The sequence below is a fragment of the Hyperoodon ampullatus genome (genome assembly GCF_949752795.1).
Source record: "Hyperoodon ampullatus genome assembly, chromosome: 11".
Classification (NCBI taxonomy): domain Eukaryota; kingdom Metazoa; phylum Chordata; class Mammalia; order Artiodactyla; family Ziphiidae; genus Hyperoodon; species Hyperoodon ampullatus.
This window is the reverse complement of record NC_136924.1, coordinates 25267855-25401518: the sequence shown is the minus strand read 5'-3', so window position 1 is coordinate 25401518 and position 133664 is coordinate 25267855. Positions and strand designations below refer to the sequence as shown.

Below are 133664 nucleotides of genomic sequence, written 5' to 3'. Positions count from 1 at the left end.
AAGACCCGATTCTTCTCCGGGGACGGTTGGTGACGCGACGCTCCCCAGAGGGAAGTCTCGACGGCTGGACAGTTAGAAGCGGGTTGCTCTAACTCATGCGGTGTGCACAGCTCAGATCTCCTAGTGTGCGAACGCCCTGGCCTTTAGCCACACTGCAGGACGCCGCAGCCTGCAGAGCCGGGGGGTGGGGAGCAGGGTATTGTGTGAGAACATGATTTTTGCACGTCTTGGGTCACCGGCATGAGGTCTCCATCCGTCGGCCCGAAGAGAGGTCCTGCCTGATAAACACACGGACACAGTTCTTTCTTCCAACCCCGAGGACTGGGGCCCTGGCTGTGTATTAGCTCTAGAGAACCCTCACTTGCAGGTTCAGGGATCAAGGTTCAGGGCTCAGATTCCAAGGTATTGGACCCACCACTCAGGACTTAGAAACACCATCTAACAAGGGGACTGAATGGTTGAAAGCCAAATAAATGCCTATTTCTCAGAGCATCTGATACCAATAACAATGGATATTTTTACACACACCCTTCCTCCCAAAGACAGGGATCCAGGTGGTATCTTTCACTGGCCTGCGGAGCAAGCATGCTTGCCACACAATGGCAGTTCACCAGCTCCTTACCTCACAATGCACCCATATAGACAGGGGATAGCCTGTCATAAACATGTCATTTTGCACAACCTTTGCCACTTGCCTTTTTCTTCACCTCCTGGTTCTTATCATTATGCACTACTCTAAGGCATAGAACAAGCTCAGAAACTGCTTTCGTGATAGTTCGGTAGGGCAGCGGCTATCGGCAGGTGCAGTTTGTCCCACAGATTCCACCACAACACCTCGGAGACGGGCCAACAAACTACTACCCAGCCCACCACCTGCTTCCATACAGCCCATAAGCTAAGTACAGCTTTTTAGACATTTTTTTTTTTTGGTTGCCATTGGGTCTTCTTGCTGTGCGTGGGCTTTCCTCTAGTTGCAGCGAGCGGGGGCTACTCTTCGTTGCAGTGCACGGGCTTCTCACTTCTGTGGCTTCTCTTGCTGCAGAGCACGGGCTCTAGGTGCATGGGCTTCGGTAGTTGTGGCACGTGGGCTCAGGAGTTGTGACGCGTGCGCTGTAGAGTGCAGGCTCGGTAGTTTTGGAGCTCAGGCTTAATTGCTACCCGGCATGTAGGATCTTCCCTGGCCAGGGATCAAACCTGTGTCCCCTGCATTGGCAGGCGGATTTTTAACCACTGTGCCACCAGGGAAGTCCCTATACTTTTAAATGACTGAAAAAAAGAATTTTTTCTGTGATGCAAAATTACATGAAATTCATATTTCTGTGCCAAGAATAAAGCCATATCTATGCCTTACATATTGTTTATGACTGCTTTCATGCTCCAAGGGCAAAGTTCAGTGGTGTGACAGAGAGCATATGGCTCGCAAGCCCTACAATATTGACTGTCTGGCGTTTTACTGTAAGAAAGATTAGCAATCCCTTCCTTAGAGCAATATAAGGGTGTCTGCAGACCAAACCATGCATTGTATATACATCTCCTAATCTTTAATGTGAAAAATGATGCTGACAAATGCAGGAAAGCAATCAGAACGACAGAGATCCACTTTTAACTATGTTGGTTTTTTGTACAGTAAACTTGGAAATACCTATCTTTTAACTTAGTGCCATGAGTAAGCCAAGGAAAAGTCCTTTTCCAGGTAAATACATTTAACTATAGTACAGATAATTTCTAATATACATGAAAAAAAATCAGAAAGAATGAAAGGGCAAAATACCTTTTTCCCATAAATGGGAAAAAGGTATTTCCCTCAAATAAAATCCATATTGAATAGTACCCAGATCATATAAAGAATTCCTAAAAATCCACAAGAAATAGAAAAACAATAAACTAGATTTATGTTCAGATATCTATAACAAAACCCCCAAAACGTGGTGACATAAGCAAAACAGAAGTTTATTTCTCTCTCACATAAGTTTAGAATTGACAGCCCAGGACTGGGATGGTGAGTCCACGGTCATCAGGAACCCAAGCTCTTCTGTCTTTCTGCTCCAACATCCTCACTCTGACTTCTACCTACAAGGTCATCTCTTGGTTCTGAACAGGCTGCTGTAGTGCCAGCCATCCTATTTGTATTTCAAGCAGCAGCAAAGTGAAAGAGGGTAGGAAAAAAGCTGGATGCCACTCAACTCAGCCAGCAAAGTAGAATGCTTTTTCAGAAGTCCCAACAACAGCTGTACATACCTCCCACTGGCCAGAATCACCAGCCTACCTAAGTTCAAGTGTTATCAAGGGAAAATAGATGGGTACAATCATTTGGTAAAACAGTCTGGCATTATCTGGTAAAGTTGACGTGCACATACTCTGTAACATCACAATTCTGACCCAGGAGTGTATCCCAGAGAAATTCTTGCATGTGTCCTAGGAAACATATATAAGACCATTCATAGCATCTTTGTACAGTAACCAAAAGCTGTAAATAACCTAAATGTCTACCAATTCTGAATGGATAAGTAAACTGTGGTATTTTCACATAATTTAATATTATTTAGCAAGTTTAATAAGCTATGCTTATTAACATAGATAAATTGCACAAGCATAATATTGAATGGCAAAAAAGCTTACAGAAAAAATGCACACAGTATGATTTCATTCATATACAGTTCGAAGACAGGCAAGATTTTGTGTTTAGGAATACGTACATATGTGGCAAAGCTATGAAGAAAAGGAAAAAATGATGAATACAATTCCAGAGAGTCATTACTCCTGGTAGAGAGGAAGGAAGATGGGATTGTGGAAGGGCACACAGATGGCTTCAAAAGTATTGGTAATTGTATGAGTTAGGATACAAAACTACAGAGGCTGAAACAGGATAGATGTTAATTTTTTTTCTCACCTAATTGGGTAGACAATCCAGGGCTGGTATGGCAGCTCCAAGGTGTCAGGGACACAGATTTCTTCCATTTTATTAGTCTGACAACTTAGTGTGTTGCCCTTGTCCTTGTGGTCAGAAATGGCTGGCCACAACTTCCAATCAATTGGAAGAGGGGGAAAAGAGGGGAGACCCTGTGTTCCTTTCCTTTTAAGGGCATGGCCTAAAGATGCACACATCACCCTGCTCTCATCCCATTGGCCAGAACTTGGTCACATGGTTACAGTTAGCTGCAAAAGAGGCTGGAAATGAAGTCTTTAGCGGGCCAACCATTATTCCAGCTAAGAAATTTCTATTGAAAAGTGGGGGAATGAATACTGGAGTGTCATCTAGCTGTCTCAACCATAGTTTTTAAACAAGGTAGTAGGAACATGGTATTCATTTTATTATTATTTATGCTGTATGTATGTGTAATCCTTTTCTTTTGCAAATATGGGATAAAAAGTAGTAAAAGTAATAAAAATTTAAAAAGCATATCTTCTTTAACACTCATGCTCCTAAGCTGCTTTTCACCTTTCCCATGGTTTTTATTTTTGGGGGGGTAGGGGGGAGCAGTTGGTGAATTTTTAGAAATTTCAAATTAATTCAAGGTGTATCTGTCTAATGTCAAAGAAAAGTAGATTAGAGATTTCCTATTATTTTACCTCTTGCATCATGGCTTCCTTTGATTATCATGGTTTATTACATAGTGATTGATATATATATAAAATTTTTCCTTTTCCTGAACAAACATGACAGCTTACATTTAGGCATTACTGTCCTATACCAGGAACTGTTCTGAGCATCAGGAGTTATTTCATTTACTCCTCACAAAAATCATAGGAAGTGGGTAGCATTATTAGTCCCCATTTTGCAGATGAGGAAATTGGAACACAGTGAGGTTCAATAACTTTCCCATGATTGCTAGAATAGAGATACAGCCAAGATTCCAGCCAATGTAGTCAGAGTCCAGAGCCTGCACTCCTGCCTATGGCTGAATGTCACCTAATAAGTTACATATATTAAATATCAGACTTAGATGAGTATTTTTGTCAATATTAAGCAGTCCTTTTTCTATATATCATCTTACTAAATTTACTAAAATTAATGATACATTCCCTTGCTCAGAGGACTTTGGTAAAGTCCAACCTCCCTAGCTTGGCATTCTAAGGTCCACTCTTCTTTTCCAGTCTTATCTCCCAAGTGTCTCTTCCCTCACTCCCCTCCCTAACTCCAATGCTCCAGCTTCATGGGTCCATTAGCTGTTCCTAAACATACCAAGCACTTCCTCATGCCCCCCCCCCACTTTGCTCCCTGGGTTTGGGGAGTACCTTCCATCCCTCATCACCCCTAAAACATTGCTTATCAGTCAAGGCTCAGCTTAAATTCCTCCTTCTCTGAGATGGCCTCTCATATTCTTCCAGTTGACCTCTCCTGCTTCCACACAGAGTACTTTGTACCTTGTGATCCAGTCTGTCTTGGGGCACTTATTTATGTACTGATCTGCTTCTTGTCCAGCATCAGAGTATCAGGACCACATCCCTGCACTGAGTGTGTTCTTCAGTTTTGGCACCCAGCAGACATCCGTACTTTTAAAAACTCTGTTTTGAAATAGTAGATTCACAGAAAGTTGCAAAAATTGTACAGAGAGATCCCGTGTACTCATCCCCCAGCCTTTCACAATGTCTTATGTATCCACAACAAGAGGCATCCACAAGTTTTTAGTTGGTTGCTTATCTTGGTTTTACTACTGGTTCTTTTTGTGTAACTTGCACTCACATTTCAAATCTTCTTCCTCAGCATCTTCAACATCTAGACCAACTTCCCACAAAATGTTATAGTCTCATATAGCCACATTAGGCGTAGAATAACTGCTTCAAAAAGCCCCTCACTTTCATTGGTCTGGAAAAAGGCATGGATTGCAATCAAGAAATCACCTGGCTAGATTTGCAGTGTAGCAGAATTTTATCATTCAGGGAGTCAAGCTATCTGTGTAAGGGTTTAGAGCTTTGGACCCACAGGCTGGAGTATTTAGGAAGATTAGTATAGTTCTGTGGTATATACTTGCCTTTTCTCATTTACTTGCTTTGGTTTATTTTGTTTTTATAGTTTTGTGACTCTAAAGTCTAAATTTTATAGAACCATGGAACCTTACAAAATACATGAGCAGAATACAGTTTTCATTTTCAATAACAGATTGACAGAAACCTTTGCTGTCTTCTCTAGAAATGCTTAATTTCTGGAACAAGGTCAGAAAAGCAAATTTCACAACAGAATCCCTCAGATGTTGTAATTGTGCTTTTTATCTGAAATTGCAAAAGTGATTTAGGGTTGGAAATTGATTTCCCATAGAGACACAGTTCTTAGCATTCTGCCCTATTTATATCCTTTAACTTTTATTTATTATCCTTTTCTGAGTTCACATCCTACTGCTTTAAAATGTTTTCCATGGTACGATTTGAGGAGCACTAGAGGGAATCTCCTTCCTCAAAAATTCCTTCTTCAGCAATCTGAGGTGCGTAAAGCCCTAAAATGAGTTATTCCTATTTTGGGGTTGGGGCTTTTAGGATAAGCAGAGTAGGTCAGACTTCCATGTTAGGTTAGGTCATTATCAAAAACACCTTAGGGGCTTCCCTGGTGGCGCAGTGGTTGAGAATCCGCCTGCCGATGCAGGGGACATGGGTTCGTGCCCCGGTCTGGGAAGATCCCACATGCCGCGGAGCGGCTAGGCCTGTGAGCCATGGCCACTGAGCCTGCGCGTCCGGAGCCTGTGCTCCGCAACGGGAGAGGCCACAACAGTGAGAGGCCCGCGTACCGCAAAAAAAAAAAAAAAAAAAAAAAAAAAAAAAAAAAAAAACACCTTAGGAGGGCTTCCCTGGTGGCGCAGTGGTTAAGAATCCGCCGGCCAATGCAGGGGACACGGGTTCAAGCCTTGGTCCAGGAAGATCCCACATGCCGTGGAGCAACTAAGCCCGTGTGCCACAACTACTGAGCCTGCGCTCTAGAGCCCACGAGCCACAACTACTGAAGCCCGTGCGCCTAGAGCCCGTGCTCCGCAACAAGAGAAGCCACCACAACGAGAAGCCTGCACAGAGCAACAAAGACCCAATGGAGCCAAAAATAAATACATTTATATTAAAAAAAATAACACCACCTTAGGAGTGATGCTTTTATCAGAATGTCTTTCCTCTAAGACACCTGAGAGAGAATGGCTCCAAATAAATAGCCATGCAAAGAACTTGCGAGAAAGAGGGCTGAAGCTGCACTCCCAACATGGTCGAGCACAGGAAGCACCTGGAGATTCTGTGATAATTCAGGTTCTGAGTTGGCGGATCTGGAGAGAGAGCGGAGGGAAGCGTTTTCATTCCTAACAAGCTCCCAGGTGATGCTGATGCCGCTGGGAAGCGACCACATTTTGACTGATGAGGGACTGAAGCGTATTCAGTCTTAGGAGGCTTGGGTGGAGGCACAGCTGTGAGCAGGCCCCAGGTGGAAGGGGGGTGGAGCAGAACGAGGAGACACAGGGCTGAGGACAATTAAAGGATAAGAAAGGCCAGGCTGGCTCGCTTAAGTTTGGTTCAACCTGTTCTTTCCAGGGCAAAGAAGGGATATATAGATAGATATTAAATTTTTCTATTTTATTTTTCTGTTTTATATTATATATATATATATATATATATAACTGATTATATAATACCATCTACAGTGGAATTGAGATCTACTTGTTGGTCCTCAGTGAGGGCGTTTGCTGTTCATTGTTGATGAGTCTTTTCTAACCTTCTGCTGTGCTTCCCAGACTGGGATACCTTTAGCTCCCTGACAATATGCTTGGAACAACATCCATTTGAAGATCTGGGAAGGAAAAAAATTACTTTTCTATTAAATAAACTCATATATCATGTAGAAGAAGGTAGCATGTGGATAAACGTTCATGAGTAGCATGTGAGGGGTGGTGGCAGTGACTTCACGCTGGGCTCTCACATCCTGTCCAAAGTTCTCCTTTCTTCTGCAGAGAGGAGGGCTGTCGAGGTAGACAGAACCTGTGACGGAGATAATGCCCGCGAAGCACCGAAGCAGGAGCTCTTCTCTTTCTAGTGTTGATCTTCTCGTTGCCGTCTCCTCTTGCTTTAGTTCCTTGTCTGGGGAGGTTGTTTCTGGCTTCGTTTCTGTCTCGCGGCTCCTGACTGCCCCTCCCGCTGTACAAATAAGAATGTGTGGGTCTGTCCTCCTTCCCTTCCTCCTACTTGACGTTGATCTTGGCCTTGGCCTTCACTGAGCCCTTTCTTGCCACGCCCTCCCTGTCTGTCCATCACCGTTGCTTAACTTCTTCAGGGAGTTGAGTTACTAAAGGCAGACTCTGGGTCAAAGTCCATGCTGGCCACTATGAAGACTTGACAGTCATGGAAAGACCCAGGAAACAACTTGTCTCACCGATGAACTCCCGCTTCTACTGCTAGGTAATGTTTCTTGAGCCTTAGCTAGGAGCTATTAAGAAGCACATAAGGGCTTCCCTGGTGGCGCAGTGGTGGAGAGTCCGCCTGCCAATGCAGGGGACACGGGTTCGTGCCCCAGTCCGGGAAGATCCCACATGGCGCGGAGCGGCTGGGCCCGTGAGCCATGGCCACTGAGCCTGCGCGTCCGGAGCCTGTGCTCCACAACGGGAGAGGCCACAACAGTGAGAGGCCCTGCGTACGGGGGAAAAAAAAAAAAAAAAAAAAAAAGCAGCACATAAAAATAACCCCACATATAGAGGTTCTGTCCTTTCTTGGCAACCTCCACTATTACCCTACCTGCCTCTAGCTCAGTGGTACTGCCCAGGGCAGGAATGAGAACTGAGTTTACAGTGAGCCCCCTTGGACACTCAGGAATGAGGCTGGGATGACCAGCCCAATGGCACTTTATCCCATAGCTTGCAGGGGATACATCATTTGGCTCTCTGGTGCCTGGAATCTTCCAAATGACCACATGACTTCAAATCAGCTTTGGTTTATTTTGAAACGTGGCTCCCTTCCAATTACTCCTCATCCCAATTGTCCAACAGGGATGCATTAGAAAGTCTGAATAGCGGCTCCTTTCTTTGCCACAGTGTTGCTGGTAACGCCTAGTTATTTTTTCTTTCTTTCTTCTTTTTTTCATTAACTTAAAAAACTTTTAAGCCAAGGTTTTTAAATTAGTGTATAATATCTTTAATGTATTTTCTTGGTCTCCAAGACTAGGATGAAGGTGAGAGGAGAAGGCTGGAAGGATGAAATCTCTTGCCTGTGGATAGCTGTGTAAGTGCTTATCTATGAAAAACAGAGACATTCTCTCTAAAGCTATTGTTGGGAGAAGAAGTTATGGTCAATTAGGCACTTGAGTGCAAGGTTTTTGCCTTTAAAGACGCGAGACTGCCAGTGCCCCAAGCCACACTGAGTGACCCCCCTGGGAGTGTTTAACTGCCCTGTCACCTCCCTGGTGTTTTGTCCTTAGTAATCAACTCCAGATAGAAGAAAAATATTTATCTAGGCCAGAGGCTACTCCAGCCAGTGCATCTGGGGACAGAGAGAGAGATCATCAGGTGAGTTTAAGAGGGTGATGACAGCCCTTAGAATTAGGAGAACTGGTCATTCCATTAGTGCGTGTTTCTCTTGTCCGTTCTAAGTTATCAAAATTTAATTACAAAGGATTATATAAATACCTACACATAGCAATCAGCTAAATCTTTGGTGCAAGGATGGTAATTAGTGACCCAGCTAAAATAAGGAAATAAAGATAGAATTCAATTTAGAATCAAGTAATGTTACAGGGAGAGTTGGTGAGAAGACTGTCTGGTTTTCTTATTCCTTATTCTACTCCTACTCCTAGGAAAAGAAGGCCAAATTTGTATTTCTAGAATTCCATTGAAAGGAACTGAAGAGAGGAAGGAGATGGAGGGTCAGGCCTGGAGTCAGGAGAGAAGAAGTGGTGACAGTGGAGAGGTGAGAGAGATCTTGGTAAAGGGGAGTGAGGAGGGGACCAGGAAAGGGAACAGAGGTAGTTGGGGGCTGGTTGACCCCCTCGTTTTTATAGCTCACGTACATAAATGTTTAGAAGTTATAAACCAAGCTAACCAATAGTTAATAAAATAGTTGTATCCTCCAGTTTTTTGGGGGGATACCCTCATAATGACCTGGAAGGCTAGATTTGAATGTAGAATTATCCAAGTCTTCAGAGATACTTGCCAAAGTATTGTGGCCCACCGAGGCTCAGGTCTCCCTGTGCTTTCCACCCTGCTCCCTTCTGCACCATGAGGGGTCGCAGGTGCACACAGGCAGATGCCCTGCCTCATGCACAAGCTCAGTCACATCCTCCACACCCCAACTCCCTGACAAACAGCTGCCTCTAGGCCACCCATTGGGCCTCGGGGTATATATTCTGGCCACTTGGTTCTTCCTTGGGGGTTTGAACTCAAGGAAAAGGCCCACAAAGTCTTTAAAAGTGGACTTGGGTGCAGTCTGCAAGAAGGGGGGGGGGGGTGGTTCATAAGAGTTCTAAGTATGCACATCCTCTTGGCTCCATGGCCTCCCTACTTTGTGGAGGGAGATATGGCTAGAGGAGGGCCAGAGTGAGGCTCTTGAAAATATAGAGGTCCCTCTTGCCCAGGTCCAAGGCTAATACTAAGTGGTAGAACTGTCCAGTCTCCCCACAAAGAACATGTTTAAATGTAGCAGATAAAGGGAATTCTCTGGTGGTCTAGTGGTTAGGACTTGGCGCTTTCACTGCCATGGGGCCCAGGTTCTATCCCTGGTTGGGGAACTGAGGTCCCACAAACTGTGCGGCATGGCCAAAAAAAAAAAAAAAAGTAGTAGGTAAATAGCCAAGCTGTGGCCTTGGAGGTTGAAAAACCACAGGTCCACACTTGTCAAGGAAGTTTCAGAGTCACTTGTCTTTGGCTGGACTCTACTGGGTTGGACCATAGGCCTCCTGCAGTCACCAGTATAGCCTGAAGACCAGAGGCCTTTCCTTCTCTCCATTTTCTAGGCACCAAGAAAGATTCCAGTTGACCCAGGGCCTGAGATAGGAGGACCCAGAAGGAGGACAGAGAGAAGTTCTCAATCTCTCTGGCTAGTGGGGAGCTCAGAGTCATAGTTAATTTGATTTAGAAAAATAAAATCATGTGGTATATCCTGTGCTCCAACCTAGTGTGATACATGCATTGATAATAACAAATACATAAACCACATTATCCGATTTCTGAATCCTTATGGTGTTCTCCTATGCCTGCAGCCTGCTCTGTACATGTGCTTCCCTTTGGGTAGTAGTCTTGTATATTATCAATTTCTTGAAGGCAGGAAGTGGCTTATTTCTCACTGAGTTCCTAGCTGAATCCATCACAGTGCCATGCACACATCAGACATTCAAGAACTCATTTGTTGAGTTGAATAGAATGTTTCAGAAATCAATTTAAAAATGAGTGGTTAAGCAGTATGGTATTGGCACAAAAACGGAAATATAGATCAATGGAACAGGATAGAAAGCCCAGAAATAAACCCATGCACCTGTGGTCAATTTATCTATGACAAAGGAGGCAAGAATATACAATGGAGAAAAGACAGTCTCTTCAATAAGTGGTGCTGGGAAAACCGGACAGCTTCATGTACAAGAATGAAATTAGAACATTCTCTAAAACCATACATAAAAATAAAACTCAAAATGGATCAAAGACCTAAATGTAAGGGCAGACACCATAAAATTCTTAGAGGAAAACACAGGCAGAACACTCTTTGACATAAATGGCAGTAATATCATCTTTGACCCACTTCCTGGAGTAATAAAATTAAAAACAAAAATAAACAAATGGGACCTAATTAAACTTAAAAGCTTCTGCACAGTAAAGGAAACCATAAACAAAATGAAAGACAACACACAGAATGGGAGAAAATATTTGCAAATGAAGTGATAAACAAGGGATTAATCTCCAAAATATACAAACAGCTTATGCATCTAAATATCAACAAACAACCCAATCAAAAAATGGGCAGAAGATCTAAATAGACATTTCTCCAAGGAAGACAGATGTCCAAAAAGCACATGAAATGATGCTCAACGTCACTAATTATCAGAGAAATGCAAATCCAAACTAAAAGGAGGTATCATCCTACACCAGTCAGAATGGCCATCATCAAAAAGTCTATAAACAATACATGCTGGAGAAGGTGTGGAGAACAGGGAACCCTGGGAACCCCCCTACACTGTTGTTAGGAATGTAAATTGGTCCAACCACTATGGAGAACAGTATCGAGGTTCCTTTAAAAACTAAAAATAGAACTACCATATGATCCAGCAATCCCACTCCTGAGCACATATCTGGAGAAAACCGTGGTTTGAAAGGATACATGCACCCCAATGGTCACTGCAGCACTATCTGCAATAGCCAAGACATGGAAGTAACCTAAATGTCCATTGACAAATGAATGGATACAAAAGATGTGGTACATATATACAATGGAATATTACTCAGTCATAAAAAAGAATGAAATAATGCCATTTGCAGCAACACAGATGGACCTAGAGATGATCATACTAGGTGAAGTAAGTCAGACAGAGAAAGACAAGTAACATATGGTATCACTCATATGTGGAATCTAATTTTAAAAAAATGATACAAATGAACTTATTTACAAAACAGAAACAGACTTAACAGATATCAAAACCAAACCTATGCTTACCAAAGGGGAAACATCAGGAGCTCAGGATTAACATACACACACTACTATATATAAGATAGATAACCAGCAAGGACCTACTGTATAGCACAGGGAATTCTACTCAATATTCTGTGATAACCTATTGAGAAAAGAATCTGAAAAAGAATGAATATATGTATATGTATAACTGAATCACTTTGCTGTACACCTGAAACTAACACAACATTGTAAATCAACTATACTCCAACAAAATTTTTAAAAAATAAAAATAAAAGTGAGTGGTTAAGGATGTATTGCCTTATTCCAATGTTTCTTGGAACTAGTAGGGTTTTTTTCTACTTCTATATTAATCTAGATGAAAGCATTCATTAAGCTTTCTTTTAAAGTGAGTAAATAGTGTAATGCTTTGAAATTTTTTAATGTTGTATGTTTAGTTCCCCAAAAGAATTTTTGGTAAATCCTGTGATGTAATGTTTTTCTTTAATAGAATGAAATTTAAACAAAATTAGAACAAAATTATAGGAAAGCTAATAGCAATGACAGCTTCTGATATTTTTTGTTCTTTGCAGTTTCAAAATAGACTTTTTCTTCCTCATGGGAACTTTACAGTAAGTACCCTTAAGATGAGGAGACATCATATATAGAAAAATAACATTACCTAGCATACAATACAGTTAGAGAGGATAAGCCATGACTGGGGAAACAATATTTTGTAAAAATGCTCTATAGTTGCATTTAGGCAATGTTTATAAAAGGCATAACAAATTGACCATGACTTGGCAAAACTGGTCAATGAGTATTTGAGTTAAGCAACCAGCCCAGCAGCTGCAATGAGGCCCTGACCCAGCAGCGAGCTGCAGGGACCACGACGACAAGTTTGGCCACACTTTTGTTTGTTTGGTTTGCACATAGAGATATGGTCTTCACGTCTTTATAGATTAGCCAGATTTCTCTAATGTAAAATATCTTAGCCAATAATGTGTAAATAGGTTTCCTGATTAACATGGGTATTTACATAGGAATTGCACACATTATTATTTTGAAGGTAATTGAGAACATGGGGTGATAGCCAATATTCTTAACAGCCATAAGGCAAGATCACCAACCAAACAAAACAGAAAAGAGTTTGGACAAGAACTCAAGTTTTCCCTTGCTTTTCCCAAAAGTACTGCAACTACTAGAGTTTGGACAAGAACTCAAGTTTTCCCTTGCTTTTCCCAAAAGTACCGCAACTACCTGGCTCATCCACTTCTTCCCTTTATGAGCCCCACAACTACTACCCAGGTTCCTGACTATCATCACATCTTCCCAGCTCTGATCTGGAAAGAAAGCAGAGCAGAAACTTTAAGATGCTGTCCCAGGACGCTGTGGGTCTCCCTGTAGGTCAGGATGTATTTAGCTCCTAGAACAAAAGGCCAAAAGAACAAAAGGGAGGGAGGGAGGGAGAAAACAATAATGGTATGGTACTGGACTCCCCCTTCTCCTCCACTCCCCTAACGGAAACTTTCTCTGTAACGTCAGGAAGAGTGAAGGATGTTGCTGAAAAGATGACAGGCTTGCACGAACGTTTCTCAGTTTCTAGATTTTGGGAAAGGTTTTCATCAGTTTGAATGGAGGCCATCAGCAAACTCTAAATCTGTAACTGCTCTGTAGTCTGCAACAGCTCTCCATCACTGTGACTAGCTGTTTTGTCAGGAACTCTGGTGGATTTGGCCACGATGCTATGCCAGAGACATGATTTGGGTCAGGCCTGAGTTTGGTAGCATCTTGGCTCCCAGCCTTTGTCCTCCGTTCTGTCTGATCATGCAACCCGAAACACATAAACGAATACTGTGTCATTTCATCAGAAACACTTCAGATTTATTGTACCATTCATTGAATACATTTTCCCTACTGTTAAGAAAACTTGTCTGAAAGACTTTAAAAAGTCTTGTAATGACTTTAAGTGGGAAAAAGGGCACAGATCCACTGGTGTTAAGTAGGGTTGTATGAAATAAACAACTCTTCTTTGCTTAGAAAAATCTCTTAGATCAAAAGAAAGATGGGTTTTTAAGATTCTATTATGGTGTATTGTACTGTTTTTTTACTCTAGGGGAAAACAAAGCATTTAGAGCCTACTATTTTAAATTAAAATAAATGCTTTTGCTTATTCTATAGCTTGCTTTTTTTGGAAAGTACAGTGACCAAGCACAGACAACAATGACCAAAATGCTAACTTCAAATGAGATTTTGTTTGCAATTTTTAATTAAGCAATCTGTGCGAACATCTTTTTTTTTTTTTCTTCAACATCAGGAGGAAAGAAAACAACCACACTTGGGAGCCTGGGAGCAAAACAGAAAATGCTTTCTCATTGCAACCCGATTTCAAAGCAGTGGTGAGCAGAGCGGCAGTGCCCAGGCCCTTAGTGTTCCTCAGGATTGCTTGACTGCAAGTTTCGCAAATATGAATCAATTACGCTAGGAGGCACACCTTGCAAGAGGAGCCTGCAGAAGGAAAGACCACCTAGAAAGGACGAGAAGGAAAAGGCAAAGTCAAAACCGTCTACACGTGAGAAATCCCTGAAACAAGACTTCTTGACTAGCTGCCTGGAAATGTGACTAATTATGTTCCAGTTAGTTACAAAGATTCATTCAGTCCCTACTTGGAAAGCTTCTCCTGGGTTTAGCACCTTTAGAGTCTAAAACATTTGGCATCTAGAAGGAAAAGCAAGTTCCCTGCAGACCCAGAGCAGTTTTTTATTCCCTATTATTATTCGTTCTTAAATTCCTCACTAGTTGGAGAGTGTTTATTGCTCTTTTCGAGGTTTTGAGGTTCCTCTATAGATGATTTAAGTGTTCTGACTGAATGGCAGAATAAATGCAAATCATGTTACAAATCAGTGGGAAGAACTGTTTCCAGTTTGTTAATGTTCCTTTCGATTAAGCACAAAGAGTTCCCATTCAAGCACATGGGAGAAGAAAAAAGGAGCTACTCCTTTAACTTTGGCTATTCATACACTGTCAAAAGTGCAAAAATTGGAAATATTTTGTTAAAAATAGTAAAACCTGTCCAATACCTTCTGAAGGTGAGAGAAACACCTACTAATATTTCATATTTACCCTCCATGGTTCTGAATTATATTTAAAAAATAAAAGTACCCTTCACAAGAGAACCCATGAAACCATAAAAATGGTCCTTTAGAGAAGTGTTTTACTACTTGCTAATAAATTCACGTCCAGACAAAAACAGCATGCCATTTGAACATTCTTAAAACTTCTTGAATGCAATTTGGGAAAGTCATTCTCCTTTTTTTTTTTAAAAAAAGTCACATATTGGTAGAAATGATGCCACTTATGTAACATGTCCATTCCTTGATGCAAAGAGTTTAGAATGCTTGGGTATCACACATTTTCATCTACATTAAATGCTTTAATTCATGCTCTACTGCATTCAACAACTTGCTTCATGTCAACAGAAGACTGTTGTGATGAATAAGTACTAGCTGTTAATGTCAAGATACTGAAATACACATTAAAACTACAATGTTAGGGGGTTTAAATAGTCTATTTTCATTGGGTTACATAATGAAAATCATGCCATACTCCACAGGCTTTGTATGGCTTATGACAGTCATAAGCTTCATATGCCAAAACCATATGAAAGCTTACCTTAGATGATAATATACATTCAAAAATCCTTACTGTGCTACAACTAAGGAAAAGAGAGAGAGAGAAAGAGAGAGAGAGAGAGAGAGAGAGAGAGAGAGAGACATGTTGTAAGCATTAATAAAGTGCTAAAACCAAAGTTGAGTACTTGTTGGATGAAATTATGGTCACGATTATGATGAGGTGATTTCATTAATCCTTAGTCAGGTGAAAAGTACAGGAAAATAGAAGCGCACGGAATGAAGGGCTGGGATCCAGTCACTTCAGAAGGGTCATTAATAGGTAAAACATTTATTAATATGCACAACCACTTTGCCTGAATAGGTGGCAAAGCCAATTCGACTGTAAAGGGAATAATTATGGTAACAGTTTCCAAACCATTAGCTAAAGAAACCCCCCTACAACATATATATATTGTGTTTTTCAACAACAGAAAAACATGGACAATCAACAAAGCATTAGTATACATATATATATGTTGAAATTCTAAAAGGCAAAATTATCAAGTGGATATAGAAATTAGACTATTCCAGAATATTGTATTCTGAACTGACTATATATATGACTGATCTAAATAAATGCAAGCCTTAAAAAAACAGGCTAGAAAGTGACCATACGTGCAATCTACAAAACTTTTAAAGAAAGAGTCCTAATTCTTTCCTCTTTCCAAAGCTGATGTTATCTCTAGGAATTCAGAGAGCAAACATTGTAAACTCAGGCATGAGTCTATGTCATTAGAGTTTACATCAGGTTGTCCACCCAGCCCTAAAGAACTTCTTAATTTGCTCTTCCAAATAGGGGATCAATCATGTATATACATATACTGTAGGACTCATTTATCGCTTAATACATTTTAGTAATGGGGCCTAGAATTTTCTTTCCTTTTAAGTTCATGAATATATGAGATAATCTTGGTCCCATGAAATTATCCAAAATGTTCAACAGATAGATGGGTTACAGACATTCTACTAGAGAATTTTTCATTGGAAAATCTTAAATATGAAAGTTTCCAAATATTGGATCCAAACAGTCCAAGTAGTTTTTATCTGTGTCCTCTCCCCATCAAAAATGCCCAGAACAGCTTCCCTGGTGGCGCAGTGGTTGAGAGTCCGCCTGCCGATGCAGGGGACGCCGGTTCGTGCCCCAGTCTGGGAGGATCCCACATGCTGCGGAGCGGCTGGGCCCGTGGGCCATGGCCGCTGAGCCTGCGCGTCCGGAGCCTGTGCTCCACAGCGGGAGGGACCACAACAGTGAGAGGCCCACGTACCGCAAAAAAAAAAAAAAAAAAAAAAAAAAAAAAAAGCCCAGAACAATTTTTCTACAACTTAGCAATGGAAAAATGTTCAACTTTCTGAACTTCAACATGAACCTAACGAACCCACACTGGAAGCTCTCTTAAAGGAAGAACATCTCTCTCTACACTTGAAAATATTAAAGAAATGCCAAAGGATTCCCAAATTTTGGTAATCTTATATCTAAAATGAGGTCATCTTCAAATGTGGCTTTCTGGCTTTATTTATGGGAACCTGTGGTACGGTCCTTAGTTTTCTGACAACACTTATTCCTATATTACCTAATATCCTTGAATAATTTTGCCTTCCTTGTTCATGGCATAACCACTGTATGCCATGAGCTGCTAAGAAATACAATTAAAAGCAAATGAGAAAGACAAGCTTTACATGCAAAGTGCGATTTCATGTAAGAGGAATGGAATGGAAAGAAGAAATATCCAGTGGGATATGAACTTATAAAACCTGTTGCTGCCCCGCCAGGAAGACTGGTTGTCCAGGGGAACTTACTCCTTGATATATCACTGCAGAATTAGAATATTTGCACCAGTATTTATTTATTCTCGGTTTACAGTCTCACCTTTTTTTTTTTTTCACAGTTTAACTTGATTCAAGTCACCTATTATCAGATAACAATCTGATGATACATAATCTTGGCTTTACTTTTAGGACCAAAAGCTTTTACTAATATATCACAGTTGACACCTTATTATGAATTTATATACTAGAATACATTATTTATGTTATTAAATTCAATTACTATACAATTACTATAAAGAATATAGCATTTATATGCATAACATTATTCACTTATGGAGGACCCCAAATGTTGAACCATTTTGAAACCACCATTTTATATCATTAGCAACATTCAGGTATTTTCAAAGCATGCAGAAGTGGTATTGGGTTTTTGATTTTTGCGTTCTTGTTTTTTGGGTGTTGGAACATAAGTACCAACAATACCTTGGAACTAGTAAGGAGTTTAGAAACCAGATGTGTTTGCAACTATGGCCTTAATCTGCATTTAAAGCTAATAAATAGGACTTCCCTGGCAGTGCAATGGTTAAGACTCGATGCTTCCAATGCAGGGGGCCCGGGTCGGGTTCGCTTCCAATGCAGGGGGCCTGGGTCGGGGAACTAGGATCCCACGTGCCACGTGGCACAGTCGAAAAAAAAAAAGCTAATAAATAGCTAAAAGAACAACATTTAAATTTGTATCCACTATCTCAATAGTAAAGTTTGAAATTTTCTAAGAATATTATATGCTTTACATTTAAGAGGAAAAAAACTTAAAAATTTTCTTTCTTTCAATTGTGAATCTACTATCCTGTATTATCTGAGGATGGGCAAAAATCATAACAGAGAGAATACTGGTTTTTTAAAGTTACAGAAGGAAAAAATTTTTTCGAGAAGTTTCTCTACTATATTTACACTCGATTTAGGACTAAAAAACTCTTTTGTTGTTGTTGTTATTGTTTACATAAATACCCTAAGCATTTACTACGTTTTTTCTAAAATAGATATTTATAAAGTTATATCTGACTTTTAGATTATAATTTCTTCATTATAGAGAGGTAGGAAAAGTAAAGACTTTGGTTATCACAAAATGGCAAAATAATGCAATAAAAATGAGAGAAAAGACATTAGGATCATGTCACTCCTTATCTCCTAATGGTGACTTTGATAGCTGTAAGAGTTTTCATCATATCCCAAAGTAGGCATTGATTGTCAAGAAAAAAACTTCAGGATAAAAATTATACTCAATTAATATGAAAATTGATTAAGAGGACAATTACACTGAGACTTCCCTACCACATAAATCTTTATGTGTTTTCTTTGTTTACATTAGTTGCAACACTTCTGAAAACTAGTATAAATGAAATGCATACCTACAAATGGAGATTCTCTAGTGAGATTTTAAAAGAAACGGGTTATAATATGTGTATGCTGAATTCTACATGTGTAATATTAAATACTAAATTAGCAAATTTACATATACATAGAAAGTTTCACAAAAATAGTAAACTCATTAAAAATAGTTAAATTCCTCAACTGCGGTTTCATTAGGTGAGTTTTTACATGAGGCTTCTATTTATCTAAGATGGACTACATCACCAAAGTAATACCCCTTTGACTTGATTCATTGTTACCATGCTGTGCATATACCACAATTCATTGAAATTAATAGCGCTTTAGTTAACAAGAATTGCAAGAGATGAAAGTAAGCCAACTTAAAAAACCAAGTAGCCATCACAAAAAAGAGTGAGTTCAAAAATGGAAAAATGTCTTCTCTCCCCAAATCTTCTCCCCCCTTCCTCCCCTCCCCCAGAAAATGTTGGCAAGTAATATGGATTTGGCAGTAAGCACAATAATTAAATGATTTTCTTTCATTTCAGTCTACACAAGATCTGGGATGTCATACCTTTCACCTCCAGTTTGCATTCAATCTCCACTGTCCCAAGGTCATTGACTGCTTTGCAGCTGTACGTGCCTCCATCATAGGGGCTGGGCTTTCGAATCTCCAGAGTACAGACCCCCTGGTTGCTAAACATCCTGTATCTTGGGTCATCCACAATAGCAACTTTGTTTTTCATCCAGGTAATTTTGGGCTGAAGATGGAAGCAAATTAGGTCAAAACATATCTGTACTTGGCCTAATAATAGACCATCAAAGCCAGTGACAGAATTTTAAAGCATGGCTTAGAAAGAAAATACTACATCTAAGAAGAATCCACGTCACCTTGAGAACCGTTTCTCTCAAATTAAATTCTACTTAATGCTTGGCAAGAAAGCGAATGAGCAGTTCTGAAGAAGCCAGTCAGATCTGTTCAGAGGACAGCCCTGGGGCAATCTTCCCCAAGATTCAGTTCCATTTAACTTTGATCTACAGGTCCATGAGGTTAACTCATCCTGGAGAGTGTATATTGCTCAGTGTTTTTCAAAGAATCCCTGTAAGGTGTCATCACCAGCCAGTTTTCTCTACTTCCTTTCCCTGATACGCTTTTCTAATTCTTTATGGGCTGCTTATGCCTCCTCACCATTTAATCTCTCTTCTGACATCTGTTTTCATCACCTAGTGGCAATGGATGGATCTACTCCAAACAGATGATCCCAGATCAATCGCCCAGGAAGGCTACTCCATTCTGCTTGACTTCTGAACTACAGTCGGTACCACTGACTTGCCATTTCTTTTTCATATTGTCTTCTTCTCCCTTCTGTAAATGCACACCTTCCACACTCTCTCCTCTACCTCTTACTGATTTTGTCTTGCTCAGACTCAAGAGACAGCACTTCTCAGTGTCCTTCACACCGTCCTCTTCCTCCTTCCGCCTTTCAAATGGGAGTATTTCCTGAGGCTCACACCTTGCTCCTTGACCTTTTGCTTCACTACTCTCTTTTGTTTGATATTCCTCTCTAGAGCCTTGGCTCCAAGGGGTGGGATGTAGTGTCCCCATGCTTGGGTCACCCAAACCAAGAGTCACAGCCCTCGCCTTTCTCCCAAGCTCTGGCAATGCTTTCCTCGCCTCCTGGTCATTCCTGCTTGAATGTACCAACATCACCTCCAATTAAACATGAATTCAGCATCTTCCTCCCACCCTCAGGCTGCCTTCTCCCTTTGACGTCTCTATTTCTGCTCATGGTATATGCAGGAAAAATATCACTGTTTGCAATTTTTCCAAATTCTAGGGCACTTTCTCTCAGTGCCACCCAGGGATAGACAGCTCTATGGGCAACATTCATTAATTTGCTGTTCTTTTCAAATGCCAGCAATATGAAACCTGAAATCCTTTCTAAATCTCTTCAGTCAGATGCAATCTCTCCCTTCCTGGTACTCTGTACCCGTATCACTGTACATTCGTATTCTGCCTTGCACTACAGTACAATTATTTGCTTTACACTCTTACAGAAAGCTTGATAAATCAATATCACCATCTAATTTTTCAGGTGACACAATATTACTTCCATCTCTTTATCTCTCAGTTCTTTTAAAAATAAGTGGTTTGGTTTTTCCTTTGAAAGTATCCCTTAGTTAGTAAAGAAATATAAATATTTTTTCTACATTTAAACAGTGTCCTTAATTCTCCACCAATACCACCACCCTGTACCCCCCTCCCTATCCCAGAATAAGACACAAATAGCAGTTGGAAGGTCAGTTTATATTACTACTTATAATTATGACATAGTGAATATAAAAGAGGGAGTTTGGGATTAATTTTTAAATTTAATTAATGTGATTAAAAAAACCCAAAAACATGGTACCTTAGGATTTCCTCTCACACTGCAGTTCAGGGTGGCATTGTAACCAGCTATGGCGTAGGTGTTGACCAATGGCTGAGTAAACATGGGTGCCTCTGTGAAATTGAACTCTTCATACACTGGATTTTTGTAGATTTTACCTTAAAAACAAGCATTAGAGATATACAAATTGGCCTGAGAATATATTATTCTTAGCATACTTGACTCACGTTGAAAACTTCCCTGAGCTTAGAAAAACATGTGTGAAGGCCACAGGGCATTCATTCAGAAGGATACCAATGTACAGCCCATCACACACAGGAAAGAAAGCCAGAGGGGACATCTGGAACTGAAACAGGTATTGGGAAGAATTCAGTGTCTGGGTGTTTTGCTCAACAATGTGCTTTAACGTGAAAGTAACGAGGAAGGCCCGGAAGGACACGGTTTATGAGGAGATGAAATGACAGGGGTGGAATCCAACTTCTCCTTTCGTTGAAAAGTGGCTCTCATGTATAGCGTCCTTGAAGGTGTCCAAGAATAAAAGTAACCCAAGCCCTAAAAGTAAATGGTGACTTTTTCCTACCCCTGTGATTTTAGCCATTGAGAGACCCACTACCCAGATGCTGCTGTGAATGAAAGCTTGTACCTTAAAAAATGCAATCATAATATAATTTTCCTTAAAATATTTTACTTGTAAGATTAACATTTTGGTTGGACATTCTTACCATAATTTTATTTATTTATTTATTATTTTTAATTTCTTACAACAACAGAAATTTATTCTTTCACAGTTCTTGAGGCCAGAAATACAAAATCAAGGTGTTGGCAGGGCCACGCTGACCCTGGAGATTGTAGCAAGGAATCTGTTCCTTGCCTCTTCCAGCTTCTGGCGGCTGCCAGCATTCCCTGGCCTGTGGCTACATCTCCTTACCATAACTGTAAATGTGTGTTTATGATATTCTTATTCCCTTTCACCACATCTCTTTTTCTTTCTGTCTTCTCTGTCTCATCACTGAAAATCAAGGTTCCCAGATGTCCAGCCCGCTTCCAACTCACCATCCTTGGCAATCACGGCACTCTCTTTTGTCATTGTTGCATCCTCACTGAGGCCACACATGTTTTCAGCAAAGATCCGGAAGTAATACTCATTTCCGATAACCAGTTCAGTAATGGTGGCACTGGTTCGGTGATAATGCTCAATGACAGTGAACCACTCCTGAAAAAAAAAATTTTTTTTGAGGAAAATCACTTAAAAATACACAGCTATTTCACCTGTTGATTAGAATAAATAACATGGATGCTGCATTAACTAAGAGGAAAAAAGAGCACTAATGTTTATACTGAGGGTAACAGAAATGTATATTTAATTTGTTTAACGCTTTACAATTGATTTACACTTGACTACGTAATTTAATCTTCATTTACACATTAGATTCATTTACCCTAGATGTGGATGGAAGAAATTTTCATATATTGAGGTATGAAGAAGTCATTCTGGCTTACATGTGGTTTAACTTAAACCTTATGCTAACTAGAACAGCCCGTTTTGGGGCCTAATAAACATACATTGTACATCTGCTTTAACCATTTAAAGAAAAGCATGCACTATCCAGAAGTGAAGAAGGTCTCTTGAAGATCCAGAGAAATGCCTCCTCTTTCCTGGGACATCAATGCTAGTACTCCTTCCGTGATAAAGCTCCCTTCCTCAGGCACCAAGGTCGTAATGACTTGCTGTGTATGTGCTGAACTGTCTCTTTTGGAAACCTTGAAGGAATGTATCCCTGTCATATCTGAGGTTCTTTGTTCAAACAAGGTTAAAGACTGTGCTGAAAACTATGCTTCTGTAGAGCAGTTCCTCAGAGCTGTCTGAGAGGCTGTCTGCCGGGCTATAGTCCTCTCCTCTATTCTTTTTTTTTTTTTTTTTTTTTGGTACCCGGGCCTCTCACTGTTGTGGCCTCTCCCGTTGAGGAGCACAGGCTCTGGACGCACAGGCTCAGCGGCCATGGCTCACGGGCTTAGCCGCTCCGCGGCATGTGGGATCCTCCCGGACAGGGGCACGAACCCGCGTCCCCTGCATCGGCAGGCAGACTCTCAACCACTGCGCCACCAGGGAAGCCCCTCTCCTCTATTCTTATAGTAAATTGGTTATTGATTATTTCCATGGACAATGTCAACTACTATCTTTATATTTTCTACATTACTGCGCGGTGTCTGTCATCTATCTATCTACCTACCTACCTGCCTATTTATCTTTTGTATAACAAAGTATAATTATAGAATTTTCATGCCAACTTATCTATTCTGAGGGAGAGATGATGCTAAATCACAAAAATTAATATCACCCAATCAATTTGCCTAACATTATTACCATAGGTTCTTTCAATTCTTTGCTCAGATATTACTTCCTCTACTGTTTACCCTCTCACCACTCTACTTTGGTCATACTTTTTCACCTTAACCTGGCTACGTTTTCTTCACAGTACTTGTTACTTTAAATATATGAAATACTTACTATTTTACTTGCTTATCTGCTACCTCCCCCACTGGAATGGATACACAGTGATGGTAAAAATGGACTTTTCTTCTCACCCCTGTATTTCCAGTGCCTTCTCACAGCACCTGGTATACAGTAGGTAGCATGCACAAAATAAATGTTCATTGAATACAGGAATGAATGGATGAGCTAAAGCTATATTATTCTCTTTTTTTTGACTTTTTCCTCACCATGTCAAGAAATATAGTGGTTTCAAAGTTTATCTTGCCACCAGTAGAAAACCACATTGTACTACATATGTTTAGTACCACTAATTGAGAAAATACATTTGCTGACAAAAAATTTCAGAAAGGAAAATGATTTTCCTTGCAACTTTTAGGGGCCGTGATCATCTCTATATCTGGGATATTTTAAAGACACCAGACAATTGTAGTTATGCCCTCCTTTATTTCCAAAGCACTTTATGCAAACCTTTATTCCAACATTTATTATACTGTTTTATCATTTGGTTTTATGTCTTTCTGCTTGCTTAAACTATGAGTGGTCCAAGAGCAGGAGCTGTCTTTTTTTGTGTGTGTGTGTGGTATGTGGGCCTCTCACTGTTGTGGCCTCTCCCGTTGTGGAGCACAGGCTCTGGACGCGCAGGCTCAGCGGCCGTGGTTCACAGGCCCAGCCGCTCCGCGGCATGTGGGATCTTCCCGGACCGGGGCACGAACCCGTGTCCCCTGCATCGGCAGGGGACTGCCGATGCAGGGGACTCAACCACTGCACCACCAGGGAAGCCCGAGGAGCTGTCTTTTTGTTTTTGATCCACCAGCTAGAACAGTGCTCAACAAACAGTAAATGAATGAATAAATGAATGTGTTGGCATACATCATGAAAACAATGTTTATGGAAGGTATAAAGGACTATAGGAATTTAAGTGAAAAACAGCATCTGTAGCCACAGTGAGATAGTGGTGTGGTGACCTCCAGGGAAGTGCACTGCGCAGAGTGAGCATCTTCTGGTCTGTAGGTCTGCCCTTGCTGAAATGCACCAGAAACACAAGGGAATGGGATTGGGGTTCCTCTCCTGTCAGCAGGCAGACCTCAGACACACGAAGCAGCAGGAAAGTCCTGGCTCAGCTGGACTTGACTAGATATCTGAGAAGACAACTGTTGGCAATGTGGTGGGGGTGGAAGAATGGGGGGCACCTGGAGGCAGTGTGGTACCCCTGGATTCACTGCCAGTATCTGGACCAAGGTCCAAAGAAGAGCCCTCATTGCTAAGGAAATCCAAGGTGGTCAATACTTCCCCTGCAAAGTCATCCATTGATCTAGCTCTCAAGCTGTCCAGGTTTGGCTGAAACATGTTTCTTTAAATGCCAAGTCTTATTTTGTCATGTAACACCCACCCAGGGGTGGGGTAAAGACATGCTAGAAATAGTTTATGGAAAGGCAAGGCTTGAAATCCATTCCGGTTACTTAGACTGCTCTTTCCAACCCTCTCCCCTTCTATTAATCCAATGTAGCCTTATACCCTAAGTTCTTACTGAGATCTAGTAGTGTAAATGCCTGCAGACTTCCTATCAATATCAATTGGTATGATGTTTTACTCCTCCTCTGAGAATGAACAGTGGCTCCAAGCCATTCTGTGTCCAAACATTTATTTATTCATTCATTGACTTACAGGTTGAGCAATGGTAGTTGTAGTGGACGGATTCTGATTCAGAAAGACCTAAACTTTAACATTTAAAATCTGGTGATCTCCAGCAAGTTATTTAGCCTTTTGAGCCTCAGTTTCCTCATCTATAAAACATACATTAACAATAATTCGTACTCCAACTGAGTTGCTTCTTGACTACTCTAAATGCTTTTCCTCCTCAGGACCTTTGCATATGCTGTTACCTTTAGAATCTTTCTTTTCTAACTGAATTTTTTTTTTTAAAGACATCAGTCCACGCTACCAACATTCATTTTACAAGGAGAAAGAAGTTGCATGGGTGCAGATCTGAGTCAGAATCCAGAGTGAGTAAATATTTGTTGAATGAATAACTTTATTGAATTCTACTGAGCATTCTGCCAGTTGCTTTATATTGTTTTGGCCTCACTGCGCGACATGCAGGATCTTAGTTGCCTGACCAGGGATCGAACCCACACCCCCTGCAGTGGAAGCATGGAGTCTCAGCCAGTGGACCTCCAGGGGAGTCCCTGTTTTAGCTTCCTGATAAACAAGCGAGGTAAACATCAGTGCCCTTATTTTACAGATGAGGGAAAAGGAGATCAAAGAGGTTAAGTGACTGTCCATGTGTATGTGGTTTTAAGTGGAAATGCAAGTCCAACTCTTCGTGGCTCCCAAGGCTTTACCCCTTCCACTGTGCCACATCACTTCTCCATGACCCTCATGAGCTCCTCACCAGAGAGGACCTCATGCTTCCCCACTTTTTTTTTTTTTTTTTTTTTGCGGTACGCGGGCCTCTCACTGTTGTGGCCTCTCCCGCTGCGGACCACAGGCTCCGGACGCGCAGGCTCAGCGGCCATGGCTCATGGGCCTAGCCGCTCCGCGGCATGTGGGATCTTCCCGGACCGGGGCACGAACCCGTGTCCCCTGCATCGGCAGGCGGACTCTCAACCACTGCGCCACCAGGGAAGCCCCCCCCCTTTACTTCTGATGAAATGTTATTTTGCTGCTGCTGAACCAGAGAAAGCCAGACCTTACCATGCTCTTCTTGTCGGCCTTCTGGATCGTGTACCCTGTGATGGCAGTATTCCCATCATCCTTTGGTGGGGTCCATGATAGAGCAACATTCTCTCCCCAGACATCGTTGATCTTCACAACTTGGGGTGGACCCGGACGGTCTGTAGGATGAATTCATGGCATCACTGTGAGGTCAATTTCCCCCCAACCAAGACCTTGTTATAGGAGGATATTTAAAAATGTACTTTTCTTCCTGTATTTCTACCCACGTTTCTTTTGCATTCTTCTTCTTCGGAGAAGTACAATGCACTCCTACGAATCTTATCTGGAAACCCTTGACTTTCATCTTCATGGAAAGAAAAGGATTTTGAAAAGAAAATGTAAATGAAACTTCAAACATCATTAACCATCCCTCCAGGGTCCGACTACTGGCAGTGAGTCACAGGCTACCCTGCCTAATGGGAAAGGTAAGCTGATGCTAGACTTGAAATCATAGAGCCTACCTGGGCTGTGTAGCTCCAGCTTTCGGTGAGAGGCCCGAAGCCCACAGTCTGTGAGAGAGGTCCTCTGCTGCACTCAAAAGGCACCTTTAATGGGAGTGAGGAAAACTTATTTCCTCTGCCATCTCTCCCTCCAAGATTCCTTTGTATTTATCAGTGTTTCCATTTTATGGAAGTAGAATGCATTAATGAAGAAATAAAGTCTTTCTTCACTTTATTTTCTGTACCATGAATTTCTGTGACCTCTGACCTTCCAGTAAATTGCAGTCACATTCAGTAAGGCCAAAAGTCAAGTAAACGAAAACTTGGGGGGAGGGATAAACTGGAAGCTTGGGACTGACATATAACACTAGTATATATAAAATAGATAACTAATAAGAACCTACTGTGTAGCACAGGGAACTCTACCCAATACTCTGTAATGACCTATATGGGAATAGAATCTAAAAAGGAGTGGATATATGTATATGTATTCACTTTGCTGTACAGCAGAAACTAACACAACATTGTAAATCAACTATACTTCAAGAAAAATTAATTAATAAAAAAGAAAACTAACTCTTCATTGGGAGGCCCCCTCAAAAAAAAATCACGCTTAGAGGTTCAAGGAAGGACAATAATCATATTATGTATCTGCATAGTACTTGTTAATTTTTTCAGAGAAATTTCACATCTGTTATCCTTTGCAGTGCAAGCGGTACCCTTTCTGTCCTGAAATGTTTTTCAGGTATTAAAATGCAACTATAATTATTTCTATTTGAAATGTCAGATTGAAAAGAATAAATATCAGAGTGCTTTCTGGTCATGTTTTTCTCTCTTTTAAGCAACATTTAACATGCAGTCTTCATGGGCTCCGGGGGTAGAGGGAAACCACAGTGATAATCCTCATTTCCTTTCTACAATTACCAACAATGAGTCTCTACAAGCACAGTTTTCTATCTCCTGTTTTCACCAACTTGTCCTACAGACAGATGTCTTCTCCCAGTTCAACTTCCCACCTGCACCCCAGGTCTGCTTTGTCTTCAAAGTTCACATTGGCTTTTCAAACACTTGCTCCCCAACAGTAAATGGCTAGATTTTTACAGTCATGGCAGAAACATAAATTTGGGACTAATAAAATAAGTAGGATACTAATTGTTACTATTTATTGAACACTGAGCGTGTGAGTGACGTGCCAGGCACTCGTAACTACCTGGTAAAGTAACTACATGGCAAAGTAGGAAAAATAAAAAAGTTCTTCCTCGTGTTTCAGAGGGCAAGGCTCTTCCAGACCCAACCACAAGGGCTTCCATTAAAATAGAGCCAGCGCATAGCACAGGAAGATCAGCTCTGTGCTTTGTGTCCACCTAGAGCGGTGGGATAGGGAGGTGGGAGGGAGACACAAGAGGGAGGGGATATGGGGATATAAGTATACATACAGCTCATTCACTTTGTTATACAGCAGAAACTAACACACCATTGTAAAGCAATTATACTCCAATAAAGATGTTTAAAATAAATAAATTAAATTAAATTAAATGGAGCCAGGCCAGACCCAAGGGCACATAGAACATCCTCAACACTCCTTTCAACTTAACAAAAATCAAGACCGTTTAGTCAGCACGAAAAGACTGCTTCGTTTAAAAGACATGAACTTTCACCTAAGGGAAGGCTTGCCACAGGAAGCTGCCCCTTTGGTTAGAGAGCCTCTAGTTCTAGCGCATATGATAAACTGTAATCATAAAATTGATTGGAGACAAGGCTTCTCCTAACTCTGCTCTTAAGTTTATTTCTTGACATTGCAAAAATTATAGAACAGTTCAAGCGAGAATGGTCTACTTGTAAGAGATCCTCCCTCCATTGCCCTAACTGTGGAAACAAGTAAGAACTAACCTTGTTTGAACAGGTAAGTATCTAAGCCCTGCACAACCAACCACAATTCAGTCTTTAACTGTTTAACTCTGTTTAGGTTACCTTTCTTACATTTAATAAAAATTCTTCATTCTCCACTAACATTACTATCAGCAAATTTTAAATGTAGTAAGAAACATGTTAAACTATATCTAGAACCTATAATGTTTACTTAATGCATGATTCAACATGGGAAATAGTTTTATCATTGAAGAGTTGAGAAACAGAGTAAGAGAGAACTGGATTGTAAAACAGTACTGATAGTTTTCACTAGAAAGTACATACATTAATTTTCTTTACTATGTATGCCCTAAGTCTCCCATGATTAGTCCTTTTAGTCAGTGAAAAATTATTCTAAAATGCTAACCAATCTTCCTAATTTATCTATTTTTTTTAATTCTAAAAAGAGGAATTTTCTGTAGAGCCAGCCTAACAGAAGAAATTCTGACTCTTGCCTTATTGACAAGGACAATTTGTCTCCGTAGAGAATGTTCTAGTACCATCCTCCAAACCTACCAACAACCTGGATATCGATGGATGCAGTTTCCACGTATTTTTCCACTTTGACCTGCAGATCATATTTCCCAGAATGGCTCCTCTCTGCTTTTCTGATAAATATGATTGTATCGGTCTCAGAGTTGCGAATGTTGATCTGATTCTTGTCAATAGGTGCACCATCTTTCTTCCAAGTTAATTCTGGTCTTGGTTTTCCCTTAAAAGAAAAAAAGACAGAAAAAGTAGAGGCAGGAGGGGATCAGATTGTCTCCAGATATTTTTTCAGCATTAAAAAAATGGGCAGTGGCTTAACCCATCCTAGGCAAGGTTGGAAAATGGTCTGGTGGTGGACAGTTATAGCAGTAACGTAATATTGACTATTGCCCATCGATTGCATTCTGCATGCAAGGTACTATGTTAGGTACACGATATTTATAACTTCCCTTACTCTTCACATCAGGATAAGTATCATTATCCTCATTTTTTTTTTTTTTTTTTTGCGGTACGCAGGCCCCTCACTGCTGTGGCCTCTCCCGCCGCGGAGCACAGGCTCTGGACGCACAGGCCCAGTGGCCACGGCTCACGGGCCCAGCCGCTCCGTGGCATGTGGGATCCTCCCAGACCGGGGCACGAACCCATGTCCCCTGCATCGGCAGGCGGACTCTCAACCACTGTGCCACCAGGGAAGCGCCCCCCTCCTTTTTTTTTTTTTTTTTTTTGATAAAGGTATTAAATGACTTGCACAAGGCCTTGCAGCTAAGTGCTGGAACCTGGTCTTCTAGCCAGGTCTCTTCAGCTCCAAAGCCTGCACATCACAGCCTAGTGGTTCAGAACATGGGCCCTGGGACCCTAGAATCTGTATTTGGATCCTGACTCCACTACTTAATAGCTGTGTGACTTCGGGCAAGTTACTTAAACTCTCTGTCTCAGTTTCCCAATCTGTAAAATGGAATGAGAGTACCTTTCTTCAGGGTGGTTATCACAACTGAAGTTCTTAGAAAGCTTCTGCGCACTGCAGAGGTGTTTCATTAATATCATCTACGTGCTAATGATTATTATTGTTCCACTGTACTGTGTTGCTCATTTCAGACTTGTCTATAATTCTCTCTCTGCTCTCTCTAGCAGCTGAAACCATTCCTTAAGAGCAGACTTTGAGTAATTATAATCTCATTCAAGGACATGAGTTTTAGTTTACATTACAAAGAAACTTCCTAGGATTCCTGAGCACCCAGGCTCACCCCACAGACAGGAACCAAGCATTAATTCCATTGGGTAACGCACAGCCTTCCCATGGGCTCCCAATGTGGCTTGTTGATAGGTTCTGCTAAGGAATGTGAGAGACACACATCAAACTCCTCCCCACAGGGCTTGAGGAAGGGTTGCAGGTGCTCAGATGTGCATATGGGAAGTAGAGAACAATATTGTTAAAGATGGGAAAAATAGTTCCAGGTCTCATTTCCCTAAGTGTACAATTTACTATTAACTACTGGGGAAAAAAAATTGACTTCTCTGATAACTTATGGAGTGAAAAAAGCACTGGATTCAGTGTCTGGAGATATAGACTCTGTTCATGGCACTACCATTTATTTGCTGTGTGACTTTGGGCAAGTCACTTAACTTCTCTGAATGTCAGTTTCTTCCCTTCTCAAGGGGGGTAAGGAAATCTGCCATTCCTGCCTCACAAGGTGTATCTGGGGCTCAAATGAGAAAAGGTTCGAGAACTATAGCGGTTACATAAATATACAAACATGACATACTAGTCTCATCACCCCCTTCCTGGTAGCTGACCAGCCCCTGGGATGCCATACCTATGAGGTCCCTGTTCTTATGCTCTCTCCTCTCCCAGACCCAGGAACAGAGCTGAATACACTCTTCCACTCCCAAAAAGATCTGGGAACTGGGATTAGCCCTAGCTGTTGATGTGATGTGGAAACTAGAGGGCTGATTCAGCCCCGGTCCAGGACTGGGGCTGGGTCCTGGGTGCCCGCCTTGTGCCAACTCCTGGGTTTTTTTTTAGGCTGTGGGAGGACAGAAGTTGGAGAAACCTTGACAAGCCATCGCCTTCCTCCTCTGCTGTGTTCACACTCACGTCCTCCTTGACTTCCGTTCTGATTTCAGGTGCTGTGTATGTAGAAGCTAACTGCCTCTTCTAAGGCTGGGCCCCAGGTGCATTGAGAATGGCCTGAACTGGCTGTCCCTTTAGGTTAGTTTTCATGGGAGCCTGTGTTTGAACCAGCTCTGTGTGTGTGCGTGTGTGTGTGTGTGTGTGTGTGTGTATCCAAATGTTTGCAGAGACCTAAATTCTAGTTCTAAGGCCATGCTGTCTGACGTAACAGCCGCAAGCTCAATGTGGCCATTTAAACTAAAAGTAATTAAAATTAAGGAAAATTAAAAATTCATTTCCCCAGTTGCCCTAGTTCCTAGCTGCACCTTTCAAGTCCTCAATAGCCACATTTGGCTGCTGGCTACCATACTGGACATTGCATACACAGAACATTCCTATCATCACAGAAAGTTCTATGGAACAGCACTGTTTAGAGGCATAAAAGGAATCAAATGAGTAAGGAGGTAATGGTGCAGTGGGTGGTGTGTGTGTGTGTGTGTGTGTGTGTGTGTGTGTGTGTGTGTGTGTGTGAGAGAGAGAGAGAGAGAGAGAGAGACCAAAAGTGATTATCACATGCAAAGCCTGCCTAATCTTATAAACAACAGATTCTTTTGAGGGAGTGATGATTTAACAATGTTCATTTATTTCAGTTAGGGGCATCAAAATTTCAAATTTCAGTTATCCCTCATTGGAATTTGGGTGATTTGAGTGTGGTTTGGGGTAATCATGGGAAGTAAGGACATGTTGTTTTCCTGAATGTTACACCAAGAACTTCACTTAAAAGCAAGATCAGTTTTACAGATGGATAGAACCAGAAAGATCTTTAAGCATTTCTTGTTTCGGTGTCTCCTTGGTGTTTCCTCTCTGGCCCCCTGTGGTCCCTGAGCTTCAGACAAGACTAGGTCTCATTTATCTCATGCAGAAGGAAAACCTATGACAGTTGTATAGATTTCTGTACTTGTAAAGCAGGAGGTTGTTTCATCACTCTCCAAATCTCCTCCATCCTTTCCTGCTCTTCCTCTGAGGAAATTCTGAATCACGAATAACTTAAATGCTGAAGTCCTTCCCACTACTCCTTAAACACCCCAGCATGGGAAAGAGAAAATGACCAACCCTGAATTATTACCTGGAAAGGTATAACCAGATTGATGGCTTCTCCAACTCTGCGGATATAGGTTTGCTTTAGGTGCCTTGGGATGCGAATCTTTGGAGCCTCTGAACGAGAGGAGAAGAACGGAATTTTGCAGTCAGTATCATACACTGGAAGCAGCATTTCATAAGCATACTTGTCATGATACTCACCAGGACTTCCCTACACTCATGTCTCTGAAGTAAAATCTTAGTTGGGCTACTAACAGATTATATGTGGTAACTTTGGTTCCAAATGTTTCCTTCAGGGAGAGATGTTTTAACAGTTTGACTCAACAAGATTATTCCCTGACCTCCTTAATTTTACTACAACTTCCTATTTTTATTATAAGCCTAAAGCAACTTTATAGAAAAACACTAAATTTTCTCTTAGGACCTTATATATTGTTTTCTTAGTTTCTAACGGTGAGTATATTCTCCAACGAACATTCCATAAAAGATCTATAGTCACCACATTAGCTGGTAAGACTGCCCATTTTTTCTCACCAGAAAATAATAATAAAAAATGCTTTAGCACCTAGCACTTTTTATTTATGTAATTATGTTAGAATTTGATGGTAATTTTCTCCCTTTATGACTAAGGTGAAGTATATGATAGGCAGCCCTAGCCCACTGTATATTAATGTTCATTAATTAAACACCATGAAGATAATAGAACATGTGGATGTAAACCCATCAGAAGCAGAGAATCAAGGCTCATGGCTCACAGGGATGAGGTGGGTCATATCACTTGAGGGCTCTGTATGGAACAGATACTGGGATAAATGCTTTTCACGAAGCGACCAATTTAAACCTCCCAGCCACCTTATGACACAGGTACTGTTTTTACTTTATGATAAAGAAGCTAAAGCAACAGGGGTTTAAGGCACTTGCCCCAAGGTGCCATAGCCAGGATTAGACCTGGAATCAGCTTCCAGTGCCTACGCTCTGCTTAGACACATGGACTGCGGGGTCAAGAGAGATCTGGGTTTGAGTTCCAGATCAGACAGTAGATCTGGTCTCAGCCTATTCCGTAAAACTGGGATGATAACAGCATCTAATTCACAGCATTGTAGTGAGGATTAAATAAGGTCATCCATATAAAGCGTTTAGCATAATGGCTGAGAATAGTAAATGCTCAATAAACTTTAGGGGAAGAAGATGACGATGATGGCAGTGGTGGTGATTACTGAATGTTGGAGCTGGAAGAGAACTTGAGAGATCCTCTAACTCCCTAACTTTACACAGGAGGAAAAGGAGGCTCAGCGAGGTTCTGTAGCACATTACACCATCATCATAATAAAAGCTAACATTTACCAAGGGCTTATTATGTGGCCAGCATTCTGTTAAGCAAATAACATGGATTAATTTATTCAACTCTCACAACCTCTTGATGTGGTATGTACTATTATTGTATCCATTTTGCAGATGAAGAAATTAAGGCTCAGGAATATCAAGTCCCTTGCCTGAGACCACATGGTTAATAAATGAAGGAAACAGGACTCAGCTTTCATAGTCTGTCTCCGGAATCTACTAAGAAAATGTGCATGCTTCATACTTTCTACCATCCATCCATCCATCCCCTAACTTACTCCCAAAAGGTTTCAGGCAGTCACACCATAAGTCTGTGGCTCAACATGGTCCAGACCCAGATGTTCAGACCCCTTCCCGATATTCTTTGCCCTGGAGCACCGATTCTCAAATTTTTTGGTCTCAGAATCCCATTACACTCTTAAAAATCATCAAAGGCCCTGCAAAGCTTTTGTTTATGTGGACTGTATCTATCATATTTATCATATTAGAAATTAAAACCAATAATTTTTTTTTTTTTTTAATTTTATTTATTTATTTATTTTTGTCTGTGTTTGGTCTTCATTTCTGTGCGAGGGATTTCTCTAGTTGCGGCGAGCAGGGGCCAGTCTTCATCGCGGTGCGCGGGCCTCTCACTGTCGCGGCCTCTCTTGTTGCGGAGCACAGGCTCCAGACGCGCAGGCTCAGTAGTAGTGGCTCACGGGCCTAGTTGCTCCGCGGCATGTGGGATCTTCCCAGACCAGGGCTCGAACCTGTGTCCCCTGCATTGGCAGGCAGATTCTCAACCACTGCGCCATCAGGGAAGCCCAAAACCAATAAATTTTGAAATACTTATATATTTATTGCTTGAAAAACAATAATAACATAAATATCATTTAAATGAAAACAACCATATTTACATTAACAACAATTTGTGATATGAGTGGCATTATTTTATATTTTGCCAAATCTCTTTCATGTCTGACTTAATAGAGGCTAGCTGGACTTTGTTTCTGCCTCTAATCTGTTGCAATATGCTGTTTTGGTTGAAGTACATGAAGAAAATTTGTCTTCACACAGACATGAAGAATATTTTAATAAACTTTTCAGACAGTTGTGGGTATTCCTCTTTGATTCTACACTAAAACACGAGCTGTAATTTCTTAAGGGTTAGCTGCAGTATGGAATCTGAAAACTTCTATGAACTTTTCATATCTGTTACATTAAACCCCATTGGTCTGCCTTCCATTTTGAATGTATCTTACCCATGCATGATTTTTTTTAACTTGCATTGGTCATTTGGAAAATATTGCTTCAATGAATTATGCAGATTGTCCAAATGTTGAAATGCTGCATTATTCAATGTCAAAAAATTACATTTGCTACTATCACCACCTACTTCATCAGAAAAGATTTTAAGCATTGGAAAGCTGCCAAGTCCATGATGGTGGATACCAGTTTTCCATAATTTTAATTTTTGCTTCAAAGATTAAAGTTTTTCATTGACAAGTTGACAATAAATACTATAAGTTGTTTTCCTTCAAGTAACAGGCTCACTCCATTCATTTTCTAGAAAATGTCTGCCAAAGACCCAAGTCTGACTAGCCAGAGTTTGTCACTCTGTCATTCTTTCGAGGAAGAATGGAGTTTCATGGAAAAGGTCACGAGCTTAGGCTCTAATTCAGTTGCACAAATGCTCTTCCTAGAGACAACCATCGTACTACGGTATTTAGCATAAGAGTTTCACATATACTTTGCATTTCATTGTCATACAGAGTATAGAAAAAAAGTGTACTCAAGAACCAAGGTTTAAGAACATTAATGATTCATATGTATCATCAAGAACACTCCAAGGCAAAACTGGCCCTTTAATTTTAATTGCGAGTGCATGGTGGTGAGGAAGAAAAGACCAGCCAGACAATTTGGTGGCACAGATTGGATCTGTGCTAAGGCACCAGCAGTTTTACACACCATCACTTTTGTACCATCAGTGCAGAGGTCAAGCACTGAAAAGGGAAAACAATGTGTTCATATTATTATGAAAATGGTTTTGACCTCGCAGACTCATTTGAGCCATTTTGCTGCTGTATGGTTTGTTTGAAATACTTCCCTGGCCGCTGCCCCCCACCCCTTGTGACGAGGCAGCCCAGCTGCCTATTGGCTCATGGAACCTGGTGTAGTTATCTGGTCCTCATACCAAGTTATAAACCGGGAGCTGACCTCCCACGCTGCCTATAAAGGGCAGTTTTGTTCATTTCTAACTCCCAGGAGATATTAATAAAATATCAAAGGAGTGACAACAAAATAGGAGGGTTTGAGAAAGAAAGAGGTTAAAAAAAATGGGAAATGGAGACAAAATTTTGAAAACCTTGCCACCTACCTACGACTTCTTTCACAAGGATGGGCTGAGAGTAGTACTTGGGCTCGCTGGCACCGGCGGCATTCACAGCTTTCACGCGCACAAAGATCCTTGCATCCGTTGGCAGACCTGTGATGGTGAACTTGGTCTTCTCGATCAGCTCTGTGTTTGCAACTACCCAGTTTTCATCTAAAATCCATTAAGAAAACAAAACAAAAAAACCCCCCAAAAAACGAAAGAAAAGACAAGAAGAAAGAATGGTGGTTAGTGAAAGAAATCATTCGTTAAACAGTCAACTCCAAATTAGTATTTTACTCAAAATTAAATAATTTGGAGGGAATGTGACTTTGGTCTGGACTCAGACTACATGGCTGGGTGTTTTTCATATTTAAATGAAAAATGGCCTAGAATGGCTAATGTAAATAGCAGGAAGAATGATAATCAGATTCTTCCATCTTTGAAAAACCTCTTATTCAGGATACTAGGGTATCCTGAACAATGGGAACTGTCCCAGGAATTTTGTAGTAGTTTACCCCAATTTGGTTTTACAAGGTGCATTTTTACAATTGATGTAACCATGATGTTTAATCATCTATATACATTAAAGTTCAGAAAAAGGGGAAAATGCTATTCTTATGAATGAGAGACACCAACCTTTACAGTCATATGATCTCTCCATTTTATCCTAGTTGGTTTATTATTATAAGACATTAATATGGGCATGGGAAATCTGATCATGCTCCCAATGATGAAGAAAAGAAGCTTATATCCATGGCAAAAGGAACCACAACTCAGGAGCCAAGACCTCATAAGGAATTGGCACGATCTTCCACCACAATCAAAAGTTCTGATTTTTTAAATGCTTTTGGTGGCTTTGTCTACAAAAGCAAGAAAATTTAAACCCAGGTTTTACAAATATTTCAGGTTCTAAATGTTTGTATGCATTATTATGCCCATGGGGGGAAAAAAAGAAGCTTGGACCCCACATTGTAAACTCACCGCCTGCCCTCCCCCTCCATCTCTAAGGGCTTTTTTTGTGTGTGGGTGTACTTCAGGCTGGGGCATGGAACATTCCCAGAAACTTTATCATACAGTAAGAAAGTTTGAGAGCTTTCAGAGAATACTTTACCTGGTATATCAAATGCAGCCTCCCCATTTTCACCAGACTGTTTTGCTGATGTACCTTTGAGAATTCATCATTAAAATTAATTACAGACACCCACTTTCACAACAGAAGAATATCATATCAGTAGTCAGCATTCTCTGTTAGTAAAGTGTGCAAAGTATGCAAAGATATTTGTCTTCAGAACAGTGACGGAAGAGACCAAACACATTAGAGGAGGGGGGAATTCCTCAGAAGGGGCACAGCCTGCCCTATTCAGACTGTGGGGGTTTTTTGTCCTGAGGCACTTGCCACAGAGAAGAGGAGGAGAAAGGAGGCTGGGGCACCTCCAACTGTGGGAGCAAGAGGTAGAGAACAACAAAGCAAGACCCTGAAGACAAAGGCAGAGCAGGTCCTGGACTCCACAGGGAAGCAGTGCACAGTGCAACAGGCTACCCTTGCTCCTGTCCCTGCTACTTCAGCCTGGGAGGGTCCTGTGGGTCCCCAGGGAACACAGTTATCCCACTATGGGGCTCACACATCAGAGTCTGGGAGTGAGGGCACTTGAGATACGGCCAGCCCCGTCTTACCAGGAAATGAAAAGGCTCTCCATGGAAGTGGAAACTGCCCCAGCAGCCCAGGAGGCAGCCCCCGGTTGCCATGACAATAAGCTCTTGGTCTGGCAAACTGAGCTGTCCTGGTTCCTGCATTCCACACGGGTGGAGGGAATGCTGCTGACTCACAGAGTGCCTGTGGGTGTACCCCACTAGTTTGGGATGATGACCATCTAGGTTATCAGGAATGGAGCAGGGAGATGGGGATTAGATTGGCCCCTCTTGGAACCTTCTCCTCTCTCTTATTTCAACCCTTCTAGGAGTATCAGGGAGAAGCGGCAGCAAGCGAGAAGCATGTGGATGATACAAATCACTTAGGACTTTGAAGAAGAGATACATCTTGAGGCCAATGGTCTGTTTGGGAGCTACTGTGTTGATATTTTCATACTCAAGAGACGATCGATGAGAACGTGAAATAGGAGACTGAGAAAACATGCATGAAAGAGTGAAGCACCAGGGAAGAAGGAAATTTCAAGAGAAAACAGGACGAAACAAGATCAGAGGGATATGGTGGATCACGCTGATTGATTGGCGCATACTGAAGAATCCCTGCATTCCTGGAATAAACCCCACTTGATCATGGTGTATCATCCTTTTAATGTGCTGCTGGGACCTAATGAAACTTCAAAGCTTTTGCACAGCAAAGGAAACCATAAACAAGACCAAAACACAACCCTCAGAATGGGAGAAAATACTTGCAAATGAAGCAACTGACAAAGGATTAATCTCCAAAATGTACAAGCAGCTCATGCAGCTCAATAACAAAAAAACAAACAAGCCAATCCAAAAATGGTTAGAAGACCTAAATAGACATTTCTCCAAAGAAGATATACAGATTGCCAACAAACACATGAAAGGATGCTCAACATCCCTAATCATTAGAGAAATGCAAATCAAAACTACAATGAGGTATCACCTCACACTGGTCAGAATGGCCATCATCAAAAAATCTAGAAACAATAAATGCTGGAGAGGGTGTGGAGAAAAGGGAACCCTCTTGCACTGTTGGTGGGAATGTAAATTGATACAGCCACTATGGAGAACAGTATGGAGGTTCCTTAAAAAACTACAAATAGAACTACCATATGACCCAGCAATCCCACTACTGGGCATATACCCTGAGAAAACCATAATTCAAAAAGAGTCATGTACCAAACTGTTCATTGCAGCTCTATTTACAATAGCCAGGAGGTGGAAGCAACCTAAGTGTCCATCACCGGCTGAATGGATAAAGAAGATGTGGCACATATATACAATGGAATATTACTCAGCCATAAAAAGAAACGAAGTTGAGTTATTTGTAGTGAGGTGGATAGACCTAGAGTCTGTCATACAGAGTGAAGTAAGTCAGAGAGAGAAAAACAAATACCGTATGCTAACACATATATATGGAATCTAAGAAAAAAAAAAAGGTCATGAAGAACCTAGGGGTAAGATGGGAATAAAGACACAGACTTACTACAGAATGGACTTGAGGATATGGGGAGGGGGAAGGGTAAGCTGTGACCAAGTGAGAGAGTGGCATGGACATATATACACTACCAAATGTAAAATAGATAGCTAGGGGGAAGCAGCCACATGGCACAAGGAGATCAGCTCGGTGCTTTGTGACCACCTAGAGGGGTGGGATAGGGAGGGTGGGAGGGAGGGAGCCGCAAGAGGGAAGAGATATGGGAACATATGTATATGTATAACTGATTCACTTTGTTATACAGCAGAAACTAACACACCATTGTAAAGCAATTATACTCCAATAAAGATGTTAAAAAAAAAAAGATCAGAGGCAAATGAAAACATCTCTTTGCATTTGAACTACTTGAGGGAAAGAGAAAAAGAAAATGGTGTCCAGGGAACGGGAAAGGAATGTGAAAGTTATTTAATACATGAGGAGAATTTTTAAGGAAGAAAAGAAAGAACCAGGGTGAAGAAGAGTAAAATGGAGCAGGCATTAAACAATAAAGTAAACACCAAGAGAAAGACAGAGTCCAAACCAACACATGATCTTATAAAAGAAAGAATTCTCTTACAGAATAAAACCTGCCATATCTAAAAGCATTAAACACTACAGAAAATTAGTCTGGAGGACAACAGCCATTAAAAGACAATGAAGAATAGAGCAGCCACATAAAGGAAGTAAGAAAAGACTGCGAGAAGAAAGCTATACACGTTATAAAAGAACCTCCATAGAAAGCTAATTCCAAAACGTTATGTGGCAAAATATACACATAATAATGAGTGTGTACATATATATATGTATATGCGGGTATACATATATATCTACACAGACCACACACAGAATTATGTAAAATACACTTCGTTGTATTTCATCTAAGGTGGGTAACATCAAAATGACAGCCATCTATCATTTTGCTGTATCTTCTTACTTTTTAAACCTATCAGAAAGAAAAGAGTAAACATACATTTGCTCTGTTTCATACGTACACAAAAGGTTTGTATTCATCACACAGAAGACTGGGAAGTTCTGCTAGCTGGGCGGTATAAATAACAGAGAGGAGGGCTTGGGAGTTTTTCAAATTGGGGGAGGGGAATGGAATGGGAATAAACCATACTCCAAAGCACTCAAGATTATAATGTCTCCACTGGTTTTGGTTAGTGGCTTTCTAAGCCCTGGAAAAATCAACAATAGTGTTCTGTGAGTGAGTGCATGTCAATGGAACTGAGTGTTACCAAGATGCTTTATTCCCCCTTTCTCTCTACTCTCCCGACCAACACTGATTATTTCCATGCGTGCCCCCATCCAGAAGCCTGGGGATTCTTCTTCAGCAGTTTTCTCTTCAAAGTTAGAAATTTCTTCTCCATAGAGGTTTTCCTTCTGGGGAGGTGTTCACACTCCTGGTTTCCCAAATGTGCTCTGGAGTCTCTTGCCTTCACGTAAGATCCACGTTAAAGTTTGGGGTCCAAAGAGTTTTGTTAGAGTTAGAGGCCAAGTATGGGCCTCTCATTTGTGGAGATAGGAACAAACTTCCCTGGTGGATTGTTTCCCTACAATGACCTAGAATGCAGACCGAGTCCAGAGCTGGGGCAATTTTATTCACCCATCTCTAAATCATGACAAGTATGAAATCAAAAACACAAGAGGCTTTTAGTGAATTTCACATCTTTTTTTGGTTTTAGGTACACTCTGGCCTATATTTTCTTGTGTCATTTTCTCTTTTTCTATTATTTCTATCAGCAAGGGGTTTTTTGCCTGTTTCTCTTCCCCTCCTAAATTTAAGCCATTAAATTTGTATGCACCCATATCCTGAGACAAGTTACTGCCATAATGTTGAATCTACTTCTTACACCCTCTGGGATTTAATGCTGATTCTTTTAAACGCTGAAAGTTGTCCTTAATTATTCTTTTTTTCCCTTTAAGAAGGCAGAATTGATCACCAGATAGTCAAGTATATAATCTCTCTTTATTACCCAGAAATAGGCAGCTCTGTTGATAGCTGACATCTGCTCAGTATAGAGTTTAGAATTTCCAACTTGCTTTATCCTGCCAGAAGTTTATTTTGCTTTGGTACATTTTAATTCCACCAATTCAAGAAGTGGGAGTCCCTGAAGTTTGATCAGAATCTCTCCTCCTATGTCCTAGATCACTCGTGTTGTCGGATCTGGGAGCCTACCTGGGATATTTCTGAGATCTCAACTTGTTAGTCAAGTAACAAAGAAGGGCTAAATTCTCATCCATCATAGAAGGATGACCTTTGGCTTGTTATCATTTTCAGTAGGAAGTAGATGAGTTCCCAAGAAAGGGAAACAAAAGGGGGGCATATCTCACCTATTGAGGACGGTATTCGTTTGAACTACTAGTTGTACTTACTTCCTTCTAAGCAATACTCTAGCACATAGCCATCTAAACCTGCTGCACCAATATGGTCGGGGGGCCGCCACTTCATTGTGACAGTGGTGTCAGTTACAGAGTCAACAGCCAGAAGAGTAGGTGGGCTGGTTACAGCTTCAGAGATAAAAGAGACAGAAAAAGAAGAAATTATTAAGTACAGAATTATGGCACAGGAACTGTGATAAAATGAACTAGGATACAAATAAAAAATATACACAGGGACTTCCCTGGTGGCACAGTGATTAAGAATACGCCTGCCAATGCAGGGGACATGGGTTCGAGCCCTGGTCCGGGAAGATCCCACATGCCGCTGAGCACCTAAGCCCGTGAGCCACAACTACTGAGCCTGCGCTCTAGAGCCCACGAGCCACAACTACTGAAGCCCTTGTGCCACAACTACTGAAACCCGCACGCCTAGATCCTGTGCTCTGCAACAAGAGAAGCCACCGCAATAAGAAGCCCGTGCACCGCCAACGAAGAGTAGCCCCTGCTCGCCGCAACTAGAGAAAGCCCACATGCAGCAACGAAGACCCAACACAGCTAAAAATAAGTAAATAAATAAATAAATAATAAAAAAATATACACAGAAGCCCCCACGTGTTCATAAAATTCAATGAGACTCCTCGAGCGTATGCTGTGTTTACGGCAAAGATCTGCCAGATGTGAAAATTTTTTTATCAACGCTGTCACTTTCCCTCCATTTGGGAGGCTGACATGGGAGTATGGGAGGCCCAGGAAGTTGAAAAAGTCAAAGTTTGAGATCTAATGATCTAGAGTAAATTTTCCATAACTTTCTAATTTTAAACTGCAAACTCTTGTACTAAATATTTCTATTGAAAAATCTACTCACTACCAGAAAATAGTGGAGACGTCTTGTCTTCTCTTTCTTTGCCTTTACTGAACTGACATTTTTGGTTCAATAGATAACATTTAAAGTGTGACTATAAAGCAAAGAGACTAGCTTTCAAGTGTGCTTGGTTGAATTGATGTAAATTTGTTTTAGTTAGTGTTTACACCAGGGCGCTGGGTTATACTTTCAGAAGGACAAATGGGGGTAGTCTTGTGTCAATGGGCCCAGCTACATGTTTCCAGTGGGGAGGGGCAAACAGAGCCACCCACAGTTGTCCTTGGAATTCTGGTAATAAATTCCAGGGCCTACATTATGAAGGCATTCAACTCTATTGTGTTGTTTGGAATTTCTTAGAAAATTGCCTCTAACCACCTCTAGTCTCCTACTCATGTATCACTCTAAGAAGCTTACAGGTCTGCTCCAGTTAGAGGTCAGAAGGAAGCAGTCACAATCCAGGGCAACGATTTTCATGACAAAGACACACCTCTCTTGACTCACCCAATGGAACAAAAGGTTTGGAGGGCATACTGGGCTTGGAGAGGCCAACGGAATTGACGGCAAAGATGCGGACCTCGTAGGCCACACCTTCAATCATCTTCTTGGGCTCAAAGGTTGTTTCTTTGCAGAGATCAAAATTCAGCCTCATCCACCTGGAGCTTTGCTTCTTTTTCCTCTCAATGAAGTAACCTGAAGGGGACACAAAATGGAAACTGAAGTTTTTCCTTGGTCTCCAAAATTAAACTTTGTCAGCTATTAGAATGTTCAAAAATGTCCCATATTCTCAGCACTCTAAGTGAAATAGTCATGTATGTATTTTTAACCCATCTTATTCCATTGGTTTTTTGAGAGAGATTATAAATAATATGGGATATAGATAAAAATCATCATGGGATATAGATAAAAATAATAAGACTAGAAAAAATTAAAATTGTATTAGGAAGAGAAGAGAAAAAATAAACCACAGATATGTAGGCCATAGAAACTTACATAGTCACTCTATTTGAGCAACAGATGTGGCTTTGAGTCCCAGCAATGTAAGAAGGGGAAAATAACCAGTTTTGTGAGTTTCATTATTAGCAAGTAGAAGAAAGTTCCTGTTCCACAGGGGAAGCAAATTCTTCTAAGTATTTAACTCTAGGAGAAATTGCCTCATGTCATAGCCTTATGTCATAGACATAATTCTATGGATCTGGCATTTACTGACCAGAACAAAGTTAGACTTATAGTTGTTTCAAAATTAGATATTGAACAGAAGTGTCAAACAAAAAAAGAGGACAGGCAATCAGATGATATTCATCAGAGCTATTTAAATCTCAAGTACTTATAAAGCATCCCCCAATATATTTCAATGTGAATGGATATTTAAAAGTTTTCTTCTAAATGCAGTATTTTAAAATGTGCTTTGTACTAATGTGCATAAAGAGGACACCAACTCCACTGGCAGTTCCACAGATGGACCAACACGCAGTTACCTAAGATTGGGGACCCTCCATCATAGACAGGAGGGTCCCAGTGCATGATGCACCAATCATCTCCCACATCTGTCACATTCGGTGCCACTGGAGGATCAGGGACATCTGTAGCAAACAAAAAATAGAATAGAATAGAATAAAATAAAATAAAATAAAATTGAGGAAGTGAGAGCACAAAGAAGAATGTTCATTGGAAAATATGTTTTTGGATGATAATCATAGAAGCAAGGTTATTTCTTATTATTTTTCCATGTTTACTGAAGTGCACTGGGTAACTAATTTGGGTACAAGGTCATGCTCCATATGGAATCAGGGAAGGTGAGCCCAATACAAATAAAATAATGATGTCTCCAAATCCTTTAAACTAGTGTCACATTACAGAACGATATGAAACCCAAGACTTTTGTTATTTACCTTGAAAATGGCGACTAAGAAATTATTGCCTAAATGTTGGATGTGATTTTGTTTTTTTGTTTTTTAACCACAGAAGTGAACTTGCAGCAGAACTGAATCAAGGACTAATTACTGCACATTTGACATCACTTGTTGTATAAGATGTTGACTGGTAGAAATCCAAGTCAAAAATGGCAAGTTACCATGTCTTATAAATATAGTTCAGTACATAACAAAGTGACCTTAGTTTTGGATCCATTTGAAATATGTTTCTTGGGAATTCCCTGGTGGTCCAGTGGTTAGAATGTTGCACTTCTGCTGCAGGTACGGGCTCGATCCCTGGTAGGGGAACTAAGATCCCGCATGCCAGATGGCGTGGCCAAAAAAAAAAAAAAAGAGAGAGAGAGAGAGAAAAGAAAAAAAAGTAATATGTTTCTTAAGGGAAAGCTAAAGTGGGATGAAGAGATCATGAGACCTTGGACCACCAGTAACCTGCCATACTCATTTCACTTGATTTCAGGATCAGGAAAAATGTAAATGGTCGTCTAAGAACAAAGGCAGATCTTACTCCTCTACAGTGAGTGTGATGTTGGAAATTATTTAGCAATTGTGTGTCAGTGTGTAGAGGGCACTGAAAGGGAGCGTGACCATGGAGAGCTAATGACAGCAACCCCAAAAGGCTAACCTTAGCTACTCCTCACCGCAACAACTCCTCTAGGCAAGCAAAGAGACAAGGGAGGAAAGGAAAGGAAAAGGAAGAAAAAGGAAAGAAAAGAGAAAGACATATAAAGAAGTGGCAAAGATAAAAAAAGAAAGGCAGTGATTTATAAAATGCAGCTCTACCGTGCGCTTCTTTGTTGGCTACCCAGAAAAGCTGAGAGAACCATGAACTTGCAAAGTCTACTTTGGATCGAGATATGTCAGCCTGATTCTAGAAGTCTGTTGACTCAGAGGTCTTACCCACAACTTTAATTGTGATGGCTGCATGTGCTTCCCCAGCTTCATTTTTCAGATTTATGTGGTAAACACCAGAATCCTCTCTTTCTGCTACATCAATAACCAGAGTGGTGGTGTCAGGGTAATTTTCAGCTCTTATCCGGCTACTGCCCTCCATAATAGCCTACAGAGGAAAGAAATACAATGTGGCATGACCTATGCAAACAACAAGGACACCTCCAGAGTGCCTGGGCACTTAAGCTGGACATGGTGCTAATGCCTGAAATATGTGTTCTTAGTTGAATCCTCCACCAGCTCTAAGGACAAAAGTATTGTCATCCCATTTAACACATGGGAAAAAATGTGGCCCAAGGTTACACGGCTAAGAAGTGGTAGAACTGGGATTTGACTCCAAAGTTCACTACCCATTAAGTCCTTAAAGAGAAAGTTGGAGGACCAAAAATATAAGTGCAGAAGTGTCATTCTAGGAGGAGAGTTTCTTTGTACATGAAATTAGGAATACTTAAACTCATATCAGAAACTAAATAATGATTTGTTCATTTCTTTAGATGTCTTGGAAATTTAAAAATACTGAAAAGGGTTGAAGAAGGCCACAGTGCCAATTTCCCATACAAGTTGAGTACTGATTTTTCCCTTCCAGTAGGACATGAAAGAATGAACATCTAATTCCCAAAGTAAAGACAGAGTGAAGTTGAGACTTCTATTATATTTTCTTTCTTTTCTCCTTCTTCTCCTTCTCCTTTTCCCCTTCTTATTTTCCTTCATTTCTCGCCTTCCTTCTTCCTGACACAGAAGTTTAAAGCAGCATTACATTTTTCTGATTCCCAAGTCATATCTTCCATGCAATAATAGACAGCCAATATACAAAGAGGAAAAACAGAGAAGGTCAAGGCAATTTAGAAACAGGGTAATTTGCCACTATTGTCAACTCTAGTCTTTTGTGTCTGGATTAGGACTTGTAAGTCTTCAATAACATAAGATTGTGACAACGGTAAGAATACTTGAAATGGTTTTTATAATTCTCATTTTATAATAGAACAAAATTTCCTCATTTTAGCCCAATTCTAATCTTAAGATTGTAAAAGATGTTCTGCTTGAAAAGAAAAATAACTTACTTAGGGTGGTGTTATATTATCCTCTTCATATTTCTATCTTTTATTTTGTTTCTTATGCTATAATTTACATAAAGTAAAATTCAGTTTTAGATATATAATCTATGAATTTTGACAAATTTATGTGAGTGTGTAACCACCTCCATAATCAAGCTACAGACTGTTTCCATCACATCTCACAGTGTCTCCATGCTCCTTGGCATGCAACCCACTAACCCCACATCCTGGTCCCTGGCACCCATTGGTCTGTTATTTGCCCCTTTGCTTTCCCCTTTTCCAGAATGTCATATAAATGGAGTCAAACAGTATGTAGTCTTCCGAGTGCATATTTTTAGACTGATCCATGTTGCTGCTTGTATTACTAGTACGTTCCTTTTAATTGTTGAGTAGTTTTCCATTGCATATTCCACGTGCAGTTGGAATATGTTTGTACAACTGTACTTTTGAGTCATTTCCAGGTTTTGACAATTATAAATAAGTGCTATAAACACTCCTATACGAGTTTTTGTGTGGGCAGGTATTTCATTTCTTTTGGGTAAATACCTAGGAATAGCCTTGTGGAGTTTTATGGTAAGCTCCTGCTTAACTTTATAAAAAACTACCAAACTGTTTTCCAGAGTGGATGTACCATTTTGCATTCCCACCAGCAATGTATGAGAGTTTAATTGTTCCATATCCTTGCCAGCATTTGGTACTGTCAGGTTTTTTTTAATGGCTTTTAAAAAATACTCTGTTTTTTGTTCCAGCTTCTTTCACACAGCATAATTATTTTGAGAGTCATCCAAGTTACTGCAGTACTCCCTTGTATGAATTTCTTACAATTTGTTTATCTATTCACCCATTGATGGAATTTGCATTGTTTTCAGCTTTTGAATATTACAAATAAGGCTACTATGACCATTTGTTCTAGTAGATTTTTTTGCAGATTACATTAGATTTTCTACATCAATGATTATGTCATCTGCAAATAAAGACAGTTTCACTTCTTCCTTCCCAAAATGGATGTCTTTTACTTCTCTTCCTTGCTTGATTGCCCTGGCTAGAACCTCCAGTACAATGTTGAACAGAAGTGGTGAGAGTGAACATCTTTTCTCTCTTCTTTCTGATCTTAAAGGGAAAGAATTCAACCTTTCACTATTAAGAAGGATTATAGTTGTAGGATTTTTATGGATGTCTTTTATTATGCTGAGGAAGTTCCTTTCACTTCCTAGTTTGCTGAGAGATTTTTACTAGGAATGGATGTTAGATTCTGTCAAATGCTTTTCTGTGTCTATCGAGATGACCACATTTTTCTCTGGTTTGTTAATATGGTGAATTATATTAACTTATTTGAAAATGTTAAACCTACTTTGCATTCCTGGGATAAGTCCCACGTGGATATAATGTACTGTTCCTTTTATGTATTTTTGGATTTGATTTGCTAAATTCTGTTTAGAATTTTTTCATCTATGTTCAGGAGTGATATTGATTTGTAGTTTTCTCTTCTTGTAATGTCTTTTTCTGGTTTTGCTATAAGGGTAATACTGGCCTTCAAGAATGTGTTGGGGGGGCTTCCCTGGTGGCGCAGTGGTTGAGAGTCCGCCTGCTGATGCAAGGGACACGGGTTCGTGCCCCGGTCCCGGAAGATCCCACATGCCACGGAGCAGCAAGGCCCGTAAGCCATGGCCGCTGAGCCTGCAGGTCCGGAGCCTGCGCGTCCTGAGCCTGTGCTCCGCAATGGGAGAGGCCACAACAGTGAGAGGCCCGCGTACCGCAAAAAAAAAAAAAAAAAAAGAATGCGTTGGGAAGTATTCCTATCTTCTCTTCTTCAATTTTCTGGATGAGTTTGCATTGAATTTGTATTATTTCTTTCTTAAATGTTTGGTGGAACTAACCAATAAAGCCATCTAGATGTGGAATTTGTTTTTTGAAGAGATTTTAAACTACAAATTTCATTTCTTTCATAGATATAGGGCTATTCAGTGCTGATTTAGTGGTATTTTGCAAATTCTGATATGTGTTGTGTTCATAACTATTTTCTAATTTCCCTTGTAATTTCTTCTTTGATCCATGAGTTACTCTTTTAAAAAGCTACTTAGTTTCTAAATATTTGGAAATCTTCCAAATCTGTTATTGTTTTCTAATTAATTCCACTGTGGTCAGAGAATATACCTTGCATGACCTGAATCCTTTCACATTTACTGAGACTTATTTATGGTCTATTTTGGTAAATCTTCCATGTGCATTTTAAAATAATGCCCAGTCTACTTTGTTCAATGGAGTGTTCTATAAATGTCAACTACATCAAGATGGTTGATAGTATTTCTCAAAACTTGTACATTTTGTTCTATCAGCTATTGAGAAAAGTAGTAAAATCTCTAAAGTACCTATTTTTCTTTGTAATTCTATCATCTTGCTAATTGTTTTCTATTTGTCCCATCTGTCCTTTGTGTCTCTTTTGCTGCCTCCATTTGGATTCATTAGATATGTTTTTGTGGCTCTATTTTACATCCTGTGTTGGCCTATTAGCTATAACTCTTTGTTTTATTGTTTTAGTGGTTCCTTTAGGGTTTAGAGTATAGTCTACCTTCATGTGGTATTATGATACTTCACATTTAGCAAAAGAAACTTACAATAGCATATGTCCATTTCACTCCTTTCAATCCTTACTTCCTTTCTCCCCTCTTGGCCTTATGGTTTCATTGTTACAAATTTTACTTACACTTATGTTTGAAGGCCATGGTGCATTGTTATTATTTTTGCTTAAACAACCAAGTAAGCATCTTTTTAAGGAGATTTAAATAATAAGAAAAAAATTCTTATATATTTATCCATGTAGTTATTATTTCTGACCCACTTACTGATAGCTCCTTTGTGAAAATGTTTTCATCTTAGTATCATTTCCTTTTGACTTTAGGACTTCTTTTAACATTTCTTGTAGTGCAAGTCTACTGGAGATGACTTCTTTCAGCTTTTGTGTATAAATAATTTTATTTTGCCTTCATTTCTGATAATTATTTCTACTGAGTATAGAATTCTAGGTTGACAGTTTTTCCCCCTTTAAACGTTGCTCCACTGTCTTCTCACTTGCTTTGTTTCCAGAGAGATCAGCTGTCATCTTTGTCTTTGTTCCCACGGGTTTAATGTGACTTTTTCTCTGACTACTTTTAAGATTTTTTCTTAACCACAGGTTTTGAGCAATTTGATTATGATGGGTCTTGGTGTAGATGTCTTTTTTTTTTTTTTGGTGTAGATGTTTTAATGCTCCTTGTGCTTGGATTTTATTGAGCTTCTTGTACCTGAGATTTTCTAGTTTTTATCAAATTTGGAAAATTTGGGGCCATTTTTTCTCTACATATTTTTATGTTCCCCTCTTTGGGGACTCCAATTACACATAGATTTGACTGCTTGAAGTTGTCCCATAGCTCAATAAAGCTTTTTTTTTTTCCTCCAGAAAATGGAAAAGGAGGAAACACTCTCCAACATTTAAAAAAAAAAACAAATTATTTTTTTAGAGCAGCTTTGAGTTCCCTGCAAAATTGAATGGAAAAAGTACAAAGAGTTCTCATATAACCCATCTCCACACACACATAACTTTCCCCACTACTGACATCCCCCACTAGAGTGGGTACACTTGTTATAATTAATGAACCTACATTGACAAATTGTTATCTTTGAAGGTCTATAGTTTACATCAGGGTTCACTCTTGGTGTTGTACATTTTATGGGTTTTGACAAACCTATAATGACACGTATCCATAATTTTAGTATCATATGGAACAGTTTTACTGCACCTAAAACATTTTATACAGGAAGCTGCAGAGTCACACTTGAGCCGGCTCGACTCTACCACTCCAATCTTATTTATTATTCTCCTCCTCACTCACGCTGCCTTGGCCACACTGGCCTTCTTTGTATTCCTCCAACACATTAAGTGCATTCTCTCCTCTTGTTCTTTGCACTTGCATTGACATCAATTGGAAATCTCTTTGCTTTGATCTTCTCAAAATGGTTCCTTGTTGTCATTCATAGAGGCTGTTCTCATGCCCCATGCAGTCATTTACTAATCATATTACCCTGTTTTGTTGTTGTTAAATAATTATTCTATTTTATTTTTGGCTGCATTGGGTTTTCGTTGCTGTGCGCAGGCTTTCTCTAGTTGCGACGAGCAGGGGCTACTCTTCTTTGCGGTGCACGGGCTTCTCATTGTGGTGGCTTCTCTTGTTGAACACAGGCTCTAGGCGCACAGGCTTCAGTAGCTGTGGCATGCAGGCTCAGTAGTTGTGGCACATGGGCTTAGTTGCTTTGTGGCATGTAGGATCTTCCTGGACCAGGGATCGAACCCATGTCCCCTGCATTGGTAGGTGGATTTTAAACCACTGCGGCACCAGGGAAGTCCCACCCTGTTTTTTGTTTTTTGGTTTTTTTAATTTTCGTAGGACTCATTACTATCCAAAGTGACTTTATTTATTTATTTAATAATTCATTGTCTATTTCTCTTCCACCCCATTCCCTGACACCCATTAGAAGGAAAGGTAGAACCTCATTCACTGCACATAATAACATTCATATGCATATGCACAGGGTCACATAGTAGGTAGTCAGAAATATGAAAAGCAAATGAATAGTTATTATATTTGCCTGAAAATCAGTGATCTTTCTTTATTAAAGGAATTACATCTTTACTGTACATTTATTTGCTGCCTTCTTTCATGTGACTCACAGGAGGCAGGGAGTAGGGTAGGCTGTGTGTGTGTTTGTCTGTCTGTGTGTGTGTTTGTGTGTGTGTGTGTGTGTGTGTGTGTGTGTGTGTGTGTGTGTGTGTGTAGAACAAACCTTATCTGCTCGGCTCCAAATGGCTTTAGGAGGTGGTTCTCCACTGATGGGAATCTCTAGACGAAGCTTGTTTCCTGCAATTACTGTCACTGTATTGTCAGCATCAAGACCATCCAGTATGATCTTGGGAGGATCTGGAATATTAACCGTGGCCTTTGTTATCAGACGGTTATTTCCATGTGATTATCTTGGTTAGTACTTGGCTAGTGTTAAACATTGGTAGTAACCAATATTTTATCCAGTCAAAAAGGATATAAGCGGAGTCAAAGTAGTTGGTGCCTGGTACCTTGCAAAACTACTTCATTGCTAAGACCTCTTAAGAATCAACTATTATGATTAGTGATTACTACCAATTCATGTATTTTTCTTTAAATATCACATTTTGAATATAATTCCAAGGTAAGCAAAACCAGAAAAACAAGAACACAACTCTGCAATGATTTCTTTTATCTACTCACCAATAACATGAACTCTGGCAGGCAAAGTAACAGAGTAGGCATCTGGTGCAAATACATAATCACCTTCATCCTCAACAAGAGCATTGGCTATCACTAATTTGTGGATTCTAAGGAAATGAAAAAACATATTTCTAAGACTTTGCAAAGATTTAGACTGTGTAGGACCCAAACTGAGGAGATACCTGGTTTTATTTTAACTTGTTTAGTGCAGCCTGGAGAGAGACTGAGAATAATGTGATGCCTTAATTATCCTATTTATTGATCCACATTATTTATTTTGGGCTTTTTGAAACTATCTCTACAAATACAGCCTGCTTACTATGCAAGAATCTCTTGTGCCTTTTTAAAATCTCATAGCTTAAAAAAGGATAGAAGATAACACCTCACTGGTGCCATATTTTAAGATTCAAGAAATTACCAAGAATAACCTGACTTTGGCTTTTTATCCAAAACTAAGAGCAACAGTTCTTTTTTTAAAAAAAGTTGAGGTATAGTTGACGTACATTATTATATATTTCATGTATATAACATAGTGATTCACAATTTTTAAAGGTTATACTCCATTTATAGTTATTATAAAGTATTGGCATAAGAGCAATAGTTCTTAACTTTATTGGCATCATGAGCCAGTGACTATCTGATGGACACTATGGCTCCTCAATCTGGAGAAAAACAAGTATTTTTGTACACACAGAATTTGCTTACAATTTCAAAGCATTTATGGGGGCCCCTGAAGTTCATTCACAGTCTCCTAAAAATCCATGGATCCTAGTTTAAGAACTCTTGCCCTACATCTTTGCTAGATTCTAGGATATTATGCAAACCATCCCCCCCTCAGCAAAAAAAATTGTGGAAAGGTCATATGACACTTACTGGTTAGGGACAGTGAATCCAATTCAACCAGTTCCTGAACTAGAATTCAGTATCCTCTAAGCTCATGTTTATATGGAAAGACTCAGTCAATGGGTTTTGAAATAACACAGCACCTCACTGTAAGGTACAGGTACAGGATCACAGGTAGGACATGATGTACGACAGAGAAATCACATATTCTTGCTACTTGAAAGCAAAGAACTGGAAATAGAGCCTCTCCCTATGAGTACTCTCCAAACATCCTTACCAATCATGTAATTTAGGAAACAGAAGAAGTGAAGATGGGGACCAGCCCTCACTTAGGGGCCACCCTAGCTTACTTACCTTCCCCTGTGAACAATCTTTAGATGGTCAGTCTCCTGAATGGGTAGGCCATTTTTAGTCCATTTTCCTGATAAGTTTTCAGATATTTCACACTTCAAGCAGATTTCTTTTCCAAGATTTACAGTCTGATCAGTCAGAGGCGTCAATATCTTCAGAGGTTTTACTGCAGAAATAATAGATGGTTATTAAGTGCCAAATCTAAATTCCAGACAGACCAAGATGGTGTCATTTCACAATGGTACAGTTTCACTATAATGCTTGTTTTGAAAATGAGAATTTGTTCAATGCAGTTGAAATATTCGGGGACAATTAGAGCATAACACACATTTCACGTTCGATTATGCATGATTTTATTCATGAGAAAGACTAGGTGAATCCAGAAAATGGCACCCCGCTGAACTGAGTCAGGTAGGACCGCACAGAGCACACACATACGCCTCAAACATCTACCAGCTGCTTCAGTTCACCCATGTTAAATGAGCCACATCCATGCACATCTGAGATGACAGCTCTCCATCCAATTTCAAATCACCTCCTTCCACTACTTCACAATAGCTCACAAACTGCAACACTTCTGACACCACTTCCACAAGCAAATTTCAGGTCTTTTTCAAGGTAAAGTGCCATACTTATTGTAGTATTTATTAACCATTTAACATCTGTAAAACTGTACTACTGTTTTTTTCTTATTAGGTTCTTATCATTTTATTAAAAAAAAATGTGTCCCTGACAAAATTGTTGAGTGTTGTGTCCTTAACCCCACTTACCCCATTAGCCCTATGATTTTAATTGCATGACTTTGTACAGCACGGTAATTTTTAGAAATGCATATGTTACATTATAGCAGGACTGACTGTAATTGCTTTAAATGGATACAAATATCAGATAAGGATCTGCCTATGGTTGAAAAAACTTTTTGATATTACACTACAATGGCCATCATTCCACAAAACATAAGCAGTGTATTGCGATTACTTCCAAATAATTCAATAATCATATGAATTGCAACTGGACTTAGAAAGAAATAAGGAAGCAGGGTTTCTGCTCTGCATGTATTACCGATCTTCTTGTGAAGTTCGCTATTCTAATTTTCATGGCTAACTGGAAGGGACAGACTCTGCCATCAAGAGCTGACTACCATTAGGGGGCATTTGGGAAAGGACATGAATTCTTTCACGCCTCTAAAGCATATCGGGGGACTTCCCTGGTGGTCCAGTGGTTAAGACTTTGCCTTCCAATGCAAGGGGTGCAGGTTCAATCCCTGGTCGGGGAGCTAAGATCCTACATGTCTCACAGCCAAAAAACCAAAACATAAAAAACAGAAGCAATACTGTAACAAATTCAATAATGAGTTTAAAAAAATGGTCCACATAAAAAAAAATCTTTTAAAAAATCGTTTAAAAAAAATAAAGCATATCGGCAAATTAGCTCTTAGTCTTCTCAATTGAGGCCCATTAGTTTGAGCAACTTCTCAGCCCAAATGTAATTGAAGAATGTTGACTGTTTATTGAAGAGATAGCAAGTTCACCAGACCAAAGGTCACCAAAGGATTAAGCAAACAGGATATCAGAATTTGATATCATATCTAAGTATTTATCATGTATTTATATGGTTTGGGGATTGAAATATTTCTTAACCATTTGGGTAACTTCTCTGGCAGGTGATTTTTATACTTCCTTCCCAATATTGGTATTCTACTATTAAACTGAGTAGTAAGTTCTTAGAGTCCCTGACTGATATGACATAGACACTCAGCTGGAATGGAATCTAATTTTACATATTTAAAATTGCCACAAGTAGAAGTCAAATAGATTGAAACTCTCCTAAAACTGAATTAACAAACACAAGACACTAGTAAAACAGCTTGGAAGACATCCAAGGAAGTCTTACTTACAGTCAATGGTAAGTTTAGCAGCTGACTGTCCTCCTGTTGTCATTACAGAATATTCTGCAGTATCAGCCTTTGTTGCTTCGTCTATGACCAAAATGTGTCTTTTGCCATCAACTTTAATGTAGTGTCTTGATCTTGGACCAGGGATGATTTCCTCACCATTCTTAAACCTGAGTTAAAATAGATTATAAAAAAAAGTTTTATAAAAGACCCTTCAGGAGACAGATACCAGACACTCAAGAACTTTTTGTTGAATTAAAGAATGTTTCGGGCTTCCCTGGTGGTGCAGTGGTTGAGAGTCCGCCTGCCGATGCAGGGGACACGGGTTCGTGCCCTGGTCCGGGAGGGTCCCACATGCCGCGGAGCGGCTGGGCCCGTGAGCCATGGCCGCTGAGCCTGTGCGTCTGGAGCCTGTGCTCCGCAACAGGAGAGGCCACAACAGTGAGAGGCCCGCGTACCACAAAAAAAAAAAAAAAAAAAGAATGTATGGATCAATGTATCAATAGATTAATATTGTGACAAGTATTGTCTGAAAAATGACATTAAAAACATAAGCCCACTCTTTCCATTTAAGATCAATCAGATAAAGATGCTAACAGTGGATATTACCTACGTTTAGGCTCTTGACGCACACTAGTAAGAATATCATCTTAATACACTTTAAAGACACTTGTGATTCTAGATTAGAATGAACAATCTATTCTGTACCAGTTACTAGAGATTCCTGCTGCATAATTAATTTACTCTGTTTCTCAATTAAGATTTAAGATTCCGAATCGTCTAGTCTTTAATTTTGAGGTTACTCACAGAGAACTTGAGAAAACACTTCCCATCTGACCCCAAAACTATGCTTTTTATTTTTAAGAAATGTTAAAGTAATTGGTAAATCTCAGTCTAAAGTATTTTTCTGAGATACTGTAACAATAGAGTTACTAGGAATAACATGAAAAAAGTATATTTTCTTTTTCTTTTTTTTTTTTTTTTTGAAAAAAGTATACTTTCCATGTAACTTGCCAGTATGGCATAGTGAGAGTAAGCATGGATAGAGCACCTGTGGGCTTTGGAGTCAAACAGACCTGGAGAACCTTGAGCCATCCATTTATTAGTAAGTGCCTATTTCCCTATATCCTTACCAATATAGAATTCTGGATCTTTTTTTCAGTTTTCTGTTTCACAGGTGAAAAAAAACCCCAGTATCTTAGTATAGCTTTAGTTAAAACTTCTTCTAACATGAATGAGGTTGAGATCCTTTGCATATCTGTAAATGCAATTTCCTGTTCTCCAAACTATGAAGGTAGTTTTTTTGTCTATTAAAAATGGACAGGGACTTCCCTCGTGGTGCAGTGGTTAAGAATCCGCCTGCCAATGCAGGGGACATGGGTCCGAGCCCTGGTCCAGGAAGATCCCACATGCCGCGGAGCAACCAAGCCCGTGCGCCACAACTACTGAGGCTGCGCTCTAGAGCCTGTGAGCCACAACTACTGAGCCTGCACTCTAGAGCCCGTGAGCCACAACTACTGAGCCTGCGAGCCACAACTACTGAAGCCTGCACACCTAGAGCCCGTGCTCCTCAGCAAAAGAAGCCACCTTCATGAGAAGCCCGCACACCGCAATGAAGAGTAGCTCCCGCTCGCCGCAACTAGAGAAAGCCTGCGTGCAGCAACAAAGACCCAACACAGCCAAAAAAAAAAAAAAAAAAGGACAAACTTCAGGAAAGCTATTTACCATTTTACATGGGCATCATCTTCAGACACCTCACATTCTAATTCCACTCTGTCCCCACAGTATGCTCTTCTATCTTCCAGCTGTTTGGTCACTATAACTGGAGCCTCTAGTGTGAAAAAAAACGAAGATCAGAATCATTAAATGTCCAAAAACCTGCCTTGTGACCCTGGGTTTGTTCACAGATGAAAAACCAACAATAAGAAAGTATCATCCATCATAGAGCCATGGTTAGATGGTGGTAGGTAGTAGGTAGGTTTTTTATGATTTTTTCATGGCAAAATAAATAGCTGGCAACCCTGGGTAAGTTTTTCCAATTTTCTAAGAACTCTTCAAATCAAATAAATTATTGTTTTAGAGAGCAGACACATTGTATCAGATATCCTTCTTTTGGCAAATAAGATATCAGATGGTAGGCATTTCTGGGGAAGGAGGACCTGTAACACTAAAATTCTCTACTTCTGGTTCTAGACGGATGATAGAGATTGCAGAATTGTCTTAAAAAAATTTTTTTTAATTGAAGTATAGTTGATGTTCAAGATTACAGAGCTGCCTTAATCATAGGTCCTCATAAAGAAAATAAGTGATTCATGGCTTCATTGTACACAGCTTTTCACAATGTCTTAGTAAATGATGGTCTTCAGCGATCTCAGTGCCAACGATTGATGCCCTTTACTAATGAAGCTGTTTCAAGGGAAATCTATTTGTGATCAGCTGAGTGTGTGAAATGGTTACCCAGTAGACTTTACTGGGTTTCAGAAGTTATCACGAGAACAATTATATGGCAAAATACTGCTTGCTTGAGCCAAAACTACAAGGCATTTTTACTCAGCAGTTTTTTTCTCCCTTTGGCTTTTCTAGTCTTCAACAAACCTGAAGATTAATTAGGATACACAATAACTGCCAGTACAGAGAGGCTTTAATCCAGAGCCAATCTAACACCCAAGATAAACCATCTCTAGAGGTACTACCGTCTCTGCTCTGGAGCTCAAAAGCTCACCTCATCATTTCCATTTTGATTATTACCCCTGAGAGAAGGAGGGCTATTGGCTCTTGATGGCTACAGTAAGAAATTTCACTTTACCTCTCACAAAGAGCTCAGTGGAGCATTTGTCATCACCAGCTGTCACATAATACTCTGAATCATCTGTTAGCACACAGTTATTGATAAACATGATTCTTTCACATCCTTTATGTTCAAAGATGTACCTGTTTTAAACAGAAGGAAGATAAACAGAGTCCGTGAACTTGATTTTATTCTTTTCTTTATTGCCAGCAAATTTGGCTTATAATTCAGTAATATTTGAAAGTCAGAAACAGTAATTTTGATCTGCAATTTATGTAGCCATGTCTTACATAGTTTAATAAACATCAAACATGAAACCAATTTCTATCTTTATAACATGTAATGTAACACATATGCATATTTACACATAATACTTAATTTGTCATTTTCTTTTATGTATGTTTTTCATTTCAAATATAAATCAGTACTCACATATTTGCCAATGAACCTATTGTTGGAAAATAGGGTTGGCTAAGATTTTTCACTCTGTACATTTTTAAAAGTGAGCAATTCATCTACTTTATAGAGGGACAGAGACGATCTTTTTTATTGATTCATTGATTTCACTCCTTGCTAGCCCAGTGAGACAGATTTTATTGGGTGAATAAATGATTATACAATTTAAGCAATAATATGAACTTAATCATTAACATAGATGGTAAATTCTATAGAATGTGATATTCTCTTAAATGAGCTTAAGAACTAGTGTTATTATATCATAGTTATCATCTACTAAGAAAGAAGTTGAGTGTTTGGAAACAAAAACCTGAAATCTAAGGAGATTGCAAAATTTGATTATCTGTGACCTAGATTATGAATGGATATATTAGGGCATCATAACAGACTAAAGAAAAAGTTCTCGTTTGGGAAATTGTCAACTTGAAGACTTCAAGAACAGAACAATAAGCAACATTTTTCTAGATAAAGATAACCAAGTAAAATTATGTTTTTGGTAAATTCAGGCTGCCTTCAAGAGTTTTTACCAGATATAAACATTATTATCACAAAGTCACTCCGAGAGCATGACCACATTAAGAAATTGGAATCCACCTAATTGTACCACAGAAGTGACAGATATTCAGGATTAAAGTCTTTTATAAATATGCACGTGGCTCCCGTTAAGTTAAAAAATATATATTGGAGTTGAAAATCTCTCAGACTGAGAAGGATCTCTGTAAAGTAGTTTCATAATAGACTAGCGATACCATCAGATATCAGGGATTAGTCTGTTTCCTTCCTTTGGGAAAGGGCCATAAAACACAGGCTTTAGATGCTACTCTGGAAAAACAAAAGTTATCTAATTATAAGGTGTGATTCCCAGCTGGTATATCAAATATAGATTTCAATTTTTTTCAAAATTTGATTTTAAAAAAACTGGGAGAAGTTTGGCAATGCTCTGAAGTAATCACATATAACCTACAGTGACACATATCCATAGTTAGGAATCACTTGAAATAGTTTGTATAGAATTAAAACATAGAACAGGGTTTAATTTATATAGTACTATAATTTTGATGATTCCAAAATACATGAAAAGTTTTTGCCGTCCCTCTATATGATTTTGTATCATACAGGTATAACTAAAAAGTGCTTTTAGGCATAGAAAATTAAGTCAAATTACTCTTTGATTTGTATAGTTACCACTGATTATACACAAATTCCACTTACTTTGTACTGGGTCGAATTTCTTGACCATTTTTATACCATTTCACCTCCAACTTTGGATCCGCCAGTTCCACAGCAAATCTTACCCTGCCTCCTTTATCAACCTGATATGCAGGATCGAGAATTTTTGCAAAAGCTGTAAGAGAGAAGAAGCAAAACTATGTTCACATGCATATGCTATGAATTTAAATAGTCAATATATGTATGAGAACCTAAAGCTAAATAAAAAATTGAGACTGAAGAAGAATTAGGAACCTTCCAAATTATCCCGTATATTTTAGGAGTCTGAATCGATATATAAACAATAAGATGGTTTAAAAATGTAAAGAGAATCCACATGCTTTTGGAAGAAACATAAGAATTATTGAAGAGGCTTCAAAAATGATTATCTTCATTCTTCAGGGAATGTATGATATAAAGTATCCAAATGAAATTTGGACTTGAAGAACATGCTCATTCTCCTAATATGATTATTATCAGGATCACTGGCATTATCTGTGTACATCTATGTCACAGTTTTTTATCATATAATTTATGAGATACTTTCGATGACTCGTGAGCTTAAATGGAATGCCTTTGACTAACTGAAATAGTAGGCTTATCAAAGTTTTTGTACTGTGGAAACTTGCCCAAATATTGGCATGTTTAAACACTTGGGTAACCATATCGGGTGTGAGAAGTGAATTCCCCATGCCTCATCAAATGGGTGGAAGAATATAACAGTAAAACAAAGAAACATAGAATCTACTCTGCCTAAATAAGAATCAGGAATTTGAGAGTGAGGGAGAGATGCAGAGGCTGGAGAAAGGGGCCGCTGAGAAATTCCCAGTAACAGCGGGAATGTTTAATATTCCATTATATAATACATTGTATGTGTCACTGTAATGCACCTTCTGTTACCTTAAACCTTCAGCAGCTGTCTGCTACCCGCTTAGCCTGTGATGTGCGGGGCAGTAAACTACTTCACCTGAAGTCAAGTTAACCAAGAGAAGAGTAACCCCTACAGATTCCACCCCAACTAGTCCGTCCCCAAACCCAGCAGGAAATAGGAAGGATTAATCTCCCCCAGGGGTGCTCACCTGCGCTCTTCTTCTCCACTCTGCGCATGCGCTTAAGCCGCTTGAGCATCCCGCGCAGGTCAGTGATGCCGTACTGGAAGGCGATCTTCTCGTACTCGCTGGGTTTCGCATTCTTCAGCAGCTCCCACACGTCTATCTCAGGTTCTTCTTCCTGCTGTTTCACCTCCCTAACCGGGGAGAACCATTGCCTAGTTTAATAGCTGCCCACTGGCCCTTAAAGACAAGGAAGGTCGGAGTATGGCACCGATTTTTCGGGTCAGTGCTACAAGCTGTGTTTAAAGCCTGAGTCCTTAAAGCCGAGGAGAAAGTGTACTTTGCCTGAAGTCTCAGAGAAACTTCCAGTTAGTCAAAGATCAGATACGTGCACTTATATTAATGCTCTCGTTTTCCTAGTTAAAAACACAATATTAGGGGGAGAGGAGGATACCAGGAAATATCCTTAAGATATTTTTACTTATTTTCAACTTGCAAGTCTAAATAGGAGGTGAGATTTTAAGGAACTTAAATGTTTTCATCTAGGATATCGATATTGAAATAAGGATTAAGAACTAGAAGATTTTAGGTGTTGGTCTGTGAAAGAACAATGCTCTCTTTCTACCTTCATTGGCGTGCATACCCTAGCTCTATATGGAGATGGTACAAATACAGTATTTCAAATCTTCGGATTTTGAAAATGGCATTTTTCCTACCATGTTAGTAAATGTGTACATTAACCATTTTTGCTGTTTGTTAATACAAAAAACATTTGAAACTGTGACTAAGCGTTTGTTTTTTGTTTTGGTTTTGGTTTGGTTGTTTTTCATATGATTTTTGTGTATACATATTCTTTTTAAGAGAAAACTATTTTTTTTCTAAATTGTCAGAGTAAAAAAAAGAGAATGAGATCCAGAAATCTCTCGTATTTCATCTTAAAGTATTGTCTTGAACTTTTTTGGAAGCAGGTTGGGTATGAATCATGAAAATATAAATGTGAAACTGTAAAGCAAATCATTAAGCATTCCATGAACAAGGTGAAAGTAATTTCTTAGTGTAATTATCAAAATTATGACTAAATTTTGATCACTGTCAAAAGAACATATAAAGAACATATATAACTAATATATATACACACATATATATGATTTAAAGTACATACACTTTGTATTTTAAAACCAAAAAATGAAACAAAACTCAGGAATAAACACTTTTAGGGAAAGAGACTTAGTATAAATGCAAAATATAATTCAAATTGATTTCCTTCACTAGCTAAGTAGTCCTAATTTTGTTTAAGCTTAGTTGACTCTTTTTATCAACTAAGGTTAATTTGGAAATGTTATAGTGACTGCTTACTGTGAATAATGCTGGCTTGGATATGATTTTTCCAGGAAAACTGGTCAACACATCTTAAACATCAGTGGGAAAACAGATTCATACTATCATGTTAGCAAATAATGAGTTGCATATGTTTGCATTGTCCAATTAATTACACCTGCTTCAGAATTTCTTGAGAAAAGACTGGGTTGTAATCACAGGGAAGGGGAGGAGAATATAAATATGAACATAGAGTTTAGGGTGGCATTAGGCAAGGATGACTTCTGCATATCTAATTTCCACTGTTGTGTAAGTCTTTTGCCCAGTAGAGGATGCTGAGGCAAATCTGGGAAATGGAAGGAAGTGAGAGGTCATTGGTCCATCAGTAACCTTTGTGGGAAGGACTAGCAACACCATTAGGAAAATGTGCCTCTTAAAGACTCAAGACACAGCTATTATCTCCATTTCACTGAAATGGTAATTACACCCTCTATTAACATGGGGAAATTGAAAAGCTTAAGAAAATTGTCCTGAAGTTGAAATACTGGTAATAATTTGCCTGATCTACTATATCTACTGCCTGAAAGCAGTCTAAATTTCAAATATAACATTTAAATATTTTGTAGGAAGTCTTGGAGAATTGCAATCTAAATGTGTATGTGTGTATATATGTATATATTCTCTGGGTCTTTCCTCAATCCACTTTATTATCACTCTATTTTTGTCACAGTAGCCTGAGTCCCCACATTGTAAAATTATGCCATACTACATTGTGTTCAATTTGTATCTCAACCAAGAAGAATTACATACACATTTCAAGTGTCCTCCTGACAATGATGAAGAGATTTAAAGATATCAAACTAGATTAAAATAGGTAACAAGAGGCACAAATCAAACACTGAGATATACCCAGATGAATGAGGTGAATGTTTATGTGAGGAGGCCAGTAATAAAGATCATCATTTTCAGTGTGTTTCTTGAGTCAGTTTTGTTGGTAGATCCATAAAACCAATCATCCTCACCATTTTTTTCTCATTAAAACACCAAAATACACCCCACTCTACTACGACCTTAATCCTAATACAAACACCAATGACCTCTTGCCTCTTCCTTCTTCCTTTCCTCTCCATCACTTCACTGAATCCCAAATTGCAAGATGGATTCATTATTTTGTCCTGGAACGTGAGGTCAAGGCTGCCATCTGTAGCATCTCCTTTACTCATTCAGAACACATCTATGCTTACTGTGGTGGCTGCACATGACCGTATCTGCATGGCTACATTAAGTTTCAGTAGGGAGAAAAAGCCACATTTCTATAGGCACTACTGATTCCTTTCCAAGCATGGGGATAGACCTATATAACATTTATAGTACTTCTATCTACATCGAAATTTCTATAACTTGACACTCCTAGTGAAATATAAAGCAGTTATAGAAATTTTATGTAGAATAAACTTTTAAGTATTTATATAGGTCAAGTCCCATAACCAGATACTGCCCAAAAGACTGACTGTGATTTATCTAATGTCTATTTGAAATAGGCTGACTTTGTTCAGGGCAGGGAGATCTTTTGTTGTATAAAGATGTTGGTTGTAATGATATTTATACTCATAGGGATTTTGCCACAGACTCTTGAAGGAGTAGAAATGGTAACCACATGTCATTACCACAATGAAAACACATGCAATTCACAAATTAGTAGGAAAACACAATGATTTCTAAAGTTATACCAGTGGACTAGTATATAGTATATTAAATGAATATAGTCTTATGATAACAACAATCTAATTATGAGTCAAAATAATAATTAGGGGATGTAAAGAAAATGAGAACTGGAGACATGTTGACTGCCCATTTTTTTCTAGTAATTTTTTTTCTTTAGTCATTTTGACCATTAATTAGATTTCTTTTACCCTGCAAACTACTGGTAGAACTAGTCTGTTCTTTTTTTCTTTCTTTTTCCTTTTAATCAGACTTGGCACCTAATAATCTACTGTATTACATTTTTATTGATTGTGTGTGTGTGTATGTGTATTTTGTCACTTTACTAATATAAATTCTTCAAGGGAAAATGTCACATTTTGGGGGGAAGTGGATATTTGACACCTGTACGAGCCAGGCCTTTTACATTTAACTTAATTCTCACAATAATTATCTTAAGTAGTTTTATTCTCCACATTTACAGATGTGGAAAACAAGTCTCAGGACATATAATTTGACCAAAGTCATGCACAGCAATTAGTAAATGGGAGAGTTGACACTCAAATCCATGTTTTAACCACTACCTTTTCCTTTCCACAAATATGTATCTATCTCTTTCTACGTGCCAAATGCTGGAAGGCACTGGATTTCTTTTCCTCACATCACCTACTATTATATTCTACACAAAGAAAGCATTTAGTATTTTCGTGGTGGAATAAATGCAGGAAAAAAAACCCAAAAAACAAAAAACCTCTCTTGTCTTCCTAAAGTTTCAATCTGTGCTATAAATGTCCGAGGCGCCAACTTCTGAGGCAGATTCAGTGTGGCGTTTCTTATGTGGAGTCACAGGAAATGTGCTGACTCAGAAAAGGGAAACTTGGATTTAGGTCCCTGCCCTTTCTCTAACTAGCTTGGGATAAGTCACTCAACATCTCTGGTCTTTGGTTTCTCACCTGTAGAACAGGAAGAGTGAGGCTCACCTAAGGTCACTTCATATACTATTGCTTTAAATACATCTGGGGAATTAATAAATATTATTGAGACTAATGATTATTTGAAGTATCCAGAGAAGGAAAAATGTTTTTGATACTGCCAGAGTCTACTGATTGGCTAATATCCATTTGGTTATTAATAAATGGCACCTGCTAATATTTCTGTTCTCAACCTAAATGTTTAGAGCTGGGGGTGAATTTTTCATTCACAGGGACTTGAATAAAGCCATCCAACTAAACTGAGAATGAACACAAGCCCATTTATTACTATTTGTAATTTGTTTTGAAGCATTTCTATCTATACTTACGATTATTTAGTAACCATAGAAAGCAGTAAAAATAATAAAAAGTGAATCTAAAATGCTAAATGAAAACTGTTATCAATATTATATATCATTAATTTAGAATTATAGTTTTACTGTTTATTCACAAGTTTGGTAGATAAACACAATCCCAGCAAAAGTCATTTTCCTTTTGTTGCTTCTGTGCTCTAGTAAATATCTAGATAAGTATATCTTTATATATAATATAGTATATTTATGATTATGTATATGCATATTTATGGGCAGAAATTCTATAAAATGGTTGTATACTAAATATCCATAATGAAAATCTATAAATTTTATTGCCGGAGAGTACAAAGTTAAGGGAGTGTGAGTGATAATACTAAACACATCTCCATTTTACTACTATATTTTATCTCGTCTAAAAATGCACATTTTTGGACATTTTAAACATCTCTGAAATAAGGATGTACCTTATAGTCAATAGTATGTCATAATAAACAATTTGGAGCAATTTTTTTCATTGCTTAGTGATTTATAAAATACAGGTATATATTAACATGAATGGTTCTTAGATTTGATGAAATATAGTAAATCACCAATACTATGTTAAAGTATATATATATATATATATATATATATATATACATATTTGCTGAGACTTCTACCAAAAGACTTCTACCAAAATTCTGAAATTGATTTTTCAGTTAAATATCAAAAGCAGAAGAATGGAGGCTTTATTTATTCAATCATGACAAGGAATCATGATTGAAATAATAGAAATCATGAGAGAAATAAAAAGCATTCAGGTATTTAAGTCTCTGTCTCAGTTTTCAGATTTCCTCATCCCCTTCTAAGAAAGTATGTGAAGACTCATGAAACATTTAAAAAGAAAGTAAAAGCATTAGCTAAAATCTTTAACAGATTAGTATGCAGTTGTTTCTCTGTCTCTTTCTTAGTCAACGCTGTTATAGAATTCCATAAGCAAAACACATTTTAAGAAATGAGAAATTCTTTGAAAAACATCTACTTTAAACTTGACTCCTCTGAGTGGGTATCTAAAAGATTTCCAGGCCAAAGCGCCTCACTCCATCACTGGATTCTCACCTACGTTTCAGGAGACCACTAAAGTCAAGTTCCCCTGCATCCTCTTGACCTTCTCCACTGTCATTAACAAAAGAAAAGCAAATCCAGGTTTAATGCTGAGACACATACACAACAGTTTCCCCCAAACACTCTACATATAACGTATATGCAATTTTGTACTAGCACACAAGTCATAGGACTAAACCAACACAAACACTTTCTTTTCACACAAGTGACATTTTAAGTTTTGGAGAATGTACTTGTGGAAAAGTAAACATGAGGAGCTTGTGTTACTCTACGATTTCGGAAGGCACATTTTTGTAGATTGCATATATAAAACTACTTGGATTTGTGTTAAAATAGAGTAACACAAATGCACTTAAGCCAAGCAACACAAAGTACTTTGTTTTTGCAAGTTGGGGGCGCTGGAAACATACCTGTGTAAAAAGCAAAGGACTTTTGCTGATCTCTGTTATTCATGTCAGACAGAGATTGGCTTGGAGGACGAAGTGTACCAGTGTCAAATATGTAAGTACAAAACTTATATTCAAAGGTAACCTCTTTGTGTCCATTAATAGATTAATCAGATAATGTGATACCAACATAACAAAAATGGAGCTAGTGCAGAGCTTTTTAAAAGATGCATTCCTTTCTCTTTTAAAGAGAAAGGATTATAAGCTTTTCATTTTCTTATTAATATTTATACCTTTTAAAACGTATTTTCCAAAAATTTGCCTTGGAATTGTTGAGCCCTTTACTAGGAGTTTTTAAAAGTGCTTTCCTATACAGAAATGCATCTTAATTTAGGCATGCACCCACCTTCATGATTTCATATAAACTCTAAATATAATAGAAGCTATGGCGCTGACATTTAAATGGCACTACATATTTACTTACGTGTTTAATTTTTTAATGAAGATTTTGTTTCCTGCTCTTTACAAATGTTAGTTATGGTTTCTAAGAAAAGAGTCTGTGGGTTTAAAAACAGTGTGTATAACACGTAAGTTATAAGAATTGAGCTCAAATAACGTGTTTTCAAAATTTCTCTAATAGCACGTATTTGGAGAAGACCTTTTGACATAAACACATCGCTATTCTCTTAAAGCCCAAAACTTAGTATATTATGTCTTCCTCTCTTAAAATAGACTTATACATAGGATGAATGTAGTTTTAGATCTATGCATTTGCTGACTGTGGGGTGAAGGGAAGGTAAGAGATTTTGAAAGTTATGACTTAAAAAAATACAATTGACTGATCAGGAAGTATTATATATCTTTTTAAAGTAATTACAATTTTCATCTGTTCATAATTTAGGAGGGAACTATGACTTTTATTAACAGACTAAATCGTTGTTTTATGCTAGTTTCAGATGACTTTCCTTATTCAACAACACTGTTATGTGGATTCAGTCTTAAGAAGAACAAAACATTTGCTCTCATGAATGAATTTGTATTTTGGAAGAATTAAGTACAGAGTGTAAACTAATGGCAGGAAAAGGCTAGTCACATTTCTCATAGGCTAGAAAATTCTTTTCATTTTTCTTCTTTGACCCCCTGATTTTTCAGCCTTGGCAGTTGCAAAATAAATCAACTAAGTATCTATATTTTGCCTTTCTACAATGTTCTTTATTCCAGCAGACTCAGTGGTCTTTCATTTAGGATGATTCCACATTTAAACAGTGCTAACTTCAGTAAGTAGCTACTTAATTGTAGTTTTCTGGGCACATGGCTTAATTGCTCCATACATGATTTCTAGATAAAAGGCAATATAAGTTTTCTGATATCACTTAACTGATGCTATATGAGATGTGTATTGTTATATATTTTTGTGGGCCATTTGGTAGAAAATAATGCAATTAAGGAAGAAGCCTCATAGACCTGTAAAATGGGAGCTTCCTATAACAAGAATATTCTAAAAAATGATCAGCATATACACGAGTTGGCATATTAAACCCACAGCTTCTCTTGAACACTAACTTTTGAATATTTAGCATATTTGACTTCAGTGAAAAGAGTTGATCTCACTTGGAATATAGCGTGTGGAGGAAGGGAAAGTGTGTTTTGAAAGTCTTCCACTTTCATGTTATACAAAAGCTATACCTAGATTACCCTTTTGAAGTTACCTTCTCTTGAAAGCAGATCTGATGTCAATGTTTGGAGTAGTCCCAGTAGATTCTTTGAAAGGAAAGAAAACAATAAAATAAATACCCACTAAGAAGGCAGTTTTGTGTTCAGTTCCCTTCCAGGCTGTGGGGATTCTTCAGATGGAAGGAATGCCAGATGAAGGGGGGATGGCTCTCCTCCCAATGGCTGAGCTGCGGAGGCATCACACCTCATCCCCCCTCACACAGAATCAATGAAGGGACTTTAGGAGTTACCGTATCCAGTTGTCATTCCACCTGTCTGCCCATTAGAGTCACCTAAGGAGCTTAAAAACTGTCAGCTTCTTGATCTCCCTGCTGGAGATTTTGATTCACCAGATCAGGGATGGGTTCCCGGAAATCAATATTCTGAAAACGCCCCTCAGGTGATTCTCAGAGATGCCTGGCCAGGTTGAAGAAGCAGTGCTCAGGACCAAGTTCCCACTTAATAGAGAAATCTCGACAGCACCACCACCCATGGTCACCCACCCTCTGCTTGACAACTCTCAGACTGGGACCCTCACAACCTTCTGCTGTGTCTCTATCTAGCTTTAAGGAAAGAGCTTGTGCTAATGTGAAGATAAAATTCACCTTCTCTTAATTTCCACCTTTTGATTCTAATCTGCCTAAACACTTCCTGAGAACATGGATAATGGCCTTTTCCTTCTGTGTGACAGCCCTTCCCCTATTTACAATGAGTCATAAATGCCTGGCCTCCTTCATCTACACATTCAAGCTGAATGGGGCATAGTTCCTGGATTCTTCAATCTCCCAGTTACCCTACTCCAGGAGGGATCCCAGGGGAGGTATGGTACCCATGGCCAAAGGCATTACTTCAAATGTGGAACAAGTAGCATGTTACAGAGAGTGGTATCACTTCCTAAACCTAGATCCTATAACACTTGTAATGCTCTGGTTTTAAATGATCTCAGCTTTGTCTTTTGTAGCTACATCACACTTTGGATTCATTTTAAGTTTATGATGTTTGCTGCCAAGTCAACTTTCCCTTTGTATACTTATCAAAGTATTGTCTTTTCCCCTATGTACATATATACCTTTAATTTATTCCTATTAAATTCACTTTTGGCAGTACACAGAACATATAGATGAAGAACTTCCATATCTGACATCAGTCCTTACAAGAGAAATCCTCCCTTCTACCTGGATATCCTGGCATCTTCATCCCATATTAACTTAGCCCCAAACCTGAGTGGGAATAAGAGGACCAAACGAAACAGGTACATTCAGTAGCAGCAAAAAAAGTCATCGGCCCTTACCTGAGAGATTAAATAGCATGGATAGCATGGATAAGAGATATTTACAATAAATTCCTCCAAATTCTGTTTTTAAATTGTCTCATAACAATTTAATTCAGCAGGCTTGCTGAGACTACCACAATCAGAAACACACACAGTTTTAAAGGAAATTTTATTTCCAAAATCTCATACTAATAAATGGCCTTATTCTCCTCTATCCTCTCATACCTCATAAACATAAAACAATTAAACTTATCCAGACTAAAAGTCTCTCTTACCAAGTACTTCAAGATCGAAGGAACAGCTGTCAAACTTATCCTTATAGGTGACCTCGCATCTGTAGTTTCCTGCATAGTTCTCTTTAGCCTGGATGATCTGCATCTCAAATGTGTACACCTGCAATGAAATGTATCCGGACATATTTCAGCCCTACCTTGCCGACAGAAAGAGGCCATCACGTTGCAGTTATTTCCCCAGTTCCTCAGCATTGGCTTAAAGACGTGTCTGTATCTGGGGATTCCGGTACAATGTTCTCAGTATGGGAGGGGTCAATGCAATGCTCTGAAGCCCCTGGGGACAGCAGGGCAACCACATTAGAGTGTAAACACTAGGAATGGGAACTCCAGCAGATGTTCTGGGACTGAAGTCTCTCAAAGATGAACCGAAAATGACCTTTTACGCACACAGAGGAATGAGCTGGCTGAGCCCCTGCGGCAGGAGGTCAGGGTCATACCCGACTGTGCCTTTCGAAGGTTTCCTTCAGCTGGAGGTGCTTCCCAGCTTTGCTGGCCAGGTCCATCCATTTCCCTTTGAACCATTTGATAGTGGGCTTTCTAAGAAGATCTTCGGCCTTGACTTTGGCTATAAAGGTGATATTTTCACCTAGGAAAAAAGCACAAGTAATTCAGACTGTGGTTTTAAAATTGCCATTTGTTTTGCTCTTGGATGGAAGGAGTTAGACAGGAATACATTGCATAGCCTATGATGTGACTGGCACTGCTGGAATTGAACAATGAAAGGGCCCTGATTTTTTTTTTTTGAGTACCCTAGTTCTTAGGATACTCTAACTGCTTCTGCTTTTGAGGTTTATGGAGCAGAAAAAGAGCAATGGGGAAATCAGTGGAAATGATTTTTGTTTGGAATTCAAGCAAAAGTAATATGTATAAAATAACATATACAGGCATACCTCATTTTATTGCACTTTGCTTTACTGTACTTCAAAGGTAGTTTTTCCTTTTTTTAATTTCTGAATTTTATTTTATTTTTTATACAGCAGATTCTTATTAGTTATCTATTTTATACATATTAGTATATATATGTCAATCCCCATCTCCCAGTTCATCTCACCACCACTTTCCCTCCTTGGTGTCCATACGTTTGTTCTCTACATCTGTGTCTCTATTTCTGCCTTGCAAACCAGTTCATCTGTACCATTTTTCTAGATTCCACATATATGCATTAATATACGATTTTTGTTTTTCTCTTTCTGGCTTACTTCACTCTGTATGAGTCTCTATGCCCATCCACGTCTCTACAAATGACCCAATTTCATCCCTTTTTATGGCTGAGTAATATTCGTATATATGTACCACATCTTCTTTATCCATTCGTCTCTCGATGGGCATTTAGGTTGCTTCCATGATCTCGCTGCTGTAAATAGTGCTACAATGAACATTGGGGTGCATGTGTCTTTTTGAATTATGGTTTTCTCTGGGTATATGCCCAGTAGTGGGATTGCTGGGTCATATGCTAATTCTATTTTTAGTTTTCTAAGAAACCTCCATACTGTTCTCCATAGTGGCTGTATCAATTTACATTCCCACCAACAGTGCAAGAGGGTTCCCCTTTCTCCACACCCTCTCCAGCATGTTTGTAGATTTTCTGATGATTCCCCTTCTAACCGGTGTGAGGTGATGTTGAGCAGATTTTCATGTGCCTCTTGCCCATCTGTATGTCTTCTTTGGAGAAATGTCTATTTGGGTCTTCTGCCCATTTTTTTGATTGGGTTGTTTGTTTTTTAAATATTGAGCTGCATGAGCTCTTTATATATTTTGGAGATTAATCCCTTGTCGGTCCCTTCATTTGCCTACAAATGAAGGCAATAGACTTGCCTGCATCAGGCAAGTCTATTGGTGTCATTTTTTCCAAGAGTATTTGCTCACTTCATGTTTCTGTGTCACATTTTTGTGATTATTGCAATATTTCAAACTTTTTCATTATTATTGTATTTGATATGGTGATCTGTGATCAGTGATCTTTGATGTTACTATTACAAAAAGATGACAACTCACTGAAGGCCTCAGATAACAGAATTTTTTACCAATAAAGTAACTTTAATTAAGGTATATACACTATTTGTTAGACACAACACTATTGCATACTTAATAGACTATAGTGTAGTGTAAGCATAACTTTTGTATGCACTAGGAGACCAAAAAATTCTTGGGACTCCTTTTAGTATGATATTTGCTTTATTCTGGTGGTCTGGAACCAAATCCACAGTATCTTCAAGGTATGAATAAATATGAAAAAAATGAAATAAAACAATTGGAAAACACACACACAATATACATATATATGTATATATATAGGTATGTATATATATTATATATATAATATATATATACACACATAGATTTTTTCCATTCTTGTTATTAGGCAAGATAATGACAAGTCTGGAATCATAAGCATATGACTAAATGAAACTGATCTTTCTGACGTAAACACTCCTGTCTTTTTTTTTTTTTTAGTTATTTCTGAGATACACATTTTAAAGAAATAACTAGAATTATGGCTTATAACATTATACCAGAACATACAAGATTTTTAGAAATTTCATATAATGTCTGAAACATTTATATTAACATATTTCCATACAAATAACCCAAAGAAAGTTCAGTATTAGTTGTTTTTTTGTTTGTTTGTTTGTTTATACTGCAGAGTCTAATTAGTCATCAATTTTATACACATCAGTGTATACATGTCAATCCCAATCGCTCAATTCAGTATGCCACCATCCCCACCCCACCGCAGTTTTCCCCCCTTGGTGTCCATACGTTTGCTCTCTACATCTGTGTCTCAACTTCTGCCCTGCAAACCGGTTCATCTCTACCATTTTTCTAGGTTCCACATACATGCGTTGATATACGATATTTGATTTTCTCCCTCTGACTTACTTCACTCTGTATGACAGTCTCTAGATCCATCCACATCTCAACAAATGACTCAATTTCGTTGCTTTTTATGGCTGAGTAATATTCCATTGTATATATGTACCACATCTTCTTTAGCCATTCATCTATCGATGGGCATTTAGGTTGCTTCCATGACCTGGCTATTATAAATAGTGCGTCAATGAACACTGGGGTGCATGTATCTTTTTGAATTATGGTTTTCTCTGGGTATGTGCCCAGTAGTGGGATTGCTGGGTCATATGATAATTCTATTTTTATTTTTTTAAGGAACCTCCATACTGTTCTCCATAGTGACTGTATCAATTTACATTCCCACCAACAGTACAAGAGGGTACCCTTTTCTCCACACCCACTCCAGCATTTGTTGTTTGTAGATTTTCGGATGATGTCCATTCTAACTGGTGTGAGGTGATACCTCATTGTGTTTTGATTTGCATTTCTCTAATAATTAGTGATGATGAGCAGCTTTTCATGTGCTTCTTGGCTATCTGTATGTCTTCTTTGGAGAAATGTCTATTTAGGTCTCCTGCCCATTTTTGGATTGGGCTGTTTCTTTAATATTGAGCTGCATGAGCTGTTTATGGATTTTGGAGATTAATCCTTTGTCTGTTGATTCGTTTGCAAATATTTTCTCCCATTCAGAGGGTTGTCTTTACATCATGTTTATGGTTTCCTTTGCTGTGCAAAAGCTTTGAAGTTTCATTAGGTGCCATTTGTTTATTTTTGGTTTTATTTCCATTACTCTAGGAGGTGGATCAAAAATGATCTTGCTGTGATTTATGTCAAAGAGTGTTCTTCCTATGTTTTCCTCTAAGAGTTTTATAGTGTCCGGTCTTACATTTAGATCATGAATCCATTTCGAATTTATTTTTGTGTATGGTGTTAGGGAGTGTTCTAATTTCATTCTTTTACATGTAGCTGTCCAGTTTTCCCAGCACCACTTATTTTTTTTTTTTTTTTTTTTTTTTTGCGGTAGGCGGGCCTCTCACTGTTGTGGCCTCTCCCCTTGCAGAGCACAGGCTCCGGAGCACAGGCTCAGTGGCCATGGCTCACGGGCCTAGTCGCTCTGCGGCATGTGGGATCTTCCCAGACCGGGGCACGAACCCGTGTCCCCTGCATCGGCAGGCGGACTCTCAACCACTGCGCCACCAGGGAAGCCCCCCAGCACCACTTATTGAAGAGACTCGCTTTTCTCCATTGCATATCTTTGCCTCCTTTGTCATAGATTAGTTGATCATAGGTGACTGGGTTTATCTGTAGGCTTTCTATCTTGTTCCATTGATCTGTTTTCTGTTTTTGTGCCAGTACCATATTGTTTTGATTACTGTAGCTTTGTAGTATAGTCTGAAGTCAGGGAGTCTGATTCCTCCAGCTCCGTTTTTTTTTTCTCAAGACTGCTTTGGCTATTTGGGGTTTTCTGTGTCTCCGTACAAATTTTGAGATGATATGTTCTAGTTCTGTAAAAAGTGTCATTGGTAATTTGATAGGGATTACATTGAATCTGTAAATTGCTTTGGGTAGTATAGTCATTTTCACAATATTGATTCTTCCAATACAAAAACATGGTATATCTCTCCATCTGTTGGTATCATCTTTAATTTATTTCATCAGTGTCTTATAGTTTTCTGCATACAGATCTTTTGTTTCCCTATGTAGGTTTATACCTAGGTATTTTATTCTTTTTGTTGCAATGGTAAATGGAAGTGTTTCCATAATTTCTCTTTCAGATTTTTCATCATTAGTGTATAGGAATGCAAGAGATTTCTGTGCATTAATTTTGTATCCTGCAACTTTACCAAATTCATTCTTTAGCTCTATTACTTTTCTGGTGGCATTTTTAGGATTCTTTATGTACAGTATCATGTCATATGCAAGCAGTGACAGTTTTACTTCTTCTTTTCCAATTTGTATTCCTTTTATTTCTTTTTCTTCTCTGATTGCTGTGGCTAGGACTTTCAAAACTATGTTGAATAATAGTGGTGAGAGTGGACATCCTTGTCTCATTCCTGCTCTTAGAGGAAATGCTTTCAGTTTTTCACCATTGAGAATGATGTTTGCTGTGGGTTTGTCATATACGGCCTTTATTATGTTGAGGTAGGTTCCCTCTATGCCCACTTTCTGGAGAGTTTTTATCATAAATGGGTGTTGAATTTTGTCAAAAGCTTTTTCTGCATCTATTGAGATGATCATATGGTTTTTATTCTTCAATTTGTTAATACGGTGTATCACATTGATTGATTTGCATATATTGAAGAATCCTTGCATTCCTGGGATAAATCCCACTTGATCATGGTGTATAATCCTTTTAATGTGTTGTTGGATTCTGTTTGCTAGTATTTTGTTGAGGATTTTTCCATCTATATTCATCAGTCATACTGGTCTGTAATTTTCTTTTTGTCTGGTATCTTTGGCTGGTTTTGGTATCAGGGTGATGGTGGCCTCATAGAATGAGTTTGGGAGTGTTCCTTCCTCTGCAATTTTTTGGAAGAGTTTGAGAAGGATGGGTGTTAGCTCTTCTCCAAATGTTTCATAGAATTCACCTGTGAAGCCATCTGGTCCTGGACTTTTGTTTGTTGGAAGATTTTTAATCACAGTCTCAATTTCACTACTTGTGATTCGTCTGTTCATATTTTCTGTTTCTTCCAGGTTCAGTCTTGGAAGGTTATACCTTTCTAAGATTTGTCCGTTTCTTCCAGGTTGTCCATTTTATTGGCATAGAGTTGCTTGTAGTAGTCTCTTAGGATGCTTTGTATTTCTGTGGTGTCTGTTATAATTTCTCCTTTTTCATTTCTAATTTTATTCATTTGAATCCTCTCCCTCTTTTTCTTGATGAGTCTGGCTAATGGTTTATCAATTTTGTTTATCTTCTCAAAGAACCAGCTTTTAGTTTTATTGATCTTTGCTATTGTTTTCTTTCTATTTCATTTATTTCTGCTCTGAAATTCGTGATTTCTTTCCTTCTGCTACCTTTGGGTTTTGTTTGTTCTTCTTTCTCTAGTTCCTGTAGGTGTAAGGTTAGATTGTTTACTTGAGATTTTTCTTGTTTCTTGAGGTAGGCTTGTATAGCTATAAACTTCCCTCTTAGAACTGCTTTTGCTGCATCCCATAGGCTTTGGATTGTCGTGTTTTCATTGACATTTCTCTCTAGGTATTTTTTGATTTCCTCTTTGATTTCTTCAGTGATCTCGTGGTTATTTAGTAACGTATTGTTTAGCCTCCATGTATTTGTGTTTTTTACGTTTTTTTCCCTGTAAGTCATTTCTAATCTCATAGCGTTGTGGTCAGAAAAGATACTTCATATGATTTCAATTTTCTTAAATTTACTGAGTCTTGATGTGTGACACAAGATGTGATCTATCCTGGAGAATGTTCCATGTGCCGTTGAGAAGAAACTGTAATCTTCTGTTTTTGGATGGAACGCCCTATAAATATCAATTAAATCTATCTGGTCTGTTGTGTCATTTAAAGCTTTTGTTTCCTTATTTATTTTCATTTTGGATGATCTGTCCATTGGTGTAAGTGAGGTGTTAAAGTCCCCCACTATTACTGTGTTACTGTCGATTTCCCCTTTTATAGCTGTTAGCAGTTGTCTTATGTATTGAGGCCACCTTAAGTTGTGTACATACATATTTATACTTGTTATATCTTCTTCTTGGATTGATCCCTTGATCATTATGTAGTATCCTTCCTTGTCTCTTGCAACATTCTTTATTTTAAAGTCTATTTTATCTGTTATGAGTTTTGCTGCTCCAGCTTTCTTTTGATTTCCATTTGCATGGAATATGTTTTTCCATCCCCTTACTTTCACTCTGTATGTGTCCCTAGGTCTGAAGTGGATCTCTTGTAGACAGCATATATATGGGTTTTGTTTTGGTATCCATTCAGCAAGCCTGTGTCTTTTGGTTGGAGCATTTAATCCATTCACGTTTAAGGTAATTATTGATATGTATGTTCCTATGACCATTTTCTTAATTGTTTTCGGTTTGTTGTTGTAGATCCTTTTCTTCTCTTGTGTTTCCCACTTAGAGAAGTTCCTTTGGCATTTGTTGTAGAGCTGGTTTGGTGGTGCTGAATTCTCTTATCCTTTGCTTTTCTGTAAAGCTTTTGATTTCTCCATCGAATATGAATGAGATCCTTGCCTGGTAGAGTAATCTTGGTTGTAGGTTCTTCCCTTTTATCACTTTAAGTATATCATGCCACTGCCTTCTGGCTTGTAGAGTTTCTGCTGAGAAATCAGCTGTTAACATTATGGGAGTTCCCTTGTATGTTATTTGTCATTTTTCCCTTGCTGCTTTCAATAATTTTTCTTTGTCTTTAATTTTTGCCAATTTGATTACTATGTGTCTCGGCATGTTTCTCCTTGTGTTTATCCCGTATGGGACTCGCTGCGCTTCCTGGACTTGGGTGGCTATTTCCTTTCCCATATTAGGGAATTTTTTGACTATAATCTCTTCAAATATTTTCTTGGGTCCTTTCTCTCTCTCTTCTCCTTTTGGAACCCCTACAATGTGAATGTTGTTGCATTTAATGTTGTCCCAGAGGTCTCTTACGCTGTCTTCATTCCTTTTCATTCTTTTGTCTTTATTCTGTTCTGCAGCAGTGAATTCCACCATTCTGTCTTCCAGGTCACTTCTCTGTTCTGCCCCAGTTATTCTGCTATTGATTCCTTCTAGTGTAGTTTTCACTTCAGTTATTGTATTGGTCATCTCTGTTTGTTCGTTCTTTAATTCTTCTAGGTCTTTGTTAAACTTTCTTGCATCTTCTCGATCTTTGCCTCCATTGTTTTTCTGAGGTCCTCGATCATCTTCACTATCATTTCTGAATTCTTTTTCTGGAAGGTTGCCTATCTCCATTTCATTTAGTTGTTTTTCTGGGGTATTATCTTGTTCCTTCATCTGGTACATAGCCCTCTGCCTTTTCATCTTGTCTATCTTACTGTGAATGTGGTTTTTGTTCCACAGGCTTTAGGATTATAGTTCTTCTTGCTTCTGCTCTCTGCTCTCTGGTGGATGAGGCTATCTAAGAGGCTTGATTGGAGGGACTGGTCGTGGGTGGAGCTGACTGTTGCTCTGGTGGGCAGAGCTCAGTAAAACTTTAATCCACTTGACTGTTGATGGGTGGGGCCTGGTTCCCTCCTTGTTGGTTGTTTGGCCTGAGGCAACCCAACACTGGAGTCTGCCTGGGCTCTTTGGTGGGGCTAATAACAGACTCTGGGAGGGCTCACGTCAAGCAGTACTTCCAAGAACGTCTGCTGTCAGTGTCCTTGTCCCCACGGTGAGCCACAGCCACCTCCACGCCTCTGCAGGAGACCCTCCAACACTAGCTGGTAGGTCTGGTTCAGTCTCCCCTGGGGTCACTGCTCCTTCCCCTGGGTTCCGATGCGCACACTACTTTGTGTGTGCCCTTCAAGAGTGGAGTCTCTGTTTCCCCCAGTCCTGTCAAAGTCCTGCAATCAATTCCCACTAGGCTTCAAAGTCTGATTCTCTAGGAATTCTTCCTCCCATTGCCGGACCCCCAGGTTGGGAAGCCTGACGTGGGGCTCAGAACCTTCAATCCATTGGGTGGACTTCTGTGGTATAAGTGTTCTCCAGTCTGTGAGTCACCCATCCAGCAGTTATGGGATTTGATTTTACTGTAATTGTACCCCTCCTACCGTCTCATTGTGGCTTCTCCTTTGTCTTTGGATGTGGGGTATCTTTTTTGGTGAGTTCCAATGTCTTCCTGTCAATGACTGTCCAGTAGCTAGTTGTGATTCTGGTGTTCTCACAAGAGGGAGTGAGAGCACGTCCTTCTACTCCGCCATCTTTTTGAGTTTATTTTTTCAACACTCCTGTTTGTATTGACTCATTAGACTCAAAGGACATCAAAATTCTAGCCCAGTTGGGGCTTCCCTGGTGGCACAGTGGTTGAGAGTCCACCTGCAGATGCAGGGGAACACGGGTTCGTGCCCCCGTCCGGGAAGATCCCACATGCCGTGGAGCGACTGGGCCCACCCGTGAGCCATGGCCACTGAGCCTGTGCATCCGGAGCCTGTGCTCCCCAATGGGAGAGGCCACAACAGTGAGAGGCCCGTGTACCGCAAAAAAAAAAAAAAAAAAAAAAAAAAAAAAAAAAATTCTAGCCCAGTGGCCATCCTAGCATTTTGGTGTCTTGCAGAAACATGAGGGGAGCAAAAAGTTTGATTCACATGCAGTGTGCTTCTACATTCTAGACCTGAAAGATGTAATTTTCAGACTGTAGTCAGCTGTGTATTCATTTGCATATTTGGTGACAAAGACTAGTTCTGATTACAATATGTTCCTTATAAAAATTCATTTAGTTAAAATTCCTGGACCCCCTGGTCATTCTCTGGCTTACCACCTTGTTTATTTCCTTCCTGGCACTTGTGATGGCTTTTGTGATGATCTGTTTTTTTAAATTTCTTCTTCTTTGCTCCTCCCATTAATACTGTAAATTCTGAGTGATCACATATTTTACTCAGTGTTCAGCACAGTGTCTAAAACAGGAGGTGTGTAATCGGTATGTTTTGAATGAATATATCCAAAGTTGAGCCATCTGTCTGACCAGCTTTCTCTGAGATACTAAATGTCATGATCCAGCATATCTGCAGATTTATAATCATCTTATGGAATGAGGTGTGTTGAAATGGCAGCAAACACTGGTTCTGAGCTTTAAGATATACCAGGTACTGTTCAAAGTACTTCACAAGTAGTATTATTCCCATTTTACAGATGAGGAAACTGATTTGAACCTACCCTGGCTCCAGGGTCCAGCCACTCAACTACTATGTGTACGGGTTACTGAAATGAAAGCTGTCACTCACTTTTTCAGGTTATAAAAAGCAGGGTTTAGTACATAATACAGTAGAATATTTTTCAGCCATAAAAAGGAATGAAGTACAGATTCATGCCACAACTTGGATAGGCCGTGAAAACATTATGCTAAGTGAAAGAAGCCAGACATAAAAGGTCATATATTATTGTGTGATTCCATTTATATTAAATATCCAGAATAGGGAAATTCTTAGAGACAGGTTGCCAGGGGTTGGAGGGGGAATGAGGGATAACTCTCCATGGGATACAAGGTTTCTTTCTGGGGTGATGAACATATTTGGGAACTTGGTTGCACAACACTGAGTGTACTAATAGCTACTGATTATTCACTTTGAAATGGTTAATTTTATGTGAATTTCATCTTTATTTGGGAAAAAAACAGGATTTAATGCTTGGCACTCACCAACTTTCACTGTTCCACCTTGAGGCTTTTCCACGAGCAGGGTGGATAGCTGACTGTTGGCATTCTGCTTATCCTGCTCCTCCCCTGATGGTGATTCGCCAACAGACCACTCTAATGAGCAGAAAGGAGGAAAAAGATCATTTCAGGGCCAGGTTCTTCTTGGGCAGACTTACCTGGGTTTGTTGTTCTTGTCAACACTGAAGCTTCTCTTTGTCTAATTAACCTGGATAAATATAACATCTTTCTTTCTATCCACCTCCCCAACAGCCATCAGTAGAGAGTGACAGATTCCCATTCTTACAGGGATATCTCTTCCACGATGGGATCAAGGAACATTTTCTAATTCCTAGAAATAGCAAAACTTTTCAGGAAGATTGTTACTCTTTCCTGGCAGCCAAGTTTCCTTTGTTTCCCCATCCTGCCTGTCCCCTGATAAATAATGTTGGGCAGGCTATGAAAGCAGTACTCTCATTGTTTTTCCAGGTGACTGGCTATAAGGCCAGGTCTATACAACATCTGAGTTGGAAAAGACTAAAGGGATGGATCAGTTTGCAGCTCAAGTGGGAAAGGTCAGACAAACAAGCCTGGCCTTGAATTTCTAGATGCCTCGCTGTTGTATGACTAGATAATTCTATTAGGATTGTATAGATGTGGCCATAGTTTGACAAGTAATAGATCACGACCTGCAGGCACAGATTTCAAGAATTCTAGGAGCGTCTTGAAAGGGAAGGAAAAAACTAGAAAAACAGAAAGAAAAATAAACTCTTCGAGGCTTTCCCATGAAGACAGACAAGCTGGAAATGAAGTTTATTTTGCATTTGCTAGTTTGCACTCCAGGTGCTTAGAAGGTATTAATCAGCAGTCAACTCCAATGACGAGGGTAGGAGAGAGAACGGTAGAAAGTTCCCCTGTCTCTGAGGACTGAATGAAGAGAAGTTCCGTTTTAGCCACTTAATAACTGGAAAAAAAACGTGTGGGTTGCCAACTCTCAACTTGTTAATGTTCCTTGAAAAGGAGGAAATGCAGATTTAGTTATTTTAGTTCCCATGTATCAATCATGTTTAGTATTTCTATTCATAGGCCATCATTTTCACAATGAAGTTAGGCAATGTAGTCACATGATTACACAATTTTAAAAAATACCCAAATTGATGTTAAAATTTTATGTTGTGTGTAATTGTAATATTCATAGTAATAGCAAATAGTGGCCATTAATGTTTGGAACAAGGATTTTTTTTGTTTTGTTCATTTCTATATCTGTGTCTGCAAAAATGCCTGGCCCATAAGACTCCCATAGCAGGATAATAGTAGGCCCTCAAACAAATTTGTTGAATGAATAAATGAACGAATAAATAAATAACCATCCAGAACTGTGGCTCCATGCAGAATTTGGAGGTGTTCTTTCAACTGTATGTAAATTTCCATAAAAATATGAATTATTATCTAATGTCGATATATCCCAGGAATGGCGATTTTAAAAGTCTCTTCGGGCCTCCCTGGTGGTGCAGTGGTTGGGAGTCCGCCTGCCGATGCAGGGGATACGGATTCGTGCCCCGGTCCGGGAGGATCCCTATGCCACGGAGCGGCTGGGCCCGTGAGCCATGGCCGCTGAGCCTGCACATCCGGAGCCTGTGCTCCACAACGGGAGAGGCCACAGCAGTGAGAGGCCTGCATACCGCCAAAAAAAAAAAAAAAAAAAAAAAGTCTCTTCATCTCTTTGTATTTGCCAAATGTTAAAAACGATAGTGATAATGAAACAAATGAACCTGTGGTATACGTGGCTAGATTCCTGAATTTATGTGTGTGTGTGTGTGTATCATGCAAAATTGTTTCTCAATGCATTAGTTTTCTAGTCAGAGGAATGTAATAAGAGATTGCTATAAAAGCTACAAACTGAATAAAACCAAGATTAGAATCAAATACAGCTTCAAGAAATGAGGTCATTAGTGATTACTATATTAGGATGGGGTCGGGACGCCTTGCTTCTGGCATGTGCTCACCTGAATCTTTTCTTTGCAGGGCCCGGCTACCCGAACCTGAAAGGAAAGCGTGATTTGGATGATACACGGGGTAGGGGGAGAAAATGGAGTGCTGACTTCAACCTTCTCGGATCCCCCAAATCCTGTCTCTTTTCATGATGGGGAGAAAAAAAGCTAGAAGTTGGCTTGGATGGAAAATCAGTAGGGCTTTAATTTTGAAAACATCTATAAAAAGTATGTGTTTTATTTAAAAAACAATAATAAAATTTTTAAAAATCCAAATAGCTAAAGAACAGGGGAAAAGAGTATATAGCTGGAAATGAAAGACATTTTTGCCCCTAAAAGTTATAGCCAAGAGTTACTACTTTTATTTATTTCACAAAGAACCTAGGGGCAGGACAGGAATAAAGACACAAAGAAAGCCTCTTGTTTAAAAGTTTCTCATGTTAAAAAAAAAATTGCCATTAAAGCCAACATTTTCCCTCTTCGGCACTGGCAAGATCTGAGTCCCCTGCTCCGAGCGTTGTCTCATCAAGGTGCTCTGTCGGTTCATTATCTTTACTGTGAATTAGTAATAAATTACAAAGTGGGGAAAGGGGTTGAAATCATCCTAACCTGGAGGCAGGGCACTAGGCGGGGAGGCTTCTTCTTCATCTGAAATAAGAAAGAGGAATAAAAAGTTAAGGAGAAAAGAACTTCATCCCGAGTATCCTGAGAAAAGAGAAATCTGCAAAAGAAGAAGAGAAACTACACAAAGCACTTAACTGATGACTAAGCCTTAGAAGACTTTCCACCTGAAAGATTAGACTTCAGTGTTTAAGGCAAAAGAGAAAAATAAACAATTAAAAGGGTGAGAGAGTTGGGTAATCCCAATGAAAGTAGCTTTAAAAATGGTACTCTATGCAAACGTTTTATATAATTGTAAGCTAGGAAAAAAATTAATGCTACAAATCTAACCCTGATGACATCAACAATGGAGGTGGTTTTTGAGTTCTTATTTTGTAGCCAAAGTCACTGACAGCATAATTCATATACCACATTCATTTGGACACAGACATAAAAGCATATGTTTTTATGTAACTTGAAAACTCAATACCCCCAGAAAACCTCATAATTAATTCCCCTTCTATATTTAGGTAACAAAAGTCAACATTAACTAGTATATATCAATTTGTCATACTTACTAAGTTCACCAATTATTATTATAGGGACTTTATCTGTTTTTTCCCAAGATTATATTGGTGTTGGCCAATATAATTTGAAAAACATTTACCAATTTGTAAAATATTTACAAATATTTTATATATGTGTAAAATATTTACCCATTTGTAAAATTCAAAATATGCCTTGTAGGGCTTCCCTGGTGGCGCAGTGGTTGAGAGTCCGCCTGCCGACGCAGGGGACGCGGGTTCGTGCCCCAGTCCGGGAGGATCCCGCATGCCGCAGAGCGGCTGGGCCCGTGAGCCATGGCCGCTGAGCCTGCACTTCCGGAGCCTGTGCTCCGCAACGGGAGAGGCAACGTGTACCGCAAAAAAATATATATACCTTGTAGTGTTTGTGCAAAGACACTGAATATTCCCTTTTCTAAAATGTCTAAATTTCCAAGTGTCTTACATTTTAGATGCTTAAATAGGTATTTGGTGTTATCTGAACCTCTGCCTCTTCCCTCCCAAAGCATGAACACTAGTGTTAGTGTAAATAATAATAATCTTTGTATTTAAAATATTAGAATAATTATGGGTTTCAAAATGTGAACTTAAATGACTATATAAAATAGGATACAGAAAACAAATGCACATGACTGTTAATTAAAAAGTGCTTTAAAAATTTCTGACAAGAGGTAAAAGAGCACAGGTATAACCTATTAGTATATTTACAACATATATTATTTACTACTCTGAAATTTCTTAAACTGTCAACCAGAGATATGTTTTGTTACTTTTTAACAAAATAACTAATGTAATATATAGAAAATCTTAATGTCTTATCTTCAGAACCCAAGAGGTGATTCACTGGATACTGTGGGATTCGGGATTCTTCAGAGGAAGCTTTCTGTGGTCAAAGAAGCTTTCAAAACACTAGGCTAAATAAAGTTAAATGCTTGTGTTTTATTGTATTGTTTGTGTGCTTTTACCGAAGGATGTCTCAAAGCCATCAGTGTGCTCATGTGTGTTGGCACTAGGGATGGAGATAAGAAATGATACACTATTAACATTTCCCAAACTTAGTTCACATTTGAATCCTTTTCTCCTGGAATGTCCATTAACTTTCCACAAAATCTTGCATTTGGGGAAGTATAGGTATTTCTGAGCTCCTAGGGGAATTCTGTATTTCAGAAGACTGCTAAACAATTAAAATTTTACATAACCAAAGATAAAATACCTTGCAATTTTTCTATTTTATTTGCCGTACATTTAACTCAGTATGTAGTATTTTACTCTTGACACCTATTTGAAGGCTTTTATTTACTAAAATATGTAAAGAATCTTGATCTAAAGCCCTGTAAAAATTCTTGAAAAATGAAGTTTAAAACTCAACCACATCCTAGAAAGGAGATTCCTTTGTTATATATAAACTAGAAACTAGAACCATTTTTAGTCAGATGAACACTTCATCTTATACAGGTTTGGCGGTTGTTTGTTTGCTTTGTGCACAGTGCCTAATAAACCCTTGAGTTAATTGTTTAGAATGCAAAATGATTGGGAAAAGAGTGTTCAGGGCTTCCCTGGTGGCGCAGTGGTTGAGAGTCCGCCTGCCGATGCAGGGGACACGGGTTCGTGCCCCGGTCCAGGAAGATTCCACATGCCACGGAGCGGCTGGGCCCGTGAGCCATGGCTGCTGAGCCTGCGCATCCAGAGCTTGTGCTCCGCAATGGGAGAGGCCACAACAGTGAGAGGCCCACATACCGAAAAAAAAAAAAAAGAGTGTTCACACACGTTCATAAAACTAAAATGAAAAGAGAAGCCATTTTTTAAGTAAAAACTTGATGGGTGATTAGTTTCAAAGTCCACTAAATGTTAAGACTATGTGGGGGACATACACAACTATTTTAGACTATTAAGACAGCACATATGAAAGCAGTGCTTCAAAGTATCATAAAAGATACTCTAGATGATCCAACATTATTTCCAAACAGTAATTACTTCTCAGTGGGCAATATTTGAGTCATTGTACATGGATTTTCAAATTTACTGAAGTGCTAGAAAAAATACAGTTGACGAGGGGCAACATTTATTGTTTCCCTTCTTTTAAATGTAGTTTTGGGAAGTTTCTTGGTGGTCTAGTTGTTAGGATTCTGGGCTTTCACTGCAGTGGCCTGGGTTCAATTCCTGGTCCGGGAACTGAGATCCTGCAAGCCACACAGTACACCCAAAATAAATAAATAAATACAAATTTTAAAAATAAATAGAAATAAAACAAAATGTTGATATTTAAATATATAAATAAATAAAAGTAGTTTTGGTCCTGGCATCCCCTTAGATTGGGAAATATAGCTAAGATATTGGGATTCTGACCCAAAATACTTGAAAAGTTGCCTGGTTGAATTTGGTTGAGTTGGTTAAGAATGAAAGGTTTAATTGTTCTTATTTACCATAGAAAAACAGGTTCTACTGCTAGGAGGGAAACTGAATATCCAAATCTTCTGGGTTATGCCTGATCCAACATCACATATATGAAAGGCATGGCATCATACAAAGAACATTTTCAAACCAAAAATAAAATATATGTCATATTTTCTTGTTTTCTATTTAAAAGTGACTACAGTGATGATGAAAACTTAAACATCTATTTTTGGCTCTTTAGAATACGGCCTACATGACACCACGGACCAAAAGCGACCTATCTTCCCTAGCTATGTAGAAGGGAAATTTACAAAATGTGTCTTTAAGTCATGGGAAAATAGCATTTATAAAACCATAAAAATGATTCTTTCAACACAGAAGTTCCCAATGAAGAACATCTGGAAAGTAGGGAAAGAACTTGGTCTCATATTACAAGCCTGGAATTTTTCGGGGGGGTCCACAGAAGGAAATCTGGAATGTGAGGGAGAGAACGCCAGAGACAGCGGGACGTGTACATTCCTGTAATTCTCCATGCTCTCTTGGGCATAAAATAACTTCTACCTATGGTTGACTTAAATTGCCTTTTTAAATCAATTTTTAAAGTATACGTACTTGGGACAATTGTTGAGATTTTAGAATGAAAGCATATAAAATTAAAATGTACTGTAAACAAACCTCAGTTAAATACTGATACAATACCTTGTTTGATGTAGACAAATTTATGAATTCCTCAAGCAGAGTAATCAGTTGTAGTAAATATTGGCATATGTTACCAAAATAATAACAGCAACAAAAACAACCACATACGGAAGGCAATAACAAAAACAGCTAACATTAATTCATCGTGTTGTGAGGCATTTGATTAATTTACCAAATTTTCTGAATGAGAAGATACATGTCTCCATGCTTTGGTGCTTCTGAAATCAGGATTCATCTTACCATAAATACATTTATTTAATGAGTTTTTTTCTCCAACAAATCTATTAAATCAATGTTGTATTTTATAATCGTGTTTTAAAATCGTGAAGTACAGTGATATTAATTTTTAACAACGTTCATTACAAAGAAATCATGTAGTTGGAATACACAGGTAAAGCAGAGACATTTTAGTAGATGGTTGATTGCCTGATACCTAAAGGTAAAATGGCAGAAAAATATTTTAGCATGCTAGTAAGAAGCACCACGATAAAGATATTGCAGATGTAAAGGGACCTAAATGAAGAAAAAACTTAATCATTCTTTTAATTAAAAAAAATCATAGCATGTAGGAGAAATTCGCTGGAACTTCTGCTGATTCACGTCCTCATCTGACAACCACATTCATGCCAAAAGAATCTTCATCTCAAATTATGAGATCGTGGGCTTCCCTGGTGGCGCAGTCATTGAGAGTCTGCCTGCCGATGCAGGGGACACGGGTTCGTGCCCCGGTCCGGGAAAATCCCACATGCCGCGGAGCGGCTAGGCCCGTGAGCCATGGCCATTGAGCCTGCACGTCCGGAGCCTGTGCTCCGCAACCGGAGAGGCCACAACAGTGAGAGGCCCGCGTACCGCCAAAAAAAAAAAAAAAAAAAAAAAATTGAGATCATTAATACACACAGGGTTCATTCATGATAGTTTGTGGCAATGTTAGTGATGATGCCTGGGAAAAGAAAGTAAGTTTTTACTTCCATTGCAACAATTACCAATGGCAGTAATTTTTCTGGAAGGAAAATAAAAAGAGGCAGTAACTATCCCAATTGGGCTTACCAAAAACTATACTGACTATAAACTGATAAGTTACAAAATTAAAAATCAAAAATTGGGGCTTCCCTGGTGGCACAGTGGTGAAGAATCCGCCTGCCAATGCAGGGGACACGGGTTCGAGTCCTTGTCCCGGAAGATCCACATGCCATGGAGCAACTAAACCCACACACCACAACTACAGAGCCTGCACTCTAGAGCCCGCCAAGCCACAACTACTGAGCCTGCACGCCTAGAGCCCATGCTCCACAACAAGAGAAGCCCCCGCTTGCCGCAACTAGAGAAAGCCCACACGCAGCAACAAGGACACAATGCAGCCAAAAATAAAAAAATAATTAATTAAAAAAAGTCATCTTTAAAAATAAGTAAAAAATAAAATAAAAATCAAAATTTATGTATCAGAATTTAGGCATTAAAAATGAGCACTGATCTTCAAAGTATTCTCTGATTCTAATGCCGCTAGTACACATGGAACCACTAGTAGGACCAGTTTTGAAACATTCCACAGGGCTAATTGTTAAGGCATAGAAGAGACTCAGTCTCATTATCCTATGTTCACACATATGGTGTTGATCAAAAAAAAAGGTATGATCCCACTTGAGCACCCACATTATTCTCCACCCATGGCCCTCCATGACAATTGTCTGCTTCCAAAGCTGAAATGCACTGTCCTCTGATGATGGTTGTTCTCCACTCTAAAGTTCCCTAAAGTTGGCTCTAGGAGGGCAGGACCCAGCACCCAGACCTGCCCCTGGCATTTAGCCAACACTCAGTGAATACTTGAGATGAATAAATGAACATTAGAATAGAAGGCAGACCTTTGGCTCCAGTGAGGGTATAGAAAATTCTCTATACTTAGCTTTCCATTGAATTGCTACCTCTGATTATTCTGGAAGAATTCTAAGCCACAGCAGCATTATTTTTTCAAGGACATTATCTCTCAGTATGATCACTCTGAAAGGGATTTGCATATCTAAATTCTCATGTTGCTGTTTGGTTAAACCCATTTCTTTATTGTCATCTCTATCATTTCAACTCCAAGACAAAGTGGGCAGTATCAGAGAACAGAATACCTGGATGGACAAGTCCAGAGGCAAACAAGCAAATAAACAAATAATAAACCCCTTCCTGAGAAATCAGCTGTTTACCAGAGACTCTCAGTAAATGTGAAAAGTTGGCAAATCTAACCACAAACACTACTTGTAAGATTGATATCAGAACCAAACAACATTCTGTGGCTACAAAAAAATTTTCAGAACATTTCCAGCCTGTCACAGAATGATTCAGTCAATCTGGGAAAGATATTAAGGCTGCATGGCTATGAATGATGTTCTTAAAAGTGAGAGTCTTGGAGCTATTAATTGAATATATGTCCACTAATTAGATAGGGCACTAACTAAAGTGCTGAAAATGTTCTATCCAGCCGTGACCATTTTCAATAGCATTAAGTGAGCTGATCTTACAATATACAGCACTGGCATCCCATTCCAAACCTTACTGACTAAGAGTATGCATGGGATGTTCATCCTCCTGCCCAGCAAATGGAAATGAAAATCTATCTAGATTACCATTGTCTGTATGACAAGCAGCTAAGCCAGCACGGAAATTCAATTGATCATTCATTCTACAGGTATTTATTAGGAGATCACCATATGCAGCTCTCTGCCAGCTGCTGGAAGAAATGAGATAAGGAGCCCAAAGAGTGTTAACACACAGTGCCTGACCCTCACAAAGCTTACAACATGTTAGGAAAAGGAGTGAAACATTAATATGGGATTAAGTGAAGAAAAGGGTGATTTAATGACAGAAGCAATCAGTCCAAGAAAAAGCAGGAGGAAGAAAGGGAAGTGAAAGTGAGTTAGGATGGTCAGGGGAAAGATGCACAAAGGAGTGACACTTGACTTGAATGGTTCTGTAAATTTCTGTTTTCTTTCTTTCTTCTTCTATTTCTTCTTTTTTTTTTAATACATTAATTTTCTTTCAAAAAACCCCACAGGGCTTCCCTGGTGGCGCAGTGGTTGAAGAGTCCGCCTGCCGATGCAGGGGACATGGGTTCGTGCCCCGGTCTGGGAAGATCCCACATGCTGCGGAGCGGCTGGGCCCGTGAGCCATGGCCGCTGAGCCTGCACGTCCGGAGCCTGTGCTCCGCAGCGGGAGAGGCCACAGCAGTGAGAGGCCCGCGTATCGCAAAAAAAAAAACAACCCACAATTAGATAGACTGAGGGTTGGGGGAGGGTGGAGGACAGGGATTCTAGTGTAAGCTGGAGGGCAGGTCTGTTGCACCTGTCAATCTTGCTTATGCTCATGCAAGAATTCTTTCTCAACCAGGGCTATAAATAATAGCAATGATTACTGTGTCTACTTTTCACTTGGGTATTTTCTTTTAAACTTCCCTGTCCTTGATGAAAGTAAGTAATGGTTGAAGGGGACTGTATATTTAGAAATAACTTCCACCACCTACCTTCTTTATTTAGGGATGTCACTTTCTATCCTAAATTGATTTGCTTTCTAGGCATGTACAGCAAATACATACGTGGCAGTTTATGTACCTGGGCACATGACTGCATGTGGCCATGACCTTGTTTAACTTCTGCAAATGTCAGGAAACAAATGCTACTCATTTCAAGAGGCCTTTCTTGGTCATCTGGCCTTGCTCTTTCATCATATCGTGTTCTGTGTAAGGAAAAGGGTTTTTGTGGATTGGTAGACTGGTTGGTCGGTTGGTTGGTTGGTTGATTTTAACTTACAGAAAGCCATTTTTCACATTTAAGCATACAAATATAATATGACTTTTCAGATTAAGGGTCAGGCACAGGCTTTGTTTAAACTTTTGACAGTTTGCCTTCTGGGATTACATCATCTGCTCTGTTGGTTGAGCCTTACAGCCTGGTCCAAGCACCTTTCCAAATTTGGAAACAGAGGCGTCTGCCATCAGCCTTGTAAAGAAGAATGTTATAATAACTTCAGCCAGGATGTCCAAACCTCCTTGAACCCATGTCATGGAAGGAGTTCTAGGAGTTTGCACTGTTTGCATTCCATATGCAAATAACCTTCAGACTGTGGCCCATGTGGCCAGGATTAGCATTCATGTTACTATTCACGGAGCCACTGAAGGTCAAGGACAAAGTAAGTATACTAACACTATGTGTTCTTTTATGAGAGCTGTAAATTCAAGTTAGCTGAGGAAAAGTGGTCCAATGTACTGAAAGAAAAAAAAAGTACTTTACTAATATATAGAAGACAAAAATATCATAGGAATTTGTTAATGAAGTATGACATAGTAAGAACAAAGAGATACTTAACATGCTTTTGAGTGGTGTCCAGAAAAAAAGAGAAAGGTCTTATTGTAGTCAAGAAATAATGGGTTATTCCAGAATCTAAACTATGTTATTCAGTGCACAAATAAAAAATAAATTTTTTAAATGATGATACAAACACACAAAGCAAAATTGTCAGGTCTACCTCTGTGAAAACTTTCTTCTATAAAAGACTAATGCTCCTTTACTTAACACAAATGGTCAGTAATGACAATGACTTCCTCCATGGGGAGACAAAGGAATTAGTATTTCATGGATCCATGAAAAAGTATATGATAAAGGTTATTCATTTTCTAAAACTGGACTACCTCCATATAAAGTGAAAATAGAATAATAGGGCAGAAACAAATGTTTCCAATTCAATAAGGAATAATGTGATGTTTGCTTAAGATTATATTGTCCCTCTATATAAATCATTATATAAATCTCCATGAACGCAAATGTTACAAAATGAGATGCTAGTTTTCAAAATTACTAGTGAAACCTGGAACAGTTTACACAGTAACATGAAAACATTAAATTTTTAAAAATCTGGGTAATTAAGATAATTTTCCAAATTGATGTAATCCCAAGAAGACCAGACATCTCTTTTCCTTCACATGCACATGGGAACTTGGAAACTACAAATAAATTTGCTGGCATCTCAACAACTGCTTGTGATATTTTTATCATTGTTGTTTTTCTTTTAAAAATGTAACGAAAACTGATCAAAGCACCATTCGTCATCATGCTGATTGGGTTATGCAGATAAGATGCAAAGGAAGAACTCTAAAACACACTGATGAAAGCTAATGCAGAGGAATTCTATGGGGCCTCCATGGCAATCATTACTGAGATCTTTCTGCTTCTAACTTTGTGGAATTCAGCCTCACTTTCCCTCCCTCCAACTCACCTTTTGCTGGTGAAGTTCTGGCCTTCTTCTCTTTATTTGGTTCTGTGTGGAAAGTACAAACACATTTTAAAAAGTATCTTAAAGAAAGCATTTTATTGTGTGATGAGCAACAGGGTGGAGGTGGGGAGAGAAGAAATTAATAGCAGAACAGAGCACAAATGATGCTATATGCTCCTTTACTATGCTATACGTGAATTACAAATTGGGGAATTATAATGTAGAGTCACGTTAAACTTAATAAAAGTAGTTAACAAATCTGATCATTTTGAGGAGAAGTATACATGGAAACACGTAACAGATTTTGTTAAAATAGCTTAGCTATGCTGGGAACATATTATAAAATGCTGGTATGGAAATAGTATAAAATATAGATCACTTCATTTTAGATCCCAACAAGGGACAACTTTTTCTTTTTTTTTTTTTAACTCATTCTTTTTTTTTTCACTTATTTATTTTTTTATTTTTGGCTGTGTTGGGTCTTCGTTGCTGCATGTGGGCTTTTCTCTAGTTGCAGTGAGCGGGGACTACTCTTCATTGCGGTGCGCAGGCTTCAGTAGTTGTGGCACGTGGGCTTCAGTAGTTGTGGCACGTGGGCTCAGCAGTTGTGGCTCGTGGGTCCTAGAGCGCAAGCTCAGTAGTTGTGGTGCACGGGCTTAGTTGCTCCGTGGCATGTGGGATCTTCCTGGACCAGGGCTTGAACCCATGTCCCCTGCATTGGCAGGCGGACCCCCAACCACTGTGCCACCAGGGAAGCCCAAGGGACAACTTCTTATGGAAATATGAGGTCCAACAGTTTGGACGTCTAGATAATATTATAGTAAAGAGCCAGGGTACAAAATCTGCAATTGTACAGTAGTTTCAAAGAAAATATTTGGGTGTATATATTAATCTTCTCGGTTGAGTTGAGTGGCAATCAATGCAATACAAGAGTAATAGCATCACATTTTATCAGTTGAGACCCTCTGGTTTGCATCTCTCTGTTTAGAATCATATTAATTTAGATACCTGCAAATAGTGTCTGACTTGTGATGTATGTAAGAAAAGCATTATTTCAACCATGAATTCTCTCTTTTTTAAAAATTGATGAATAGACATCTGAATCTCAGTTAACTAATAAGGATAAATTCTATGGGGCCTCCATGGTAATCATTACTGAGCTGTTTCTGCTTCTAATTTTGTTGAATTCGGCCTCACTCTCCATCCCTCCAGCTCACCTTTTGCTATTGAAATTCTGGCCTCCACTTTATTTGGTGATGTGTAGAAAGTACAAACACATTTTTAAAAGTATCTTAAAGAAAGCATTTTATTGTGTGATGAGCAACAGGATGGAGGTGGGGAGAGAAGAAATTAATGACAACAGAACAGAGCATAAATGATGCTACATACTCAGCTATTAGGCTATATATGAATTATGAATTTGGGAATGATAATACAGAGTTACATTAAACTTCTAATAAAATCAGTTAATAAATCTGATCATGTTGGAAAAAATATACATAGAAACATGCAATACAGATTTTGTTAAAATAGCTGAGCTATGCTGGGACCATGTTATGTTGTAATATGCTGGTATGGAATGAGTGTAAAATGAGGGTCACTTCATTTTAGACCCCAATGAGGGACAGATTTTTTAAAGAAGTTTGATCCATCTAATGGTTCCAATAGTTTGGATTTCTAGATAATATGGTAGAGAACCAGCATATAAAATCTGCAATTGTACAGTAGTTTGAAAGAAAATATTTGATTCACATATTAATCTTCTTGCTGAATTTAAGTGGCAATAAATGCAATACAAGAGCAGGAACATCAGATTATATCAGTTGAGACCCTCTGGTTTGCATCTCTCTCTATTTAGAATCATATTATAGTTTAGATACCTGCAAATGGTGTCTGACTTGTGGTATATATAAGAAAAGAATTGTTTCAACCATAAATGCCTCCTTTTTTTTTGATCAATGAATTAACATCTGAACCTTTTTTTTAGGTTTTTTTATATATAAATTTATTTATTTAATTTTTGGCTGCATTGGGTCTTCATTGCTGCACATGGGCTTTTCTCTAGTTGTGGTGAGCGGGGGCTACTTTTCTTTGGGTGAGCGGGCTTCTCATTGCAGTGGCTTCTCTTGTTGTGGTGTGTGGGCTCTAGGCGTGCGGGCTTCAGTAGTTGTGGCTCACCAGCTCTAGAGCGCAGGCTCAGCAGTTGTGGCGCACAGGCTTAGTTCCTCACGGCATGTGGGATCTTCCTGGACCGGGGCTTGAACCCCTGTCCCCTGCATTGGCAGGCAGATTCTTAACCACTGCACCACCAGGGAAACCCTGACATCTGAATCTTAATTAACTAATATGGATAATTTTAGCAGACTTTGGATGAAGACTTGTTTTAGGAACAGGAGGTCAGTATTGTATAATGAATATGAAACGTGGCATAACAAGGGAAACTTTATAGTGGCCCAATGACAGCTGCTGATCTGAAGAGCAGAAGGGAAAGGTTATGTCAGTAATGGCCTGTAGGTCCTCAGTGTCCTCAGTGCTGGCAAAAAATAAATCTGTATGTGCAAGGAGAAAACACACCAAAGAAGAAGTTCCTAAGAAGAATGTCACACATCTTACATGGGTTCGAAAGAAAACTAAATTTGAACTTGTCCCTGTTTGAATGAACATGGCACTGAGCCTGTTTCATTTATTTTAACACATAGAAGTACTCTTCTTTACTATGTAAGGATTTTGAGTGTGTGAATCTAGTATTCTTAGCTGGACGGAGGGGATTCCTCTGAGCAGTTAGATTTCTCAAAGTGCCCTCCCGAAAATAATCTCTAAAGCAGAAGAGCATCATATCCTCTTATAAATTTCCATGCAAAAATACCAGCAACTGGGACTTCCCTGGTGGCACAGTGGTTAAGCATCCGCCTGCCAATGCAGGAGACACAGGTTCGAGCCCTGGTCTGGGAAGATCCCACATGCTGCAGAGCAACTAAGCCTGTGCGCCACAACTACTGAGCCCGCACTCTAGAGCCCAGGAGCCACAACTACTGAGTCCACTGCCACAACTACTGAAGCCCGCACGCCTAGAGCTCATGCTCCACAACAAGAGAAGCCACCGCAATGAGAAGCCGGCACACCATAATGAAGAGTAGCCCCCGCTCGCCACAACTAGAGAAAGCCCACACGCAGCAACGAAGACCCAACACAGCCAAAAATAAATTTAAAAAAAAAATACCAGCAACTGAAGCCTTATTCAATTCCTGCTTTCACCCGGGCTGGACTGGTCTATGGTGACCTCCTAGCCCTTGGCTTCACACCACATTGTCAATTCAACTAACCTGCATTAAGTCACATACTGCCTGTGAGGTTCTTACAGTAGTGTCTGATGTTTCAATATTGTGTTTGTATCTTACTTAATTGTTCTCTGGGCTGTATTTCATTTCCTACTTGGCTGTAAGCAAACTGAATACAGGGAAATATTTCCTACTTAGAATTCCTCGACTACATCTGGTAGAGTACGTTTGCATCTAGCTATCAATAAGCATTTGATAGGTAGCTCTGTATCCTTCTGAAGGGTTAGAGTAGAGGTGTACACATGGTAAATATCCTGTGAATAATACTTGAATGGATGCCAGTCTCTCGTCTTGTTTAGGAGGAAGAGTGATGAAAGAGGGCACTTGGGTGCCTTCTTGGGAAAATGCATGTAATTTTGGTTGCCCCCACCTGGGGGGCTGAGCAAACAAATGGTTCTGGAGATTCCACTTGGGCTTGCCATTCTTTTTTTAAATTTCTGGCTGCATCGGGTCTTCATTGCTGCATGCAGGCTTTCTCTAGTTGTGGCGAGCAGGGGTTGCTCTTTGTTGCGGTGCGTGGGCTTCTCACTGCGGTGGCTTCTCTTGTTGTGGAGCACAGGCTCTAGGCACACAGGCTTCAGTAGTTGCATCACGCGGGCTCAGTAGTTGCAGCACATGGACCCTACAGCACTCGGGCTTCAGTAGTTGTGGCACGTGGGCTCAGTAGTTGTGGCACACGGGCTTAGTTGCTCTGCAGCATGTGGGATCTTCCTGGACCAGGGCTCAAGCCCGTGTCCCCTGCATTGGCAGGCAGGTTCTTAACCAGTGCGCCACCAGGGAAGTCCTGGGCTTGCCATTCTTCGAATCCTGTTCTCTTCCTTAGGTGTTGGTGGATATAAAAGCAGGCTTTACCTGTCGTGTTGCTGGGCACTACCTCTACCTGCCAAGGAGTTCACTGGAACTCTTTATTGCTTGCTTTTTTGTTGCCCCCTGCTGGACAACAGGGTACAAGGACTGGAAAAGTTGTCACTGATACAGAGCCTTGGAGGCCACCAAACCTTCCTGGAAACTCCCCTAGGAGTTTCTGGAGGTGCTTGATGGTGACATAGTTCAAGTAAGGAAAGGGCCACTCATCTTCCAGGACTGAGGTAGGATCACCCCACTCTCACAAGAAAGATGTGGGCTTTGTTTGCCTTTAGTTATGTGGGAAAAATCACTGTGAATCCTTCAGTCCCTTGGAGACTCAGCCTCCACAGTGCTAAAGCACGGGCGTAACAACAACTTTGGCATAACTTCAAAGGTTTTATAAGTATATGATGTGCCATCCAAGTCAGATTAACATAAGAAAGTTATATAAACACAAGGTATGGTTATTATTACAAACCTATAAGAACTGTGGTCATCCAACTTCTCCATGGGAGTTGGGTTAAAGTTCACAGCCTCAATGGAGGCCAACTCATGCTGGGATGGATGTTCTGTATCTGTGGCCCAAACATATAAGGTCATGTTTTTACTCACCTTCCCGGGGCGGAGCTGGTGCTGGGGCCAGCACTGCGCTTTCTGGAAATGAAAAGAGTAATGGAAGTGTTAGTCTCATGTATCCCGAGAAAAGATATTTTCCACAGCCCCAGGCTCTGCTCATCTCCAGGCAGCCATCTTCTCTGGACTGACGAGAAGAAAAGCATCAACTCAAGACACACTGTCTTTCGGTGTGTGGTGTGAGGTGAGGATCTACATGTGGTTTGAAGATATGTAGACTTCCAGGAGGGGCAGAGTTTAGTGACGGACAGAGCGCAGGTAAAATGGGCATGCAGACGTCCTTCCACTTAGTTATCCCCTCAGGCAGCAGGCGGGGCATTTAATGGCATTCAGCCTGTTTCCCTTCTCTGGAAAAACGGACACAACACCTATCTCATATGCATAGGGTTGCTGTGAGGACGAAATGAGACACAGTGAGTACCAACCACGTCCCTTAGAGCCTAAGGTGCTCTGTAAATGAGACCCCACTTTCCTCAGAGTGCAAGGACACTGCAGCATCTCTGACACCACCCTGCCCTCATGAGACATACTTTCTGAATGATGATGAGACCAAAGTCCTCTGGCTTTGCAGAGTTTCCTTTTATTACGAGGCAAATCACTGTTCAGAACCACTATGCTGTTCTGTGAAACAGAGTCTACCCCCTTCACAGTCACAGTCATTTCTGGAAGTTTGTATGCCTGGAGCAGATTTCCGCCTACACTTATCCAAAGGTTTCAGAGCTCTGATTTTGAGGTTTTTATCCTAGGCTTTGGAGATCCAGGATTGTAGAGCAGTCTGGTGGTAAAGTCTGTTAAAGAAACTTCTTTTAAAGAATATACTATGTCCAAGTAGCTAAAGGCATACCCTATGACCAACGGGCATAGAATTTCCCCTGCTGAATCCCTATGGATGCCCAGAACAGGGACTTAGTGATGGGTATGTGAGCCAGCTGCTACGACTCCAGGGCAGGAAGAGGCATTTATTGAAGGTGATCTTCTAAAAAATATTTTCTGTTTGATAAATAAATATCAAAGAAAAGTTTTTATAGTATAGACACACTGTGGGATCCCAGGAGTTTTATCTTTGTCCAGATCTAGGATTTTCCACATTTTTTCCACAAGTGGCTCTTTCCAAGCAAAGAGGACAATACCTCACAACAAGTAGTTTGGCCTGAGAGTCATCACTGGGCAGGCCAAGTGCCCCGTTTTAGTCTAGGCAGGCTGGGAGGAGACAGAAGAAGGAGTAGCCTGCATTGCAATAGCAATCAGGACAGGAGTGATGCAGGGCTGCCCGGAAACAGCAACGTCTTCTTTCATCACTAATTTTTTGTGCTGGGTACAAATTCCAATTTATTGTTTAAAACTACACGATTACCGTATTTTCATTCCGATGATCATAAACGACTAGATTACGATTTAGGGGGGGAAATCTAACCAAAGGAGAAAAGACATATCACCTTACAGACAGGCAGAAGATAATGTGGTCAATGTGATGTGGTTTGAAGATACGGTGATAGCACAAGTGTCCCGTAGACGGCACACCAGAAACACTTTCGTTTCTTTGCCACGTCATGAAAGGATCTTTCCTGCCAGTGTCAACCAGGAGACGAAAGCCTCTGTCAAAGCATTTATTTTCAGAGATTTGAGTGCAGCAATGGAAATCTAATATTGGGTGAGCTGGGGCTACACACAGGTATCAGAATACCAAGAGCAAGGAGCCTATTCCTTTGACACTCTATCTTTTGGACTTGGCCATTGTCATCCAATGTCCATGGACATCTTCCTGGTTCCCTTTAAGACAACTTTCTCTGCCTTCCAGACTCTTTTCCCACAGCTGCAGGTTTACTTATGCCACCACTGTGTTTCATCCTGTTATTCTACCCAAGAGGGTCCCTATTACCTACTAGGCTAGGTCCACACTCTCCAGGTTAAGGGTCAAAGCCATTGTTGGCAGGCACCTCCCACCTCTCTCTCTTCTTAGTGACCCCAGCGGCCCCTGTTCTAGCGTTGGTTTCTCTGTTCACCTTCTGACCTTCCTGCCACTGAGAAGAGTGGTGATCTTCTCCCCAACAGACCTTCTGTTTTCCTCTACATGTGATTGTGTCAGACAGATCTAGGTTCAAATCCTGACAGTACGCCTTACGAGTTGTGTAATTGGGAACAATTCCTTAATCTCTGTCAATCTTGGTGTCCTCATCTGTGAAATAAGGATAACAAGATAAATGACCTCTCAGGTTGCTAATCCTATGTAAAATGCATAGCACGGTTCCTGGCATGTAGATAGAGCTCTATTATTATTATTATTATTATTTTTATTTTTTTTTTTTTGCGGTACGCAGGCCTCTCACTGTTGTGGCCTCTCCCGTTGCAGAGCACAGGCTCCGGACGCGCAGGCTCCGCGACCATGGCTCGCGGGCTCAGCGGCCATGGCTCACGGGCCCAGCCGCTTCGCGGCATGTGGGATCCTCCCGGACCGGGGCACGAACCCGCGTCCCCTGCATCAGCAGGCAGACTCTCAACCACTGCGCCACCAGGAAAGCCCAAGAGCTCTATAATTTACAGCAATGACTATTACCATTATTATTCTTTGGCAATCTTGGTCTGTCTTTTTGACATTTCTCTTAAGACTCTCAGAGCTGATTATTCCATTCTGTTCCCCTCCTTTATTTTGGAGGCATCCTGGACCACCTCATGATACACTATTTATTTCCTAATTATTTTAAAAGTATTTTCCAGCTGTCTCCATATATTTGTGTTTCTTGTCCCTCCCAACTAAACAAAAACACAGATCTTTCCTTCCTTTCCTGTCTCCCTGGTACTTCCTCTAATTGCTGAAACCATATGAAATGCAAAATGAATTGATAAAAAAGAATTAAGAAGGGTTTCTTTGGTGTCTGTGTGTGAGCTATCAAATTGGCTATTCTTTCTCAGCATCTTTGGAAACAAAGGCTCATTTTGTAAGGGAAGCTGAGGTTGCTTAAAATCCTGTTTTGGAAAAAAGGCCAAGGGTGAATTCTAATCAAATAAATAAAAGAGAAACTTGCTGGACACTGAAACTGTAGAAGTGCCCTGAATGTGAATTCTTCATTTCCATGGTGTCTATAGTCCTAGTGTTCTATGTAACAAATCAGACCAAAAGGAGAATTTAAAGGGCTTAGTTCCATTTCCAACAAATCCACAGAACATCCATCATTAACAGCCAACTGTATCAGATAGTCAGAACTACAGAGACGTGATAGGGTATTAATGCTGCTACATTTTTAGGATAGCTGTGACAAATAGAAGTAGGCAAATGCCTGCCTCCCTGGTGACTAGGCAGAGCCACAACTTTTCCTTCTTAAAATCATAGAATCCCCATTATTTGACAGCCAGTGAAGGAATAAATGAATAACAACCATGTATGGGCACCCACTGCACGCACCTAGTGTATAGACCTAGTATATATTATATAGACCTAGTATATATTAGTATATATTAGTTATACTAGTATATAGACCTAGTATATATTAGTTCTTACAATCCTTACAATGCTATGCAGTCAATACTATCGCTATCCCCACTTTGCAGATGGGAACTGAGGCCCTGCGGGGTCCCACCGCCCATGAAGGGTGGAACCAGGCCCTACCCCAGGTCGGCTAGAGTCAGCATCTGGCCTCTGCAGGCTGGGGCTGCATTTCCCTTCTCAGCTGCTCACCTTTGTGGAGGCAGAAGTGGGCTGATGGGCTTTTCAGAGATTTTCCTGCATTTTTCCCGCTGAATCGATCGGTCTGATTGTCATGGTCACAGAGCCTCATTTGGATGTTGCCCTATGGAATGGGGAGTGGAATATGCCTCAATTTCCTCATCTACGTAATAGAAATAATAGCGAAACCTATCTCAAGGTTTGTTGGCAGGAATGAAGGAGTTCCTGCAGGGGCAGGGAATGTGGTAAACATCATATGTGTTTTCTCTCTCTTTTCATGGTTCTCATCATCATGATCATGATTTTACTGTGACATAACCTGGGGGAATGACACTCAAGTCTTTCCTCACATGCTACCTGCTGGGATTTGCCTTATTTCTAGGTCTGTGGGCTGCATCATGTTAGAACATGTTTGGAATTGGGGTCGGGGCTGAGGAAGCATCTGGGAAACGAACAGAGGAGGGAGGCCCCTCACTCTCCTACTGTAAAATGGTAATAATTATTATTTTGATGAGTTCTACATGCATTATAGAGCTTGTGCAATATAAATAAATTGATCAATCAATCAGTCCTGGTGGGACAGAAAGGATAAGAAGATGAACTCTCAATAGACTTCAAGGCGGTTGAGACAAAGAATTCCAGCTATTCTAAATCTGGAGAGACAGGGGACCAGGTGTGGTGAAGGCCAAGCAGCACATGACTTAGACTGAAAATGAACCACTGTGGGTTAAGTCTCAGGGCCTTGGGCTATTCCCCACTTTTGCCTTAAAATAACTGTTCATGCCTCTCTCTTACCCATGTTTGTCTCTGACAGGCTCTGTCATGTCCAGCTTTGCCCACGCCTCTAAGAATCATTTGCATGTTCCCCCAATCCATGAGCTGCCTCTATAACAATAATTCATTCACAACAGTTTCCAGTGTACCCCACTGAATAGGGACTGTAGAAGAAGCACCCATGCAACCAGAATTCAGCGAGCCTCATTATGAATTTCACAAGGGTGGGGTTTATAAAGTTGGCTAAGATGAGATGCTTGTGTTTAAGAATCTCACAGGTAGGGACTTCCCTGGTGGTCCAGTGGCTAAGGTTCTGGGCTCCCAAGGAAGAGGGCCGGCGTTCCATCCCTGGTCAGGGAGCTGGATCCCACATGCCACAACTAAGAGTCCACACGAGACACCAAAGATCCTTCATGCCACAACTAAGACCCGGTGTGGCCAAATAAATAAATATTAAAAAAAAAAAAGAATCTCAGGTAAATTAACTGCCTTTTTCTATCAGTTTAGTTACCAAGCCAGGTGGCTTTTCTCTCTCAAAACATTCGAGACTCAGCACCTCCACAGCCCCTCTTGTGCTTCTGAAACTGCTATGGGGAGACGAATCATCTAGGGATTTGGTCCAGTGCAGGTTCCAACTCTGGGGGTCTGCGGCAGGGTTCCAGATTCTGCATTTTTAACAGGCTCCCTGGTGATGCTGATGCTGCGGGTCCATGACCCATACTTTGAATAAGAATGCTCAGACTGTGCCTTCCATGTCATCCAATTCCAAATCTCCCATTCCAAATATGACTGTGAGTGGTCATGGGTTCACAGTACATGGGGACTTCTCTTCTCTCTTTGATCACAAGCTTCTTGAGGACAAGGCCTGTCTCCTCCTCCTTTTCAAATTCTGCACAGCAGGTGCCCTGTAAATATAGCTGACTGGCAGGCTGTTCCTACCCGCACAAAAGCCCCTTCCGCCCGCTGCCAAGAAATCAAGAACCGTCCCCTGGCACTCCGAGGGCAGCTTTCTTCATCTGCCTTCCCCACAGGGGATACTATGTCTCCCTTTGGTGACCTTCCTGCTGGCTGACCTCTCCCAGGCACTCACCCAACCCCATCGTTTAGATTTCTTCTTATTGTCAGCACGCCTTCCATTTGAGGAGAGCAATGAGGACTAGAGTTTTGGCCCTCAAAACACCACTTGCCTTTCTAAGCATTCTCCTTTTTCAAAATCTGGGCTTGAGGTCTTAGCAAAAACCCCTCAGCCAACCATGCCAACTCCACTGTCACCTAGTTTCACCATGTTGTAAGTGTCAGGAAGCACAAGGCCTTGGGAAGCTCTCTAAAGCTTGAGATTCTGAGCTAACAGGTATCTATTGAGCTGGGGTCCTGCTATACTCCTGCTTAGTCAAAAACCAGAGGGCAAATTCCATGGGACTTTTCTGCCAGGTGAATAGTTAGCTTCTTGTCCCCGTCATCCGTCCGCACCCACTCTCACTGTTGGAAAACAGACCAACAGGATGGACTCAAGAAGCAGGGTTATGTAAGTTGTTGTTTTTAAACTTTTTATGGATGATAATAATAAAAAAAAAGAAACCAGGATACTTTGAAAAATTAAGCCCAAGGAAATATTTTCATGGACAACATAAAAATTAACCAGATTCTGAACCAGCAACTAAAGCTAACTCCTTCCTACTTCAGCAAGGGCGGCTGTGCTTTGATCCTTTCTAATTCGCAGATATAGACTTTCTTTCCCTCTGCAACGCTGACATGCTTTCAAAGGGCTTGATCTATTTATGGTGGATTTTTCCTATGACCACCTACTGTAAAAAGCACAGGTATGCCACCAATGGCAGGCCTGCACAGTGAGTGCCAGGGCATTCTAATTGACGGGCACTGGTGGCCGCTATTAAATAGACAGCCCATAAGTGGACTTCGTGCTTTGCTGAAAGACCAGGAACCCGGTCACTCCATAAATGGTTGGCTCCCTCCAATGCAGTCCATTTCTATTTTCCATAATCAAGTGTTCCATGGTCGGTAAATTAAAGGGGAAAATTTTTACTTTTTTATTTTATTGTTTTTTATAATTAACAATTTTTTAAATTAATTAATTAATTAATTTTGGGCTGCATTGGGTCTTCGTTGCTGTGCGTGGCCTTTCTCTAGTTGCAGTGAGTGGGAGCTACTCTTCCTTGCAGTGCACGGGCTTCTCATTGAGGTGGCTTCTCTTGTTGTGGAGCACGGGCTCTAGGCGCACGGGCTTCAATAGTTGTGGCACGTGGGCTCAGTAGTTGTGGCGCACAGGCTTAGTTGCTCCGCAGCATGTGGGATCTTCCTGGACCAGGGCTGGAAGCTGTGTTCCCTGCACTGGCAGGTGGATTCCTAACCACTGCACCACCAGGGAAGTCCCAAAGGGAAAAAAATTTTTAATTTTAGGGGGCATTAACCTGCCTCTCCCTCTGTGTCTGTACACTGAAATGATATGATTAACCCAGTTCTCTCCTTCCCATGGGCTCACTTGCTCAAATAATACGTTGTTTGACTTACTTAAAATTATTTTATGGGCCCTCATGTGCAATTCAGTTTAGGCATTTAATAGCATGGAGAGCATAGTTACATCATATGAATATGTTATACAGGCAAAGAAAAGATAAGAACATAATAACAGGTGCTATCATTGAGTTGTAGGATTATACGTCTTTGTGTATATGTGTGTGTGTGGCTTTCTTTTTGTCACTTTTTTTGGGATAAAACAAATACTATACCTATCCTTTGGTAATCTGGGGTGCAGGAGAAAATTATATGTTATTACTAATTATTATTTCTTATTCTCAAGTTCTTGGTTTGAAATAAAACATATGAATGCTTTATGTATTGTGAAATCATGGTGAATAAGGTTTTATCTGGCCAACAGTTGTTTTGTTACTTTTGGTAATATAGCAAGTTATCTTCCCTTTAGATTAAATATGCAATAAACACTGTCAGGTGTATCCCCTGTTGATAGTGAGGTCTGGCACTGTGTTCATGTCACAGCCTATCTCTCATATGCCTAGATAACAGCACAATGGAAACTGCTTTAATGTAAAATATTGTCTGCATGGGGACATTCATAACATTTACAGAAGTTCTGATTATATGAATCATAAGTTTCACCAAAAAACTTAGCAAACACAAATGGCAGCGCATTTATACTGGCCATATTGTTTATGCATCAGAGGTAAAGATTTTTGGACACAAATTAATGTGTAATTTAATGTTTTCACAGTTATATACATATTTTGTTCTATTCATTATAGCCTACAGGTCTGGAGGATATTTTACACCTTGGGATTTAAGGGGGAATTATACACAGAGATTCTCAAAGTATGGTCTGGGATCCCCAAGAGCCCCTGAGGCCCTTTTGAGGAGTCCATGAGGTCAAAACTATTTTCATAATAATGCTAAGACATTATATGCCTTTTTCACTCACATTCTCTCACAAACAGGCCATGGAGTTTTCCAGAGGATATATAATGTGTGATGACACCAACACTCTGACAGCGAATAGAACATGCGTTTTGCACTCTTAAGTTTTAAAAGTTTATCAATTTTAATTTCAAATGCAGTAAATATTGAAGGATAGAATGCACAGAAACACATACTTTTTAGTTTCCTCAGTAATTATTGAATGCCAATGGATCTGAGACCAAAAATTTGAGAATCATTGAGAATTTATGGTAAATCTTCTTAAAAAATTATTTTGTGTGTGTACACTTAAAAAAAACAACTCATGTCATATGCGTCATTTAGGAAAAATCTGTAGCCTTGCTTAATAAAACGAATGAAGCAATCAAAATAAAAGCCATAAACTGATTTGGAGGAGAGTAACTTATTTTCCGATGTGCATAATAATAGGAACAAAAGGGTAATATCGTCTAGTACCACGTCCCCTATTTAGAATTCAGCTATCTAGCAACCTCACTTATCCACATAACAGCTGCTGACCAGCAAATTATAAGGGCTTCTGAAGAGCAAAAAGAGTTGCCTCAAGCTCCTCCTACTTGGTACACTAAGAGCTCAAATGCTTTACTCCCAAGAGAAGCCCCCCACCCCCACCCCAGGTCCCCAGCCCTGGAACTAGAACTAGGGTGAGGCGAGCCAGGTGCCCAGGGAGCAACACTTAAGGAGGCACTGACACTCAGGTGTGGACCTTGCATCTGCACCACGCTGAGAATTAGTGCCTCCTTAAATACAGTGCTCTGTGGGGCAGCCCTACTCAGCCAGATTATTGACCTGGCTGGGATCCAAAGCAAACAACAGAGGGAAGAGAAGGGGGCAGCTTCACATACTGACTGGTAAGAGTAATTAAAGAAGACAGCAGCCTCCTGGCAAGGGATGAAACAGGAAAGCTGTCAAAAGTTGGACACAAATTCAAAATACAAATCAATGTGGGCCCATTAACAAAAAGGCAAATAATCTGAGCTCTCGGGATATCATGTGGTAAGATAACAGATATCTATAATTGATGACAAAGTTAAATTATATCCACTGTACTTTGTTTTTCAAAATAAGAAGTAATATACTACATTTTAGGCATGTTGATAACCAAATTGGTTGAAATAATAAGGTTCAAGAACAAAATGAACTATTAGCTATCCATCGAATCTAGCTATTCAGAATTTGATTCAATCAATTTAATCCATATTTATTTACTGTGCCCAAATATCACCAAAGACTATATTCTAAGGTTCTGAATAGGTGGAGTCTAATTGTGCATCAAGTATGTAAATTTTCAATGACTCATTATTTAGCTTGATGGAAATTCCCTGAATCCACAGGGTTTTTTCCCTTCCCTCGTCAATTTGTTCTTCCATCGTTCTAATTATACATGTTTTTAACTTAAGATGTCATTCCACACAGGAGGATTAAAATCTGATTATGACACAACAACAAATAGCTTCTCACTCTTAACATGGAGCTGGATGAAAATGAGATCTTTTGCTAAGAACTGATGACTAGTCTGTTTATCATTATTCTTACCATGTTTTAAAGTAAGAATCAAATGAGGGTTGGGAGTGACACAGATGTGAACAATAGTGTAGAAGAAGCTTTACTCAAATTGAAGCTTAAAAATTTAGCACAGGTCAAAAGGAAATTATTGCAAAAGTGATTTGAATCGTTAACGATTTCTCCCTTTAGTCCCTTTGTATGCCTTTCCTGGGGGTCTGCTCCTGCGTGGGCTATTCCTACAATCATATCACTCTTCTGTGGTTATAGGCTTATCAGAATAAATCCCTTACAGGCCTTGCTCCAAGCCATTGCTAGGCCTCACATTGGGTGACTTTTTAAAAATAGAGGAAGGACAGGCCTGATGCCAGGTGGGGTCATAAAAATAAAATTCCACAGCAGTAAATACAGCCACTCAATCAATCACCCACCATATCCATATGTGGTCATGCAGAGTTCTTTATGTGGTTATCTCAGAAATGTTCAGACCAGAGGAAGACTCCCACCTGCCAATAGCACCCTGGGTGGGAAGAAAAATCTTAATGTCCCCAACACCCAAGCCTTATAACCTTTGGTGGAGGATACAGTTACATGTTCAACTGCTCTGGGTGACTCTTTCATCTAAGTGGGAAAGGCCATGCTCCCACAATGGTTATCACCATCTGGCTAACAACTGGGGACCCCCAGCTGGACATAACACATTTCAGTGGGAACACAACAGAGGCTCTGAAGTGTATGTAGGCCTCTAATTTGATCTGAGCCTCCATGGGTGAAAGCGAAGATATTTCACCACAAGTTTAAAAAAAAGGAAATACTCGTCATGGTGGCAATGATGGTTATGATAATAACCACAGCTGTCTGGGACTGTAGGATAAATATTAATAGCAGGTTAGGAGGTGAACAGTCATTGTTACATACCTTACAGTGACTGATAAGAGGGTGGAAATGCCCTCAAATTTTATATTAAATGTGAGACATTTAACGCCTTATGCCTGACAAGATTTCTGAGTTTGCTGCATTAAAAGGAAAAGACTTGAGTTCTAATCACATGCTAGGATTTATTCTGAGCTTTTTACCAGATTTATCTCATTTAATTCTTAGTTAAAAAAAAAAAAAGTGAGTTAGGTACTATTACTATTCACATTTAACAGATGAAGAATCCGGGGCATATGAAGTATAACTAACTCAATACATGTGCAGCTGGAATTTGAACAATCTAGAACGTTCTGTGAATAGTATACTTTGTTTATGTCACTATGTTTAACGATGACTATTACTCAATATACGTGAGGAAAAACCCAAAATACATACTCTATGCAGAACAAGTCTAAAGACACATAACTAAAAAAAATGAGAAATTAAATTGTAGAATTGTGTAATTAGGTGATTCTTAGTTATAAGCAGAACATTCTGCTCCAAAACATGAAATTCTATAGAAGGAAGAAGCTATTACCTGCTACAAGCAAAGAATTCCTGAGGAACTTAGAAAGAGATTTGATGTGATTTAGAGGAAGAACTGGATGATTTTGGAGAAAAAGAAAAATTTGAGCCCTAAGTTCTTATAAATATCTAAAGTACAATTCAAAAAATGAAAACAAAATTGTGAGATCTAACATCTGACATATTAATAAACATAATTTTAGGTATTGTATTGATGTGCCAAACTGGCCCATAAAAAGATTCCTAGGGAGCATAAAAAGGCAAAAGTCTTATCAAAGTGGATTTCAGACTTGAAAATCATAATGAAAGTCAGATTATGGTTAGCTTCTTGAGAACTCATTTTAGAGAGAAAAACAGGCATGGGATTAATGATCCTTGTCTTTTTCTTTGTCAAATCAACCACTTCATGACCCGATCTGATAGAATCTAAAACTTTACTCTGGAAATGCATGTAGAAGTGCATAAATAGCCTGCCCCTTGCATGGGAACATCCTGAAATTTGGCTTGTTGTCTATCTGTGTGGCTGTCCAAAACAAATATACTCTTTGTGAATTATAACTGGGCCTATCCATGAAGAAGAGATCTGGGTGCAACAATATCATCACTTTGATATTTTGGGGCTGTTTTTGTAAAAAGCTGTGGGGACAGATGCCCTGTTCTCTCCAGTTACAAGACAATTTGCATGCATGTAGGAAATTAAGTGATAAAGCCTTTTCTTCTTTTTCACAGTTTCATTTTCCTTAATCACTAGGCTTTCAAATTTTAGAAAACTGCTCTTGAATAAGCAATAGCTACTTCATGATTAACCTAACTCAAAACACTGTATTTCAATAACTACCTTTCTGTGTATTTATTGGGCTTCCCCAGGGTGCAATATTCCAAACAAGCTAAGGACTCCAGAAAAGACATCTGTTCCCATCAAGAACTGAAATGGGGAAAAAAAGAAAAAAGAAAGGAAAAGACATGGCCATATCTATGCAGGTACACACATGAAATTAATAGTTTTCTGCTTATTTTTGATTGCTAGAGCTTTCATCCTGTTCTTTATTATCTAACACACACAAGTATGTCTAGAGATGAGGTCTAGAATTACCACAGTCATGGACTGCCAAGAGTATTTTGTGTCTCTTAATATAGGTTTCATAAACTAATTAAGGAGGAGTGCAGATAAAAATAGTATTTATTAACAACAATAAAAATTCTTCTGTTTGACCATAAAGAGTTGAAAAATAAATTTTAAATCAAACAATCATAAGAAATTTAAGCAAAAACAACAAAACTGCTTTCTAGGGCTGTAAAAACAACAGCACTATTTCCTTTTGTGACAGCCTCTCCTCACAACTCTCTCTAAAAAAAAAAAAAAGCATATATGGCTTTACAAAAAAGATTCAAAAACACTGTTTCATATTCGCTCAAGCTTTTTAAAAGATGGTTTATTTATTTATTTTTGCGTCCAAGCATTTCTTTAAAGCAACTTCAGCTTGGGCAGTTTATTCTAACATTCAGGTCAATTAAGGATAAGTAAGTAAACTCTGAATTGTGTGTCCAGGAGGAACCTGAAATAAAATGTTTCAAGGCCATATCTTGGGCCAAAATAAAGTGAGGCATTGAGAGAACAAAGGATTATACGTTTTTCTCTTTTTCCTTTCTCTTGGGTCTCTCAGACCAGCCAGAGAGCCTAACCTTGACCTTTGTTCATTTCAGGAACTCCCTTACCCCTGCTCTTTGCAAAGCCTGGGGGAGACTGCTTCAGACTTACTGGATGAGAAGCAAGGATACGACCTGTTTTTTCAAAGTTTTTTTTTAAGCGATATATTTAGGGCGCTTGAGAGGAAAGAACTGGCCAGTCCTTTATTTATCTTCCTAACAGGTGCAGTCGGACAGTCATAAAAGCAGGCTACTGAAAAAGAATGATTTTGCCAAGTATTAAGCCTCTCTAGTGTGTTCCTCCTTACAGCAGATAGCTCAAACCTACACTGTGCCTTTCCACTACAGCCTGGCAAAGTTTTTTCAGGGGGAAAAACATTGGCATTCATTCATGCAACTTCTTTATTCTTCATCCAAATCTTCAATGTGGCCTAAATGAACCATTTGAAGTTTGGAGGAAAATAGCTGCCCTCGATCAAATACCTCTCCTCCCTCTTCTCCCTTTCTTTGCTTACTTCCAACAAATGTACTTTTCCCCAATTTGAGGGAAAGGTAATAGCCTATATGGAAGATGACTTCTCCAAAGACAAATTTATTTTGGTGTTTGAAATAGATGCAGGTGGAAACTAAAGGTCAAGGAGTAAATATGAGAGGAAGGTTTCCCATCACCAGGCCTCCTTGACTAAGCCTTGAGTGATGCTGGGAAATAGGTAAGAGGTGATGAATGCTGCTCTGCATTCAGATAGGTTTGGGGCTTAGCAGAACATTAAAATGTAATGAAATCTCTAGGGACCAAGAGAAAGACATAGCAAAGGAAAAACTCCTGTGGACTGAAAACATTATCCTCCATGCCCATGTTCCCACTTAATCCTACTGAAATAGGCCAAGGTAGAATAGATAGATAGATATTTCATGTTGATATAGCAAAAGAATCTGTAACAACAATGCCATACTTTGATTCCTGGAGTTATCAGAATGGCCCCTTAAAATGATGGTCATCAATGGAGCTATGTTTTGCCACATGATTGAGTTTTCAAGAAGAAATCTTACATGGAAGATAGGAAAGTTACAGTGACTCTCCCAAGGTTTTTTGAATGACACACAAGCACCAAGGAGGAACTCTTGCCTTTTTCCTACAAGTTAAGTACATAAAATATAATAGGGCCTGATATATCACATAACAAAAAGTAAAATTCATGTTAAGGCCCGAACTTGGTGTTTTAGAAAAGAATTTTTCTAGGTTCTATAGAATCTGATAGTTAACAATTGTCTAAGTAGATTAAAGAACCAGGCTTTATGGTTTTAATCATCACATACTACAGAGATAAAATTCTGAAGAAATGATTTATAGGCAAAAATAATATTAATAGTATTTTTAAACTATTAGAGATTCAAACAAAGAAGAAAGGCTATTGCAAATTTCTAATTTCATAAAATTACTTATCTAATTTCTAGTTTGATAAAATAACTCTTTGACAGGAAAAGAGAAAATTCTAGTAAAAGTTGATTCCTTTACTCAGTAGGACCCAGGGGCAATTAACTGTAAGGGTTTTTAGAACATAGACCATGTTGTATGCATCTCTGAAATCCCAGCGACTAGTTCATAGTAAGTGCTCAATTAATAGATGGTATGTAAATGAGACATCCTGGGAGATCCCCACAAATCTGAAACTTCCTACCACATCTTCTCTTGCTATTTGATTAGAACAATTTAATTTTACTGGGTCTCAGGTTCTGCATCAATCTAAAGTGTAAGACAGACCTTAACTTTGGAACTGACAGTACCAAGAGTATAGTTCTCCAGTGAACAGATGTACAAATGATAAAGGTGCAGAGGAGGACAATGGGAAGTGGTTACTCCTTAAAAATAATGCTTTCTTTCTCAGAAAAGGCTTACAGAGCCATCCAGAATATTTTGAAGGGTCTAAGTAAGGACCGTTGACCAATTACTTCCATTAGAGTTCCTCCTTGAGGTCTAAAGGTACACCTGTCCTTCCCTCTTCTCCTTAGAAGGACCAGCTCTCCCAGGACCCAACGTGAATCTCCTAGAATTAGACCCCTGCAGGTTGGGAGGCAGTTGACAGAGACATCTTTTGCACCTTCAGATGCTGAAAACTCAGTCTCTTTTTAGGAGTTGTCAGGTGCTGCTGGATCCTAGGAGGGCCAAACCAGCTCATGTGTCTTATCAAGATTTACAGCAAGTGCCCATGCCCTTCCTGAGCATGGTTCTCCCAGCTAAGGAAGAGATGTAAGAAGACCCGTAGGGGCTGGAGAAACCTGGTTGGGGGAATGTTTCTGCAGATAGTTTGAAATGACTCTGAAGAATTGGTTTGGTGGCATGTTTTATTCTTGAGGCTGTCTTTCAGAGGGATGATCATATGTAACAAAACCAACCCCAGTAGAAGTGAAATCAGTTAGGAGAAGGTACAAGGACCAGAATAGTTCCTGAACTGCCATACTCCTTACTCTTCTGATGTAAACAATAAAAATGCAATGATTTCACTAAGAAAACTCTTCAAGGTGTAGATCTTTTAAAAATCAGTTCTGCTGGTAAGGAAACAAAAAAATCCCTGTACTTCCTCCAAGGATTTTAAATTTTAAAAAAACCTTCTTTTTGTCCCCACTCCCCACCATCCAAATTTAAACTAACCAAAGAATCAGTATAAAATTACTGTGCTGGGTGAGGGCAACTCCTACACAGAATATCAACAGTGCTTTTATAGCAAAAGATTATGGGCACTTTGGTAGGTATGTTGATCTATAACCAAAGTATATACGTGGTTTTTTGGGGGGAGATGAAGTTGAAGATATATTTTCCTCTTTGTCACTCTAAAATTTCATTGTCTTTAAAAGTAGAATGGATCAGATTGAGTTGTCAGACAAAAAGTAAAACTTTATCATATCTGCAATCCAAATAATTTAATTAGCTTTCTAGGCTCTACAGCTTGTCATCTTATTTATTAGTTTCTCGGCTTTTTTATCATTTTCCAATGGGCTTTAAAATAACACATGCAAATTGATCCACTAAATGCAGGATAATTAAAACAATATTCTGTCCTCAGTCAGGAAACGTAGAATGCATTTCATCCAAATAAGCCTTGAAGAGGCTAGTCAAGTGACAGATCAAATGAAAAGGACATTTAATACACATGTAAATCATTTGCATGACAAATAAGACACTTTAGCAGGGGTTGGACTCACTGCCTGATAGTCAGGATTAAGTTCCCATATTAATGCATGCATTTGGTGTGGTTATTTCGGGTGGAAGACTTCATCCATCAATGCCCTCTGCCACAAAGTAAAGCCAACCTGTAAACTGATCACCACAGCCTGTCAACACTGGTTACTTAATTACATAAAGAAAATATATTTCAAAGACTTTTGATAATTTGGTTAGTATTTCAACTTTGGATTCAAGTCTAGCATCTTTTTCAGGGTTCTTTGAAATAATGGTTAAAAGGAGTTTTTAGAATTAAAAAATGAAAAAAATAATACAATTTTTATGCTCCCTGGCTCCCTGCTAATGTTTGTTTGTTTGTTGCTTTTATTTACAGACGTGAAAAATAAAGATTTACTAAGCACTAATGAAGACTAATATGAATGAAAAAATATTTTAAAAGATGTCTCCATTTAAAATTAAACCCAATATACTTGTGCTGTTAATTTGTGCTTTTCATTAGTTATTTTAGTAATTTCTAATTCCAACTTATTTATGTAATTAATTAGTAGTTTTTAGATATTGATTTTTTATGTATAGGAGAAACTGTTTATTGGAGGAAACATTTCTTCTAACGAAGACTATTTTCAGCTTAACTATTTTTAAAAGTCTACATATTGTGAAATTATCTTCAATAAAGCTCATAAAGAACACAAATCATCAGTGATATTCAAAGATATCACTGGTGTTAGATTTTCTTTCCATGCAAGAACATAAGAATGTCATAACTAATAAAGCTCCAAAATGATAAAAGCAAAAAATACATGCATCTGCATATTTTAAATGTCTTTCCAGGAGAAAAATACAGCAAATCTGGAAATATTGTTACAAATTCTTTTTTGAAACCTTGATCAAATTTATTAATTATTTAAGAAAGCATTCCAAGCCCCTCCTGCCCCCCACAAACTGCAAATACATGGTGAAAAATTTGTGATTGAACCTAAGAAAATACACTTGAAAATGAAATCTGCTCATCACGACCAATTAACACCCTTACGTTAAACTTTAAAGATTCTTTGAAAAATATGATAAAATTATAATTTGTCATTTTAGTTAATATTCCTTCATAAACAATAATTATCAGATATTTTTCAATTGGTAATACTCTTCCTTTATTTTCCCTCTGGTCTGTTTACTCTAAAGAATCTTTTCCTTAAATCATAGTGATTCTATTATTTTACAGTCTATTTAAGAAACTGGGTATTTGTTTGAAAATACCAAAAGAAACATGCTTTATTAAAAAGTACAAGAAAAAGACCTATGGTTGAATCTTACCCTCTTTCTTAGTGGGTTCTGGCATGGCCACAATAAAATGTTATTCTCCAACGAGTCTGCTCCCTTCCAGGACTAGTTGACAGAAACCCCACGAGCAGTAGAGAGATGGTACCGGTCAGTGTGACAAGCAGTTGGGTAGAAGTCTGGCGCTTTTATATTCCCTGTGAATATCAATCATGTTGGCACCGCCCCTTCTTCAGCACAAGGATGCTGGAACTTGACAGCTATGAGGACCTTTCTCACATCTGTTGTCTGTATTCTGCTCTCTCGCCTACTGGAAGGAATCTTCTGTTCATCTCATGTGGCTATGAGAACACCTCTAACTTTCTAAATTCAGCTGCAGCCTTGTGCTCCTTCTTGCTTTTCACTTTCTGTCTGACAGAGACATGTGCCAACTCAGAAATGCAAAAAGTTTGCCTGATAATAAAAAATTAAATCAAATTAAAAATCATAACATGCTAATTCAATATATACTTTAATTTTCACTAACATTATAAAGAAGAATCTCTATATTGATGATAATGTTATGCTCCCATTAGCTTTTTGTTTTTGTCTATTCTTAATTATTGGGTTTAAATTTTTTCTTCTTTTTATCAACATATTAACATTAATTTGTCATGCCAAATTTCTATGTTGAATACCTTGTCTCATTTTCTCCTCCAAGAATAGCAAGGTCTTCTATTAAGGAATGCTTAGCATTTACCTTTATTTCAAAAACATCCTTTAAAAAAATTACAGTGCATATAAAAGAATGAAGTAATGATACACGCTACAACATGCATGAAGCTTGAGAACATTATAAGTGAAAGATGCCAGACACAAAAGACCATATATTGTATGATTCCATTTATATGAAATATCCAGGATAGGCAAATCCATTGTGTCAGAAACTCAATTACTGGTTGCCAGGGGTTGAGGGGAGGTGGGATGGGGAGTGACTGCTAGTAGACATGAAGTTCCTTTAGGGAATGATGCAAATGCTCTGGAATTAGGTAGTGATGATGGATATACAACTTTGTGAATATATTTAAAAAAACCACTGAATTATACATTTAAAAATATATGGGGGCTTCCCTGGTGGCTCAGTGGTTGAGAATCTGCCTGCTAATGCAGGGGACACGGGTTCGAGCCCTGGTCTGGGAGGATCCCACATGCCACGGAGCAACTAGGCCCATGAGCCACAACTACTGAGCCTGCGCGTCTGGAGCCTGTGCTCCGCAACAAGAGAGGCCGCGATAGTGAGAGGCCCGTGCACCGTGATGAAGAGTGGCCCCCGCTTGCCACAACTAGAGAAAGCCCTCGCACAGAAACAAAGACCCAACACAGCAAAAATAATAAAAATAAATAAATTAATAAACTCCTTTCCCCAACATCTTCTTAAAAAAAATATATATATATATATATTATATATATATATATATATAATATATATATATATATATATATATGGGGCATGGGCAAAGAAATTCAGATAGACCAGTAGCTATTGTTTTGCTTCAAGATGGCAAACATACACACAAACCTAACTTAAGGTATTGGTAGACTCAGATTTGGCCACTTTCTCCCCAAACTCTCATGGAACTGATGGAGAAATCTGAGCTACCAAGTGGTCAACCTAAAAAAGACATCTTACTTTCTTTGTCCACATGCATGGCACCTTAGAGACCAGGACTAAAATTAGTTTACATGAAAAGACAACTACTTGTGTGCTTTTATTGCTATGTGTTTTCAAGACCATTTTCAAGAGACTATGATTGATCTGTGCTGAACCAGCCACATTGTCTCATTTAATTTCCCTTGCGGCTGAGAGCACAGCTGGTCAGACTTAGCTCTACCAAACTCTTAACTTTTCATATAAGGATGGAAACTCAGCTTAGAACTCAATAGCATCCTTCTTTAGCTACTTGTGGGGGCGGGGGGGGGGAGGAAAGCCAGTCAAGAAGGTCAATGAACATCTTCTACAAAGAAAGCCTTTTCTCAACCACATAGTGCTACTGAGCACATTGTTTTGCTTTTTAAAATATTCCTTTATCGTAGATGCCAAATAGCTAAATGTCAGCCAGAATACAGCATATTCTGTAATACAAAGTCAGATATATTGAAAGGAAAAAACAGTAACTTTTTTTTACCGAGTCTATCATAAGAGTATCTATTAATAGATGAAACAAATTAAAGAAACTAGAATTTGAAGTCAGACTCTTGGTTTCTATTTCTGGACCTGCCATTAACCAGCAGAGTTTAAGAAAGTCAAGCGGCCTTTCTGGGCCTCAGTTTCCTTTTGTGTAAGATGAGGGGTTTGAAAAAATGACCTCTGACGCCTCTTCTAGGTTTAACATTGTGACTCTATATCCTAAAAAAAAGAAAAAAATCATTTTTTTCAGCATTCCCAGCACGCTGAATACCACATACGAAATGGACATAAGGGCAAAGTCTCATGTTGCAAAGAATGTTTATAGTGATAGGCAGATTTCACACATGCCACAAAAGAGGTGTCATGCCATCTTTGGCTTCTGCAGACACTGCATTGGGTTTTTAACACACTGATCATTTTACTGAAGTGAACATGTGCCAGGAAATATTGCAACCCATGGAGAAAAGATTTTATGACCCAGGGAACTTTTTGGTAATTAAGGACTTGATTATAAAAAGATAAAACATTATTGGAGGAATTGGAAGTATGGACAAATTTCAAGATAAATAGCTGTAGAGTGTATTAGATGGTTAAAGTAAGATTTCAAATTAGAATAATAAGTAGACATGTGTAATTTTCCCAGGACTGTATCGTATTAAGAACACATGACCTCTATTTCAGATGTCATACGTTCATCTAGAAGGTTGCAGACTCCTTATCTCCAACCTCACTCTCAGGAAGAGGGAAAATGGTCAATAGGGCTCTTTTTTTTTTTTTTTCTTTTACTAAATCCTTTACTGGGTTTTTCCTTTTGTGTTATTTAGGATGAGATTAGGCTAAATATAACACAGAACCACAAAATAATGACAGTTAAACCAAGATAGTAGTATTTCTCATTCACATAAAGCAAGTTCAAAAGTAATTAGTTTAGAGTCATTCTAGTGACTCCACACTGTCATCAGGAATCTAGACTCCTTTGTCCTGCTCTATCATCCAAGGTAACTTTATGGCCTAAAATGGCTGCTAGGGCTCTAGCCATTATATCCACATTCCAGGCAGCAGAAAAAAGGCCTCACGTTCTTAATATCTTTGGGACTTCTTTGAAGTCTCACATCTGATACCTCCCATGGGCCATACCTTGATTACATCGTCATATCTGGCTACAAAAGAAGCTGGGAAGTATAGTCTTTCATTGTCAGTGGCAATGGGCTTCTTTTACTAAAGAGAATAAGAATGAATGTTAAATAGGTAAATATCAATCTCTGCCACATCTTTCAAAATAAAAGCAGTAATGTTCCGTGCAACAACCAAAGAGGGCAAAGAAGTATAAACAAGTTACAAGGGTATACTGTACAGCAGAGGAAATATAGCCAATATTTTATAACAACTATCAATGGAGTATAACCTTTAAAAATTGTGAATCACTCTGTTTTATACCTGAAACTTATATGATATTGTATATCAACTATACCTTAACTTTAAAAAATTGTTTTTAATCCTATACCATTCATGTTAAGTTTGTACCTAGACATTTTATAGTTTTGTTACTATTTCAAATGGAATCTCGGCTTTCCATTTCCATTTGTAACTGGTTACTGAGAGTATAAAGAAAAGCTATGAAGTTATTTGTATAATTATTTTGTATCCAGACACCTAATCAAATAATTTTTTAGTTCAAATAGGATTTTTAGGAAAGTCACTTGGATTTATTTACTATAATTTATGATAGTAATATAATATGCACAAATAATAATTTTGGTTTTTTTGATTTTCAATTTTATTTTCTTATTACATTAGTTAGAAGCCCAAATATGTTATAATAGTGCAGAGGGTGGGTCTTCCTCTCTTGTTCTTGATTTGAATAGAAATGGATCTAGTATTTAAACTTTAATATGATATTTGCTATTTGTAGTAAATAGTCTATCATTTTTAGGTAGTTTCCTTTTTTTCCTACTTAACTATTAGTAACAACTACTGAATTTTATCAAATGTATTTTTGTATACATCATTGTAATCACGTTTTTCTTCTTTAATTTGTTTATATAATGAGTTACATATTTTGGAAACTTGACAAATGTTGGACAATCCTTGCCTTCCTGGTAATAATCCTATTTCATTATGGTATATTATTCTATTAATACAATTCTGCATTCCTTTGCTAAACAGAATCAGCAGAAAGGAGGCCATGAGCTGGTTCCAGCAGACGTATGATGGGATCATCCTTCCTGGCAAATATATTCCCGTTTCTATCCAAAAGGCCAACAAGAGGTTTTCCGTGAAATGTAAAAAAAAGAAAGAAAGAGAGAAAGAACCAGTTTATGATTTTATTATCTTTTCTTCTCCTAACTTCTTTTGGTCAAGTTTGTTGTTGTTTTCTACGTTGAGAATTTAATTTAGACTTTATTTACAGCCTAGGTCTTTAGTTGTATCACATACATTTTGATTTAGAGTTCTTACTTTGAATAATCTTAGATTTAGGTTTTTATTTTCTCATTGATCCAGGAGTTATTTAAAAGGGCATTTCTTTCTTTTTAAAATTTATTTATTTTATTTTTGGCTGCATTGGGTCTTCGCTGCTGCGTGTGGCCTTTCTCTAGTTGCGATGAGTGGGGGCTATTCTTCATTGCAGTGCACAGGCTTCTCATTGCAATGGCTTCTCTTGTTGTGGAGCACGGGCTCTAGGCGCGCAGGCTTCAGTAGTTGTGGCACTCGGGCTCAGCAGTTGTGGCTCGTGGGCTCTAGAGCGCAGGCTCAGTAGTTTTGGTGCACAGGCTTAGTTGCTCTGTGGCATGTGGGATCTTCCCAGATCAGGGCTCAAACCCGTGTCCCCTGCACTGGCAGGAGGATTCTTAACCACTGTGCTACCAGGGAAGCCCCTAAAAGGGCATTTCTTAATTTCTAAGGAATTAAGTTTTTTTGGTTATTTTTTAAACTAATTTTTTAGTGAGGTGAAATTCACATCACATAAATTAACCATTTACTGTAAAGTGAACACTTCAGGTGCATTTAGTACATTCAGAATGCTGTGTAACCACCACCTCTATCTAGTTCCAAAACATATTCACCACCCTAAAGGGAAACCTGTTACCCATTAAGCAGTTACTTCCCATTCACCTCTTTGCTTATTCTCTGGCAACCAATGATATGTTTTCTGTCTCTATGGATTTATTTATTCTAGATATTTTATATAAATGGAATCATACAATATATGACCTTTCGGGTCTGGCTTTTTTCACATAATATAATGTTTTTAAGGTTCATTCACATTGTGGTATGTAAAAAGGAGTACTGGGCTTCCCTGGTGGCGCAGTGGTTGAGAGTCCGCCTGCCGATGCAGGGGACGCGGGTTCGTGCCCCGGTCCGGGAGGATCCCACATGCCGCGGAGCGGCTGGGCCCGTGAGCCATGGCCGCTGAGCCTGCGCGTCCGGAGCCTATGCTCTGCAACGGGAGAGGCCACAGCAGTGAGAGGCCCGCGTACGGCAAAAAAAAAAAAAAAAAAGGAGTACTTCACTCCTTTTATGGCTGAATGATATACTATCATATGGATATACCACAATTTACTTATCCATTCATCTTTAATGAATATTTAGGTTATTTCCACCTTTTGTGAATAATGCTGCTATGAACATGTGTGTACATGTACTTCTTTGAATACTTGATTTCAATTCTTCTGGATAATACTTAGGATTAATTGTTGGATCATGTGGTGATTCCGTATTTAACTTTTTGAGGCACCACCAAACTGTTTTCCTTAGTACCTGCACTATGTACATTCCCAGTGGCAATGTATGAAGGTCACAATTTCTCCATATCCTTGTCAACACTTATTATTTTCCTTTTTAAAAATTATAGCTGTCCTGGAAGGTGTGGAGTTATATCTCACTGCTGTTTTGATTTGCATTTCTCTGACGGCTAATGGTGTTCAGCAATTTTTTATGTGCTTGTTTGCTATTTGTATATTTTCTCTGGAGGAATGTCTATTCAAGTCCTTTCCCATTTTTTAATTGGGCTTTTTGTTGTTGAGTAATAAGAGTCCTATGCATTTTGAATACTAAACAATAATCAAATAGTTGATTTGCAAATATTTTCTCCTATCCTGTAGGATGCGCTTTCACTTTCTTTATTATGTCCTTTGATGCAAACAAAAGTTTTTAATTTTGATGAAGTCTGATTTTTCTTTTGATGCTTATGCTGTTGGTGTCACATCTTAGAAGATATTGCCAACTCCAAGGTCATGAAGATTTCACGCTATTTTCTTCTAAAAATTTTATGGCTTTAACTCTTATATTTAGGTTGTTAATGCTTTCCTCCCTCCTTCCCTCCCTCCCTCCTTTCCTCCCTCCCTCCCTCCTTCCCTTCCTTCCTTTTGTTAATGCATTTTGAGTTAACTTTTTATAGGTGTGAGGTAGGGGTCTAAATTCATACTTTTGCATGGGGATATCCTGTTGTCCCAGCACCGTTTGTTGAACAGACTATTCTTTTCTCATTGAATGGAGGCACTCTAGTTGAAAATCATTTGGCCATAGATGTGAGGGTTTATTTCTAGGCTCTCAATTCTATTCTGTTGGTCTATATGTCTATCCTTATGCTAGTATCACCCTATTTTTATTACTATAGCTTTATAGTAAGTTTTGGAATTGGGAAGTGTTGGGTCCTCCAACTTTGTTCTTATCTTTCAGTATTGTTTTGGCTATTCAGGGTCCCTTGAAATTTCATTTAAGAATCAGCTTTTCAGGACCTAATTAAGCTTACAAGCTTTTGCACAGCAAAGACAACCTATGGACTGGGAGAAAATATTTGCAAATGATGCGACTGACAAGGACTTAATTTCCAAAATATACAAACTACTTATACAACTCAGCAACAAAAAAACAAACAACCCAATCGAAAAAATGGGCAGAAGACCTAAACAGACGTTTCTCCAAAGAAGACATACAGATGGTCAAGAGGTGCATGAAAAGAAAACATCGCTAATTATTAGAGAAATGCAAATCAAAATTACAATGAGGTACTACCTTATACCAGTCATAATGGCCATCATTTAAAAGTCTACAAATAACAAATGCTGGAGAGGGTATGGAGAAAAGGGAATCCTCCTACACTGTTGGTGGGAATGTAAGTTGGTGCAGCCACTATGGAAAATGGTATGGAGTTTCCTCAAAAAATTAAAAATAGAATTACCATATGATCCAGCAATCCCACTCCTGGGCATATATCCAGACAAAACTATAATTAGAAAAGATACCTGCACCTCTATGTTCATAGCAGCACTATTCACAATAGCCAAGACATGGAAACAACTTAAATGTCCATCAACAGATAAATGGATAAAGAAGATGTGGTACATATATGCAATGGAATACTACTCAGCCATAAAAAAAGAATGAAATAATGCCATTTGCAGCAACATGGCTAGAACTAGAGATTATCATATGAAGTGAAGTCAGACAAATACCATATGATATCACTTATATGTGGAATCTAAAATATGACACAAATGAACCTATCTTTGAAACAGAAACAGACTCACAGACATAGAGAACAGATTTGTGTTTGCCAAGGTGGAGGGGGTTGGGGGATGGATGGAGTGGGAGTTTGGGTTTAGCAGATGCAAACTATTATATACAGAATGGATAAACAACAAGGTCCTGCTGTATAGCACAAGGAACTATATTCAATATCCTGTGATAAACCATAATGGAAAAGAATATAAAAGGGAATTCCTCAGCAGTCCAGTGGTTAGGACTCAGTGCTTTCACTGCTGAGGGCCAGGGTTCAATCCCTGGTCAGGGAACTAAGATCCCACAAGCTATGCAGCACAGCCAACAAAAAAAAAAAATAGAGATTAAAAAATATATATATATAGAAAAGAATGTATAAAAAGAAGAATGTAAAAAATTAGAGGTTTAAAAAAATATAGAAAAGAATGTATATATATATGTATAACTGAGTCACTTTGCTGTATAGCAGAAATTAACACAATGTTGTAAATCAACTATACTTCAATTAAAAATAAATAATTAAAAAAAATAATCAGCTTTTCCATTTCTTCAGAAGGGTCATTGGAATTTTGATAAGGATTGCACTGAAATTATAGAAGGCTTTGGGTAATATTGCCATCTTAACAATATTAAGTCTTGCAATTCATGAACATGAGATGTCTTTCCATTTATCTAGGTCTTCATTAATTTCTTTCAACAATGTTTTATAGTGTCAGTGTCCAAGTCTTTCATCTCCTTGGTTAAATATATTCCTAGGTATTTTATTTTTTTGGATGCTACTGTAAGTAGAATTGTTTTCTTAATTTCCTTTTTGATTTGCTCCTTGCTAGTATATAGAATTGCAGCTGATTTTTGTGTGTTAATCTTGTACCCCACTACTTGCCTGGATTCATTTATTAGCTATAGTGTGTGTGTGTGTGTGTGTGTGTGTGTGTGTGTGTGTGTGTGTGTTTTCTTTGGAATTTTCTATACACATGATTATGTCATCTTCAAAGAGAGATAGGTTTTTGTTTTTAAATTATTATTATTATTATTATTTTATTTTTATTTATTTTTTTTTGCGTTACGCAGGCCTCTCACTGTTGTGGCCTCTCCCGTTGCAGAGCACAGGCTCCAGACGCACAGGCTCAGCGGCCATGGCTCACGGGCCCAGCCACTCCGCGGCATGTGGGATCTTCCCGGACCAGGTCATGAACCCATGTGCCCTGCATCGGCAGACGGACTCTCAACCACTGTGCCACCAGGGAAGCCCTAAATTAATTTACTTATTGATTGATTTTTGGCTGTGTTGGGTCTTCGTTGCTGCATGTGGGCTTTCTCTAGTTGCAGTGAGCAGGGGTTACTCTTCGTTGCGGTGCATGGGCTTCTCATTGCGGCGGCTTCTCTTGTTGCGGAGCACAGGCTCTAGGCCTGTGGGCTTCAGTAAATGTGGCTTGTGAGCTCTAGAGAGCAGGCTCAGTAGTTGTGGCACATGGGCTTAGCTGCTCCGCGGCATGTGGGATCTTCCCGGACCAGGGCTTGAACCCATGTCCCCTGTGTTGGCAGGCGGACTCCAAACCACTGAGCCACAAGAAAAGCCTCGTTTTTTGGGTTTTTTTGTTTTGTTTTGTTTTGTTTTGCCACACTGCTTGTGGGATCTTAGTTCCCCGACCAGGGGTCAAATCCAAGCCCTCAGCAGTGAAACCACAGAGTCTTAACCACTGGACTGCCAGGGAATTCCCAAGAGATGTTTTTACTTCCTACTTTCCAACTTGGATGCCTTTTATTATCTTTTCTTGCCTAATTGCTCTGGCTAGAACTCACAGTATAATGTTGAATAGCAGTATTGAGTGGGTGTTCTTGTCTTATTCCTGATTTTAAAGGAAAAGCTTTTCCATTGAGTATGATGTAGCTGTGGGTTTTTCATGAATGCCCTTTATCATGTTGAGGAAGTTCCCTTCTATTCTTAGTTTTCTGAGAGTTTTTATCATGAAAGGGTGTTGGATTTTGCCAAATGCATTATCTACATCAATTAAGATGATCTTGTGAGTTTTTTCCCTTCATTCTTTTAATGTGGTATAACACTGATTAATTTTCTTATGTTGAGCCACCCTTGCATTCCTGGGACAAATCCCACTTGGTCATGGTGTACAGTCCTTTTAATATGCTGTTGGATTCAGTTTGCAACTATTCTGTGGGGATTTTGCACCTATATTCATGAGGGATATTGTTATGTAGTTTTCTTGTGGTATCTTTGTTTGGCTTTGGTTTCAGGATAATACTGGCCTCAAAAAACTAGTTAAGTGTTTCCTCTTCTATTTTTTGGAAGAGTTTGAGAAGGATTAGTGTTCATTTTTCTTTGGATGTTTTGTAGAATTTACTAGAGAAGCCATCAGGTTCTGGTTCTAGGCTTTTCTTTGTTGAGAAGTTTTTTTTTTTCGGCGATACGTGGGCCTCTCAATGTTGTGGCCTCTCCCGTTGCAGAGCACAGGCTCCGGGCGTGCAGGTTCAGCGGCCATGGCTCACGGGCCCAGCCACTCTGCGGCATGTGGGATCTTCCCGGACCGGGGCACGAACCCGTGTCCCCTGAATCGGCAGGTGGACTCTCAACCACTGCGCCACCAGGGAAGCCCTGTTGAGAAGTTTTTATTATTGATTCAATGCCTTTACTTGTTATAAATCTGTTCAGATTTTCTATTTCTTCCTGAGTCTGTTTTAGTAGTTTGTGTCTTCTAGGAACTTTTCCCATTTCATCTAGGGTATGTAATTTGTTGGCATATAGTTGTTAATAGTATTCTCTTACAGTTCTTTTAATTTCAGTAATGTTGGTAGTAATGTCTCCACTTTCATTTATAATTTTAGCTACTTACATTTCTCTCTTGCTGATCTTTTCAAAGAAACAACTTTTGGTTTTATTGATTCTTTCTATTCTCAATTTATCTCTTCCCTAATCTTTATTATTTCTTTCCTTCTGCTAGCTTTGGATCTAGTTTGTCTTCTTTTACTAGTTCCTTAATGTGCACAGTGGGTTATTAATTTGAGATCTTTCTTATTTTGTAGTGTAGGTATTTATTGCTATAAATTTCGCTCTTAGCATTGATTTCACTGCATCTGATAAATCTTGATATGTTATGTTTTCACTTTCATTCATCTCTTAGTGATTTCTGATTTCCCTTGTGATTTCTTCTTTGATCCAGTGGTTATTTAAGAATGTGTTGTATAATTTCCACATATTTGTGAATTTCCCAGTTTTCCTTGTTATTGATTTACAGCTTCATTCCATTGTAGTCATAGAAAAATATATGTATGATCTAAATTTTTAAAAAATTACTGAGACTTATTTCGTGACCTAACATTTGGTGTACCCTGGAGAGTGCTCCATGTATATTTAAAAAGAACGCGCATTCTGCTATTGTTTAGTGGAGTGTTCTATAGATGTTTATTAGGCCTCGTTGGTTTATAGTGTGGTTAAAGTCCTCTATTTCTTTACTGATCATCTGTCCAGATGTTCTATCTATTATTAATAACTTCATTATTGAAGTCCCCAACTATTGTTGTAGAATTGTCTATTTCTCCCTTCAATCTGTCAATGTTTCCTTCATACGTTTTGGGCCTCTGTTGTTTGGTGTGCATATGTTTATACTTGTTGCCTCTTCTTAACGAATTGACCCTTTTATCAATATATAATGGACTTTGTCTCTTGTGACAATTTTTGAATTAAAATATCTTGTCTGATATAATCTTATTTATATGTCTTTAATATATTATGGTGGGTATCCTATTACTATGACATTTTTATTCTATGGGAGGTATTTAAAATAATGAGGTTACAGTTTTATTTTTAATGTCATCTTTTACAGAAGGCTGGAAATTACATTCTTTGAAATGATTTAAACTTATGATAGAAAATTTTAAATTTCAATTTGAAAATGTGTAAAGATTATTCAAAAAAAATTTTTTGAAGGTGCATTAGTCAGCTCAGGCTGCCGTAACAAAATGCCATAGACTGCGTGTCTTAACAGTAATTTATTTCCCACAGTTCTGAGGCTGGAAGTCTGAGATCAGAGTGCCAGCATGGTCAGGTTCTGGTGAGAGCTCCTTTCCTGGTTGGTAGATGGCTGCTTTCTCATTATGTCCTCACATGACAGAGAGAGACAGAGAGAAAACTCTCTGGTGACTCTTCTTATAAGGGCAGCAATCTCATTGTGAGCTTCCCACCCTCATGACCTCCTCAAACCTAATTACATCCAAAAGGTCTCATCTCCAAATACCAACACATTGTGGGGTAGGGCTCAACACATGTATTGGGGGGAAGGGGTCACAATTCAGTCCACAGCAAAAGCTATGTGAATAGCTAACGGGCTCTGTTTAGATGACCAATAAGTGATCAGGAGGAAGGGGCTTACGGATCTAAATGGCAGTAGAGAGACCCTGCCTCTCCCCCTGCTTTCCCTCTTTTCCTTTGCCTGGGCCCTTGGCCAGAGGTAGAGGTGGGGGAACTTTGCCCAAGATTCTGCTCCTGGACCTCTCCCTCTCTGTGTACATTCTCTCCCTGGGTGAGCTAGTCCCTTCTCACATCCTCAGCTATTACTGTGTGAACAACTTTCAGAATCCACCTCTGACCTTGATCCTGAGCTCTACTTCTGAACCTACAATGCATAGTAAATATTAAAAATTTAAACAGTTAGATATAAAAAATTGTTAAAATTGTAGTATTTTCGCCCAGTTTCTTCCTATGCATATTTTGTGAAGATTTCTGAGCTTTAACTAAGTGGTGAAGAGCAGAAGTCCAGGATCCAAAATGAAATTAGTCAAAATACCAAAGAAAGCAGGTTACCAAGTGATTTAAAATTTGAAGCCTGATCCCACAGAATGGTTACTGACATTCTTAGGTCTACCAGTTCTCCCTGCCATAAACTGCCTCATTATATGTGAAACAAGAAGGAACAAGTGGCGAGGGTGGTGCAGGTTTTGTGAATTTGTAAAATTTTAGCAGAGTTTTACTAAGTGATTGCTAAGTAAATTCCCTTTCCCTCTCTCTTTCTCTCTCATTTCTCTATCTCTGTGTGTGTCTCAAGTTTATTCTATGTGCACTTGCAGCTACCAGGACAGTGATGTTTCTACTCACAACATTATAAATTGATATCATGAATAACTGACATTTAAATTTAGCACTTCAGTGAATGGGTGGTGATAAAATTGAAGCTGTTCCCCCAAATACTTATGGAAATCCATTCCATTTTTAAAAACTTTCTTGCACAAAATGTTCCTGGACTCACCATTCTTAAAATGAAAAAGAAAGAAACCCGCCTTCTTGACATTCCTTAGTGTGACTTTGAATTTTATCTCACACCAAGTACAAGTTCATACTGGAAGCTTTGCAGGCTATCAATAGAACTCTGCTCACCCGCCTCATTTTAAAGCTGAAGCATGTTAAGCCCTTTAAGCCTCTCCTCATAAGACATACCCTTCATCTCCCAAATTAGTCCTGGTGCCTTTGCTGGATCCTTTCCAAGGTTCGGATAGTCTTTTAAGCTTAATGTCCTGTCACACACCATGCAGTAGTTTACAATCACTGAGAGTTCCATTGCCTTAAAATTTCATTTAATTTATGGACCCTAACAATTTTCAGCCTCCATGTCTTCTCCATGCTTATAGTGTTCATAGGAAAAACACATTTTCCTAATTCTGATGACTATAGGTTACATGTGCAATAAATTTATTTTTAGTAAGAAACGAAAAAACAAACCAAAATGAAACAAATTTTAAAAAAACAAAGTAGGGCTTCCCTGGTGGCGCAGTGGTAGAGAGTCCGCCTGCCAATGCAGGGGACACGGGTTCGTGCCCCGGTCCGGGAAGATCCCACATGCCGCGGAGCGGCTGGGCCCGTGAGCCATGGCCGCTGAGCCTGCGCGTCCGGAGCCTGTGCTCCGCAACGGGAGAGGCCACAACGGTGAGAGGCCCGCGTACCGGGAAAAGAAACAAAAAAAAAACAAAATACAGTGTAACTCAGAGGTCCCTGACCCTGACCTATGATTTCCCATCTGCAGGTGTTGGCTCCTACTATTTCCTGCAGCTGAAACAGCATTTCTTCCCACCATAGTGGTTCCAAAGCTGATGCATTTTGGAAGGATAAACTCAAAGGTGACTTCCTCCACACAGTCTTCTCTAATGCCCCAGCTGGAAATTATCTCTGACTTCACTGAGTACTTTACATATATTCCTTGTATGGTAATTACAGTCTAACTCCTATTGTTCTTACTTATGTGTCTTATTGTTTAAACCAGAGAGCTTGACCTGGCAGCCTGTGAGCTAAACCCAGTCTGCAAGTGAATTTTGCCTGGCCGGCACACTTGTTTCATGTAAAAAATATAAAAATCATTTAAATCATGAATTTTTGGCTTCTCTTGGAAATACTGGGTCCAGGCAGAAACAACAGGCTAGAGCTGAGGAGGGGTCACCCCAGTTTGCTTCTTGGGCCACTTCACTCATTTGTGTTAAGTATAGAGCCCAGGTGGGCATTTGAATTTGCAATACTTAGTCAAAACTTTGGTTTTTTTTTTTTTTTTTTTTTTTTTTTGCGGTATGTGGGCCTCTCACTGTTGTGGCCTCTCCCATTGCGGAGCACAGGCTCCGGACGCGCAGGCCCAACGGCCATGGCTCACGGGCCCAGCCGCTCCGCGGCATGTGGGATCCTCCCAGACCGGGGCACGAACCCGTGTCCCCTGCATCAGCAGGCAGACCCCCAACCACTGCGCCACCAGGGAAGCCCCAAAACTTTGGTATTCTTGAGGCAGCATCTTGTCTTAATTGTCTTTATAGCTTGCAACAGGCATGTAGTAATTTGTAGCTGAAAAAAAATAAATGCCTATGGATTGACAGGTAAGTCTTTCTTCTTTTTTTATTTTTTTTTTCGTAACTTTGAGGTAATGTCAATGGGATCTAACCAATTTCTCCCATTCTCCTATTTCATCATAACGTCTTATCTATCAACAAGTATTTATTCACCTTCTACTAGGCATTGAAAGCTTGGAGATACAAAACAAGCAAGTGTGGCACCTTGCCCTGCCTCATGGGGGTACTGTTTGAGGCAACAAGAAATAAGCACATGAAATAATTTGAGAGCAAGATATCATTGTCATTTCAAGGCAGCACAGCAAAGTTTTAACAGATGAGACAGTGGAGTCAGACAGAGTTGGGTTTATATCTCGCCTCTGTACTTAGAATCCTGCAATGTATGGTAAAGTATTTAACTTTCTGAGCATTAGTTTCCTCATCTGTTGCTGGTCCCATTTCAAGATTTAGACTGGGACAACAATCACATCTGCCCCGTAGAGATGCAGGAGGGTTAAGTGAGCTGACACGTGCGAAGTCCTTGGCACAGTGTCTGGACCTGGTAAATGGCCTACAGATGGAAGGAGTTACTACTGGCAGCTAAACAGTCCAGAATCATCTATAGAACATATAAGAACATCTAATCAGTATGCAAAATTCACCAAGCCCTATTTCCCATATACGTAATCTGTATTATCAGTTAGTCTACTATACTCTACTAAAAAATGGCTGCTAAATATTCAGAATTTACTCCTATGTGCGATTGCTGGCTTTGTGTGGGTGTGATAGAAAAGATCAGTTTGTCACCATGAGTCTTTTCACACTGTGGACATGTAAATACCAGCCCTTGGTCTGCAGCTGCAGCTGCTATTTGCAGCGCTGGGGCCTCTGAGATGGGATTCTGCAGCTCAGATTTATTTTCTGCCCTGTGCCTTTGTTTGAAAAGACTCTGGTCCTGCTCAGCTGCCCGGACTATTGCTGCTGTCACACAGTGCCCTCATTTTCCTCCCTGGTTGAAGGTGTGCTTCTTCCCTCATCTCACTCCCAGAAAATTCAGGGAAGTGACCATCATCATTTAGTAAACATTTCCAGTGTCCCAGGCATCCTGCTAAGCATTTTATATGCATTATCTCCTTTCATACTGATAAAATGCTGCATTTCTATCTTCATTTTAAGATGAGGAAACTGAGGTATAAGGAGGTTAGATAATTTTCCATATCTCACAGTTAGGAAGAGGTGGCATCAATATTTGAAAGAAGGTATGTTTACCAGAATCCAAGGTCTTAACCATTAAACTATATTTCCTCAAATAAATTTAGGTGAATATCTTTCCTTTGAAAACACGTGTCTCCCAATCCTAAGATGTTCATTGATCCCTTAGCATGACAAACAAGGTGGCAAAGGTGTGTCCTGTCTAGGCTCAGTCCATAGATCTCCGTAGTGCCACCTGCAATGCTACTTTTTAAGGGCTCTGGAAAAATGAGGAAAATGCAGTGATCAACTAGCAAAGTCTGCAAAGGACCTTCAGAATGTCTATCTATTGATTATGAAGGGGAAAGTTCCAGAAATAAGAGTTTCAGTGTCTTAATTTTGAGGGATGTATCAATAGAATGATTTCATGACTTAGGACCACAAGTCAGACAAAGTCATGAGAATCATGTAAAATATTCCTGAAAGTTAGATTGGCCTTAGTTTCCATCAAGAAAAATAGAGAAACATTTTCATATCTTAGCATTTAGTCAAGTTCGAAGTCTTTTAAGTTAAAGGGAAAAAACATTTATGTATCTTCAAATCCTGTTAAGCCCAAAAATCTTTAGATATAACTGAGAAACCCAGGAGCATATCTTAAAAGCTGAAGAAACACAAAATGAAAGGAAGTGATCAGCTGGGTGTGGAGTTGGTCCAGAGTTTCAGATACTTGACAACAGACAGAGAATTGGGTAATGCAGGTTAGAGGGCAACCGCCTTTCAAGTTTCAAGACCCAAAAAACAGTGACTGTAAGAAGAAGCTCAGGATGACAGTGGAGTCAGGAGAAGAATCGCTAACTATCTCTGGAGTTCCAAGTCTCAAGTCTGCACCAAATCTCCAGTCCTAAAAGGCCACCACTAACTGGAAGGTATCTGTCTTTATTGTGAAAGGGCAACCTCAATTAACTATCACAATAATCATCTTCATTAAGTGAGAATAATGAATTTTTTAAAAAACTCCAGGAAGAGTTAGAACTAAGTGTAGCAAAGGTTGAGAGAATCAAAACCATGGTATTCTGTTAGGATGGCTATCAAGAGACAACAAGTGCCGGCACTTATTGGTGAAAAGGGAATCCTTATACACTACTGGTGGGATGTAAATTAGTCCAACCGCTATGGAAAATATGGAGGTTCCTCAAAAAATTAAAAATAGACCTACCATACCATCCAGCAATTCTGCTTCTGGGAATATACCCAAAGGCAAGTAAACAGGAATTTGATGAGACATATATACTCATTATCGTAAATACACTTACTGCAGCACTATTCACAATAGCCAAGAAATGAAAACAACCCAAATGCCCATCAGTGGATGAATGAATAAAAAAGATGTGGAAAAGACTATATACACAATAAAATACTATTCAGCCATGAGAAAGGAGGATATCCTGCCATTTTCAACAACATGTATGGACCTTGAGCACTTTATGTTAAGTGAGATAAGCCAGACAAAGACAAGTACTGTATGATATCACTTATATGTGGAATCTAAAAAAATAAAACATATAAAAACAACAACAACAGAGAGCAAAATGATGGTTACCAGGGGATAGGGGGTGGCGGGATAAGATTAATAGTGTTTAAGGGTACAAACTTGTAACAAGTACTAAAACAGTGATAGGGATTTAATGTACAGTTTACTGAACATAGACAATGATATTGCACTATAAGTATGTAGTGTGATAAATATAACAATGGCAACCATATTAAAAAAATTAATGTACCAAAGTAACATGATGTACACCTTAAATTTACACAGTTACATATCAAATTTATCCAATAAAAAATTTTTTTAAACCATGGTAATAATATCTTTATTTAGCATGTGGCATTTGTACTGTGCTATTTAGGAGACAGTCTTGTAATTCCAATTTAAATATGTAATTGAATAAATGATTTAGATTTGTGGTTTTAAGCTGAAATCTAGTTGAGTTCATGGGCAACATTAGCAGATCTCAGAGAATTTTATTTTACACATACACCCAGGGTTACTTAAGTATTTAAAGTTTTATTAATTCATAAAAGTAAAATATTTAAAAACCAAATATATTAAATTTACAAAATCTAGCCTATTACAGTAATGTGCTGTTTAGAGAGATAATTTAGCTAACCAGATGTGTAAGTGGAACAATCTGATTATGCTACCTCCTTAAAAGTGATAGCTAAATTTTGCCAGAGGTAAAAATATAATCACTAGATTTGTAAGCTCAATTTAAAAGCTTAAAAAAAAACCCTAGGTTTATGAATGTGTGATTATAATCAATTTCATGCTGATTTTTTATTCCAAAGTAAACTCTGAATAATCTTTTCTGCATACAAAAGCTTCCAGCTCCACCCTAAACCTTCCATTCACAGGAAGCATCTTTTACCTGTCTTTTAATTCAATTACAGTCTCGAAATAAACAAGACTCCTATGCCCAATCCTTAAAAGAGACCTCAATTCAATTCAGCTCAACGCCCATTTATGGAGCATGTCCTCTGGGCCTAGCACAGTGTTAGCACTGGGTATTCAACAATGAAAGGACCTAGCGTCTGCCCTCGAAGAGCCTATAGTTTGCTGGGGAGACAAACACCTTGCAATTCACCACATTATCACCCTCAAAGTAGTGCATGGGTTGAACATCTTTTCAATACCACCCAGTGGACTACAGCTCACTGCTGCTGATGCCATCTTGCCATTGTTGGTTAAGTATGGTTTGCTGGTGAAACCAAGAAACTATTTAAGAAGCCAGATATGACTTCTTTCACTGGTTAAAGAATACGTTCCCAACAATAAAGACTTCTTGGAGTCAGAGTTGCATTAGACACACAGCATGACTTGCTTCTCCCATATTCTTTATCAGAGTTAATAACTCCACCATTAACCCAATCATCTGAGCCAGAAAATTTAACTCCTCATTGACCCCACCATTCTCCAAGATCTACTAAGTCTATTTCCACCTTAACACCCTGGCCATTTCCCTTCTCAGGGACAAAGAGAGATTACCATAATTGCACACATAGATCAAGTCACCTGTTACATTCAAGTGTCTTTGCTTCTGTATAACTTGCCTCCTGGGACATACTCCCAAGTAGAATATCAACAGAGTCGCATCCCAAACTTATTTTACAAAAATGACCTAAACCTCCAGTAGCACTTTTTTTTTTTAACATCTTTATTGGAGTATAATTGCTTTACAATGTTGTGTTAGTTTCTGCTTTATAACAAAGTGAATCAGTTATACATATACATCTGTTCCCATATCTCTTCCCTCTTGCATCTCCCTCCCTCCCACCCTCCCTATCCCACCCCTCTAGGTGGTCACAAACCACCGAGCTGATCTCCCTGTGCTATGCGGCTGCTTCCCACTAGCTATCTACCTTACGTTTGGTACTGTATATATGTCCATGCCACTCTCTCACTTTGTCACAGCTTACCCTTCCCCCTCCGCATATCTTCAAGTCCATTCTCTAGTAGGTCTGTGTCTTTATTCCCGTCTTACCCCTAGGTTCTTCATGACCTTTTTTTTTTTTCTTAGATTCCATATATATGTGTTAGCATGCGGTATTTGTTTTTCTCTTTCTGACTTACTTCACTCTGTATGACAGACTCTATCCAGTAGCACTTTTAAAATCCTACAGTTTGGGCTTCCCTGGTGGCGCAGTGGTTGAGAGTCCGCCTGCCGATGCAGGGGACACGGGTTCGTGCCCCGGTCCGGGAAGATCCCACATGCCGCGGAGCGGCTGGGCCTGTGAGCCATGGCCGTTGAGCCTGCGCATCCGGAGCCTGTGCTCCGCAACGGGAGAGGCCACAACAGTGAGAGGCCCGTGTATCGCAAAAAAAAAAAAAAAAAAAAAAATCCTACAGTTTGCATGTCATCCTGGGCCCTCCACACAGGACCTTGGCCATCTCCCATGAAGTTTGGATCTATTCTATAATCCCAATTAGGAAATTTAAAATTTTCTCCAGAAAGGTCTTAAAGAAGGAGGAGGAGGTTCAGTTATGCTATCCAACAGCCTCTTAGATTACGAACTTCACCACAAAATTTCTTCTGATCCTCATGTGCTGTCTGAATCCCCCAGGCTAACACCACAAAGCAAATATTTAAAAACTGAAACTAGGACAACCAACTTGCAAAAAATGCTTGGCACCATTTACAAAAGCTGAACATGACCTGGTAATTCCACTGCTCGCCACCCAATAGGAATATATTCTTATGTACACAAGATAACAGCAATATACATAATATCAAAAAACTGGAAATAATCCAATTGTTCACCAACACTATAATGGATAAATTGTGATCTATTCACACAAAGAAATATTAGATAGGAATGAGAATAAATGATATGGGTGAATCTCACAAACTAATGCTAAACAAAAGCTACTGGACACAGAAGATAACACACTATACACTTCCATCTTATGAAGAACAAAATAGGTAAAGCTAATAATCTATGCAGTTAAAAGTCGTGATATTCTGCTTTTCAGTCTAGATGCTGCCTACACAATCTAGTTGCTATTGAATCTGGATGATGGATCATTATACCTACAGAATGGGGGTACATTATAATATTCTTATGTTTAAAAATCTGGGTAGTAAAAACATAAAAACAGGAGAAAAAGAGCTTCTCATCTATCTCATGCTAATTTTAACTGGAAAGAGGCTGCCCTGAAGGAACAAAATCACCTTTCCCACCTTTCTCCTATTGTGAAATCTTTGGAAAATTATTCAGTAAAAGCCCCTTTATCTGATATGACAAGATGGTGGGTTAATCAAAAAAGATCTGATAATTTTACAAATGATATGTACCAATATTTTAATGTAAATTCTATAAGTGTGCATTCAATCATCAACCTTTTGATGTAAGACCAAGTTTTTTTCCTTATTAGATACGCTGATTAGAGATTCTTATCATTATTACATAAAATATTCATATGACTGCCAATATTTGTTTTTCAAAAACAGAGACAAGAGTTAAGGTCGTTTAAAAATCAAACTATGCCTTAAACTCTTCTAGATTTTTACCATTTTCTAAGTCTGTTACAGTTAGTTGTTTTACCACACCTACTTTTTTTTTGGCAATTTGCATTTATTTATGCATTCAACCTAGTTTTCATAGAAACAACTCTCCACATTTGTATTTCATCGGTTTACTTAATATTTAATTAAATTCCAATAACAAGAATAACTGGCATTAACGAGTTTGGGAACAAATAATACTCTTGATAAGGCTATAATTCAGCTGGTAGGAGAAGTAAGCCTACGTGCTTAAGAGTATTCCAGGGTGCTAGAGGCATCAATCAGTATGTTTTTTTAGAGGGAGTAAAGAGAGTTGGTTAATTTTGCCAGTCAGCTAAGTGGAGGTGGATAAAGACAATTAAGATAATAATATCTATTATTTTTTGACTACTAACTCTGAGTCAAACGCTATGTTGAATATTTTGCATCCATGATTTCATTTAATCCTTACATTCTGCATTCATTATTCCACTTAATTCTTACGATATCCCTGAAAATTAATATCACCATCTCACAGATGAGGAAAACAAACTTCAGAGAAATTGAGTAATCTGTCCAAATATATAAATATTTAGCAAGTACCAG

General features: G+C 39.1%; 1 protein-coding gene across 1 annotated transcript; it reads right to left on the bottom strand.

The window, feature by feature from the left end:
- Window positions 1–13973: 13973 nt before the first annotated feature.
- Window positions 13974–112407, bottom strand: MYBPC1 (myosin binding protein C1; the record flags this gene model as incomplete). The annotated part of the gene is made up of 30 exons (XM_079714696.1): window positions 13974–14074; window positions 18928–19114; window positions 20765–20901; window positions 21797–21956; window positions 25932–26071; window positions 28817–29012; window positions 32026–32114; window positions 35698–35865; window positions 41219–41353; window positions 42588–42776; window positions 43562–43666; window positions 44915–45074; window positions 50839–50972; window positions 51297–51403; window positions 52494–52656; window positions 54388–54554; window positions 56110–56215; window positions 57191–57315; window positions 58841–58973; window positions 59917–60083; window positions 65291–65347; window positions 67392–67443; window positions 68944–69061; window positions 69399–69547; window positions 79096–79206; window positions 81096–81131; window positions 81690–81728; window positions 90587–90628; window positions 95380–95421; window positions 112383–112407. 30 exons carry the CDS (start codon window positions 112405–112407, stop codon window positions 13974–13976), a joined length of 3540 nt encoding a protein of 1179 aa, XP_079570822.1.
- Window positions 112408–133664: the final 21257 nt, after the last annotated feature.